The sequence below is a fragment of the Nannobrachium achirus genome (assembly GCF_963921795.1).
Source record: "Nannobrachium achirus genome assembly, chromosome: 8".
Taxonomy (NCBI): Eukaryota; Metazoa; Chordata; class Actinopteri; order Myctophiformes; family Myctophidae; genus Nannobrachium; species Nannobrachium achirus.
The window spans coordinates 23,731,901-23,869,400 of record NC_137817.1 but is presented as its reverse complement, the minus strand read 5'-3'; the positions used below and the strand labels follow the sequence as shown (position 1 = coordinate 23,869,400).

At 42.3% G+C, this 137,500-nt stretch overlaps 3 protein-coding genes across 3 annotated transcripts in view; 1 reads left to right on the top strand and 2 right to left on the bottom strand.

Annotated features, from left to right (window-relative positions):
• Positions 1–43,844, top strand: part of serpini1 (serpin peptidase inhibitor, clade I (neuroserpin), member 1) — a 52,986-nt gene extending 9,142 nt beyond the window's left edge. Inside the window, exons 2-9 of the mRNA XM_080731212.1 lie at positions 8,348–8,663; positions 10,975–11,205; positions 12,499–12,693; positions 27,372–27,576; positions 38,168–38,265; positions 40,527–40,613; positions 40,920–41,009; positions 42,791–43,844. Coding sequence (XP_080587338.1) covers positions 8,369–8,663; positions 10,975–11,205; positions 12,499–12,693; positions 27,372–27,576; positions 38,168–38,265; positions 40,527–40,613; positions 40,920–41,009; positions 42,791–42,867 — 1,278 coding nt within the window. The 5' untranslated portion in view covers positions 8,348–8,368 and the 3' untranslated portion in view covers positions 42,868–43,844. The remainder of the gene's footprint in view (positions 1–8,347; positions 8,664–10,974; positions 11,206–12,498; positions 12,694–27,371; positions 27,577–38,167; positions 38,266–40,526; positions 40,614–40,919; positions 41,010–42,790) is intronic.
• A 21,622-nt stretch (positions 43,845–65,466) lies between these two features.
• Positions 65,467–107,504, bottom strand: golim4a (golgi integral membrane protein 4a). Its single transcript, XM_080731304.1, has 17 exons — positions 107,043–107,504; positions 105,469–105,721; positions 88,815–88,889; positions 88,068–88,117; positions 87,893–87,946; positions 87,176–87,326; positions 84,859–84,941; positions 84,659–84,742; positions 81,442–81,621; positions 80,009–80,296; positions 75,321–75,637; positions 73,767–73,843; positions 73,255–73,316; positions 71,225–71,434; positions 69,826–69,894; positions 68,610–68,699; positions 65,467–65,798 (listed from the first exon to the last, which is right to left on the bottom strand). Exons 2-17 carry the CDS (start codon positions 105,653–105,655, stop codon positions 65,631–65,633), a joined length of 2,145 nt encoding a protein of 714 aa, XP_080587430.1. The 5' UTR covers positions 105,656–105,721; positions 107,043–107,504; the 3' UTR covers positions 65,467–65,630.
• Positions 107,505–113,704: 6,200 nt separating this feature from the next.
• On the bottom strand, positions 113,705–132,850 carry LOC308289893 (lysosomal amino acid transporter 1 homolog). Its single transcript, XM_080731662.1, has 8 exons — positions 132,789–132,850; positions 131,847–132,321; positions 121,054–121,183; positions 119,632–119,719; positions 118,501–118,610; positions 117,940–118,041; positions 116,736–116,921; positions 113,705–115,034 (listed from the first exon to the last, which is right to left on the bottom strand). The coding sequence occupies exons 2-8, from the start codon at positions 132,056–132,058 to the stop codon at positions 114,930–114,932; spliced, it is 933 nt and encodes a 310-aa protein (XP_080587788.1). The 5' UTR covers positions 132,059–132,321; positions 132,789–132,850; the 3' UTR covers positions 113,705–114,929.
• Positions 132,851–137,500: the final 4,650 nt, after the last annotated feature.

The following is a 137,500-nucleotide window of genomic DNA, read 5'->3' as shown; positions in this document are numbered from 1 at the left end:
TTATCGTTCACAAAAAGGAAAGGAGAATAACAGAGTACACGGAGGGATGTATAGTTTGTGTGTGCGAACACGTTCTTCTTCCAAGCTTGTGTGAATATTTTAATTTCAATAATTTGCTTCTGTGAATGCTCGTGGTGTGAAATCTGGTGATACGAAGCGGCGGAGAGGGAGAGAGAGAGAAAAAGACAGAAATTACATTTTTGCTCTTTTATGACTCGCAGCAAACATTTATTGCTTATTGTTCTGCAGCTTGCTTGGAGACAGATGGTAATGGAGAATAGAAAAGTCTTTGTTCTCTATCACAACAGTTGATTCCCTCGGCACACTCCATTATTAGACTGTACTTAGGAGCAGGACTACGGTAATATTTGCAGAGAAGGCACCCTTTGATAATAGCCTATAATTTGTTTCATACTTTTTTTGGGTGAAAATGAGTAACACCACATCATAAAAAAGAATGCTGAAGCAGCAGTAATACGCACCAGAGCCCCAGTTTGGAATTGTTTTAGTAAATTATAGTACTATTTCGTTTAGACTGAATGGTCAAACTTTAGATGAAACACACAGACTTTGACTTTTCTTTCTTTTTTTTTTTTTTTACGATTATCTTGGTCCCTGACTCATATTCCCAAATAAAAATAAAAATGGCTGATGGGTGGAGCAGCCAGTGGGCCAGTGGACCACATCATCACACTCATTTCGCTGCAACTCAGCAATAACCATATAAGGAATTCCCAATGCAGCTAAATATGGAGTGTGTTGTCTAACCTCAATGTGTTGCTCTCAGGGCATCAGGCACAAACATGCAACTCAGTCAGCCCTATATATGGGCACAATATGGCATGGGATAAGGCCTGACAGATACAGAGATCTTCACACTATATATTATGGGCATATCGGTGTGAGGACTTACGCAGCCTGAACTCTAGATGTGAGGGACCTCTAGTAACCTAAAAGTACAGATTTTCAGCAGATTTTTTAATGTTGCACCCTACAAGATGAAGGAGGGAAGGACAGGGAAGGAAATAATGAATGATGGGAGGAAGGCAAGACCAAATCTGTATCGCTTTTTCTTTGTGCTTGACTAAAACAGTATTTTAACCAATCTGTATGGTATATAAAGTTCATACTACTATATATCACAAATGTGGTGGTTGGAGAGGTGATCTCTCTTCTTTTGAGTTATGTTATGGAGTTAACATTACTCTAATAGACCCCCAGGTGTGGTTATAATATGCAAATATGTTTTTTTTTATTACTTCCTGAAAGCTGAAAGCCATGAGTCAAAAGGCCCAACTGAAATACACTGATATAATGACATCATAATATCATCCCCTCCCCTTTTTACCACACAACACAGCACGGCACAATGTCTTTAAAAGAGGTATTGCTTGAAACTCAACTTTAATTTATTCTCCCTACGACAGTGTCACGCAACGGAAATAGCTGATCTACAACTACCAAGCCCATAATACATTGCAGTGCAACGCGTAAGCTTGTAGATTGTCTATTTTCGGTGCGCAACAAAGAAGGCTTACCATTCCATGCGTCTCATCCGCGAGGACGTTTTTGCCACCGGAGCTGAGCAGAGGCCATGCCCAACGCGGAAGTGCTTCTCTCTCCGTTTTGGCCTATAAATTATTATTAATAGTTAATGACCGCGACAGAGGTGCGCTGTCTCAAGTGACCTTGAGCCACGCGAGGCCCCGCCGAGCGATCTAAGGCGAGCAAGTCGCCGGGCTGAGCGTTGCAAAGGTCGTTTGAGCCGACGTATCGTAAATAATGTTTAGGCGAGATGTTTGGTTACGACGATGATTTTGATCATAACGCGTCCTTGCACAACTCCTCCCCCTCCTCTCCTCAGCTCCGGTAGGAATAGCACACTCACGTCTCATCCTCCTTAACTGATAAGGGAACAAAGCACATCTGGATGTCAGCGTCTCTTTGGAGAGTGTATACTAGATTTGTATAGAGGACAAAAGGGTGCATTTCATGTCACACACACTGTCTCTGACTGATGATGAAGTGACGATGATGACGATGGATAGCATAATGTGTGCGTGTGCGTTTGCGTGCGTGCGTGCGTGCGGAGGCACACATACTGTGTGATTAATTCACTTCAGGAAGTGGCCATGCAGGAACTTGGGAGCAAGACTTAATACCCATGAATGATGCGTGAACATTTTGAGACTGAATGGCAAGCGTTTCCACAGCATTCTTCAAAGTGCTTGTTGGCAGTTTAAAACTGTTCTGAGTGCATTAAGTGAACCATGTTTTCGGACAGATTGGAGTGGAGAAGTGCACTCACAGCACTGGAGAGAAGTGCATCGCAACGGCTCTACAGAGATGGATTCTAGAGGAAGAGAAAGAGCATCTGTACTGTACTTGCTATGTTTTGCAGTGTGTGTGTGTGTGTGTGTGTGTGTGTGTGTGTGTGGTTTTGAACGAAAGGACTGCAGCGTGTGTGCAAACTGACAGAACTGGAGCAGGTGTGAGGAGGAGTTGTGGTGTGTATACTGTACAATAGTTTTGTGATGGAGAAAATGCTGAGTCTCACTATGTGCATGTGTGTGTGTGTGTGTGTGTGTGTGTGTGTGTGTGTGTGTGTGTGTGTGTGTGTGTGTGTGTGTGTGTGTGTGTGCGTGCGTGCGTGCGTGTGTGTGTGGCTTATGTCATGGATGGTGGACTCAGGGCCTGTCTGCTTGACATTTGGCAAATAGAGAAATACTCTTCATCTTTAGTCACCATGGTAACCTAATAAGTGTGTGTGTGTGTGTGTGTGTGTGTGTGTGTGTGTGTGTGTGTGTGTGTGTGTGTGTGTGTGTGTGTGCGCGCGCGCGCATGTGCAACGCGCGTGTGCCGTGCGCCGTCTCGCAGGAGGACAACCATGTGAAATAAATTCGGTCTGCGAAGCGTACCGTCTTAAGGTATTGGGTTTAAATGGCATGGCGGATTAACGCGGCAAGGTGCGGTTTGGGATGACGTCACGTATTAATCATCAAAATGTCAACTGATGAGCTACATATACTGTACTGTCTGATAATTATGGGATTATGGGAGATTATAAGAGGTGATTTCAAAGGCTTGTGAGTTTAATTGCTTCGAATTAATCACATTGTCTGGAGTAAACACCCGCCACATACCAGCCTAGATGGATTCAACCATATTTGTTCTGCTATTCACAAGAGAGATTTAAAGGAGTTTAGGATTTCTTTATTTTTTTATACCCGGGAGACATCGGGAATCCCCTTTAAGTACTTTGGAGCCACCATGGGGTTTATCGCCGCCGGGAACTAAATTGGCTGTACACAAGATACTCTTAGAGAGTGTATGCCGCAACTCCAAAGGTCAGAATGGTGTCACCATTACAGCTAATAGCCCGCTTCACTTACTCATGGATATTTGTTCTTTTCACTCAAATGCCTGCGTGGGTGTGATATAGTATAAAATGTCTACGTGCGTCTATCCTCACCTTTAGTCATAAATACTGTAATGTACGTAAGCAGACACACACACACGCGCACACACACACACGCACACACGCAAACATGCACACGCACGCACACACACACACACCAATATGCGTTACCTGGCTTAGGTGTCTGGGTTTCCCTTTCAGAAGTCTTGTTGTCTGCTTAGAAAAGTTCAGCTCCCACAACTCAGAAGGTCAGGGAACATTACTCCCTTTACTCCTCTGCCAACCGAGCCGCTCTCCCACTCCCCACAGCCTTCCCTGTTCTCTCTCTCCCACTCCTCACTCGAGAGAGGGCGAGATCATTTAGCGACCTACAACCGGGTTGCAACGTGGTCGGTAGTTTTCAGCGACCGGGTCGCTAAATCAATCGACCGGGCCGGTAAATCACCGACCGTGCCGCTAAAGCGACCGACCGGGTCGCTAAATCACCAACCGTGCTGCTAAAGCGACCGACCGGGTCGCTAAATCGAACGACCGGGACGCTAAATCCACGGACCGGGTCGCTAAATCCACCAACTGGGACGCTAAATCCACGGACCGGGTCGTTAAATCCACCGACTGGGACGCTAAATCCACCGACTGGTAGGTAAATCCACCGACCGGTGGTCGCTTATCCACCGACCACTGGGCTACTAACCCTAACCCTAACCCTAACCCTAACCCTAACCCTAACCCTAACCCTAAACTTAACCTCAGTAACCTTACCTCAGTAACTAACCTGCCGACGCAACCTCCCGACCGTGCCGCTAAATCACCGACCGTGCCGCTAAAGCGACCGACCGGGTCGCTAATTCGACCGACCGGGGCGCAAAATCTTCCAACCGGGTCGCTAGATCTACCAACTGGGTCGCTAAATCTACCGACCTAAAACTGCAGGCCGGTCGGTAGATTTAGCGACCGGGTCGGTCGATTTAGCGGTGGGGTCGGTGATTTACCGGGCCGGTCGGTTGATTTAGCGACCCGGTCGCTCGATTTAGCGACCCGGTCGCTGAAAACTACCGACCACGTTGCGACCCGGTTGTAGGTCGCTAAATGATCTCGCTCTTACTACCTCACTCCCTTCCCTATTCTCTCTCATCCTCTACAATGTCCGTTTTGTGGAGATTTTTAGAGATGTCACCAAACATGACGTGTCTTGAGCAGGAGCAGGTTGAGGGGTGAAAGAAATTACATCACAAACTCGTATGGAGCTGGTTAGCTGTCCTTTTCTCAACATCTAAAGGCATGTTTTTTTTTCTCTCCAGAAAAGGGGCTGGGGGAGGGGGGTTACTATACTTTACACCAGAATTCACTGGTGAAACAATGATGAATTACTTGCTCCAAATGTATGAATGCACAGTCAAAGTTTGGCTCAGGAACTCTTGGAACCACTGGAATCATTCACATTTTTGTCAAAGAGGGCATTAATTTAGTAGGAATTGGAAAAAAGGGGGGCATTAGAGAAAAAGGCCGACCTCCTTCTTATTTTCTTTCCTAGCACAAACTCCCATGGGATTCTGTGTCCCAGCATGCATCCCTGAGCCAGTAAGTGTTTTTCTATGCATTGAGAGGCTGGCATTGGCACATTGCCTTTAAGTTAAAGCAACTTTAAACCTCACTACCCTTACTGCCTGCATTTGGCGTGCATGTCATTACTTGCGTTCGTCCGACTCGTCCATTACTAACCCTATCTCTAACCCTAACCCTAAGCGCACGCATAGCCACATAGTAGGTGTAATGAGACGTCAGACTTTAATAATCCTCCGCTGCATTTGAAGCATTCCGAGTGTAAAGTCACTGCTCAGATACTAACCCTAACCCTAACCCCCTTTTCTGGCGACTATATTTTAAAACCGAAAGTTGGTCAGGGTTTATGACATATACCAGAGCACAAGATACCCACCACTGCACACACACACACACGCGCATGCACGCACGCACACGCACACGCACACACACGCACACATTGCCATTTGACAGTTCCATTTTTATACTAACTCCCAGGAATTGGCTGTGCAGAGTGACACAGAGCATAGTATTGGGGCACTCATTTTTCTGGTGGCTGCTCATTGTCTCTTTGGGGACACTCAGATTCCATCGTCACTGCTGCCTGCCATCACATCCATGCTGTGTACAGACAGTCAGTCCACCAGCAGCTTCCAGTCCTGTGTGGGACTGACTGTGCTGCTGGCATCTACTTTATGTAAGCAGCAGCACAACAAAATCACACGTGTGCCAGGGCCTCAACACTTTTCACCCATACAATGACAAGCAGTCTCTCTCTCTCCCTCTCTCTCTCGCTCTCCGTCTCTCTCCATCTCTCTCTCTCTCTCTCCCTCTCTCTCTCTCCATCTCTCTCTCTCTCTCTCTCTCCCTCTCCTGTTCTTTCTCTCCATGCGGTAGAACACACTCTGTTTGTCTTTGTTTGTGCCGAAAACAATGTTGCCTAGCAACGACAGAGGCAGGGAAATGAGAGCGTGCGTGTGTGTGTGTGTGTGTGTGTGTGTGTGTGTGTGTGTGTGTGTGTGTGTGTGTGTGTGTGTGTGTGTGTGTGTGTGTGTGTGTGTGTGTGTGTGTGTCATGTACAGGTACGTACAGTATGGAGGGAGGACTGGACAGACAGACAGAGGGCAGGGAATGAATGGAGTGATGAGAGTGGAGGAGAGTGATACTGTGACATGGATGAGAGTTAAGGGATGGAGTGGAGAAATGTTGAGCAGGGAAGACATAGACAGACGGACGGACTCTGGATGGACAGATGGACAGATGAACGTATGGATGGATGGATGGATGGATGGATGGATGGACGGACGGATGGATGGATGGAAAACAGGGGAGCGTGAGGGAAAGAGAAAGAGAGGGAAGATGAGGGACTACTCAATCATGCCTTGCCGATGGACACACACACACACACACACACACACACACACACACACACACACACACACACACACACACACTGACTCAAGCAGATTTTGCAAGAAAAAGGGATGATTTAAGTGAAGATAAGAGCGGTTATGAATTATGCATGAGCTCATAGTGAATCTGCTCTGAACAGCAATACTGACTGACTGACTGACTGACTGACTGATGTCCAAAAAGTGCTTTTATCACGCATCTGTTGTTTATCATTCATTCTCTCTGTCTCTCTCCCCCATTATTTAAGTTCCACAGGACCATAGCTTCCTTTTTGTCATCATTCTCCATCATGCCTCCCTTTTCATTAGAGCTCTCTTCAACAGTTCATCCTCTCGTCTTCCTCTGCTTCCCTCGTATTTTTAGATCTTCGTGTATTTTCCCTGGGTTCTTCTATCGTTTCATTATTTCATAAACATCCGTTTGAAATCCGTCCACATTTTTTAAAAGTAGCATATCTGCAGACTCGTACCATATTGCATCATGACCCATTGTGAACTTGTCAGTCTGCTAATTTCACAAGTTGTTGTACGGTACGGTACATAGAGCTTTAGTGTTTCATCTTTGCCTCTTGACAGAAGAGAGTAGCTGAACTTATGTTAAACCAAGTCGGTCTAGCTGTATTTCCACTCATTTCTCGCACTAAAGCACAGTGGCGTCACGTCAGTTCAGAAAAAGCTAGCAACAGGCATGATACATTTATTTTAAGAAGTACATTTTATTTTCCCCCCGTTTCTACGGTTTCTTGGGTTGGATATGGCAGCCTGGAACGGTTTAAGTGCAGCTAAACTTGGCATGTTAGTAAACGTGCCACAATTAACAATAATGCATCGCACCTGTGCAGCTGACCTGCGTAACCTGGGAATATACCATTCTGTCAAGATGGGGAGAATACAAGTGTGGAGAACATAATTATAATACCTTGTTAAAGTGACCATTTTGTAAAATGTTGCATTTATAGTTATTAATTTAACAACATAATAACCAGCACAGATGGATTTATATTTAAAAGTAGCTTTTATTTTCCCCCCTGGACCCAGGGTATGGCAGCTGCATACCCCTGCCATACCCAATTGACGCCCCTGCTAAAGCACGGTACTGGCATGACTGACTGACAGATGTTCTCTCTCTCTCTCTCGCTCTCTCTCTGACCCTGCTCTCTCTTTCTTTCATCCTATCCCTCTCTCTGTGTACCTGGATGCCTTTACCGACACCTCCTCTCCATCCATCTACCTCTGTCACTCACCATCATCGTTCTTTACGCTCCACCTCGTTCCTTCTTTCACAGTCTCTCTCTCTCTCTCTCTCTCTCTCTCTCTCTCTCTCTCTCTCTACCTTTAACTCAATCCCTTTACCTTGAACCCTCTGCTATCCATCCATCCGTCCATCCATCCATCTGTCACTCTCAACATCACTGAGTAGTGATCTAGGCCACCAGCTAAATAATGAGCCTAAGCATCTGCCTAAACAATATGCTATCTATCTACTGTAAATAACACTCTGTACACTGAAACCATAAGGTACCACCAGGTAAACAGTGAACCTAGCATCTGTCTAAATAACATGCTCATCTAAATCAGTGGTTCTCAACCCGTGGGTCGGGACCCCCAGGGGAGCCCCCAAATTATTTGGGGGAGATGTGCAACATTGTTTTCTCACTCAACTGTAAACAAACCAACACGTTTAAGTGTATAGACGGGATCTGCACATTTCTAAAGTGACAATTTAAGGACTTTTTAATACCTCTAAAATGACAAATTAAACATTGGCAGAAATTGTGAAAATAGCTGATCTACATGCTCACAACGCCTCGCATTGCGAGGCGGTGTGTGAGCATGTAGATCAGCTATTTTCACACTAGAACCGTGTTATGCAAAATGTAATGCCTCAACTCAGTGTTCATCAGTTCAAATATGATTATTTTGAGGGTCTCAGCCTGAAAAGGTTAAATCACATTCTCTGTCCTTTCCTTCTCAGCTCTCAGTGGCCCGTCTCACCATGTCGATCCTGGGTGTTCCATCCTCCCTCCCGCTCCCCCTCCTCCTCCTCCCCCTCCTCCTCTCCGTCTTGTTGCCGGGCTACGGTTGCCGGGCGGCGGACATTCCGGAGGACGCCACGTCGGAGTTCTCGGTCAGACTGTACCACCGGCTGCAGGCGGCGGTGGGAGGAGAGGACAACATCATCTTCTCGCCGCTCAGCGTGTCGGTGGCGCTGGGCATGGTGGAGCTGGGCGCCAGGGGAGCCACCCTGGACCAGATACGCCAGGCCACGGGGTTCAGCCACCTGGCTACAGGTTAGACCAGCGTTCATTCTGACTGCACATTTTGATTTACAGTTCATGCATAGTAGTCTTTTGAATTAAATCAAATTTAGTTTTAGTCATATTTTAGCCATCTGAAAAGTTTTAGTTTTAGTCGCTAGACTAAACTACAGTTGATTTAGTTACAATACAACAAATGCATAGGAATATCAATCTAGGAAAAAAGCACAAAAAAAAAAAGAATAATAACATAGGTAGACCACACACCTAATCAGTAAAAAAAAAACGTTCATTTGTAGTCATCGAGGGAAGGGGAGTGTTACAGTAGTGTTATGGGTTTAGGTGGAGTCTGAAGAGGTGAATCTTCAGTCCACGGCGGAAGCTAAGGAGTGAGTCTGTTGTTCTAAGTGCGACAGGGAGTTTATTCCACAGTTTGGGGGCCAGGAGGGCAAATTGTCTAGGACGAGTAGATTTTTGTACTGGGGTTTTTAGCGAAGGTTCTGTCAGCATCCCTGTGTTGGCTGATCTGAGTGAACGGGTGGAGTTGTAGGGGTTGATCAGGTTTTGGAGGAGCCGTACCTTTGGCTGCTTTGAAGGTCAGCATCAGTGTTTTGTATTCTGTGCGGGCCGCAACCGGGAGCCAGTGGAGGGAGCGGAGAAGGTTTTTTTCAGCATGCAGGTTGCATGCTGAAAATAGCCGATCTACAAGCTCACAACGCGTCAAAAAATGGGTGATTAAGATAAGAGCATTTATTTTCAGGCCAATCTGACCTCCAGTTAAGCTTCATTCCCACCGGACGGGATAAAGATGTTGGCGTTCACATCAATTATGACAGCTTTAACGTTGTGGTGTGGACGCTGCCATCCACTTCAATTGAAAACAATATATTTGATCGCTATCGTTATATTTATCACGCCCAGTGGGAAAGGGCCTTTAGCAGTATAAAATAATAATGGCACTGTCAGGTGGAATTTGGAAACCTTTTTATGTCCAAAACTGTTACTTCTCAGGAAGTTCTCAGGATGTTCAGAAATAGTGAAAATAGCTAATCTAAAAGCTCACGTGACACGTTGTGAGCTTGTAGACCAGCTACTTTCACTCTACTTTACAGAATTTCCATATTCTAACCTTTTGTGTTTTCTTTTTGTAAATTAATGCCCTACTACCTACTGTACTTGCAGTGTCATACAAAAGCAAAAGGCGTTTTGAGCTGCTACTTTTGCTGTTATTGAACTTGAATCACAGGAAAGTAACAGTTTTGGACATATGAGGTTTCCACCCGAGATGATATTCAGTTTACTTCCTTAGCCTACTGGCAGCATGCTCAAGAAACTTGGCGCTGATCGCTAAATTTTAAATGGTATAAGGTGCATGGAGTTCCCAGCAGCCACTAATCTAAACACACCGGGAAGCAGATGAATCAGATAAAAGGCCTTTTTTATTAGCCAGCTAACCAGGATATGTGTGTACAAGCATCTGAAGTGAACCAAGTAAACACACACTCACACACACACACACACACACACACACACACACACACACACACACACACACACACACACACACACACACACACACACACGTACCGTACATACAGTACATACGTAAATGCTTGCATAACGTACACACACAATTTCACCCTTGCATGCGCGCAATGTTAACATAATCAATGGTCTCAGGTCTGTACGCTTAAAAAGCTCCTTAGGGAAATTACCTCTGAGTGAACTAAAATGTATTTCATTCCCAAAATCGATGTTTCCATTTGTTCTCTGTGCGTGCGTGCGTGCGTGCGTGTGTCAGTGTTGATTTCGTCGACTAAAACTATGACGAAAAATGTTTGTCGACTGCGTTTTTTTCACTGACGAAAACTAAATAAAAACGAAATAAAAATTAAGCTGTGATGACTAAAACTAAGACTAAATATATTGACAATTTCGTCAACAAAATAAAAACTAGAATAAAACGTTAGGGAGGGACTTAGGGAGGGAGAAGAGAGTAATTTTATGTTTGGTTGCTCTCAAGTGTTGCGTGCTGAAAATAGCTGATCTACAAGCTCACAGCTTGTAGATCGGCTATTTTCAGCACACAACCAAGTGTAAAATCATTACGATGCCATCAAGGCCTGCCAAAATACATTTTTAGCCGACTAAATCAACTGTAGATTTAGTCGCCTAAAACGTATGATATTTAGTTGACTAAAATTAGACTAAAACTAAAACTTTTCAGGTAACTAAATTATGACTCAAATTAAATTACATTTTATTCAAAAGACTATGACTAAAACTAAATCAAAATTTGCGTCAAACACAACACTGGTGTGTGTGCGTGCCTCTGCTCCCCCAGACGAGGAGTTCTCCTTGCTCCGCAACCTGACGGCGGCGCTGTCGGAGGACGACGGCCACTACGTGATCCGCTGGGCCAACAGCCTCTTCCTGCAGGAGGGCGTGACCTTCAACCCTGAGTTCCTGCACCTGGTGAAGAAGTTCTTCCGGGCCGACGTGGAGATGGTGGACTTCGGCGAGTCGGCGGCCGTCGCCGAGCACATCAACGGCTGGGTGGAGAACCACACAGAGAGTGAGTCTGTTGTCACTATAGTGACCAGTGGCGTCAGTTCAGAAAAGGCTTGTTGCCATACCTTAGCAACAGGCATGATACATTTAATTTAAGAAGTATATTCTATTTTTCCACCCGTTTCTACGGTTTCTTGGGCTGGATATGGCAGCCTGGAATGGTGTTCAAGTGCAGCTAAACTTGGCATGTTAGTAAACGTGCCACAATTAACAATAATGCATTGCACCTGTGCAGCTGACCTGCGGAACCTGGGAATATACCATTCTGTCAAGATGGGGAGAATACAAGTGTGGAAAATATAATTATAAAGTTGTTAAAGTGACAATGTATTTAAATTTTGCATTTGTAGTTATTTTACTGTAATTTAACAACATAATAACCAGCACAGATAGACAAAGAGACATGCATGGATGTATATTTAAAAGTAACTTTTATTTTCCCCCCTGGACCCAGGGTATGGCAGCTGCATACCCCTGCCATACCCAATTGACACCCTTGCTAGTGACGGGGTTTATAGCAGTGGGTCTCTGGTGGGCTGCGAGGGTATTGCAAAGTGGGCCCCCAAATACTTGTGTCTAGTTTATTGATAACAATAAATAAGAACTTAACCCATTAAGAGCTGAGGCCGATTCTCCTATCTTCTAAAATATTTTGTTCCAGGGACTCTCAGAAGCAAAGATTTGAGTTACAAAAGTTTGCTTTAAAAAAATATATATTCAAAGATTTGCACAAAATAATGTTCATGATTTTTTTTTTTAAATAGCAGATCTACAAGCTCATAACGCAACACTTGTTGCCACGCTAAAGTATAATAAAGTTGTACGAATCTAAAGTGACACAGAGGTCACAATCGATTGATTGATCATTAAAATGAACATCTCTGAGAAACTCTTGGCCAACCCATCTGATGGGTATTTTCTGATGGGGCGTGTGCATTTTCATGGAACCACTGGTTTATTATAGCCACTCATCATGCCCATCTGAGCAGCCATCAGCTGCATTTACATTGCATTTACATCTACATTTACACCTTGTTTTACTGAACTCTGTGTGATGTCTGTAAGTGTCCTTGCACACTGCTGCGTTTTCCAGCTGTCACCACTGGGTCCCTGCTTTCTCCGCCCCTCAGCGAGGGGTCCTTGGCCTGAAAAACGCTTTTGCGGATTTCGGATTTTGAAAAAGCAATGAAAATAACGCACCAATGTGCAACCTTAATTCCATTTAACACTGTATACGTAATTTTCCCTTGAATGAAACACTGAGGCTTGTTACTGTGCACACGCGCGTTCCTCGCAGGCAAGATCCGTGAGCTGCTGTCAGCGGAGGACTTCAGCAGCATCACCAGGCTGACCCTGGTGAACGCTGTGTACTTCAGAGGCTCCTGGAAGAACCAGTTCAGACCGGAGAACACCAGAACCTTCTCCTTCAGCAAGGACGACGGCTCCGAGGTCCAGACCCTCATGATGTACCAGCAGGGAGACTTCTACTATGGTGAGGAGCACCAGTCTGGGTGTGCACATGTCATAGGCGGCACATGAGCCAAGCGTTTGGCGAGGCTAAACTTTATTTTTTTCCTCCACACAATGGCATAACGATGAGTTATTTAGCATAATTTGACCAATTTATACACAGCGTCGGGATGAAATTTGAAACGTCTGATCATGAAATATGATTGAACTAACAAGCAATAGTATTAGAAAGCATAAAGATATCATAACAACAGCAAAGTTTCCGTTTCAAAATCAAAAGGGATGACATTTATTAAGAGACCAGACCATTTTTAGGTCATTATGAAATTATATGGCTGTGCAATTCAATTCGCAAATCGCTGCCGTGCGTAAATGCGGTCGCTCCGTCTGTCTGTCTGTGTCTGTCTGTCTGTCACCTCATTGTCACTAGGGGGCTGTGCTGCAGCAACAACACACAATATAGCAGCCTATATAATGCTGCGCACATATATTATATAATTTGCAAAATAACCAGCGTAGCATTTGGGAAGGCATAGCCTCCCCTAGCCTTCATTACGCGCGCCCATGGCACATGTGCGTGTGTGCATGCAGAGTGCGTGCCTACGTGTGGGTGCATGAGCAACTGCTCATTGTATGTGGTATGCCGTAAACATATATGCATTATACATTGTTGCTGTCGGGCAGAAACCTCTCATAGCATATTCTAACTTTGTGTTTTATCCTAAATTAACGCTACAGACTCACACAACAGTATAAAAAGATCCACAAGCTCAAACCGATGCGCAAAACGAAGCGATATGAATTCGTAGATCTGCTACTTTTGCAATTTGAATCCTGAAAAGTTTTGGACATTATGAGGTTTCCACCCGACTGAGATGTATGGAAACCATGTATGTCTAAAACTGTTACTGTTCAGGAAATGGAAAACAGAACCTGTGCGCCAATAGATCAAATGTAGTAATTATTTTGTCACAGGCTCTTGTTTTCATTGTTAAAATATTTATAAAACCCACAAACAGACTTAATCGCTTTGAACCTGGCATCTCTATTTTGGGCATGTCATTATGGGCAATATTTGTCAGAAATAAGTATCAAAAGATCCACAAGCTCAAACCGTGGCGCAAAACGAAGCGCTTTGAACTCGTTGATCTGCTATTTTTGCAATTTGAATCCTGAAAAGTAACAGTTTTGGACATATGAGATTTCCACCGGCAGGGGGACTGCCCCATAGGTACGAACTCCCGTTGGGTCAAACAGCGTCGGCAGGTTAGATAATCACCCGCGTCACGGTTACTGAGGTTAGGGTTAGGGTTAGGGTTAGGGTTAGGTTTAGGGTTAGGGTTAGGCATAGTTTTACTGAGGTTAGGGTTAGAGTTAAGGTTAGGTTTTGGTGGTCGATCCAAAGAGTGTTCGACCTAATGACATGTTACCACCAGCAGAGATGACATACTGTACAGTATGTATATTATATTGTTGCTGTTGGATGGAAACCATGTATGTCTAAACTGTTACTGTTCAGGAACCTGTGATCCAATAGATCAAATGTAGTAATTATTTAGTCACAAGCTCTTGTTATCATTGGTAAAATATTTATAAAACAAACGTGGTCCTGATGGCACCATCAGTCTGAGACCTTCAGCTCTCACTGGATCGGTTCGCAGCCGAGTGTACAGCGGCTGGAATGAGGATCAGCATCTCTAGATCTGAGGCCATGGTTCTCAGCAGGAAACCGATGGATTGTGCAGTCCAGGTGAAGGAGTTTAAGTATCTCGAGGTCTTGTTCACGAATGAGAGAAAGGGAAAAAACGGAGAAGGAGATCAGCCGGAGAATCGGAGCAGCAGGAGCGGTTTTGCAGTCGCTAAATCACGCTGTTTTGAGCCGGAAGGCAAAGCTCTCTGTCTACCGAGCAATCTTCGTTCCTACTCTCACCTATATGGTCATGAAGTGTGGGTCATGACTGAAATTATAAGGTCGCGGGTGCAAGTGGCCGAAATGGGTTTCCTCAGGTGGCTGGTATCTCCCTTAGAGATAGGGTGAGAAGTTCAGTCACCCGAGATCAATAACTGCTTTGAACCCGAGAGTGACTTGGAGTAGAACCGTTGCTCCTACACTTGGAAAGGAGTCAGCTTAGGTGGTTCGGGCATCTAGTACGGATGCCCCCCAAGCGCCTTCCTAGGAAGGTCCTCGATGCACGTCCCACTGGGAGGAGACCCCGTAGTAGACCAAAGACCAGGTGGAAGGATTACATCTCCAAACTGGCTTGGGAACGCCTCAGTATACTCCCTGAGGGAGTGGAGGAAGTTGCTCGGGATAAAGAAATCTGGAAGTCTCAGTTGGAACTGTTACCCCCTGCGACCCAATTCTGGATAAGCAGTTGGATGGATGGATGGACAAACAGACTTAACCGCTTTGAACCTGGCATCTCTATTTTGGGCATGTCATTATAGGCAATATTTGTCATAAATAAAATCAAGATATATATATATAAAGTTGAAACAGGAAGATAAAAGGTTTCTGCCCCACAGCGATATAAATACTGTATATTGTCTCTGTGGGGTGGAAACTTCATTATGTCTAAAACTGTTACTTTACAGCAGGGGTCTTCAACAGAGGGTCCGGGACCCCTAGGGGGTCCTCATAGTTACTACAGGGAGTCCTCCAAATCTTTTATTTTTTTATTAACAACTTGAACCCTAGTGTCTATATTCTGAGAACTGTAGCCAAAAATAGCAGATCTACAAGCTCACAACGCCTCGCAGGATTCAAATTCCCAAATAGCAAAAAAAAAGTAGCAGATCTATATTCGAGCTGCTACTTTTGATACTTTTGTGTGACGTTATATTGTAATCAAGTAGGGCATTAATTTACGAGAGCATTTTAAATATGGAGATAAGAGGTTTCTGCCTGACAGCAACGATATATACTGCATGTGAGTGAGTATGAGGGAGATGAGGGGAGGTGTGTACCGGTATGTATATTTCATTGTGGTCCTTGGTGAACACATATTTGAATGCGGGCCGTGTATCATATTAGGAGAACTGAGAAGAAGATAGACACACAGTGTGTTTGTGTGTTTATTATCCAGGGCCCACGTTGTTTCCAGCGCGTCTCTAGACATTGGTTCATATTTCCGGAGGTTATTTAAAATGTTAATCAGAGATCTGAAATATTCATATCATGTGGAATATTATTCCCGGTAAATATGTCCCCATTGTAGATCTGGAGGCGGTATTTTCGTCTTTGTTTTTTTTTGTTTTTTTTTTGCATGCTTTGGTATTGTCTGGCTACGCTTTTACATGCTGCACTGCAGTTGTACTGTGTGTATTTTTGTCCTTGAGAGTGTGTGTACATGAGTGCGTAGTAGGGTTGTTGTATGAGTTGCCCATTGCTGTGTTTTTTCTTAATGTTTTGTTTGCCGTACTCTGTAACCCATCTGAGTGCCAAAATGTGTACTGTTACTGATATACTGTAACAGAAAGCCCATTTGAGTAGAGGATAATTGTGCTTTGACCTTCATTCATTCAATATCACCAAGACCATTTCTCAAGAGCAGGCCATGGAGACCAGCTCCAAGTTGTGTTCGTTTGATTGTATTAACATACCGGTACATACAGAAACATTTACGTTTTATCCACACACAAATCGTTATGGATTGCATATATCCCCAAAGTTACATTTTATGGGACTTTTTTGCCTGGTTCATAGTGCATTTGTTTTTTTGTTTTTTTTAATGTTTTTACAGTGATACTGTTTACATTTGAGGCACACTGTATGTCCACGTCTACTCTTTAATGTAGACGTGCGTAACTGCATATAGGCATTTGCTGATTTTGATTAATGTGTGTAAGAACACGTGTCTTTGTATAGTTAGATTAGACTCTTTCTTGTACAGTACATATCCACCTGTTTCCACGAGAATTTACTGTAGCATTCTGTGTGGGACACATTCGGAGAACAGCTGACCTACAAGCTCGCGCCGCGTCGCAGATGCAACCGTTGTGAGCTTGTAGATCACACTCGGCTGCGACGCCGGAACTGCCGCACGCCTTCTGCGCAATGCACGATGGGACGTTGGAAACTTGTGAATAGATACACAGTAAAATCCTCAATGTTCATTTATCCATTTCTAACTATGAGAAGTGTACAAATTGATGGTTCCATTTGGTTCCATTTGGTTCCATGTACACATCTCAGAGAGAAATTAACGCTGAAGAATTTACAGTGTTAGCAGTTGCATATTGTCGTTGTCGGGTGAAAACCTTGTATGTCCAAGACCGTTCGTTTTGTATTTATCATTTTAAAAATGAACTAAACTAGTGAAAACAGCAGGTCTACAAGCACACACCGAGGCGTTGTGTGCTTGTAGATTGGCTGTTTTCACTACTTTTGTGCGACAGCCTTGTATGATGAAGCAGGGCTTTACTTGGTGAGAAAACATACAAACTTGAAACTTGGAGATACGAGGTTTCTGCCCGACAGCGACGATATGTGGGTCTATCTATCCAGGTGCTACAGTAACTGCCCTGCCTATTTGTCTTTGTCCTGCTGTCATGGTGTATCCATATGCTTGCTTAGTTCTAATAGCTCCATTCTCATCCAATCAGTACTTGTTCAGATCAGAGTGCTGTCACATCACTTAGACTGCATTACTTCAGTGGGGCAGCGCTGCTACTGAAGTTGCTGTGTCTGAGGCTCTGAGCTATTCTGGTGCAGTCTGCGTCTGTGTACAATACATGCACACTTGCTCACACATACAGGTGCATCTTGACCCTGCTACATTGTGAGCTTGTGTAGATGCCGCTATTTTCGTAGTAGTCCTAGACTTGAGGTTCCTGTTATCACAAAGAAAACACATTTTCCAGCTTTTACATTCAAAATATCATATTTCTTATATTGACTTTATATTATCATTAGAATCTTGCAATACCCTCACAGCCCAACAGTGGGCTCTGGCCCCCATGCAGGTTGGGAATGGCTCATATAGGGTTGAAGTGGTTAAAAGGTTTGCAGGGCAAACGCCCATGCTGCAACAGCACCAAACCCAGAGTTAGAACACTATGCACTGAGAGGATGATAACTTACTTCAGCAGTTTCTTCTCCCCACTTTTTCTCTGCGGGAAGAAAAACATTCAGTCTGTTTTGTTTTTTTGCCTTATTGAGTAGAGTATCTTCAAAAGAGAAATAGTGTTTGTGAATGTCAGCAAAGCCTGACAGTTAATTGTGCTGTAGTGGCTGCATCTGAAGGAAGTTATCATTAGGTCTTGGAAATGGTGTGTGTGTGTGTGTGTGTGTGTGTGTGTGTGTGTGTGTGTGTGTGTGTGTGTGTGTGTGTGTGTGTGTGTGTGTGTGTGTTGTAATAGAATTCTTTAAGCATCATACTTATATAAATAATAACATAATAAATTGAATTGAATTCTTAGAGGGTGGAGTATAATGAATACAACATTTATTGAACAATCTTATCAAGAGCTCTGAGCGACACGCATCCCCATCTGTCGCTCCCATTTCTCAGGCATGGTCCCATTATATACACGGACAGTGTGACAAGAATAGTTGAGAGGGTGTATCCTAAACAATGTCTAAAGATACAATTCTGAAGAGTCTTCCATGTATGGACTGATGACGTCGGAGCGCGCGTGGAGCCACGGTCCCGACAGCTGTTGCTGAGTCAGTCTTACTGTATTCTTAGGTAAAGTGACAGACACGTGACTGCACATATAAAACAAATAGATTACATTTCATAGAATCTATTACAATTCCTCCCTTTGATCATATATGATCATATATGGTCATTAACAGTAAATGTAATGAGATTTGTTTTCCATCTCCAGGAGGATATTTATTAGACACATTTTAATGTGGTAGGGGCGAAAAAACCAATGATGCATATCTTGGGAAAATTCCATCCTACGACCCTCAGGTTTGAGCGATCACTTCGTAAAGCCAGCATTTTGTTTGTGTATGTGTTTCTCCTGCAATTCTCCACATGAGCTCAACATGTCCCTTCTCTTCTTGGTTCTTCTCTTCTTCCCTTATCTGGGCAATGTCATGTCATAGGGTTTCTGCGCCCCTTTTTTCCAACACGTCCTTCATAGCAGTCAGGTTGACCTTCTTAGTGGAGGGGATTCAAGGCAGTTATGTCCCTGGCACAGTTCCATCATGGCAATCTGGTGGTTCTGGTTTCCAGACATCTTTTGGTTCCATACATCTCATTCTTTCATGTATGGTTTAGTTTTTTTGGATTTAAAAAACTGAAAATAGAAAACTCAGCACCAAGGGTTATCACATCCTAACCTAGAATGATTTTTATAATCTATACAATATTCTGTATTTTCATGGCAATGGGGAGCATTTATCACGTCATGAATGGTTCAATAATGAATGATATCTTATATTTTTACATACCTTAATTTGTGGAAGTATTTTCTTACCATAGTGTTTTAGACACATTTGACATATTCCTTCCATTTGTTTCCATATTGACTTAATGTTTTTAGAAACGTCTGACATCTCCTGTAAATACATTTCATCTACACAACCACATTTCATAGCATAGATAATGTTGTTACTGGTTTAGTTTAGTTAGTTTATGTTAACAACACATACAGTATGTTGGGAAGAAAAGAGAAATCCGTTAGAACATTCCATCACTACAATGTGTTTCTCTCTTAAGCCACCCAGATTATTTCTTCGGCACCTAAATATTGGTGGGAGAAAACAATCTTTCATTAGACAAATCCAATAACATATAGGAGAAGACACGTTTCTCCTTACCTAGAACTGAAAATCATATCATGATTTGTGGGAAAAGACGATCTTTCATTAGACCAATCCCATGACATACAATATATTTCATTTCCATCCAAAGTGGGATGAAACTCAGGATCCCTATAGGGAAATCAATAGTATAGTTAGCATGACTTTTCTTTCACCTTCAAAGGTGAAAACATCAAAACATCATAATTTTGAAAACCTACTCCGTATAATGCATTCAACATTATTTTCCAACAAACCAGTGATTCTCAAAAACACTGTCTTCACTCATACATACACATATATTCAACCCATATATGCTCAATATACCCGGGTATCACTCAACCTCAGACATGCACTCCTTGCATTTCAATTCAGTGGGCAGTGGCCTGTGGTTCAGGCTCCTGTTATTCCCAAACATACAGTGACTCCAAGGGTGTACCTCCCATTTCTATCAGCTGGTCATTAACCCAGCAGGAGTCCCTCTGGCCAGTAGAGAACTGAACAGGTGACCAAACAAACCTGAAAATGTACTAGAGTCATTCTATAATTGTAACTTCTTCTAGTCCTCTTATAATTAATAGCCTAATGCTCATAAAAAGGCTAATTCATATCCTGTCTTCTTTTATGATTTATATTACCATTCTTCTTATACGAATTCTTCTTATACTTCTTTTATAATCCATATATTACCTCCCCCTCTTTTTGAGAAGCACTGGTTAAGCTCACTCTCTCCAAACCGAAGCATCCCGGTCCCCCAATTGAGCATGACCTACAGTACAAGCTCTCACTGTGACGCGCTGCTCACCCAAGAACACCAATAATTATTAGGAGCAGGCAGACTCAAATACACATAAATCCCCCCCCCCCCCCCCCCCCCACAGGGCCACTGGCGGTGCGGGGGCGGCGGCGGGGCAAGCAAGCCATAAAAAAATAAAAATAAAGAAAGAGACCAGACTGCCATGTCACCTGTGACGCAAGCCTGGCTTAGTAGCGTCGTATTAGAAACTGAATACAACCGCATTGACCCATTCGAGTTTATGCTGACTGACCCCATGTCGCGGGCCTTATCCATTAAACTCCTAGGAACTTCATGGATAGTGCTTATTAGTTAAATAAGAGGGCTCAATTTGCTAATAACATGCTATCCCCCAACACCGATTATTACCGTCCTTAGGAACCACCGTAAGTGTTCTCACTATTAACTAAAATAGAAGTAAACAACAACCAGCTCACTGGTTTAAGCCCGCAATTGACTTAACAACATAAATACTAAACTCCACACTGACTTTCCTATGTATAGAGACATATATTTTTTTATAGAAACACATATTTTTTCCTAGAATCATATACCCTCCTTATGTACATAAACATATATTTCACCCTAGCATCATATATTATTTTCCTAGGCACAGGACTCTCCCCTTATTTTATGTAGGAAATTGGTACAATTCAATATTGCCTATCTGCTTTTGCAATGTACTGTACTATTTTAACAAGTTTCAACATTACTCCTATAGATATCCTATGAGTGGATTTAGTACCTCCAAACTCAACTCCCTGTACAATCCCCTTTCCATCTCGAATCCTAAATTACAGACATTATTTCGACCTTGTCCACTAATGTTACTTGAAGACGACACTGTTCCTATCCAGCTATTCTCGTTTACCCTTGTGTGACACAAGCTTGAACTGCTGAACTGAACCCCCTCAGACCTTAACGGTCAGTGGCCACACCTGTTGTGATTTAACCCAAAAATAAAACACTATTTTTGCTGCCTGCCTGTATTTTTTTTGGCCACCACAGAGTTAGACAGTATCCACACACTAGTAGGTTAACTAAAACAGCTTTAAACTTTGCTCGAGTACGCATGTCAATACACTTAAAAACACCATTACTTTTTTCTATTTTAGTCATTAGTCCCAAGTTAAACTAGAAAGATGCCAAATGTCCATTGAACTCCTATAGTTCCTCACGCCTGCATCACTCCTAGGTTATGCTTACGTATAGGTCTTTGGATTATTTTAGAAATGTCTCTTTTTTTTTTTTTTTTTTTTTTTTAAGAGTTGGAAGAGAACAGGAGAATATGTTATTGGCTTATTTTAAACACAAGTTAAAATGTAGGCCCTGCTCTCTTATTCAGAATATATTGGCAACAAACAATCTGACTCAGATATCCCTGTTGTTTTCTTAATCCCATGTCATATTTTAGACCAGTGGTTCTCAAACTTTTTACGCCAAGTACCATTTCATAAAATTCTTGGTCAGAAGTACTACCTGTAGTATAATATAAATATTTCACTCTATTTATATATTTTTCCTTATTTATCTTTTTTGGAAACTCCGTTGAGTATCACCAAAATGGTTGCCCATGTACCACCAGTGGTACATGTACCACAGTTTGAGAACCACTGTTTTAGATTATCTAACATTATGGGTATAGTAATTAGGGCAATGCAACACTCATCCTATGTAAGTGTAAAAATTAGGTTTGTATGGTTAGACAAATCTTAACTATTTCCCTGGGACCCTCCTTATAAACCCTAAGGACTACGTATGGCTAGTGCAGGGTTAAAGAATATTTTATCTTTTTGGGTATCATATTTTTTCCAGTGGGACAATTCTCTTCACAGACTGTGTTATGCCTTGAACGGTTTAAAACCATTTCAATATATATAGTTATGGGCTTATTAACCATAAAGTATATTAAATAGGGTTCAAATTTAAAGAACACCTTTTCCCATCAATACTTTTTCAGTCAGTCCTCCTATATTTTAAATCCATATTTTAAATATTTTCTTACTGGACTATACAGTTAATATCCTATCCATCCATTGTATGTATGATATTGGCTGAGGAAACATCCAAGCCTCCGTCAATAAGATATTTTAGTCTACATAGTTGTATTCTTTATCAAATGGAAGCCACTAATCTTAATCAATCCTTTCTTCCCAGAGCTATGGGTACTCACCACCTTACTACGACCCCACCATCGCTCCCCTGTCACGTTGGCGCCACACTGAGAGAGGAATTACTACAAACACCACACAGGAAAAAACATAGTGATTATCCATCCAAAGTGTTCATACGATGTATCCTTCATGTTCCTTAAGAATGTTCGGTTCCACCCAGGGTTCTGTGTGCCCCCCACAGAATCAAAGCCATGCACCTGGCTTTAGCAGTCATTGGAATTCTTGCAGTCCCAAAATGTCATTTGAGTAACATTCTCAGTGTCATGTTGTCCCCAGTCCAACACGTGTTCCCCCGATGCGGAACTAGTCCATATTGATGACCAGACTTGTCAATGTGATTGCATTTGCCCTCTCCCAGTATAGCCCTAAGCGACCGGTGAACCTCTGATGGACACGCAGTAAGCAGAGTAAAGGATTTCCCCTAGGTCTATGTTTGAAAACCTGGCTTCTCCCAATATGATAAAACAAGACAACCACACAATGTCTTTACACTAATGCTACGATCATCATTATCATCAGTATTCCGGTATTTAATTATAATTTCAATGATAATGCATAAGTAGTAAATGTCATGCATTCTTACAAGTACTTTACAGTTACACAGAATCTTCCTTAAAGCAATTCTGTCAATATTTTGCCATGAACAGATAGTGTTCACCCGAACAGTTGCTGTGAGATAATTGTTACACCTATTCTTTAGGTTCTTCCGCATAGGCCCACTGTAAAATTTTCTCAAATCCTTGAATTCAATTCTTACTTCTCCCTTTTAAGTTTCTTATCTGTGCTTTGCGGACACTGCCGTTGTGTATCTGTCCCATTAATGACAGGCACAAAAGTAGATAATATTATGTCTATTTGCATATGGGAAAACCCAATGTATATTGGATATCTTAACTTCACAATATTAACTGTACTTATCTGTCTATTTGCACATGGGAAAACCCAAATATATTGGATAATTTTCACTTTACATTGAACAATATAAACTTCATGCATTTAATCCTATTATAGCGTTGTCTGTCAGTTTATTCTCCTTAGATACATTTTTATGTTACCTCTAGTATTAAACACATGGGTGATACTTGGAACTAGGCCTATAAACAATCAGTTAGTTTATCCTTTCTCAAATAAATTGTCATGTCACTGCTTAGACTACAAAATAAACCAGCTCTCCGAGCATTGCTCTTTACACAAGCTGAAGCAGAGATGCGAAAATACACTGACAGATTGGCAACTCTTTTTTTTTTTCTATTCTATTCTATATTAGGAAAAATTTCACTGAACCATTTAACTTCTCGTATGTGGCACCTTGCATAAGCTAGAGTATAGATCACACCACCACTTTGCTTGAGTTAAGATTGAATCAGATGAACTTTTTTTTTTTTTTTTTTTTTTTATAAAACGAATAAAAGTTTTAGCCAACTATATATATTTTGTACTGACTGCTTATATTTTGCCCTTAAGTCCTGACCCCTTAATCCTTCTCTGATCTACAAAAAAACAAGGAAAATATAAGACGTCCCTTTTCCCTATACCGACATCGTTTCCCACAGCCCCTAACTGTCACTACTGTCAAAGTATGGCACCTGTTCCTAAATGTTCCTTTATTCTACACTGTCCTACAAGCCGAAAGATCGTAGACAAAAATAGCATAATGACAATCACAGCTTAAGCTGTTTTCCAATGAACTATTATACTCTACTTCAAAACATGTCTGTAGTGTGATTCTTACCCACAAATTCAGCCCTTAATTCCTTCCACAAAGCAATGCCAACCGATTATACTAACAATTAAGAATAGGTTGCTACCCAACCTTAATTTAACCCTGGTAAAGTCATACCAACCAACAAGCATTTAACTCTAAGTTAAACTCTAGAGGTCAACCCAGACTCATCTGATCCTCACATAAATATAAATACATCCCTTAACTTTTAAACATCACTGTTTACCAAACAATGGGATTACTCTGTCACAACTATAGCCTAGTTTCCAATCACTGCAGCTACAGTATACATTCACTATGTTCTACTTAAATATTAAGACAAAATTAAGCCTTTGTAACCATTCCAATCAATGTTCTCCAACATGCCTTGAAAACAGCTGATCTACCGTTCTTCAGAACAGACTCACAAGTTTACAATGGTCTACTCTCATGGGTTTTCCCTGACCCCAACGTGTCCCTGGGTTTTAGATTTAAATCAAATAATGTCTATTTAATTGTGCCGAGGTTTCTTTTGCTGTATGATTATGCAAGCGTTGACGCACGAGAACAATCGTCTCCTCAATGTAGGCCTATACGCTTCTTCGTATCGCCAACGCTACTAAAATAGCCAGCAAAGGAACCCTTGCCTGCTGTGACCCTGTATCTCATTTAAAAATAGCAGACCTACAAGCCCACAGCGCAGCGCATTTCACCGTGCTGTCAGCTTGTAGCTCCGACGGGTCCGTGAAGTGAAGTGAGCAGAAAGAACGTTTCCGGTCTGAGAGACGGCAGAAATATGCCAGGCTCCAGCCTTCAAACTAAAGGTGCAGTACATAATGTATATTATAGCCGGCTTTAGGGATACTCTTATTCTTAAGAGACCAGCGCCGGAAGCCTTATTTCTGCTAACGCTATTTCTGCTCATTTCACATAGGCGCTCTGTCACCCCCCCACCGCGCGTAACTGTTGTACGGCGAGAATAGAACGTAACAGAAGCAGACAGCTGCCGTGTCAGACAGATAATAGGGGTTTTGTTGTAGCTCTAACACTTTAGACAAATAATAATGTGTAATTTGAAGTCTATAGGCTTATATTATAGCCTAAAATCGGCCCAGCCGACCATGGTGGCCGCGGATTCTTTATTAGGCTACCAGTCAAACGACAGTTTCTTCATTTCAGATATATTGATCGCTCGACCATGACTGACTATGTATACAAGGTAACAGACTCTCCCGTCCGCCTGGTATTCTTTTACAGCATCAGTTATTTGATATAGGCCAAAAATGTATTTCCTTACATTCACACTCACATCCACACCCCCAGCAGCTCGAGTCTTACGCTTTCACAAATATTTTAGGTTGTGGCAGAACCTATATACAGTCTACCCAATGTCCTAATGACATAAGACCTTTTTATTCTCCCAGGCCATTTTTACCCCAGACAGAGAAAAGAAAAGATAATAGCCTACCGATTCCTATTTTGGTTCTGGTTTCAACTACCCACTTCTAGTTGATTATCATAAATGCATAATTAATATCATTACCATGTAATATATTAAATTCATACTATATTATCCCCCCATTGTGAGCAGCTTATCACAGGATAGCCTATGGATGATCGAAGTCACCCCAAAATACAGTAGGCCTACATCCAGAAAGATGCTCACAACACATTAAAACATTAGTTGTACAGTATCACCTGTACTACATGGCATAGTCATAAATGCATAGTCATTTAACAACCAAGTCTGGCTTACATAGTTAAATATTACACGTCTGGTTACGTTTCATTCACGTCCTTTAACGTCTATTATTTTTGTCTTCCACGAATCGCCCACGTGCGGCGTCTTTAGAGAATATTTCGTCATGCAATATCCTATACCGAGATGATTATTGCCGAAAGGTGATTCCCCAATCGATAATCAACCCTAACCCTGGTTTCCTACAGGTACTGTACTTTAACAGAAACAACCCACGATCACGTGGAGCTACGTATTAGCTTTCACCCCGAATTACACGGGTACTGTACGTTTAAACAGTATACTTCCGAGATACGGTAGATACCTTCTATACATGCAAGGCATCTCTCTATTAAATTTTGTTCATGCAAGTACGACAGCCGCATAAAAATGTCGTGGCCTGTCCCGGGTACATGCAATTATAATGACCACGTCTGGCCTCCCAAATCATATTGTATTCACGATACTCTCACCCCGTTAAGTTCGACCGGCGATCCCTGTCCGTCAGCTGCTCTGAATCAATAGCCAGTGTGTCCTGTACAGAAAAAGAGAAAAGCTGACAGACAGATTATGCCGGTCCCACCAGAGTCGCCACTGTAATAGAATTCTTTAAGCATCATACTTATATAAATAATAACATAATAAATTGAATTGAATTCTTAGAGGGTGGAGTATAATGAATACAACATTTATTGAACAATCTTATCAAGAGCTCTGAGCGACACGCATCCCCATCTGTCGCTCCCATTTCTCAGGCATGGTCCCATTATATACACGGACAGTGTGACAAGAATAGTTGAGAGGGTGTATCCTAAACAATGTCTAAAGATACAATTCTGAAGAGTCTTCCATGTATGGACTGATGACGTCGGAGCGCGCGTGGAGCCACGGTCCCGACAGCTGTTGCTGAGTCAGTCTTACTGTATTCTTAGGTAAAGTGACAGACACGTGACTGCACATATAAAACAAATAGATTACATTTCATAGAATCTATTACAGTGTGTGTGTGTGTGTGTGTGTGTGCGTGCGTGCGCACGCGCGCGCGCGTGCACGCACGTGTTGGCAAGGAGAGCAAAATGTTCTATGCTGTTCAGAGAAATTGCAGTATCCTTCCAAACATAAGGATTACACCCACGCACAGAAAAACACTCGGAAGCATAAGAGGATAGACTCACTGGGTGGCAACTAAGAGTCCTGCACACTGCGATAAAATATTATGAGGTTTTCTCATGTGAGGTATATGAGTCTATTGTATCCCATGTATGGAATAAACTCAGAAAGGTGCAGTGCAGGTGCAGCAAACGTTAGCATACTGACTGTATACTGTAGGTAGGACAGAGATTCTCAAACTTTTACATTTCAAGGTTACATATACGGCCACAGACCCCCCATTTGATAAGATTAGTCATCTCTAAGGCTCCCAAGCTGTTAATTTAACTCTGAGAGTGTACTGATGGAACCAAATGGACCTGTGTCTGCAGTGCATTCGTTCACGTGCTCACGGTGGTGTAATCTCCCCCTCCCCTCCGCCAGGTGAGTTCAGCGACGGCTCCCAGGAGGCGGGCGGTGTGTACCAGGTGCTGGAGATGCCCTACGAGGGAGAGGACATGTCCATGATGATCGTCCTGCCCCGGCAGGAGGTGCCCCTGGCCTCCCTGGAGCCCATCATCAAAGCGTCGCTCCTGGAGGAGTGGGCCAACAACGTCAAGAGGCAGAAAGTAGAGGTCTACATGCCACGGTGAGACACACGCACACACAGTGCCACTGAGCTGGTTTATAAAATATTCATAGTTGCAGGTTGCTTTAGTTTGGGTTTGTTTCTGGAGTGTAGTTGCTTGCGTTCAACACCACCACATCTAAAACAAAATAAACGTACAATTTTGACCTAGCTTTGCTTTGGAGTTGATCGATTGGTATAGGAATTGATAGTTGTTTTACGTTACTTTCTCCTCATTGGCTGGGCCTTTAGCCAATGAGGGAGCAGCGTTCTCGTCTTCTCGAGACGTCACCACCTCAGCAAGGCTAGTCCACAAGGCGCAATCTGGTATAAAAGGATTGTGTCATTTCGTGTTTTTGTAGAGATTGTCAGTTTGAATGATGCCATTGTTTAATCAACGTAATGCATGCGATGGCAATCATGGCAACATGTGCATAAAAACAACCACATATTTTTGAGCGGTGCTAACCGTTCCTATACGTGGCTGTGCGCGTGTCTGTAGCCTTTCTCCTCAGCGTTTTGCCATAGTAAAATGTGTGTACGTAGCATCATGTTTGTCTTGTGATGTCAGATGTCGTATGTCTGTAGCCTTTTTCCTCAGCGTTTTGCCATAGCAAAACTTGTGTGTGTAGCATACCCTGTACATCCTAGACTCAAATCCTAGTCTGGACGTTACACAAGCACGACCACCGCCCACTTCACATTGGGTGTGATTATTTTTGGAATTTATTATCAGTTAAATAATTTGTAGTTAATCTTGTTTTTAAATTGATTTATTAGTGTGGTTGCCAGGGCAACCACATTATTACTCTGGGGAATTTTGCAGTTTTTACAACTCTTAGTCTCATTGACTTGAATGGGAAACTCCATATATAGTGAGTAACTTTTAGGTATCTGACCTTTCCCATTGATTTTGAATGGGAAACACCATATATAGTAAGGTAACTTTTAGGTATCTGACCTTTCCCATTGACTTTGAATGGGAAACACCATATATAGTGAGTAACTTTTAGTGATGTAAGAGTAAGGTAACTTTTTAGGCAACCACACTCGCAATTTCCCAAATTGCAATTTCTCTAGTTATATTATATTGTAGTTATTGTGACCGTAGGTCGCAGTTTACTATGAACTATGAAAACCGCCACATCTTGTCTGTATGTGATTAACGCCTCAATGTCTATACTGTAGCTGCTGACCTGTTTGTTGACATTGTGACCATATATGGAGCTGACCTCTACATCTGATTCCCAGATGATGCCCTGTTAGGGCAACCACACTAGTAGAATCCATTTTATGCCCCTCAATATTAAGCCTGGGAATGCCCATACAATAGAATCCCTTTTATTCCATCCCATATTGCGTGACTTCTCTTCACTGCCATCAGCCCAAGGTAGAGAACCATGCCCCCTCCACCTACCACAGACATAATGATCAAGATGATAATGACGATGTCAATGCCAGTGGGAGGTGGGGCTTTGGTTGGTGGCACAGGCTTGGCAGTAACGCCAGGTCTAGTGGGATCAGTTTCATCGACATCAGGCCCTGGCTTGGCAGTAACGCCAGGTCTAGTGGGATCAGTTTCATCGACATCAGGCCCTGGTCTTTCTGTGGGAATTGTGACATCAGAACCTGGACTGACTGTGGGAATGATGACGTCAGGCCATGACGTTTGTGTGGGAACCATGATCTCAGGCATGATTTCATGAGTTGGAAGAGCAGTGACAGTGAGTTGGAAGGTCATTGTGGAGAAAACGGTTCCTGTGTGATTTTGCAGTGAACAGCGATACGTCCCCTGTTGCTCCACACTCACATTATTCATCAATAGGTAGGAGTCATTGCTCACCTTCAGAGGCTTAAAGTCGCTGTCAGCTGGTTGGTTCAGTCCTGGAGTCCACTCAAAATGGTACTGTTTGGTCCAGGTGGGAATCACCAGGCTGTGCCAAGGCAGAGAACAGTTCAACCAAGCCTCATCACCCTCCTTGGCCTGTACGTAGTACTGTCCGCAGTTCAACTGGTGGGAAGGAGAGGAGCAGTTGTAAAGTTCAGAGTTGCAGTCATGGTCCTCACAGTTCACCACGGGTTGGTATAAGAGTCCACAATTATTGTCTACGCATAATCCATCATCTATATGTTGGTCCAGGATCTCACTGCAATCAATCATCAACTGTGTCAACTTTGTAAACACATCTCCTGTGTGCGACGTTTTCTTTAAGTTGTCAAATGCTGTCCGGAATTTGGCGACCACTTTCGCCAGGGTGTTTTGGACAATTACACCACTGTGTCTTTTACTGATGTTCATAAATGTGGAATCTGCGTTTCTAACAATCTTCTGCAGACGAAGTTGATCCTCGTTGTTGAAAGTACTAATGAAGGCATTGAGTGGGCTGTGGAACCCCACCTGGCTACACTGAAGGCAGCCGCTGGCCTTATGGGCACAGAAGAGCAGTGCCAGGAACAACCACCAAACAGATGGCTGGACTCGCATCTTGAAGAATCCTCTACTTGACCTCTGTTTTTCTCTGTTCTCCTCTTTCTTGGCTTCCAGTGCCAACAGTGTTTGCTCCTCGGGCCCCTCGTTGTCCTTCGAACCCTCTGCTCTTCTGTTCTGTTTCTCAGACCTGTGCTCTCTCTCCTTGGACGGTTTGTCTCCTCTAGTTAGCATCTTTTTTTAGAGAGTGCAGGGTGCTTAAATCATTGACCGCCAATGACGTAATATGACGAAATGTAATCCTATTCCTACGTCTGGCTTTGTGTGTAGGTCCCTATCTCCGTATGAGCAACTCCATGTATGGAGATAACTAACATCACGGACAGAACAGATCACCAGACATATTTGGCTTTGGGGCCAGCCAATGAGGAGAAATGTGATGCCCACATACCCTCAGACAGCTATTCACGCTCTGCTGGTTACACTTGTTGTTTTCTTCAGAAAGTGACGCGAATTACTAGCCATATTTGTCTATGAGTGCCCCGGGAGCAAGTTGGCACCTCAACAAAGTGGAGTCCATGAACCAGCTGCCTGTAACTTTGCATTGGGTTATCGCCACCGGACCATTTTCACCCCCAGATTTGAAGAGAGCCATGATCGTCTTTTGAGACCATCGGGGTGATATTCTATGATTTTTGCGAAAAAATTAACACATTGTCCAATGGCTCACACAAGGTTATGAATGAGGACAAATCAAGATTTTATATTATTATTTTTTATTTTATTTTTTTTAAGATATTTTTGGGGGATTTTATGCCTTTATTCCCGATGCACTGCCAGGCTACCTAGGAGCCTAGGTGCCTGGACTGCAACGCCAGTGGTCCAGGCCAGGACAAATCAAAACGTCTAATTGGGGAAGTACATCGTCCGGAGTTAAGTACCAGAGCAGGAGTCGTCCCATTGTGTACAGTTTGTATTAGACGTGTACCATATTTATTCCCTTACTATAAATCCTTTTTAACCATAAAACAATCGTTTATCTTGTGAGGACCAGGGATGTTGTCCTCACAATGTCTATTTCACACACACATACGCACGCGCAGGCACGCATGCACGCACGCACGCACATCAATCAAACCGGCTCACCGGCTTGGAAATGCTGTTTGCCCTTGTGTGTCATTGCTAAGTCCATTATCTAAGTCTCCATTATGCATATGCATTCAAGGGAGGCTTGCACAAATAATAGGAGAGGATTGACTATGCAAAAGAAGAAAAAAAAAGCATTCCGCTGAATTTACTATCATCAGCTTGCTGTTTGTTTACCCCAATCTTTCCTTTCTTTTTTGTGCCAATTTAGTCGTGAAGCCAATTTCAATATTTTTTCCACACACGGTGACAGAGACATTTTCTACTGGGAGGGCGTAATGCAAGTGGAGGAACAAGTTATCCTCTTCTTCTGAACAGGCATTCTAACCCAGTGGTTCTCAACCTGTGGGTCGGGACCCTCAGTGGGGTCCCCAAATTATTTTGGGGGGTCCCCAGGTGATTAGCTTAATGTGAAACATTGTTTTCTCACTCAACAGTAAACAAACCAACATAAATGTAAGTGTATAGAGGGAATCTGCACATTTCTAAATTGACAATTTAAGGACTTCCCTACGAGGGAGAGGACATGTCCATGATGATCGTCCTGCCCCGGCAGGAGGTGCCCCTGGCCTCCCTGGAGCCCATCATCAAAGCGTCGCTCCTGGAGGAGTGGGCCAACAACGTCAAGAGGCAGAAAGTAGAGGTCTACATGCCACGGTGAGACACACGCACACACAGTGCCACTGAGCTGGTTTATAAAATATTCATAGTTGCAGGTTGCTTTAGTTTGGGTTTGTTTCTGGAGTGTAGTTGCTTGCGTTCAACACCACCACATCTAAAACAAAATAAACGTACAATTTTGACCTAGCTTTGCTTTGGAGTTGATCGATTGGTATAGGAATTGATAGTTGTTTTACGTTACTTTCTCCTCATTGGCTGGGCCTTTAGCCAATGAGGGAGCAGCGTTCTCGTCTTCTCGAGACGTCACCACCTCAGCAAGGCTAGTCCACAAGGCGCAATCTGGTATAAAAGGATTGTGTCATTTCGTGTTTTTGTAGAGATTGTCAGTTTGAATGATGCCATTGTTTAATCAACGTAATGCATGCGATGGCAATCATGGCAACATGTGCATAAAAACAACCACATATTTTTGAGCGGTGCTAACCGTTCCTATACGTGGCTGTGCGCGTGTCTGTAGCCTTTCTCCTCAGCGTTTTGCCATAGTAAAATGTGTGTACGTAGCATCATGTTTGTCTTGTGATGTCAGATGTCGTATGTCTGTAGCCTTTTTCCTCAGCGTTTTGCCATAGCAAAACTTGTGTGTGTAGCATACCCTGTACATCCTAGACTCAAATCCTAGTCTGGACGTTACACAAGCACGACCACCGCCCACTTCACATTGGGTGTGATTATTTTTGGAATTTATTATCAGTTAAATAATTTGTAGTTAATCTTGTTTTTAAATTGATTTATTCGTGTGGTTGCCAGGGCAACCACATTATTACTCTGGGGAATTTTGCAGTTTTTACAACTCTTAGTCTCATTGACTTGAATGGGAAACTCCATATATAGTGAGTAACTTTTAGGTATCTGACCTTTCCCATTGATTTTGAATGGGAAACACCATATATAGTAAGGTAACTTTTAGGTATCTGACCTTTCCCATTGACTTTGAATGGGAAACACCATATATAGTGAGTAACTTTTAGTGATGTAAGAGTAAGGTAACTTTTTAGGCAACCACACTCGCAATTTCCCAAATTGCAATTTCTCTAGTTATATTATATTGTAGTTATTGTGACCGTAGGTCGCAGTTTACTATGAACTATGAAAACCGCCACATCTTGTCTGTATGTGATTAACGCCTCAATGTCTATACTGTAGCTGCTGACCTGTTTGTTGACATTGTGACCATATATGGAGCTGACCTCTACATCTGATTCCCAGATGATGCCCTGTTAGGGCAACCACACTAGTAGAATCCATTTTATGCCCCTCAATATTAAGCCTGGGAATGCCCATACAATAGAATCCCTTTTATTCCATCCCATATTGCGTGACTTCTCTTCACTGCCATCAGCCCAAGGTAGAGAACCATGCCCCCTCCACCTACCACAGACATAATGATCAAGATGATAATGACGATGTCAATGCCAGTGGGAGGTGGGGCTTTGGTTGGTGGCACAGGCTTGGCAGTAACGCCAGGTCTAGTGGGATCAGTTTCATCGACATCAGGCCCTGGCTTGGCAGTAACGCCAGGTCTAGTGGGATCAGTTTCATCGACATCAGGCCCTGGTCTTTCTGTGGGAATTGTGACATCAGAACCTGGACTGACTGTGGGAATGATGACGTCAGGCCATGACGTTTGTGTGGGAACCATGATCTCAGGCATGATTTCATGAGTTGGAAGAGCAGTGACAGTGAGTTGGAAGGTCATTGTGGAGAAAACGGTTCCTGTGTGATTTTGCAGTGAACAGCGATACGTCCCCTGTTGCTCCACACTCACATTATTCATCAATAGGTAGGAGTCATTGCTCACCTTCAGAGGCTTAAAGTCGCTGTCAGCTGGTTGGTTCAGTCCTGGAGTCCACTCAAAATGGTACTGTTTGGTCCAGGTGGGAATCACCAGGCTGTGCCAAGGCAGAGAACAGTTCAACCAAGCCTCATCACCCTCCTTGGCCTGTACGTAGTACTGTCCGCAGTTCAACTGGTGGGAAGGAGAGGAGCAGTTGTAAAGTTCAGAGTTGCAGTCATGGTCCTCACAGTTCACCACGGGTTGGTATAAGAGTCCACAATTATTGTCTACGCATAATCCATCATCTATATGTTGGTCCAGGATCTCACTGCAATCAATCATCAACTGTGTCAACTTTGTAAACACATCTCCTGTGTGCGACGTTTTCTTTAAGTTGTCAAATGCTGTCCGGAATTTGGCGACCACTTTCGCCAGGGTGTTTTGGACAATTACACCACTGTGTCTTTTACTGATGTTCATAAATGTGGAATCTGCGTTTCTAACAATCTTCTGCAGACGAAGTTGATCCTCGTTGTTGAAAGTACTAATGAAGGCATTGAGTGGGCTGTGGAACCCCACCTGGCTACACTGAAGGCAGCCGCTGGCCTTATGGGCACAGAAGAGCAGTGCCAGGAACAACCACCAAACAGATGGCTGGACTCGCATCTTGAAGAATCCTCTACTTGACCTCTGTTTTTCTCTGTTCTCCTCTTTCTTGGCTTCCAGTGCCAACAGTGTTTGCTCCTCGGGCCCCTCGTTGTCCTTCGAACCCTCTGCTCTTCTGTTCTGTTTCTCAGACCTGTGCTCTCTCTCCTTGGACGGTTTGTCTCCTCTAGTTAGCATCTTTTTTTAGAGAGTGCAGGGTGCTTAAATCATTGACCGCCAATGACGTAATATGACGAAATGTAATCCTATTCCTACGTCTGGCTTTGTGTGTAGGTCCCTATCTCCGTATGAGCAACTCCATGTATGGAGATAACTAACATCACGGACAGAACAGATCACCAGACATATTTGGCTTTGGGGCCAGCCAATGAGGAGAAATGTGATGCCCACATACCCTCAGACAGCTATTCACGCTCTGCTGGTTACACTTGTTGTTTTCTTCAGAAAGTGACGCGAATTACTAGCCATATTTGTCTATGAGTGCCCCGGGAGCAAGTTGGCACCTCAACAAAGTGGAGTCCATGAACCAGCTGCCTGTAACTTTGCATTGGGTTATCGCCACCGGACCATTTTCACCCCCAGATTTGAAGAGAGCCATGATCGTCTTTTGAGACCATCGGGGTGATATTCTATGATTTTTGCGAAAAAATTAACACATTGTCCAATGGCTCACACAAGGTTATGAATGAGGACAAATCAAGATTTTATATTATTATTTTTTATTTTATTTTTTTTAAGATATTTTTGGGGGATTTTATGCCTTTATTCCCGATGCACTGCCAGGCTACCTAGGAGCCTAGGTGCCTGGACTGCAACGCCAGTGGTCCAGGCCAGGACAAATCAAAACGTCTAATTGGGGAAGTACATCGTCCGGAGTTAAGTACCAGAGCAGGAGTCGTCCCATTGTGTACAGTTTGTATTAGACGTGTACCATATTTATTCCCTTACTATAAATCCTTTTTAACCATAAAACAATCGTTTATCTTGTGAGGACCAGGGATGTTGTCCTCACAATGTCTATTTCACACACACATACGCACGCGCAGGCACGCATGCACGCACGCACGCACATCAATCAAACCGGCTCACCGGCTTGGAAATGCTGTTTGCCCTTGTGTGTCATTGCTAAGTCCATTATCTAAGTCTCCATTATGCATATGCATTCAAGGGAGGCTTGCACAAATAATAGGAGAGGATTGACTATGCAAAAGAAGAAAAAAAAAGCATTCCGCTGAATTTACTATCATCAGCTTGCTGTTTGTTTACCCCAATCTTTCCTTTCTTTTTTGTGCCAATTTAGTCGTGAAGCCAATTTCAATATTTTTTCCACACACGGTGACAGAGACATTTTCTACTGGGAGGGCGTAATGCAAGTGGAGGAACAAGTTATCCTCTTCTTCTGAACAGGCATTCTAACCCAGTGGTTCTCAACCTGTGGGTCGGGACCCTCAGTGGGGTCCCCAAATTATTTTGGGGGGTCCCCAGGTGATTAGCTTAATGTGAAACATTGTTTTCTCACTCAACAGTAAACAAACCAACATAAATGTAAGTGTATAGAGGGAATCTGCACATTTCTAAATTGACAATTTAAGGACTTTTTAATACCTCTAAAATTACAAATTGAACATTGGCCAAATTGTCAAAAATTAGAGGCAGAAATTGTGAAAATAGCCGATCTACATGCTCACAACGTTGTGAGCATGTAGATCGGCTATTTTCACAATAGAACCGTGTTATCTTAGTGCTCGTCAGGGTGGGGGTCCCCAATTAAAGTATGATTATTTTGGGGGTCACAGCCTGAAAAGGTTGAAAACCTCTGTTCTAACCAACCTGTAACTAACCTGTAGGAGTTGCTAGTGCAGCAACAGAGATTGCCATCCACGCCCGGCTTCCGACCCTCGAACATAGCCATTCTCCTCCGCGGTGGTGGGCAGGCACCTTTCCTCTGCGCCACACAGAAGCCCATCGGGTTGGTTGAAAAAAACGGCCATTTGGCTGCCGTATTCAGTGGTCAGATGATCAATCAATGTTCCGGCTTGGATCAATGGAACTAAAGGGGTATACTTTAAGTATCACATTGAAAGCTCTTTTAAATACGTTTTAAAGAAAAATACCATGCCTTTTTTTTTGGCCTCGACCCACTGGTTGGGAAACGCTGCTCTAAAGCAGTGGTTCTCAACCTGTGGGTCGGGACCCCCAGGGGGGTCCCCACATTATTTTGGGGGGTCCCCAGATGATTAGCTTAATGTGTAACATTGTTTTCTCACTCAACAGTAAACAAACCAACATAAAGTTTAAGTGTATAGAGGGTATCTGCACATTTCTATAGTGTCAATTTAAGGACTTTTTAATACCTCTAAAATATCAAATGAAACATTGGCCAAATTGTCAAATATTAGAGGCAGAAATTGTAAAAATAGCCAATCTACAACGCCTGTGAGCATGTAGATCTGCTATTTTCACAATAGAATCGGGTTATGCAAAAAGTAGTCTTAGTGCTCGTCAGGGTGTGGGGGTCCCCAGTTAAAATATGAATATTTTGGGGGTCGCAGCCTGAAAAGGTTGAGAACCACTGCTCTAAAGAGCAGGTGCGGGTAGGCTACATTAACTCATTCTGTGCCAATGACGTCTCTTGACGTTTTTTTTTTCCAAAGGCGTTCAGTGCCAATGACGTCTTTGACGTCTTTTGAGTTTTTTGCATAAAAAAAAAACAAACAAAATTTTCAAAAAAATTCAAAAAAAATTCAAAAATCATGGGTGGCACATGAACCTTGGAGCCATTTTGGCATTTGGCACAGAAGACAGGAGGTTGTGGTGGAGATGTAATTGCAGCAAGGTGATACAGATAGGATTCGAAGGCACGGTGAGAATAAACAAACACAAGGAAATCTTTTCTCAACTCCCCCCAGGCAAGAAATCATCAATCGATCGCCTATAGATTAAGCAGTCATGCAATAATGACTCAACTGGGAGAAATTAAAGATGACCTCAAAGCTCCCCCACAATGTCCCATTCCATCACAGCAATGAATAGTCAAGCACTATCTGGTCTGGTGCATTTGTTTGTTATGGAGTTATGGATTGCACAGACTTAGGCTTGTTCTTGTTCCATTAACAAACACATTTATAGAACCAGAAAACACACATTCAGTGAATGCCCAAGTCCTCTGTAATACACAGATCCATACCACTAATGTCCTGCCATCTCATTACAGAAGTTCATTTTGTGAAGTAAGCCATTTACCATGAGAGGGAGTGGGTTGTTGGTTGATTTACCACTGTTTCGGGGTTGTGGCACGAGGCGAAGCCGAGTGCCAAACAACCCTGATCAGCCAACAACCCACGACCCTTGAATGGTAAATTGCTTTTCTACCACTTTTACCATATAAATGAAAGAAAACACAGTTGTAACTTGCAAGGATATTTAGTTACATCAAGTGCAACACAACAGTGGGCGGGGTCCATAAGCCAACTCAAGGTTGTTGACTGATTTACCACTGTTTTAAGCCAATCAGAATCCAGTATCTGAACATGTGACCACAAAAAGTGGTAGAAGTTCATTTTGTGATTCTTAGTGCATTTGCTTTTTTGAGCAACAGTCTAAATTCAGTTTATCTCAGTTGGAATTGAATTGCATCCGTCCAAAACGTTTCAGTATTCTGTTACTTTATTAATCAATTCCATTTCAGCATCACTGGATTTAGCTTTTCTTTTCGGAGCTGGTTGACGGCTCCATATTGCAGAGATTCCACAATTCTTAAATAAACTTAAATGAAACAACTGTGACTACTAGCCAGGTCCATTTTGCTGACTGTGTAATTAGCTGTTGCCGTAGTAAATCAGTAAATCACAGAAAATGTTTCATGTGTGTGCATGTGGCCCTGAGTACTGTACTGTACTGTACTGTACCTTGTTCAGGTTCAAGGTGGAGCAGAAGGTAGACCTGAAGGACACTCTGCAGGCTCTGGGCATCAGGAACATCTTCACCAAGGATGCTGACCTCTCTGCCATGACTGGTGAGATGGCAGGAACACACACACACACACACACACACGCACACACGCATAGCACACACACACACACACACACACACACACACACACACACACACACACACACACACACACACACAGAGAGAGATTCATATTCTGTGTCTCTTGGCTTGTAACTTTAACACTGCTGCTTTGCATCATGTGACTGGTAAAGCGCTACACAAAAAAATATACATTTTATGTAAGATTAAAGAGGATTTTAATTGGTCAAACAGGCAACAAAATACATTTTTACATAACATAAAACCTTAATGGATTCTTATATTTCATAAAAGCAAAGCCTCAATTTCTTATATCTTCAACTCGTTGCCTGTATGTAGAACAGCAGGAACATAACGTGCAGTAGTTTTAGAATGCTAATACCGCAACATCATAGTTGTATAAATTATGCAGTTGTTGTTTTAAATAGAGGGCTGGTGTGGGGGGAACTCCTTTCATACTATTTCACAAATAGCATGAAAGGACTGGGACTTGGCCCAACAAAAACCTTCAGTTTTTCAGAGATTTCTTTCTTTAACCACTGCACACATACAGAAATACATTGAATACTCAACCACAGACAGTCATGTGCATAATATGAACAAGAATGAGCACATGACGGACAGGGAGCTAGACAAAGTGAAGCCTGAAATTAAATGTGCCATTATTCCATTGTCACCTAGGCCTACATAAGGAGAAAGAAAGAGACTAGTTGAGTAAAAAGAGACTGAAATTAAATGAAATTAAGCAGCATGTTGAGCAGTTGATCCAACGTGCCTGTTCCTTACTGCAGTGCCTCACTTCAGTAGATATAGTACAGTAAGGTAACCAGGGTAACTGGTCAGGTCAGTGCTGTCATATAATGCAGTAAAAATAGATCCAGAAGGGGGGGAGAGAGAGAGAGAGAGAGAGAGAGAGAGGGAGAGGGAGAGGGGGGGATAGAGAGAAGGGGGAAGAGAGAGAGAGATGGGGATAGAAGCTGTTATTTAAAACTTACATACCAGGGTACCAGAGTTGTGGAATTTTGTATCAATTAGTAATTGTGGAGGCAAACGGAGTCGGAGACACTTGACATTATAAGATAGAAGTTTCATACATGAGCTCATGGGAGCAGCACATGAAACATTCACAGTGGTGGTTCATTAGGTCTCTGGGGAAAGCAGGGAGAGAGCCTTACTTACTTATATACACAAAGATAAGATGGAAATGTGTTTGTGTCATCATGGGACCAAGCTGTACTCTAAACAACAGATATCAGGCCTGTGCTACTATGTCACCTTGACCTCTATGATATTCAGATAGTCAGAACATATCGTGCGGGGAAAGACATGATAATAACAAAATGAGGTATAATTCTTTCTACTAATAGCCGATCTACAAGCTCACGAAGCCTTTTCGCTGAATGTTCGCCTGGAGAGTAGGGATGCTCGGGTTCAATTTGGTTAAAAGAATAGAGGATAGTGGTCAGTTGAGGGGGTTCTAAGGATCCCAAGCAAAATGAATGTTAGTTATGCACCCTTATGGGGCTTTTAAGCCCTTTGCACACAGGACAGTTGCGTTTTTTTCGTTTGCGGCATGAATAAAACGCATTGGATTTGGTGTGCAAGGCTGTGCGGAATCGGCGCTGCGGATCCAAAAAGGAGTCATAAAAGGAGTGATGAGTTTTTTACCGCATGCGACAAGACGCACAAATCGAACTGGGTTCGATCGAGAAAAAAACGTAATTCGGAGCCGGTGTGCATGAGGTCATAGAGAATCATTGTTTTCTTTTCAAAAAATTATACTGTCCGTTTTATCCGTGCGGTTAAACGCGCCTGTGTGCAAAGGGCTTAACTCTGACAGTGTACAAATGGAACCAAATGGACCTGCAGCGCAGGGGTCCATTTGGTTCCAAGTCGGACAGATGGAACAGAGAGAGCAGAGCTTCTTCTCATTAACCTGCCAATTCTTATTACTATGAATCAACTAGCATTTACCACAATACAACCCCAATGGGAGTGGAGTGGAGTTTAGTGCATATGGTTTTAGTTTGAGATTACTTATCCATATCAACAGCAACTCACTCTCTCACAAACGTCCTCACATCTCAGCAAGTGTGTGTGTGTGTGTGTGTGTGTGTGTGTGTGTGTGTGTGTGTGTGTGTGTGTGTGTGTGTGTGTGTGTGTGTGTGTGTGTGTGTGTGTGTGTGTGTGTGTGTGTGTGTGTGTGTGCGTGCGCGTGTGCGTGCGTGCGTGCGTGTTTCCCAGACGGTAAGGACCTGTACATTGGGAAGGCAGTGCAGAAGGCCTACCTAGAGGTGACTGAGGAGGGCTCCGAGGGAGCTGCTGGATCAGGTAACCGTCATTATCATCATCATCATCATTGTAAAGTCCCTTTGTATTGGTACTTTCTCAAAGACATTGTAACCACTTAACCTGAAAAATACCTAAAAAAGTTCCATCTAGTTCCATATTGTACAGTACATGATTTTAGGAATTCAGCTGCATTCAGCATCTCTCCTACTAAGTTCTCTCAAATATCGTTAAACACTGCCCCCATCTGTTAGTGTGTGTTAGTGACACAGGAATCCCACTCACCCCTCTCTCTCTCTCTCTCTCTCTCTCTCTCTCTCTCTCTCTCTCTCTCTCTCTCTCTCTCAGGAATGATAGCCCTGACGAGGACTTTGGTTTTGTATCCACAAGTCATGGCAGACCACCCATTCTTTTTTGTCATCAGAAACCGGAGGACAGGTGTGTATGTGTACCTACTGCAGTGGTTCTCAAAGGTTTTACCCCATAACTATGAGAGTGATCTATGATCTGATTGGCCCACAGTGTGCCCACCCAGGTCTCATTGGTTCTGAATGGGGTCAGTCAAAGAGGATTTAATTGACTTTTGTCCAGCATTTATTTGTAAAACAAAACCAGTGCACTTTGTGATCTTTAGCAAGCTAACACCATGGAAAACCTACAAACTATAAGACCGTGACTGACCACAGACTCGCAAGCGAGTAGAGTGACGAGAGATGAGACATCAGCACTGCATGTGTGTGTGTGTGTGTGCTTGCGTGCGTGCGTGTGTGCGTGTGAGCCCGCGTGCGTTTGTAATGCCAGCGGGCTGAAAATCTGACACATATTCTGTGTGGAGGGCCGAAACAAGTGGAGTGGAACATTTGTGAAAAGGGTCTATTCTACTGTTTCAACACAGACGTTGTGTGTTGTGTTTATAGTGTAAATTTATATTGTGATGATGATGAAAAATATGATACACCGTGCAGCCTACTGTCTACCCACTATCCACAACACACACACACACACACACACACACACACACACACACACACACACACGATTCACAACAAACAGCTGCAGCTTTTCAGCATTGATATTAATCAGAAATAACAAAGACTGAATGTGACCTTGGAGTCCAACAGAGCCATAGTCTTGTATATGAATGAGAACATGAGGCTGTTTAGTAACCGACAGATAGCAGTTGGCTTGAAGTCTCTGCACTTCTGAATTGTGCCCCCTATTCCAGTGTGAAAATGACAGAGTACTGATTATCAATCATTCAACCTAACCTAATGACACAGATAACTACAGGACGGATTAGATCGTCTTTAATGCACACTTAACCACTTTCAGCCTGGCATCCTCATTTCAAGCTATTCATTATAGGTGACAAATTAAAAAATGCAATGAAAATAAAACTATCTTAACACCTTTTTAAACCATTAAACAATAAAAAAAAAATAACTTGTAGATCAGCTATTTTTTTTTAAATATGGCTTACGTGTTAAAAATTCCAGGATCATCATTACCTTTGGGTTTAACGTTTGGTCCCTCCCCTCCAATGCATTATCAATTGACATTGTCCAATATAATTATATTTGTTGGGTGGAAACCTTGAATGTCCAAAACCGTTCATTTTGTGTTTATTATTTAAAATTTTATCATTTAAAAACTATTTAAAATAGAGATGCATGCAACAATTCTGTTCCTGTGCTAAACCTGCCTGTCTGTCCTGATACCACAACGTAACACGTGATCCAAGAGGGCGATTGCAAGAGGGCGGATTAGACCCGTACTTCCCGTTTCTGCGTGACGTAGGTGGATACCTTTAGGAGGCGGAAGCATGTTTGGAGTCTATTCATTTACAATGAGAGAGCTAACGTGAACACAGAGCAAAATAATAGTTCAGAAGCTATGGTCACTGAACTAAATATTTGACCCGATCATCACAAGCCTCATAATATTAACTCAATTGTCATGCTAAAGTGGCTTTTTTCAGTGACACAACAAAGGAGAAAATCGACTTTGTTATTGCTCTTTATTAGTCCCAGCAACACACTCTCGCGGGATCTATAGCACCAGTAAACAGGACGTGCGCGAGATTTGCCATCAGAGCCGGCGCCCACTTAGAAGTCTATTTGTAGGATTTGTGTACCATGTTGCACTCTAGTGGATCCAATGAGGTTGGGCTATCTTCATAAATTAAATATCTTTGACGTGATCCACTCTCCTCCTCCCAGGCTCCATCCTGTTCATGGGCAGGGTCATGACCCCGGAGGTCATCGACCCTAACGACCACGACTTTGACTCCATGTAACCGCTGCCTATCTACAGTACCTACCTTCTGACCCGCCAGTCCAGATCCTACCTACCTACTGACCCGCCAGTCCAGATCCTACATACCTACTGACCCGCCAGTCCAGATCCCTGCGAGATGCCATCCCACTACGAGGTCACACACTCACCGCCAATCAGATCCCTGACGTCATAAAACGCTACCTATCCTCTCTCGCCATCTCCAGCTGCGTTTTATACTCTTTATGGAAATATTATATGAAGCCAACGTTGAAATCCTCGATGTTCGTCGTTTTAACTCTGAGAGTGACAAATAGGTCCGTTTGGTTCCTTCTGTACACTCTCAGAGTTACGAACGGCTGAATTAACACAGATGATTTTACAGTGTATGTTATTATATTGAAATATCACATATAATGTGACTGTGTTTTGATACTGTACGCTTTGAACACTTGGGAGAAAGAGATGTAAATATTATACACATTAAGGGTGGTTTGTACTATATTACTTGCCGTATATCAGACAGAAAAGAACGCCTCATATAATCCACACACTATCCCTTTAAGTTCTGTAGTCACACACATGCACACGCACGCGCACGCACACACACACACACACACACACACACACACACACACACACACACACACACACACACACACACACACACATTTTCGGTCCTTATATATACATACAGTATAGGCCTACAGTATATACAGTATATATCATCAACACTCTAGTTTATCCAAGCAGTGTACTTTGCGTTCCACATTTGAATTATCTTCCTGTACAATGATCATTGTGTTCTATATATAAATATATATAAATACAGAAATTAAATATGCTAGATATTTATTGCAACAAAATAAAAAGAAAAAAGCATATACTGATATTTTGTCCTCACACCATGACAAGTCTTAGTAACACCATTTCAGACAGTATTTAAGTCGGTTCTGGGTTGTTGTTGTTGTTTTGTTTTGTTTTTTTCAGTGGTTCTTAATGTGGGGTCTGGGGACCCCCATGGGTCCTTGAGGGGGTTCAAGGGGGTCCCGAGCAAAATTGTTGATTGTTAGGAACCAAATGGGCCCTTATGGGGCTTTAACTCTGACAGTGTACAAATGGAACCAAATGGACCCTTATACGGGTGCATTTGGTTCCATTTGTATGCTGTCAGTGTTATGGGGGTCCATAGTGGGGGTCCATGAAATTAAAAGGGTTTGAGAACCACTGTTTTACGCTATAGGCACATGGCTAAACTGCTGGTGAATTCCTACTATGCCTTATATCACATTATACATTGTTGATTCACAGCCCTGGTCAGATGAGGGTTAAGTGAGTACAGAGAGAGAGAGAGAGAGAGAGAGAGAGGGATGCTGTGTAACTATGGTGTGTTGCCGTGGAGATGGCCTAGGGCGTGCGGTTGTGTTGGAAACCACTGCAGCATTATGGGATGTACTGTAAATACAGTACGACACTAACACCAGCTGTACTCAGTCTTTTACTCAATAATAAAACATGAATGTGTTCCAGGTATACGGAATATGGCGTCCTCCTCTTTGCTTGGTGAGGTTTCTTTATAGTTGATGTTCATCTCTGATTTCCAGCATGCACTCTACTCTACTGCAGGGTTCCCCAATTAGTTTTCCCCAAGGGCCGAATTATGTCTAGGGTACCAAACCGAGGGCCACAACATTGCAGGGGGTGACGTTTGTTTTGAATTTATCATTTTAAAAATTATTTTAACTAGTGAAAACAGCCGATCTACAAGCACACAACGCCTCGCGGTGCGAGGCGTTGTGTGCTTGTAGATCTGCGGGCCGCGGGCCGCAAATGGCCCGCGGGCTGCCTATTGGGGAACCCTGTTCTACTGTATTCACCTGTTTCCACTGGAGTTTACTGGAGATTATTTGGACCTGTTTGGACCACACTTCCGGTTTAACAGCAGACATACAAGCTCACGTCGCGTCGCAGATGCAAACGTTGTGAGCTTGTAAATCACACTCGGCTGCGGCGCCGGAAGCTCGGTACAGCGTCTGCGCAATGCACTATGGGGCGTTGGAAAGTCGTGGATAGTTCATTATTGTTACGGTCTAGTGGTGTGGTGTGGACCTAAATGCAGACAGTGGCGTGCAAAACCCATTGTTGGATGTTTTAATTACAGGAAACAGGTGGACAAAACAGGTGACGACAATGACTCAACAATGACTGACTGGGGAACAAGGCTGATATACACACAATAGCAGATTACAAATTAGAAATACTGTTCCTACGAAACAGTGTGGGCTAGCATGGAACATGGAATTGGCACAAAGATCTACCTTTTGTACTGTCGTATTTTTTTTTTGGAGAATAATCTTGGTCTATAAAGTTTTGGTATAACATACTGATATAACATACTGGTCTCGAGCTCACGTGTTGTTGTTATTTATATCAGGTCGCACTTGTTGGTGGTGATGTCACCAAAAACGCTGCTCCTCATTGGCTAAGGGCCCTGCCTTTGTACTGTCGGTCATTTTTTTAGGAGAATAAACTTATAAAGATTTGGTATAACATACTGGTCTCACCTTTCAGCGAGCCCACAATTAGACACAGCTGGGGCAAACAGAACCATTGAACCTAGAAAACTAGACCAGGGAACATACGGTACAAAGAAATATGAGACCTAGACAGTACAATCCATTACACAAATGTCTATGACTATTATGAACTATTTATTAGCAGGGTTATAACTGAAATCTCCATCATTTAGAGCAGGGTTCCCCAATTAGTTTTCCCCAAGGGCCGAATTATGTCTAGGGTACCAAGCCGAGGGCCACAACATTGCAGGGGGCGACGGTGGCGTTCCCGCTACTCCAGCGACAGTTCAGATATCGTCGTTGTCGGGTGAACATCTTGTATGTCCAAATCCGTTCGTTTTGCATTTATCATTTTAAAAATGATTTAAACTAGTGAAAACAGCCGATCTACAAGCACACAACGCCTCGCACCGCGAGGCGTTGTGTGCTTGTAGATCTGCTGTTTTCACTACTTTTGTGAGAAGGTCTTGAATGATGAAGCAGGGCTTTACTTTGCGAAAGAACGTACAAATTTGGAGATACGAGGTTTCCACCCGACAACGACGATATACTAGTGTTGTTGCTGCTCTTATACCACCATTATTACTGGGGTTGGTGGGGGCCTGACAGTAGACCCTGCGGGCCGCAAATGGCCCGCGGGCCGCCTATTGGGGAACCCTGATTTAGAGTTTATTTTTACTCTTCTTAAAAAAATGGAAACAAGCTACAAATTGAAATGACTATTCCACAAAAGAGCATCTGTGAGATTTGGACTTGATAAAGATTCAGCGCATCAGGTCAACGGGTGCCATAGAGAAAAGTCCATTAGGCATTCAGAGGCTGATTAATTAGAGGCAGAGCCAGGCCATTCATTGGCTAGCTGACAGTTACTCAGCTTTGCCAGGACAGATGAGGCCATTCCCAGTGTGGCTGACATGGACCACTGACTGCTGTGACCTGCGCACGCACGCACGCACACACACACACACGCACGCACGCACGCACGCACGCACGCACGCATGCACGCACGCATGCACGTAGACACACACACACACGCATACACACACACTCATCAAAGTGTACGACGTGGACAGACAGATCGTATCGCTGGGCTAGACTAGACGAGGACAGAATACTGTATCCAAGGACAGATGAGACCTGCATGTTGATTCTGATGGATTTATTTATTAGGAATTCGTTAAAATGGTGCTTCTCAAAACGGTTTAAAAGATTGAAAAAGAAAAAAAGATTGATAATAGGAACACATTTTATTTTGTGGTCCTTCGCCTACCTAAAGGGGGTCCTTGAAATATATCATGAATATGTAAAACCTTTCCATTTCAAGGACCAGGGGGTCCTTGAAATGAAAAGGTATGACATATTTTAACATAATAATAAGGGTAATAATAATAATAAATAATAATAATAAAGACAATTAATAAGCATACTGTAGACTGGTAGTACTCAAAGTGGGGTCAACTCTAATTTATAACCATTCTAATTTGGCTATTTGAAAATGGCTGATCTACAAGCTTTATGCTTTCAAGTTTCAACATATCAAATTGGAGGAACTTGACATTAAAACATATTTGAGAACCACTGCTGTAGATATACAGTACTATAAAATCTGTCATTTTGCTGTTGATTCTGTGTATTTTCCTCCAAACCCTCTTGCATATTTAAATCATCCCTGACATTATACCAAACAATCCCAATAGATTTGATAATCACCCTTTGGGCCTGTACAGATTGTCAAGGGACACAATGAGATAAATAGCATCCATTACATGCTTGCCTCACACGTTATCCTTGAAAAGGCTAAATCCCTATGGTGACATTACATATCGTCGTTGTCGCGCGGAAACCTTGTATCTCCCAAGTTTCAAATTTGTAAGTTCTTTCGCAAAGTACAAGGCCGTCACACAAAAGTAGTGAAAACAGCAGATCTACAAGCACACAACGCCTCGCACCGCGAGATCGGCTGTTTTCACTAGTTTAAATCATTTTTAAAATGTTTCATGCAAAAGGAACGGTTTTGGACATACAAGGTTTTCATCGGACAACGACGATATCGTCTGTCAGATGGAAAACCTATCTGTCCAAAACCGGAAATAAAAAAATTACCTGTGTTCCAATGAAAATAGCCTCTCGATGTGTGTAGATCGCCTATTTTCGATACTTTTTTGCAACACTCTTGAACGAAGCAGGACACTCATTTACAAAACAAAAAACAAAACTGAAAAGTTGGAGATAGAAGGTGATTATATACTGTAGGTCAGAATGTCATCAATAATCCATTGGTGAATTGTCACTGCAGAAGTCAGACCATGATAGAGAGCTGCTGTAGAAAAATCAATGTCAGTGTCCGGTGAATGTCAGTCAACTGGCTGTGCTTGCAGTCATCTGTCTGGACATGTGCTATGTCATGTATATAACAACACATGAGGGGATATGCTCTGCTCCAAGTTTTCTTTTCTTTTTTTCTTTTTTCAGCAAAGGCCATCGGGATCGGGACTCAATCCTAATGCACTTTTTTCCCCCTATATATTGTAATAATAATAATCTGCAGGTTAACTAGTAATTAATGTTTTCAATAAGGAGTAAAATGTACAATATTTGCCTCTAAGATGTAGTGGATTAGAAGAATAAAGTACAAAAAGAAAATACAGTACTTGAGTATTTGATAATTCGGGTGGAAACCATATCATGTTCCAAAACTCTTACTTTTCAGGATTCAAATTCAAAAGCATCAAAAGTAGCAGATGTACAAGCTTTTGTGTGATGCTGCAGCATGATCAAGTATGTAAACATAAAACACAAAAAGTTAAAATATGGAAATATGGAGGTAAGAGGTTTCTGATGTGCTTTCTGATATGAGTATAGTTTTGTCTGATATTGTATTGGCCTGAACATGCAGCCAGCAGCCATACTGCTGCACATAATTAGCCAGTAGGTTTAGCAGGTTCCATTACATTTACATGATTTCCAGCAGCTGCTGCGACAGCTGTGCCCTTTATTATGTCTCCTCTGCTCCGCGCAGAAACCGCTGTGAATTAATGCTCCCCTGAACACCCCCACATCACCACACACACACACACACACACACACACACACACACACACACACACACACACACACACACACACACACACACACACACACAATAGCCTACTCAAGTATTCAAAAGTACAAATTACAAAGTCCATTTTGTTCTTGATGTCAGTGCATTGCTGTATTGACATTTTGAATATAATTTGTAGATATATTCACTATATTAGCTATTATGCCTTCATTGATAGGACAGTAGACTGACAGGAAATGGGGGGAGAGATGGGGAGTGACATGCAGCAAAGGTCATCCGGATTGGGATTGGAACTGGTGACACCGCCAGGCATCCATGCCTACCGGTATGTCGCAATGCCTAAGTGGTATGCACCTGGACCAGTTGGCCAGCAGGCACCCCTTGAAATAGGGCTTCTAAAGAGTTAATTCATACAGTATGTAGGCCTACTGTATTTTTTGTAAGTTTGGGTCCTGTAGCGGAGTGGAAGTCATGAGCTTGCAAAAAATATATATATACTTAAGTATAGTACTCAAGTAAATGTACTCCGTTACCGTCCACCACTGCCTGTTACGCTCTCTTCCCCCTGCACACCGCGCCACCTCACCACAACACGGCCGGTGACACACCTGAACACCCTGTTGCCTAGCAACGAGCAGGCAGCACCTGCCCCCGGTGACCTGCCACCGTGGCTTGGAAGAGCCGCTCCAGATGCCACGTACCGTACCGTACCGTATGTCAGTCTCCCTGAGGCAGCTCGGCAGGCAGGAGGAGTCTTTTCTGTAAATATTAACAGGGACGTCGGCCTCCATGGGTGCCCGTTCAGCTGCAGGGCGAGTCCGAGCCTTCCAGCATGCGTTAAGGGCCAAGAGAATTCACCGTAACGTTGGGACATGTCAGAAAGGTAAGCCCCAAAGAATTATAATAATTTATAATAATTTACTTAGGCTATATTATTTGCTAGATGTGTTCGGTCTTATGAAGCATGTCTGCTAGTTTGCTTCAGAACATGAATCTTGTTAAGATTTAGGCCTATAGCTAAGTAATTTGTATGTCACTTTTAGAAGCCACAAAGAGGAAAGAAAAAACTAGGTCAAATGAAACATTAAAACCAATGGATCTGAATCATGACAAACACGTTTTGTGTAAAAGCCACTGAAGTACGAGCAAAGGCGATATGAATTATAGAAGCATCAGCGAGCAGCTTCCCTTTCTGTACAGGTGGCTATTATAGTCTTAATGGCACCTGCTCAGGTGTCCTGTGCTGTTATGACGACGGGCCCTAGTCCAGCGCGGCAGGCAGAGTTCAGCGTAACCCTAACCACTGGGCTGACTGACGCACAGGGTTTCAGCACGCGCAGCGGATGTGTGCCAGCTTGACAGGAGTTCCGTTACAGCCAGGGCTCCCCGCGAAGGAGAGGGCCGTTAGAAGTAGGGATGCAACAGTTCCTTGAACTAATTGATTTAATAGATAGATGATGCAAAAAAAGGTTCAATAATCAATCATTTAAATTGATGAATTGAACAGATTGCAGATCCTTATTTTGGGCATGTCATTGCAGGGTAAAACGTTTCAAGTAAAATAATGCTTGAGACGAGTGTCTAATCGATTTGTTGATAAACAAAAACCATGCTTATCAATTATTCGATGAATCGAAAAGGTTATCAATGCAATAATCTCTACGAAGATAATCAATAGTTGCAGCCCTAGTTAGAATCCTAGGGTTTGGGCGAGATATTGATATTGATATAGTCAATATTAGCACTAAGCCTTGCATAAGAAAATCTTTAGCTGATTGTGTAGAGAAGCCGTGTGGGAATCCGATGGTCATCAGTTCAAACCTGGACTCAACTGGTTCTTGTGTCGATGTGTCCCTGAGCAAGAAAGACACTTAACCCCTGCTCCCTGGGTGCCGTATTAATGGCATCCACAGCACCTGATAGTTAGGCTGGGTATATGCAGAGGACAAATTCCACTTATAGTATGAGCAAATGCACTGTGGCAAATCCCCCTGGGGATGCTGTTATTGTGAATATAGTTCTGTATCTCTCCCTCTCTCTCTCTCCCTCTCTCTCTCTCTCTCTCTCTCTCTCTCTCTCTCTCTCTCTCTCTCTCTTTCTCTCAGTTCTTCAGGTGTGAATACAAGCAGTGGCAGTTTTCCCAAATCCCACTCCTCCCAGTACTCCGACCTCAGCGTCACACACACACCCCTCTCTGTGGACCACAGTCCTGACTCTGGAGTAGAAACTACACCTGTGAGTGTCCTGCATACATGTTGTCTACCTCCTCTATACCCTTCACCCCTCCTCCAACCCATTCCATCCTCATACCTCCTACTAGCTCTGGTCCATTGCATTAGTGGAGTTCTCCCTAACGCTATGTTCCTCTACCTCCGCTCCGGCTTGGAAAAAACGGAAGTTAGAGCAACATATCGTTAGGGAGAACTCCACTAACGCTATGGACCAGAGTTAACCTCTTACAGTACCTGCACCTTCTTCTCATCATCACATCCATCCTGCCACTGTCTCTTATATCTCACTTAACCACTTATGCAGGCCAACTTCACCTTTAATGACACGCCAGGCTGAAAGGGGTTAAGCCTAATATTTCTGTCTGCTCTCCATCCTACAATATTCAACCTCTCTTCACCCTTTCAATCTTCCAATCAACTCACCCACCTCCCTAAAAAGCCTCTCTCCGCTCACTCAGGCAGTTTGCCTTTCAGCAGACCATAATTCCAGTAAGAGTTTTCCCATGACTGCCTGTGTAAAGACTGAAAAGATAAAAATTATTAACAAAATATGAAGCTTTTCACTTCACCCTCCTAATCTCTCATCCACCCATAACATCTGCTGCTGCCTAGCTCAGTGCTGCCTGCATGCCTATCCACCTGCAGTATGGCTTTGTTTGGGGCATAGGTATATACAGCTCAAGGATTACAACTATTATTAGGGACCAGACAGCTATCCTACTGGTCCTGCTTGCATTCTTATCCTTTCTCTCAATGGCTCTGAACATGAGGTCCGGGGGGTTCCAAGGGATCCCCACTCCCCAGCATCAAAATCTGTTGAACCCCATATACCGGTACATCGGCTATTTTCTAAAAATGTGGGATATGTTTGGAACATTTTAACAACCATGTTTTAGATGGACCGTGGCCAAATACATATACAACTGGGTGTACTTGAGGCAGTAAAGTGCCCTGAGCAAGACACTTAACCTCCAACTGCTCCCTGTGTGACCACTCAGAGCAAGTCCGTGCAGAGAAATAATTTCCTCCCCACATTGCTTCCTTCTGAGGATCTGTGTGTCTTAAATGATCTGTTTTCATAAAGACATTGTGCCGTGATCCCCCCACCACACAACATAATCATCAAGTATTATGATTATACTTGGAGGAAGATTTTTTTCAAAATCAAAACAGAAAGTGTTAAAATTATGTTTTTATATGTGGCCACACCCAGTTGTTCATTAAGTATGCCTGGTTTGAGCCCTGGGTGATGCTACTTCCCTACACATGCATTGTGTTGTGTGAATTGGAGACACGTGACTTCAAGGTTTATGAACATCCACATACACATAGTAATGCTAGTAATGCAACCTGTACGGTACTTCTCATTGCCTTCCTCCTCTTACTAGTTTTCCTTTTCCTCCTGTTCCTCTTCATTTTCCTCCTCAAAATACCTGGCCCGGCCAGGCATTGAACCAATAGGGTTAGGGTTCCATCCAACCCTCCAGCCTCTTTGTCCCTCCTGTTAGTAATAATGATTGATGTCCCTTTCCAGTCGTTATCTCTAACATCCAGATACTCATATTTCTGCCCACTCCCGTCCTCTTAGTGAAGGATTAACTCTAAGCACATCCACAGTGGGCGCTGGGTTAAGTGTAGTCTCTCAAGCCCAGACTATCTCTCCCACAATCATTGAATGCAACAGAGAGTCTGCAATTCCACCTGGGAATAGTTGAGAAGTTGAAAGAGGTGCTACTATAATGTACGTCCTCCTGATGGGGGCTCCTCGCTGGGCACGCAGTGATGTTTGGATGTGCCGCTGTTTCGATGTGCCGTCGAGCGGCCAGTAGTTCGAATCACGGGTGAACGCTAACCTGTCATCGCAGGTAAACGCTAACCTGCCGCCGTGGATGAGCGCTAACCTACCGACGCTGGTGAACGCTAACCTGCCGACGCAGGTGAATGCTAACCTGGTGAATAAGTCTAAACCTTAACTCTAACCCTATCCTATCGCCAAAATAAAAGTCTGGGTTTCCGAGGCTACCCTAACCCTAACCGGAGGACTGAGGATTCGAAATAGCGGGACATCGAAATATCGAGATTTTGCCCTTCTCGCTGGCATGAGCCAATAGCAGTGGCAGTACAGAAATATGTTGGGAGGAATGAATTGGCATAACGACTAAGTGTGAGAAAAGACAAAAGAGGGATAAATAAAAGATATACATTTCCCACTTCCAACTTGTTCCATGCTGTAGACCTCCAGTGGTTCCCACTGGGGTCAGAGGAACATCAGGGTTCCTTGCATACACATGGAACCAAATGGACCCTTATAGTTTGATTTGTACGCACTCAGAGTTATGGCGGTCCTTGAAATAAAAATGTTGGAGAACCATTTCTATAGTGACATTGTATTCTTGCATAGTATTATTTCATGTAAGGTTGTGTGTGTGCTCTCGTGCCTGAAGTCTCTTATAACAATGTCCACTACAGAGGTCAGTATGGCTAGCAGCAGGGGTCAGCTGGAGTTGGGTCATGGGTATGGCAAGAGAGTAGGGTTACAGTCACTATGTAAGAGAGAGGGGGACAGGGCTGACTGAGGGGGCGCAGGAGTGATGAGCTCAAAGAGAGACATGGGGGGGGGGGGGAAAGGGTGAGGCGTTTAGAATGTAGAGTGATATTATATGCTTTAAAATACATATTGTCACTGTCGGGCACAAACCTTGTATCTTTATATTTCATCTTTTTCTTTTTCAGCCTTTTGGCAGTACAAAAGTAGTGAAAATAAGAGCAGCCAGTCTACAATATCTTGAAGAAGATGTTCTAGAGTTGGGGCCGATATGCGGCCCTCACACCTACAGTACATCACATCTGTCAGGGGCTGTGTCAGAGTAACTGACACAGTGTGGCCTGTGGCCCTTTTGTGCCCTTGTACATATATGCACTTGACCATAATGGGCATAGCGGTGTGGTTCTGGACAACCAGATCTCCATTTATGTCTATATATGGGTTTGATTACGGTTATGTCTGAGTCAGAGTGACATGGTTGAAGTCCGCCGGCCAGCCCTCTCAGTAGCCAATTGTAATATGGGATAGGATTAATTAAATTGGTAACAAAACAATTAAAGGTATATTAACAAGCTTGTGCGGCTAAATTATAGATGCATTGGATCCATTTCCTGAAAAGTAATGGTTTCGGACATAAAAGGGTTCCTCCCGACAGAGACAACAGTTTATTTGGTGACTGCATAGACATTAGGACATGAAGGTTACGTAACACTAAATAAAGAAAGCGAGGGAGGGTGAGGGAAGGCGTATATGTAGGTTAGATGTAGTCCTGTTGAGGCTATTTAGTGTCCACAGAGTTAGGTAACCGCTATCAGCTGATTAGAAACCGCTGACTAAGCTTGTCTATTGTAGCTAGTAGTCCGCATTATATCTAATAGGCCCTATTAATGGACATGGAAAACCTAGCTGAAGATATGTTATGCAGCATGAATTCTGTCAAAATGATTCCTTTCTCCTCCTTCATTAACCAACATTTTGAAGTCATCATGAAAAACTATGATTTTACATCATGCTTTTTCCTCTACTTGACCAACTTTACCTGCGTCAGAAGAACCAGAGCTAGTGTGTACGTGTTGTATTCATGCATTTGTTATTCCGCAGGGAGGCTGTAACAGACTACTAACTGTTGTCTTTCCTCCTCTCTGTCATCTTGCCAGTTGCCCTCCAGCCGCTTCCGCTTCTTGTCCTGGCATCGTCTGGAGCACAGTGACGTCACAGGAGACCAGCTGACCTGCCCCAGGGTCAGAGAAGGTCAGGGACTGTAGTGTACGAAGATACAGAACTGTGCTATGCAATCTGGGAACCCATTGGCAAAAAAAGAAAAGTTCTGTGCTACAGTAAATGGCTCTGTGTTTTTCTGTTGGAACAAACTGTGAAGATGAGGAGACAATAAAGACATTATAATCATTATTATTTTTATTACCTTGAGCTATGGATGCAGCCATTTTAAGAAGTCTTGCTATTTGCTGCACTACAGTTACTTTTGTTTGTTTCAACTATGAGGGCCCTATTTTGCATCACCTGTTACTGGCAGGTCTTATGTCTTAAACTAAGACCTATTAGCACGGTCAGTGCAAGTTTACTATTTTGAGAATAAGTCCTGAAAGATCTTTGAGCGGTGCAAACCACTCCTACATTTCACTTTGCGTGTATTAGTACGGAGAGCCAAAATGTATTAGCCTAAATGTATTAGTACAGATCTCCATATATGGAAATCCGTTCTCATACACATAAAGTAACTGACGTCACGGACAGAGCGGCCCATACAAGGAGATATGCATGTATGTCATGTTTGCACCACTCACTTCGCACAGGTGCAATTTTTCAATGAACCATGGGTGTGGTTTTAATCAAACCAATCAGCTGCATTACCAATTTCCCATTAAGATCAGCGCAATTTCTTACACTGACATACATCTATTTCTAGTTAGTGCACTTAGACTTTGTAGGGCAGTGTGGATAACATGTTTTCCCCTGACTGATGTGCTCCACCAGGGCCAACAGAAGATGAGCTGTTTGTCAGAGAGGGGGATGGCATTGAGCTGGAGACACGTAGGAGGAGGTGGAGGACAGGGGAAGGACAGAGATGGGAGGAGAGGCTGCAAGAGAACTGGGAAAACTGCTTGGTGAGTCAGCAAACCGTGTGTGTGTGTGTGTGTGTGTGTGTGTGTGTGTGTGTGTGTGTGTGCGTGCGTGCGTGCGTGTGTGCGTGCGTGCGTGCGCACGCGCGTGCGTGCGCGCGCATGTGTGTGTGTGTGTGTTTTTTTTTTTTTTTTTTTTTTAAACACATTTTTGTAACCCATTTTCACCCAGTGCCAATTGCCTATGTAATCCTGGGCTCTGCCCTCCCTCTGCCGTGCCTGGGGAGACAACGGACTGACCTCATGCTTCCTTCAGTGCATGAGGAGTCCAAGTTGCTTCTTTTCACCTGACTGTGGGGATTTCCCCGGTTTGGACGTAGCGCTTGCCGCGTGGAAGGAACACGTTATTTCAACCAGTTCCTTTCCCCTCCTTCAGGCGCCCCGGCTGGCCAGGAGGAGGCATTATAGAGACCAGGATTACTGCATGTTTTTGTGAGGGTATCTACTGTACACTAGGAGACACGAGGCATGCAAACTCCACACAGTGTGTGTGTATGTGTGTGTTTTTACAGTGCACTGCAAACTAACTAAAGCTGCATTCCATAACTTACGTGTTCTACCTGGGATTCAAACCCAGATTCCCCGTCGCACAAGTGCTTGAGCGACATGTTTACTGTTGGCGCTATAACGGAGAACATCTTTTGGGAATGCGAGTTATGTTCATTTGAGTTTCATGCAAAACCTCTTGTCAACCAGTAATGGTCCTACACACAACCACAGAATCCTCTCAACAGAAAAGCAGGGAGACCAGCTCCAATCACTGCAGTTAATTATAATAATTGTATTCACACAAAAAAGTTATTGATTGAACATTCAGTATAGTGTGTGGCAATTATAGTCCTACAGCGGCTATGTTTGGGGCAAACACCGAGTTCTGATTGGTGTTCTGATTGGAGTAGAACATTAGTTCTATGCCAATCAAACAACTGAAACACCTTTGTTTGACCCAAAACATGGCCGTTGAGAAGTCTCCCTCTGTTCCCAGGAGTTAAATCTAAGCTACCAGGATCTTGGTGATCCCTACCAACAAGAGAACTTCCACAGGATTCTTAGACGACTCATCCGTGTGGAGAAACTACAAATGGCCGAAAACTCCCTCACCAACCTAAGTTCTATATACTTGCCAAGGTAAGAACTACACTAACCACATTGCACCACAGTCCACACCCTCTCCTACCACAATCAGGTCTACTCACAGGGTGGGAACATGGGTGTGTTCATTGACATGTGGGAACTGGTAAAGTTCCGTCTTTAGATTAGGTCAAAATCCATATGAATGAACCTCCCAACTTGTCATTCCTGGCTGGAAACTCCTAGCTGGGAGCTCCCACTAATGCCACTATGTAGGCCTACTGTGATGATATCACAACAACATGGTGACATTTGCCATGAAAACTTTGAGTAAGAAACAACTAAGCAGATTTTTTATAGCGGTTTAACATCTATTCCACAGCTTTAGCTCTTGTGGTGTTTTGGAAGGAAACGTCACATTATTCAATCAAGTATCCTGTGACAGAACTGTCTGGCATTTGTCACAAACCAAACTGCTTGAAAATCGTTTGAGAATTCAGCTCAGTTATGACGATTTAAACTATGGATTTGCATTGTATGCTGCATGGAATGTAGGGTACTTGTCCATATTAGTAGAGAGAGATATCTGCAATGGAGCAGAAAGCCAGCAACGCTCTTAATTAGATGAAATCCTTTTGGTGCACGGCTCCTGTCCATAGAGGTAAATAAAATATGTGAAAAGGAAATTCCTTGAGTGGTGGCAACTTCTTCTGTCCCTGTTTGTCCGTATTGACACCTCTCACAAATGACAACCGCAGTTACTGTTGCCTGAATATAGGAAGGAATTATTTTATTAAGTTATCAATTATTTATTTATATAAGCGATTGCTTGGTTGGATTAAGTGTCACACCCCTGCATGTGATTCCATGGAGCAGATGCAGAGTGCTGAACCTGCACCGCAACCACCTGGTGAGCCTGCGGCAGCTGCCAAAGCTCCCCGCCGTGGAGCACCTCTGTCTGTCGGAGAACGCCATTAGCTCCCTGTGGGGGCTGGGGGCTCTGGGAAACACCCCGCTACGCTCCCTCAACCTGACCAGGAACCCCGTCACCTTCACCCAGGACTACCGCGCACGGTGAGACAGGCAGACATACTAGTCATGAGATCAAGACCCGTCTGTTTTATTTATCATATTCCATCCCGATTGGCTAAGATTGACATCTAAAGTTTGCAGGAGTGGGCCATTTTGAACAAAATGCCACAAATCATGAACACTGATTGAACACTGATTGAAGTGAAACTTTGCAGTGAAATTTACATTGAGGAACAAATGTCACCCTTTTAACATTCCCTTACTATAGAGCCTTTTTGCACACAAAAAAAATACAAATAAATAATAATACACACACACACACACACACACACACACACACACACACACACACACACACACACACACACACACACACACACACACACACACACACACACACACACACACACACACACACACACACATATATATATTGTTTTTTGTCACATCACGCAAATCGGTACACATTATCTAAATAGTCAAATGATCAAGATCCATAAAAGGGAAGGTGCAACTGCAAATGGAGAGTTAGGAGAAAGAGGAAACAGAGAAATGGAGAAGAGGAAGTGATACAGGCAAGACAGCAAGTGCTTTCTCTAGCAAGTGCTTTCTCACATACATTACTGTTTGAATTCACTATTTACCCCCCGCCACCCCCACCTATCTCTCTCTCTCTCTCTCTCTCTCCAGTGTTTTCTCCTGTTTGCCAAAGCTGCAGGTCCTGGATGGAATCCCCAAGCTGCCAGAGGATTCTCTGGCGCCCCCTGCACTGCCGTTCCCACAGTCCATCAGGATATGCAACATTCTGTGATATGACCCTCTTTCATGCAATAGGCTGCATGGTCCTGTTTACAGTCCTTACTGAAGCCACAGTTTATGATTCATGCAACTCTAAGCAACCACCCTCAACGCCATGTAGTACTTCTACTAATGCAAATCAGTCATGTGACCAATGCTTTTTATACAATTGTAGTTTTTTTGTATATCTTGGCATTTTGGATAATAAATAGACAATAATGAAAAGTCTCTCAGTTGCTGTTTGTATTTATTAATGCCATAATATGTAACTTTGTCCTGTGTTTACATGACAAAACAATATAGCTACCAGTCCAGACGTTTCTTGATGCTTCACTGCCGGACACAGTAAAGACTACACAGTTTTGTGAGGGTGTATTGCAGCATTGAAGCTCATATCATAAGCACAAAATGAAGTTCAGTAAATTATACAAAATCATATTATGCTTAGTATATTTTATGTGTAATTCACCAAGGGAAGAACATTGGGCAGTCATTTGTTTCACACCTACCCCATACCATTGCCTTCATTTATGTAGATATATGGCGCAAGTATTCTTGTCACAATATAACAGGAAAGGGTCCTGGATGAAAAGACTGATACAGAGGCCTCCCATGGATCACGGACAAGGTCTGAGAGAGTGAAGGATGGTTGGCAGCCTTGGCAGGACACTGCATCAGGAACCCAGAACTGGCAGCGATCAAACTGACACTGTGGAAGCAAACCCAAGAACCAGCTAGGAGGAGAACGAGACACACAGACACCACCTATACGTAACACTGACCCTGATGCTAGACAGGAGAGAGTAGACAAATATCACTGTCGCCGGGCGCTCTGCTTTGTTCCCTCGAACATGGGCCAAACGTGTTCGTACCACTCAACAAAGCCGGAAGCACTTCGGTGGATTCGAACCTCCGCGGTGGTGGGCAGGAACTTTACCACTACGCCACCCGAGCGCTAGAAAAAATCTATTCAAATATTTGGCGAAAACTGTCAATCTACAAGATGCCCTAGTTTGTGCACGTCTGTGAAAACCAAACTCCAATCTGCAGCAAGTGCTTGGCATCATGCTGAGTTCTTCAGCAGCAAGGTCACTTGCACAGCGTGTCAAACACAACAATCTGCTCATCGGGAACAGTCAGAGGTTTGCAGTGTCTTGCTCAAGGACAGTTTGACATTAAATCAGGGGATGTCCGGGATCGAACCGGGAACTTTACGATCCCCAAGCGGCCGCTCCACCTCCTGAGCCACTGCCGTCCCTGAACCCCCATTATGTTTCTATAGTGCAGTGCACCACGGGTCATGTGTAATACATGAGAGGAGTCAACAGGACATCCGTTATTTGCTGGCTTATCAAACATTTAGCATCCAGACCAGACTCACATAATAGCCTTCTGTGTCCTCCCCTGACTGACTGCTTAATGGCCCGTAGACCTCATGTAACACACACGCTTACAGTGCATACAAGTATGCACACAAACAACCACACATAATATGAAACTCTAAACACACATGGACGCGCATGCACACACGCGCACGCGCGCGCGCACGCACGCACGCACGCACACACACACACACACACACACACACACACACACACACACACACACACACACACACACACACACACACACACACACACACACACACACACACCTCTTGCTCTTGCCCTGCACACTTATAGAGACACACTCCATATCTCTGTAACGAGCATTAGGCCCATGCAGGAACAAACTAGCAGTCAAATGCCTCATTAGGAGTTGTTTATGTGTGAAAGTGTCTGAGATAATGAATAAATAACTCTATCTCCAACTGCCTCCCAAAAACAATTCTATTTTTGGAGATAAAGAGATGCAATGGTGTGAAATTGCACAGTATGGTACGTACTATATCTAGTTCCAAAGAAATAGGCTACAGTATTTCACGGTGTTCTCCCCCCTTTAATTAAACGTACTGTGGCCTACCGAAGCTTTGAAGAAGAATATCGCTTTAATGAACTGAAACATGTGTGCATGCCTGTGTGTGTGTGTGTGTGTGTGTGTGTGTGTGTGTGTGTGTGTGTGTGTGTGAGTATAAATTAAACTCTCATGCATTAGCATTACCATAGGCACGATATTACTGAGAAAGGTTCAGTTGCTTGATTCGACAGTCTAAGCCTACAGTACCTACCATCAACATTGCAGCAGTACAGTGAGGAGCCAAGTTATGGCCCCGTCTGTAGTGGTGGATGACAGACAGTCCAATATTTCTACACAGGACATACATTTTGAAACCAGGTCTGGCTTACAGTGGAAAATTGAAGCCAGCTCATGAAAGTGATGTTAGGATCTAAGCGTGTGCTATTTCACCTGCGAGCACAGTGGCAGATTGCTTTACTTAGTAATACAAAAAAATGTAATGTATTCAAAATTTACTTGGCATCAAAATGTACCTGTACTTAAACCTAAGTAAAAGTGTAAAATGTTTCAAAATTAGTTTTGAGATTGAGATTTTGGAACAGCCACATTATAAAAAAGATAATCTAAATCTGCAAAGTAACTAGTAACTGAAACTGTCAAATAATTGTATTGGAGTAATAAGTAGCCTACGCGTTGCCTCTGAGATGTAGTTATGCAGAAGTATACTATAAAAAAATCAAACCTCGGTTCGAAGTGGAGCGGTGAATCTGAGCAGCTATACCCTGTGTGTGTTGCTAAATGCCTAAACTGTAAACTGTAAACTGTGCCTGTGAGTGAGTGGTGAGTGTGCCTGGCCTGCACAAAACAGCGCCCCTCCTTTAACTAGTGTGTTGTGTGTGGCCACTCAAGGTATTGCCAGGCTACGGACACGGCCAGCCAGCCACCCAGCCACCCACGGACATACCTGTCTATTGGGAGCGCTTTCACCGCTCCAAAAACCCTGAAACACTCAAGTAAAAGTACAAAATTGTACTTGAGCAAATGTATTTTGTTACTTTCCACCATTGGTATTAAAATGGAAGCTGTGAGACATTGCCGCAGTCATGTGGGTATGCATCTGAAGATAGACTTTGGCTCTTGCCTCTTGGCAATCAACACATTAGCATTATTCATGCGTGGTTATTCACTCGTGAAATGATTAGTGTTAGAAATGGGCAGAGGAGATAGATGTGGAGGACGAGAATTATCTCTGAAATTGCTTGTCACTGTCATGTGTGTGTGTGTGTGTGTGTGTGTGTGTGTGTGTACACTTGTATTACTATACTTATCATGAGGACCAAATGTCCCCACAATTACTAATATATAGAATTTCACGAATAGATACGGCAAGGATAAAAATGTTAGATTTAAGCTTGATTTATACTAAGTTGTGTGATGCAGTCACACACCCAAAATAGCTGATCTACAAGCTGTAGATCAATTATTTTGGGAACGCAATTAAACTCAGACAAGCTGTAGATCAGCTATTTTGGGCACTCAATTAAACTCAGACTTTAGGGTTACGGTTAAAAGTGGCACGAATGTCATCTTTACTACTACAATACTGTATAAAATGATGTCCTAAAATTCGGATGTCTTCATAATAGTATAGTAATACAGTATGTAAACGTGTGTGTGTGTGTGTGTGTGTGTGTGCGTGCGTGCGTGCGCGTGTGTGCGCGTGCACATGGGAGATACAGTAGCAAGGTGTGAGTCTCTCCCTGGGGCAGGCTATGAGCACAGTAATGAGACACCTGTTACACTCACACTCCTCCAACATCCCACAACCCCCCTGGGGAAATGAGCCATCTCTACACCAGGAAGTAAGATGACAGGGAGACAGGGAGGACACAGAAATAGAGAGAGACAGTGACACACACACACACACACACACACACAGAAGATGAGAGGAGACAGAAGAGCAAAGGCGGAAATGGGGTGGAGAAGACAAAAGAGAGTGAAACAAATAGAAATGCAGGAGAAAAAGCGAGAGAAAGCATGTGGAAGAGAGCAGAGCCTTCTTGACTGCACTAGCTGCCGTACTATTAACAAATATCTATTAATTAGCCAAATCTATATGTCCGTCTGTCCAGGGGGTCTGTTGCCTAATGCATAATAAACTTGGGCCCTTGAAGTTAAAATATTTCAGAATCAGTCCTAGTGAATGAAAGGGCCAATGTGCCATCCTGATGGTAACCATTTCTCATGAATACAGAACACAATGAATTATTCACCAAACTCCTCTCCAGTTCAATGTTGCTCTTGAAATTTCCACCTTTTCTTCATCATAGAAAACTTTCTCAAAGTGTACCTTATGAGGGAAAAGAGGTTCATACCATATCAGCAATTTGTGCCTTTTACAAAATGTAGTTGAGTACGATACTTCTTCAGAGATTAGATCAGCTGATACAGGATATCTATTCATCCCTTCCCTTCAACATGAACAATGCGTTACGCGTCCTATAGACACTTCTCCCTCCTGCAGGCTCCCAAGCTGTGGAATGAACCCAATGAACCCCCACAGTCAGCACTGCAGACTCACTATCCATTTTCCACCGCAGTCTGAGAACTCACCTCCTCAGACTGCATCATCTCCTGGCACTCATTCCTTCTATCACTGTCTTGTCACTAATAGAGCATTGGTTCACATAGTCGGGTCTGTGGACCCCCAGGGATCCTTGAGGGAGCTCCAGGGGATCCCCTGATAAATGATAGTTGGGAACCAAATGGGACCCTCATGGGTCTGCAACTCAAAGTGTGTTACAAATGGAACCAAATGGGTCCATTTGTACACTCTCAGAGGTAAATTAACATTGATTTTAGAATATAATCAGAGATAGAAATGCGATTAAATGGAGTAGCCCAGTCCTAATGCATCTAATCAAACTGGGTGTCCCTGAAATTAAAATGGTTCAGAATCACTGCTAGAGCCATATAAATCCTCTCTATATAAAAGTTTCAGAACCACTGACTTAGTGATTGTCAAACCTTTTAATTTTGAGGATCCCAAGTTTACTATGCATTAGGCCACGGACCCCCACAAGAGGGTGCAAATGGGACCAAATGGTCCATTACAAGTCCATTTATACAGAGTTAACTGTAATTTAGCTAGGAACCCCCGTCAAGGATCCCTGAGGGTCCCCGGACCACACTTTGAGAACCACAAGTTATACTATACCAGTAAGTTGGGTACCAGGTCACTTTATGTATATTTACATAAACCTCCTCCTCGCTTACCCCAACCTTGGCTTCCATTGGTTTAGCTTGGCCCCACCCCTTTCCTTCATTGGCCACTGAGACGTTTTATAACTTTTGGACCACTTTGTTTTGTCCATTAAAATTGACCAGAGGGGAAGCAAGGTTTTGTGTTGGCTCTAAAGCCCTATAAAGGGATTGTTTAGGTTTAATTGTCAGCAACTGACCTCTTTATAAGGGTTGATTTAAGTCAGAGTTAAACCAACCCGTAACACAGAGAGTCCATTTGGACCCTTGGTGGTTCTCGGAACAGACGTTGAGAAACAGTGGTCTAGATTAGAACAGAATCACACCCAGCTCTGATACATGAATCTTCAAAACCTTCACCGTGTTTATTCATTCACAACTTCCTATCGTTACTTGAATACAGTCTCCCTCTGTTTTGGTATGAAATAGAACTGGTGGAAAAAATATATATACAAATTGCAAGTATATATTTATATTACTATTGTACAGTAGAATAAAGATGTGGGTGTGTGTGAAAACCCTCCTTCCAGAGCTGATGAAACCAATTGCAAGAGCCTCATCATTAAATTGCTGTGGCACTTGATGCATCTCTCCTCGACTCACGGAACTGCTGGAGTCTCTGTCCTTGAGCAAGAAAGACACACTTATCTCCTATCTGCTCGCCTGCTGTAAGCTTTGGACTTTTTGATAGAGAAAAGTTGTAGGTGTTGCGGTTTTTCCTAAATTTAATTAGGCACTTATTCATGGGACACTTTAAAGGGCAAAGTGACTTCGACTATAGGGTTAGGCGATAAAATATCATATATGACAATATCTTTTACCAAATACCTCAATGTCGATATGGTGGCGATAATATTGTAGTTACTATAACATACATTTTCTTTTAATGTTTTTCCAAAACACCAAAACATTGCTGTGTCACGATGCAATGCATTGTGAGCTTGTGGATCTGCAAATTGGCTATTCCTGACAATTGTAGACAGTTTTTTTTTTAAAGTATAAAATATGGTTTAAGTGATTTTAAACAACACTTGACCCTATCACGATTATTATGATATTCCAAATCCGAGACGATATCTAGTCTCACATCACAATATGGATTTAATATCCCTGCCCCAACTACAACAGAGCTGTTTTTCATTGGTATTGTGTGTGCTGACGTAGAGTGGCAATATTCCTGAATGTCAGTTTCAAGACATCATTGCTGCAGGCAGTAACCAACCCAAGTAATTCAGACATAATAGAAAATAAACATTAAAAAAAAAGTATCACTGTGCCATCCAAGATTGTCAGAATTGTCACAATCAACAATAAATAACGTATAAAATCACTAGTTTGATTGGAATGCAGCATTCTACTGATAGAAACATTATCGAGATAATACGAAATATGACCGCTAAAACAAATGGAACGAGAAAAAGACCTTACATACACACAGAAACAAACAAAATGTCTGAACACCGACATATAAACAACTTTTAAAATGTTTTCACTGACGCGCTGCGCGTACCGCACACTACACGTGCACGCACACACACACAAACAACAAACACACACACACGCACACACAAAGTACATTCTTTTTCTTTTTTCTTACTGTCTGCAGTTGGGACAATTAGACCAAAACAGACAGCCAGACTGGCAAACAAAGACAGACAGACAGACAGACAGACGAACGAGTGAGAAAATAGAAAACACAAATAAAAAATAGAACAAGAAAAGAAAACAGACATCCCATATCTCTCAGAAGTACTCTGTCCATTTCCACAGTGGAGGTCCTTCAGTTCAGTCCTACCTCTACACTGTGGGAGAACCATCCCGTTTACAGGCCCAATAAAGCCAGTCATCCATGATGTCCAGGTCAGAGGCGTCAAGAAGCTATGGCAGCTGCCATACCTTGGCTACAGGGGAAAATAATAAAATGTACTGTAATCGTGACTGCTGCTAAGGTATGACAACATGACTGGTCTCTTGCACGCGTGCGAGGGCGCGCGTGCAAGACACCAGTCATGTTGCCATACCTTAGTTTTTTCTGAACTGACACCGCTGGTCCAGGTGACTGCTAGTTCAACTCCTACAATCCATGGTTAAGAGGAAGCTCTGGGGCCAGGGTGGAGGAGGGGGAGGGGGGACGGGGGGAAGGCACAGCTATTGGTCAAGGTCCACGTCCGTCTCACATCTCTGCCCTCCGATTGGTCCCCGGCTTGTTCCGTGCGTGAGTGTTGTCCTCTTCCTCCACCTCCTCTTCCTCCCCCTCGTAGTTGTCTTCCTCGTTGTTCTGGCCCGGCTTCTTGTGATGGTCCTCTTCTCTCTTGGCTCCTCCTGCCTCTTTCACTTCGTCCTGATGAAGACAAACACAAGCGCACAGTGGGATTTATGGTGCAGCAGTTATACAAAAATAATAATTTAATTAAATAATTTTAGGAGGAAAGGAGGAAGAAATAGCTGATCTACAAGCCTGCCCAACAACGTTGTGCAACAAAGTATTCTGTAGCACTTAAGTGGTTAATTGATTAATCAAAAAGGTTATCAATAGAATAATCATAAAATGTTCATGTATATTGTTAACTCCATATTCTAATCATCGATCATTGTTTACGTGGTGTCATGGCAGATCGGATCGATGCCTTTCAACAGCGAGGAGCTCATTCGGCTTGATTTTCTTGCAGGTGGGATTTATGGCTCTTTGAAGTGAGCCGAGCCGGATCTCTGCGATCCGTTCCTTTTCAAAGAGCCGTTCAAAATACTGTCTCATTTTAGTTACTTTTAGTTATTTTGTTACTTTCTAGATTTTGATTATAATTACAAATCACTTCAACCCTATATAGGCCTACATTTTGGCCATATACATTTCCGCCATTTGAAAATATTAGCCGATCTACAAGCGCACAATGTGTCACGTTGCGACACATTGTGAGCTTGTAGATCTACAAGCTATTTTCAAATGATTTTTCCAAATGTTATTAATTGGAAAACCTGTGAAATGTGACGTTCTGCATATTGAGTACTTTCTATTCAATATGGGGCTAAATGTACTATAATCATATTTTTGTCTTAGGAATGCGACAAATAGTCTACAACACATTATTGAACTCAAGTCTCCATGGCACGAGTAATCAATAGAAAAAAAGTCATTTTGGGGGGTGAACTACTCAGTGCATTTTGATACCAATACTTTAGTGCTTTTACTCAAGTACATTTTAATTACACTTCTACTTGTGTATTTTGTACATTGTAGTAAAGAATGTTTGTACTTTTTACATGTAGTATTTTGAACGGCTCTTTGAAAAGGAACGGATCGCAGAGATCCGGCTCGGCTCACTTCAAAGAGCCATAAATCCCACCTGCAAGAAAATCAAGCCGAATGAGCTCCTCACTTTTCAACATGTGTTTTATAAGCGAGCATCTATTGCCATCTTCGCTTCTAAAGTGTTGTTTTGAGATAATGGACATTAAAGATGAGATCCCCCGTCTGCCTCAATGTTATGGGATTACTATTTTGTGCTCGTGGATCCGTGATGATGATAAATCAGCGACGGAGATCGGCTCGGGACCATCCGCCATTGTACACGGTAGGATAACCGCCGTTACAGTAATATATTACTTTTCGCGAGATATCTCGGGAATGGCACTCGAGATACTCGAGTACATTTCGCGAGATATCTCGGGAATGGCACTAAATCGGAAACACTTCAACCCCAGCATCCCTACTCAAGATTCAATTTAACCCCTGAGCAAGCAGGAAGGCTCTATTAGTTCAATCAATGGTAAAAATGTCAGCACATGCTCATGAAATAGGGTTCAAATCCAGGAAAGAGGAAAGCTACATAAGTGCATCTTTAGCAAGTACTTGAAGCAAATCCTGAATGAAGCCAAAGCCATATGCTGAACAGTCAATGTCACAAAAGAACTGTTTGCAACATATAGCCCCTCATTGTATTTAAATCCTGTCACGAAAAAACTAATACAAAATAAACTAGAAGCAGTGCTCTTCCGAGCACAGGTCTCCACCAGGCCACACAAATCGGCCTGTTATAGCGCCACCATGAGGCTGATTTAAAAAATGTGGGGCAGAGGTTCTGAATTAGCATCCAGGGAGTGTGTGTGCTCAGTTTGGCAGCGATCGGGCCAACGGCGCCGGAGATTAGCTGGTAACAACCAGGCCACACAAATCGGCCTGTTATAGCGCCACCATGAGGCTGATTTGAAAAATGTGGGGCAGAGGTTCTAGATTGGCATCCAGGGAGTGTGTGTGCTCAGTTTGGCAGCGATCGGGCCAACGGTGACTGAGATTAGCTGTTCACAAACTGCGAGGACGCACGGACGCACGGACGGACGGACGGACGGAGGGGAAAACATACTCTCCCTCAGCCTTCGGCTGGTGGAGACAATAAAGTGATGTTTATTTTGTTGTGGTTCTTAGAGAGCTTAGCTTGATGTTTTATTGACATTTTGTTTTCATACTGTAGCTGTGAAATATTTGCAGGCTCGTCCATTGAGCTGTAGAGCAGCTTTTAGTACATCAGCAGGCTCTGGTGGTAACCAGACACCTAAGACACCAGACACCTGATCCAGCCTTCATTTACCATACACTCTGGCCAGGTTACTGTTATAGGGACAATATGGCAACACAGACAAATGGTTTGCACATGAACACAGGTGAAAACACACACACACACACACACACACACACACACACACACACACACACACACACACACACACACACACACACACACACACACACACACACACACACACACACACACACACACACACACACACACACACACACACACACACACACACACAGCAATATTATATCAATATCTACAGTACGTTTTGTGAAATTAGCACATATTGCCTGGGATTTTTTGGGGGATATCGTAATATTAGGATTTGACATAATTGTTGTCTTTTCCTGGCATTAATCATTACAGCCCTATTTTATACTTAAAACATGTTCAAAAATAGCCAATCTACAAGCTATCTTTTAAAAGGTTGGGGGGAAAAAATGAAACATTGTATTTTTAATGGAATTTCACTGCCAGCAGTGCTGCCACAATTGTATTGTAACTGCATGTGACAACAAAAAGATTAATTATGTCGTCTATACTGTAGGACAAGTGGTGCTCTAGTCAGTAGAACTCACCTGTTCTCCGTTCTCCTCATTATATGGGTCCTCCACTTCCTCCTCTGGCTCCTCTTCTCTCTTGGGACCACCAGCCAAGTCCTCCTGAGCCTAACCACAACACAATAAGAGGAGTCATCAACCTATGCACTATTCATTTCTCATTTCTTTATAGCCAGTCTACAAGTTCACAACGCATTGTATGGTGAGCATTTAGATGTTGTAGTTCGGCTATTTTTGAAGATAGCTGGGTAGAATCCGATACTTCCGTGACCGTGGAGGGCGGAGGTCCGTTTCTCAGTGGTTTTGCCAACTATGAAGGTTAAATAACAAATTGAGCTCCCATGCCCCTCGCAAAAATGTGAGCAAAATGTTTGACAGCCGCTGAAAGTTTGTGTCTCATTCACTTACTATACTATAAAGGAAAATAATACTCCCCAAAAATCTGCTTTAAGTAGCATGTGAGGGGTCAAACTAGAGGTTTTTGGAGCTGTGTGAAGCACAGGCTCCCTATACGTGGCCGTGTGGGTCTGTCTGTGTGTGTGTGTGTATGTAGCCTGAACTTCCTAAACTTCGGCACGCCACTAGTCCCACAGTTTTGCCACCACACACTCGCGCCATATGTCAAATCGACCGGCTTACTCGGGAATCGTGGGCTATTACTTTTCTAAGAGAAAGGTTCTATAGTTTAATTGATATTAATTTATTAGTGAATTAATTTTCCCCATTGACTTATAATGGGAATTGCAAAAACTCACATTCAATTATTTGTCTCTCGCAAACCATAGGGGCTAGAGTTTCAAGACTTGGAGAGGAGGTTCATAATGATTTCAAGGATTAAATAAAAAATAATTGTGTCATTTGGCCGCATGGTGGCGCCATAACACCCCACTTTACATTTTGGCCTGTAACTCTTGAACCGTAGGTCGGAAAATTAAAAATATTTTTTCCCTGGATTCCTGCTCCTTTTCCTACATATTTTCTTCAAATGTCACAAAAATCGGTACACATGATCCACACACACACACACACACACACACACACACACACACACACACACACACACACACACACACACACACACACACACACACACACACACACACACACACACACACACACACACACACACACACACACACACACACACACACACAGCTCCACTTCACACGGGTGTGATTTTAATTATTCTGTGTGTGCGCGTGCTTGCGTGCGTGCGTGCGTGCGTGGTGCAGACCTCATCTTCTCCCTCTTCCTGGTACTGGTCATCTAGGGTGTCTTCCTGTTGATCTGGATTCCCAGCCATCTGAGTGCGCGCACACACACACACACACACACACGCGCACACACACACAGGTTAATATTTTATAAATGTAGCCCGTCTGCGTGTGTGCATGATGAGTGTACATCTGTGCGTCACAAAGATGACCATGTACAAATGGAGCCAAACGGTAACTGTAACTCTTAACAGTGTACAAATGGAAATGCATACTAAACTGGGGGTCCTTGAAATGAAAAAGAGTTTGAGAATCACTGTTAACCCATTAATTACACAATATGCATTATTACTTTAACCATTATGTTATGCTTTAACTATTTAAAAAATAGACGATATACAAGCTTGCAGCGTGGCACAAAAATATATTATCTGATACTTTTCAATAGCTAAAGTATAAAATAATTCCATGCCTAAACAGGTTTTAAATAGCTCTCTGCCAAGGACCCCTTAACTGAGAGAGATAAAGCAGGGACCCCCTCTACAAATTGTATAAATGCGTGATGCAGATTTTCATCGACTTGTTTGACAGCACTGTCATCAGTCTATGTTGGATTCGTGTTAATGTTTTTTCAGATATTAAACACTTCAATCGTCGATACATAATAAGTAAACTTGACCTTTCACTCTGTACTTGGTCTTCTCTTTTTGACCTCTACACCAAACCTCTTTGCTGAAAATAGCCGATCTACAAGTTCTCAACGTCTCGCGCTGCGGGGCGTTGAGAGCTTATAGATCTGCTAATTTTGGCTAAAGTTCTCCTCAGCATAGGGATGCAAGGGTTCAATGTTTTAAATAGAAAATAATTATCCTATCACACAAGCATTTGGTGGCCCCCCTGTAGTAACTCTGAGGACGCCCTAGGGCAGGAGTTTTCAAACTTTTCTCTTTTCTCATCCACGGCACCCCTGAATTAACTGTTAATTTTTTGAATCTTACATCCTATTGGAGAAATATCCATTTCCATCAGAACTGAATGAAAACAACGTTATACTTGACGTTTAACCACTTGAACCCCAGCATGCCTATTCTGGGGGGAAGATTCACCAAAAATAGCCGATCTACAAGCTCACAAGTTGTGACGCGTTGTGAGCTTGTAGATCGGCTATTTTTGGTGAAGAGAGTTGTCGTAGATGGAAAAATAACTCATCAAGTACAGTGCAAATCAGGTCTGTTTTACTGAGCATAGTGAAGTGATATTGATTTAGTGATATTGATGAATTCCAAATATTATCAAATTATCTTGCGGCACCCCTGGACTGGCATCACGGCACCCCAGGGTGCCCCGTCGTCACCCACTTTGAAAACCCCTGCCCTAGGGGTCCCGGACCCCCTGTTGAAGACCCCTGGTCCATCTCACCACTAGCTCTTCCTCCACGGCGGGCTGAGGAGGCTCTGCGTGCGCGGCGGCTCCGTCCGTGTGCTTGGCCGGCTCCTCCTCCTCCTCCTGCTCCTCCTCCTCCCCTCGCACCCTGTGCTGCGGCCGCTGGTCCTCCGCCTCCTCGAACTCGTCCTCCCCCTGGTTGTTGGGGTCGTCCTCGGGATCCACCTCGCCGGCTTCTACTGCCGCCTACAGGCCGGCGGAGGGAATTGGAGGACAAGAATGGGCAGTGGTGAAGATTTGAAATAGTTTGAATGGATGGAGGATGGATGTAGTGAGAGTTAAGAGTAATGTGAATGGATGGCAGAGTAACACATTCACTGCCATGTATTAATTCCAGGGGTGTCGCACCAAATTCTGGGCCCTGGGTACAAGGATTCACTGCGGGCCCCCCATGAATGTTCTTCATAGGGGGAGGGTTTTAACCCATTTAGACTGGGAACACATTATTACGCATTATTTTGTGCTTTAACTATTGAAAAATAGCAGATATACAAATTCACAGCGCGGCACCGAGTGCCATGTGAGAAATCAGCGTATAGATCTGCTATTTTTGAAAAAATCTTGAAAATTTGTCTGAATATTTCAAATCCTTCTAAGTTTTTTTTTGAAAAGCCTATGTTTCTATGTTGGTGGCGCTCAAACCTTTTCATGTGAAGGAGCCCCAAAATGATATGTATTTGGCCACAGACCCCCATCTCAAAATATTTAGTTCCAGGGACCTCCCAGAAGCAAAATTTGAGTTACAAATGTTTACTTAAAAAAATACATATATTCAAAGATGTGCACATATTTTCACGACTTTTCAAAAACTGCAGATCTACAAGCTCGCAGCACGCTGTGAGCTTGTATATCTGCTATTTTTCAATAGCTAAAGTATAAAATAATTAAGGCCCCTCCACCTTGGGCCCTTGTAACTCAGTCCCACTTTCCCCCCCTTGTGACACCCCGGATTAATTAATTCATTCATCCACCAGTGCCAGGTCTTTCTGTGGTTTTACCTTATTTTCGCCGGCATCAGGAACGCAATATACGTTTGAAAAGAAAAATTATAGCCGCGACATCTGCACTTTAATTATGATCCGGACAAAAATACTTTTCATTACATTGGTCTGGACGGAAAGCAGGATTTCAGGATGACGTCATCTCCCAATGGATCATGGGAATTTGAGTCTTTGCATCACTCCCGGCTGCGGGAGAGAGCCGTCTATCGCCCTCCACTGAAAAGGCGCCCTTGGCGCTCAACAGCTGGATTTGATAAAACGTAAATGTACGTCCTCAGTGGTGAATGTGGGGTAATGTGAATGGATGAAGGAGTGATATGTAGTGAGAGGTAAGGGTTTGCATGGATGCATTGATTAGATGGGTGATTGGATAGGTGGATACATGGCTAGATGGATGGATGAACAGAGTTGGGTTTGTTACACAATAAAAGGATTTTTTCAAAAGTTATTTTATTACTTAAATTATTCTCCGTCAACATCAACTAGTTACACTACAAGTTAATTCCCATTAAACCCCACACAATTGGTAATTGCAATCTTTCTTCTAATAATCGGAATCGTTTGGTCAGGTGGTTCTCGAGACAAACAGATTTCACACATTTATAGAAGGACACATTTCCTCGGTAAAAAAAAAAACATTTGCAAGCTACCCAAACAAGGAATACACTCCAAAAGAAGTCGAGCTGAAGAAAACGTTTAGATGGACTGTGTCTTTTCAACTTGAGGACACAAAAGCTTTCTCGGATCAACAAGAGCTTACAGCGTGTCTGATTTACTTAGTCATATAGCAGATAAGCTTCACTATGTGTCACGGAGTGATGCACTGTGACTGTGAGCTTCTTTCAGTTCCTACAAGCGGCATGAAAACTGTAGCAAGTTGCTTCTAGAGGAAAGCGTAACTCTAATATTATTATTGAAATTTACAAATAAACGATACAGGGATGACAGAAAGGATGTAATGCTGAATGGACATGGAGGGAGGAATGGAGGGATGGATGGTCATACCTGCGGCACTCTATTATCCTCTTCATCATGCTTCTCTTCTTCCTCCCCATGAGGATCCCTCTCTGTTGACAAAGACACACACACACACACACACAATCAGACATTAACCCTCAAAGACCTGGAACACGCTCGAGTCGCTTTAGATTTGAACCACTTGAACCATAATTTAATGCTTTAACCATTGAAAAATAGCAGATATACAAGCTCACAGCACGGCACCGAGGCCTTTTACACCGGCAAAGAACCGGTTCCAGAACCAGTGCCGGTTCAACTTTCTTGGAACCGTGGTCCGTTCTTGCGAACCGGCTTGCGTTTCCACCAGATTGAACCATGATTGAACCAGAGGAACAAAGGATTTTGTGGTTCCCGTTCGAAACCAACTTTTACGGTTCGGAAACCAACTCCGGTTCTCGGTGGAAAAGCTCACCTCTGGTTCATCCCATAGGCGGGAGAAAAGAACCAGAACCGGTTCTTTGCCGGGTGGAAAAGGCCCTAACGTGTCCCCTCCTCACCGTCCTCATCATCGACGCGATTGTCGTCTTCTCCCTGGACGATGTCGTTGTCCATGTTCTCGTACTCCTTCTTCTTCCTGCCCAGTGGTGACAGACGGTAGACAGTCGAGAGTTAAAGATTATGCTTTAACTATTGAAAAATAGCAGATATACAAGCTCACAGCGCGGCACCGAGTGCCGCGCTGCGAGCTTGTAGATCTGCTATTTTTGAAAAATCGTGAAAATTAGAATTTTGACCCGATTCTATAAGTGTCTTTTGAATCCTTCTATGGTTTTTTGAAAAACCTATGTTTCTATGTCAGCAATCTGGCCAGCCATTGTCAAAGAAAAGGTCCATTTCACTTAACTGGAGCTCAGTTTGTCTGTTCTTGAGAGACTACTATGTCAGTGGTTCTCAAACTTTTTCATGTGAAGGACCCCCAAAATGATATTTATTTGGCCACGGATCCCCATCTCAAAAGATTAATTCCAGGGACCACCCAGAAGCAAAATTTGAGTTACAAACGTTCGCTTTGAAAATACATATATTCAAAGATTTGCACACATTTTCCACGACTTTTTCAAAAATAGCAGATCTCAAGCACAGTGGTTCTCAAACCTTTCATGCCAAGGACCACTAAATAAATATGTATTTGACCACAGACCGCCCCACCTGAAAAGAGTTTGTGCCAGGGACCCCCCTTTACAAGATTTCAATAATGTTTTTCAAAAAGATTCAAATTTTTTCAAGAGGTGTTTTTTTTTTAAATAGCCGATTCATAAGCTCACCAAACATTACATTGCGATGCGTTGTGAGCTTATAGATCCGTTTAAAAAAAATCTTTATCCCACAATTTTGTAACCCATTTTTCGGCATGAGCAGGCTGCTTCTTATCACCTGAAAGGGGGGAGTTTCCCTGGTAGGATATAGCACGTGGAAGGAACACTTTATTCCAACCAGTTCCTTTCCCCTCCATCAGGCAGTATAGAGACCAGGATTACCACATGGTTTTTGTGAGGGTGCCCTAGATCTGCTATTTTCAAATACCAGATACGTGGTTAAGTAATATTTATGCTACAGTATAACCACTGCTCTATCAGAGACGTTTTCCTACGGGATGAAATATGCCAGTTATGTCATCTATTGGATTAGATACCTCACACATACAGGTTATTAAACCGTTTCTGTCGGGTGGAACTCTTGTTATGTTCAAAGCCGTTACTTTCCAGGAAATGGAACTACAGTAAGATCCGCCGTCCCAATGAATCCACTTTAGTTACTATTAATCACAAGCGCTCAATTTAATTAAAAACGTAATTATTAGTTAATAATTAGCAATTCCCATTTTGAGAATGTAATCATGGGCGAAAATATTAAACGTTTTTCAGAAAGCCTTCCATTATTATCCGAAGTCAGGCAGGCAGCATCAGCCTGATCTCCTGGGTCTGGCAACGACAAATGCGGGTGGTGATATATTTATTGTTGTTAATGTTTATTTATTTAATAATGTTGGAACACACACGCACACAGAGTTAGCACAGCCAGTGTTTTGCATGCACAGCTAGTGCCCTGACCTAAGCTGCTCCTCTCTCAGCAGCTGCTCCCTCTTGTCCAACTCCCTGTGGCGCTGTGCCTCTCTCTCCTGCTCCTCCTTCAGTCGCTGCTCCCTCTCCCTCTGCTCCCTCTGCCTCTGGGCATGCAGGTCCTCCTGACGGAGCTGGAGCTGCCTGCGCTCCAGGGCCCTCTGAGCCTCCAGGCGCTGCTGTTCCTGCTGTTGCTCGTAGGCCGATTTCACCCGCTCCACCTGGACGTGGGCATCACGCTGCTGCAGCTGAGCCCCCTGGTGCAGCTGGGCCTCCTGATGCAGCTGGGCTTCGTGGTGCTGCTCCGCCTGGGGATCCGAAAAAGGGAAAATGAACAGATGGAAAATGAACTGACGGAAAAACAGCAGCTGGTCTTAAATTGAAAGGTAAACACAGTGAATTTACAATCTCTCTTTGGGAGGATTAACTTAATTACTGTGATGATGTAGAACATTAACTCATACCCTGCCAAACCCGAGGAACCCGAGAATTTCGCGATGTCCCTCCCTGCCACGCCCGAGGAACCCGAGAATTTCCGCCATTTTGAAAAGAAAAAAAAAAAATTTTTTTCAAAAAAATTTTTTTTTCAAAAAATGTTTTGGGACCCCAAAAACGTTAGTAGGCATGATAGCGATCGCGAAATTGCTTGTTTAACCCCCATACAACCCCCATACAACTCAGGTAGCAGACCTCCAAGCTCACAACAGTGTAAAACATAATGGCTGCTATCTCATGAATGCCTGAACGGATTTCCATTCGGATTTTTTTGTTTGAAAGCTGTGAGCAATGTGGACACACGTGGTGCATTATCTAGGCATGGGTGTGCATGATCCGTGCACTATGAATTACATGGAAGTCTATGGAGACGAATGGCAGTTAAAGAGTACGAAGGTATTGTTAAATGGCAGCATATGAGTTAATAGAAAGACACAGTTGATCAAAGACGTAAACATGAAAATATTTAGGTTTGGGTGTAATGGAACTAGGAACTACCTCTTGTTCCAATTCTGGCACAATTTTAAAATGTAAAAAAAGAAAAGAAACAGTCGCTTACAGCATTGATTCTCAACATTTTGGCAATGCATAAAGCCTCGGACACCCCTAACACTTCAGAGTCCATTTGGTTCCTAACTACCAGTAAGACTCCCTAATCGGGAGATAAGCGACCGTTGGTCGCTTATCTCCACAAATAGGCCAAAAGTTTGTTTTACCAATTATTACACTCTATGTGAACATTTACATCAACAAATCCCAAGTACTATGCAGAACGACCCATTTCAAGTTTTTAATGTACAACAATATTTAGAAAATAGGTCTACAAGCTGACAGTCCTCGTCCCTTATATTCCCATAGGTTATATGGAGATCTCAGTGTTTGTCAGTCCTTGTTCATTTATGCCCATATATGGACATCTCTATATCTACTGTAACAGTCCTTGTCCCTTTATGCCCATATATGGAGATCTCTTAACACCTTCTAAGCCAAGGGGAGCCCCTTAATGTTAAAACCGTACTATATCGCACATCCCCCCAGGGACTCTCAGCCACGTCGTACATTCCCGGACTTTGTCTTTAAAACCGGAATAAAAGCTTTTGATCCGAAAATCGTCGATCGTCTAACCTTCCCTAGTCACCACTCGTGCACTGATAGCTCATGCAGACCGTGCATGAAGCAGAGGTGACGTCAGCGCCTCTCCTTCTCCAAGGCACCTTCCACCCATCCGTTTACTGTCTACACACTCGAGCTCCTCCTGCAGCCATGCTTGGGGCTATGCTAGCGAAACTTTTCAGTTCTGTTCTTCAGTCACACATGGACTATTTGCGGGGACATTTACGTGAAAGGATCGCGCACGCGAAACGCACGGGGACATCGACGATCGGCCAAAACCCCCATTCTATCCCAACGGAAATCGAGAAAATCATGGTGAGTTACTGGCCTGGGGAAAAAAAAAAAAAAAAAAACAGCGGCGCTGTTCAAGATGGAGGGGCTGCGGGGTCATGTTTATAAACATAATATTATGTCTCAGATCACAATACAATAATAGAAATGTCACGGCTAATCTACCAACCACCATTCTATTTCGGACGTCAAGGTGTTAACTGTAAGTCCTTGTCCCTTTTATGCCCATATATGGATATTCCTGATGTCATCAGTATATGAACATATATGGGCTTTCTGATATGCCCATATATGGAGATCTCTTAACTCATTTAGTGCCACCCCTTTCACCACTAGAGGGCGCCCAGTGGCCATAGAAAATCCCATAGAGATATGCTGGTATATGCAGAAGCCCTGCAGCCATGACTTGCCTGAACACTTTCCTTTGTGCATGTACAGGAAGAGGATGAAGTTAGCTTGAAGTTAGCTATTGGCTACCAAGCATTTTAGAAGCCTTATTTTCGTCAACTTAGCCATGATTAAACCTTGCACACCTCATGCATGGGAAAAAAACAGAGAAGAATGAGCTCTAAAAAATCCAATGCAATCCTGGATTGCATTGGAGTGGATTTGTGCAGTTTGTTCACAGCTTTCAAACAAAAAAATCAGATTGGAAATCCGTTCAGGCATTCTTGAGATAATCGCCATTATGTTTTACATGTTATGTAAACAAACATGGCTGCCCTGTATGTTAGATGGGGTTGTATGGGGGTGGAACATGCAAAATCGCGATTGAAATCATGTTCACCAGATTTGATGGGGTCCAAAAAAAAAAAAAAAGATTCAATTTTTTTTTTTTTTTTTTTTTTTTTAAAGCCGAACTTGTTCGGGATCGGCACTCTGCGATACGATAATAAAGCCGAACTAGTTCGGGATTGGCACTCAATGAGTTAACTGTAAGCCCTTGTCCCTTTTATGCCCATATATGGATATCCCTGATGTCATCCGTATATGCCCATATATGGGCTTTCTAATATGCCCATATATGGAGATCTCTGTATCTCCATATATGGGTATAAAAGGATACTTCAGGTCTGACATCAGGTTTGTTTATATTGGGTTGCTAGGTTTGACATCACAAACTCTATGGGCCATCTGACCTAGAAATCTATATTTGGGCATAGATGACTCATCGTGACCTCATCACACGTCGACCGCACGTGTGACGTGCGGTCGACCGCACGTGTGACCGACGGACGGCCGGTGGAGGTTTTCATACCAGTAAGACTCCCTAATCGGGAGATAAGCGACCGTTGGTCGCTTATCTCCACAAATAGGCCAAAAGTTTGTTTTACCAATTATTACACTCTATGTGAACATTTACATCAACAAATCCCAAGTACTATGCAGAACGACCCATTTCAAGTTTTTAATGTACAACAATATTTAGAAAATAGGTCTACAAGCTGACAGTCCTCGTCCCTTATATTCCCATAGGTTATATGGAGATCTCAGTGTTTGTCAGTCCTTGTTCATTTATGCCCATATATGGACATCTCTATATCTACTGTAACAGTCCTTGTCCCTTTATGCCCATATATGGAGATCTCTTAACTGTAAGTCCTTGTCCCTTTTATGCCCATATATGGATATTCCTGATGTCATCAGTATATGAACATATATGGGCTTTCTGATATGCCCATATATGGAGATCTCTTAACTGTAAGCCCTTGTCCCTTTTATGCCCATATATGGATATCCCTGATGTCATCCGTATATGCCCATATATGGGCTTTCTAATATGCCCATATATGGAGATCTCTGTATCTCCATATATGGGTATAAAAGGATACTTCAGGTCTGACATCAGGTTTGTTTATATTGGGTTGCTAGGTTTGACATCACAAACTCTATGGGCCATCTGACCTAGAAATCTATATTTGGGCATAGATGACTCATCGTGACCTCATCACACGTCGACCGCACGTGTGACGTGCGGTCGACCGCACGTGTGACCGACGGACGGCCGGTGGAGGTTTTCATACTAAACTGCGACCTTACGGTCGCAACTAAACTGCGACCTTACGGTCGCAATAACAAAATTAGCTGGGCCCCTGAAACCCCCTCAATGAACCCTGGGGGTACCCAGACCAGAGCATACGAGCGGAGTGGATCGCGAGCGGTGCGGGGAGCGGAGCGAGCCGTTTTTTAGTTGAGCGTGAGCGACTTTTATAATGGGTCTGAGCGCCGACCCTCCTCCGCTCCGAGCCGATCCTGTTGGGGCCGCGGGCCGCATGTTTGCAACAAAACAGTGGAGAGTGGAAAGCTCTCCAAGTCTCCATCGAAGCCGAGGCTCACGTCAGCGCAGCCATTTGTGTTGGGAACACACTGGCAAAGGAGAAAGTGTTTCGGACATGGTAGCAAACTACTTTTTTGACTCTTATTGACGGCCCTGAGCGGAGCGTGGAGCGAGCGCGGAGCGAGAGATGCGAAAATTAAGTTGAGCGACGGAGCGGCGGGGAGCGGTGCGGTCCGGTGGCCGACCAGAGCGACGAGCGAGTGGGACAAGAGCCCGGTGGAGCGCGGAGCGGCTTTTGTCATCGCTCCACTCCGCTCGTGTGCTCTGACCCAGACCCCACTTTGAGAACCACTGGTTTAAAAATCAGTGCAGAACCAATTCTAAGATGGTTTAGGGGCCGAGGAGGACCAGGGATTTTAAAACCAGTTCTGCTGAGGCAGCTGTTAACAGCACACCATATATGATGAACATACGCCAGCTCTAAAACAATTCCAGTTCTGACCGGTTGAGGCTGACGTCTCTGGCGGGCCAGAGCGTTCTCGTCCGGCTGCTGCTGCTCCGGCTCCTCCTCTTCCTCCTCCTGGTCGTGCGGCTGGTCTGGGTCCTCCTCCTCCAGTTTCTGAGGCTTCCCTGCCTGAGCCATCTCCTCCTCCGCCAGCTCCCTCTTCCGCTCCGCGTCTCCCTCTCGGTCCACCTCCTCCTCCTCCTCCTTTGGCAAGGCGTCCTGGGACACCACGGGGTGGGAGTGGACTTCTGACTGGCCATGCACCTCTTCCTCTTGGAGGTCCAGCTGCGGAGCAGAGGAACATTGAACATTTTAAGACAGTGTTTCTCAACCAGTGGTCCCCCCCCCTGGAGGGTGTTCCAGGTGGTCCCCAGCTAAATGATGGAGAGTTGGTAACGAAATGGTAGCCTCGCAACAGCCAGACTCTCCCAGGGGACCACTGTCTCCATAGACAATGCATTACACAATGACGTAGTTACTCACTTTGACTGACAGGTCCAGTCAGTAGTCATCAGTGCATCAAAACATCGTCGGGAGAACATCAAATATGTCTTTTCACAGAGATTCCAAAGGTGCGAACTGTTGTTCGTTTATAAGTTATGAGATGCCGTTGATTTCAGATAAAACTTCGCTTAATGCAGCTTTTATTTGCGATTTGTGAACTCGCGTCGGACATGGGGTCCGCCATGTTTGTATACAAAATGCGAGAGCTGTAGCAGCCGCTCGACCAATCAGGAGCGGTGTGAGGCGGGTTCGCTCGAAATGCAGCCTTTTGATTGGAAATTCTCTGCCAATTTCTAATAAAGAGGCTCGATGGGAGGAACACCAGACCGAGAAAGGAAGCACATTGGTGATGACGTAGCTCGGGATGGCTTGCGAGGCTAACGAAATGGACCCTTATAGATCTTTAACTCTCGAGAGTGTACTTTTTTATTTTTTACGCTCTCAAGAGTAACATTTTGTCTACACAATTAGAGAATGTAGACAAATTTTGAACCAACATTTGCCCTCTTATGGTACCAATTGTAGACCATCTCTTTTCACAATTTTAGCATGATACCGTTAGATGACGAGGTATAAAATAATACTATGGTCGCTGCGGAAACCTAGAAACAGAGATAAGCCCATTTCCCTTCAGAAGAAGTTGTTGAACCGGATGGAGAAGTGCTTTTCATTTCCAGGTCTACAAGCTAACTCGGATCGTTCTTACAGTAGCGAACTGCAATATTAATACGCTCGCATTAAAAAGATCAAAAGACGGAGATCTCCGACCTCGGCACAAAAGCACAAAAATATAGATTGTCCTCGGTACTAAACGTGTTAAACAATAATAATAAGGTCGGAGACTAACCAAGAAAATAATGGCTAAGAAATTACAAGTCATCAATAGTTTCAGCCCTAATGGAAACATTCGAAAACTGCCTCCTTACCCTGGACTGGGTGTCATGGTCCTCATGTGGGTGTTCCTCTTTGTGTGGTTCAGTCACCAGCGGGACAGGTTGGACGTGGGACTCAGCCGCCACCGCAGCAACCTGGGGCTGCTGGCCCTGACCCAGGCTGGGCATCCTGTTCAGGGTCTCCCTGAGGCGTTTGTACTCATCTACCTGCATCTGGTGGTGACACAAACACACACAACGTTGGCAAAGTACAGTTACGAAGAAAAAGAAATCCCTGGACTATAAAGTGACTAACAGCAATTTCTACATCAGCATGTCCAATATAGTCTACTGATTTAGGGATAAAGGTTTTTAAGTCTTTTGCAAGTCGTTATGTCCAGTGGTTCTCAAACCTTTTAATTTGAAGGACCCCCAGTTTGGGATGCATTAGGCCAAGGACCCCCATAACTCCCATTCCTAACTATCGGTAATTAGCTTCCCCTGGAAGCGCCTTAAGGATCGCTGAGTGTCCCGGACTTCACTTTGAGAACTACTGTTGTAACAAACCCAACGCGTGGTTTGTTTTTGGAACTTTCACAAGGATGGAGGTGAGCATAACAGATGTTGTACACAACAGATGTGGTATACAACACATGACACAAATGAGGGGACAAACCGAGAAGAGTTGTGCATGAACCAATGAATATTAGGACGGATGTGTAGAGATGGACAGTTCACAGAAGGAATTGGGGTCGGGACCCCAAAAGTGGGGTCCCCAGATGATTAGCTAAATGTATGTCTCACTCAACGGTAAACAAACCTACATAAATGTATACAGGGTATATGCACATTTATTAAGTGACAATTTAAGGACTTTCAAGACCTTTTAATACCAAACTGTCAAATATGAAGTAAGCAAGATGCGAACATTGTGAAAATGCGAGGCGTTGTGAGCATGTAGATCTGCCATTTTCACAATATTTATCTGTGGAACCGAGTCACATTAAATGTAATACCTACATTAATTCCAAGTGCTTGTCAGGGTGGGGGTCCCCAGTTCAAATATGTTTATTTTGGGGGTAACAGCCTAAAAAAGTTTGAGAACCCCTTAGTTAGTGTATTCTAAAAGGCAGCATTCGTATCAAAGCGGAGTGCAGAGAGATAAAGAACACCAAGTCTCTCTCCACTTCCTCCGTTATATCTTTCCACTTGATTGGCTTGCAGCAACTCGTTGTCGGGTGGAAACCTTTTATGTCCAAAGCTGTTGCTTTGCAGGAAATGGAAGAAAGAACCCGTGTTTCTACAGTATGTAGTTATTATTCAGTCACGAGGTCTTGTTAATACTTTTCATTGGTTCAATTCAATATTTATAAACACCCCACAGGCACTTTCACTTTTTGTAGCACAAATGGCAGATCTACAAGCTCACTGCGCGTCACAATGCCACAGCTTGTGAGCTTGTAGATCAGGTATTTTTGTGTGGCACTGCAGTATGGCGTTATTTATGGAAAAAACATTAAAAAATAAAGGAAATACGGAGATACAAGGTTTCTGCCCGACAGCAACGAATTGTATTAGATGCATCACTATGACAGCCCTGAATAAACTCAGTCAGCACCCCTGGGGAGGAGGAAAGAGATGTGAGCATGTAACTTAGTTCCTAACTTAGACTGACGGAACTATTGCTGTATTGACTTTGACCCCTAAGGACCTTCCAGGGAGAGTGCTCATGTGCGTCTTGCGGTGACACGCTTCCTAGTTTCTTCTTCTCTGAGCTGTTTTTTTTTTGCACTGATTTTTGACATTGCACTATTAGGTTGTGTTGGTAGTTTCTTAGAGTATTTTGCTTTGTTTAACAATGACAGTGAGATACTTGTTGCACTAACTAGCATTGACTGCTACGGTCTCTTTTTGTAAGACACTTTATGTATATATATACTTATATATCATTCGCCCCCTCTATTGATGCACCTTCTCTTTATTGGTACTGTACTGCTCTTGTTTTTTTCCTCTTATCTATCTTTTTTCTTACTTCTCTGTAACTTTGAAAATAACTGTATACTGCTGTGCTACAACTGGACAACTGAATTTCCCCCTTGGGATAATAAAGGTATCTATCTATCTATCTATCTATGTCTGTCTGGATGCTCCATAAAAAAGGAAATTGGCCAAGGTGGGAGAAATAGAAAGAAACAGAGAGAAAGACAAGACAAAGTGCAAGAATGGCAGAGGGAGGGAGAGAGAGCGAGAGAGATGAAGAGCAGTGCTGTATACTAACGAAAACTATTGAGTGTGTGGAAAGGTCAGTCTCAAGGAGAGACAGCAACGTCCATTCTAATTACCCACCAGCAACACAACAGCTGAACAGGGTACCTTTTTTCTTTCCTAATGGGGATTAGGCACTCCACTCCATCCAATATTTTTTTTCTTTTCTTTTGGAGACAGTAACAGCTGAGCACAATACAAAAGTAGGTGGAGACCCCAGAGAGCAGGTTCTGGTTAGATCGGACCTGACACCAGAAAGCATTCAATACATGGGGATAGAAATGGCCAGGTTTCTCAGCACTACATTATCTCTGGGTATACACTGTATACTGTACATTGGCCAGGTGGTCTTAAATTTCCATTTATCCCATTTGCAATAATACAAAAAAAAAAGATAGTTGATATTCGTTGAGTAGGGCAGGGGTTTTCAAAGTGGGTGACGGGGCACCCTGGGGTGCCGCGACGGTAGTCCAGGGGTGCCGCAAGATCATTGGATAATATTTGGAATTTATTTGGACACTTGAAAAAATATTTAGTATCATTTAAAACTTGAAGTACAAAGTTATTTTCAGTCAGTTCTAACCAAAATGGCTATTATCTCAACGTTTTCCTCGCAACATAATCTCTAAAATATAGTCACTGTTGGGTAGAAACCTCGTATCTCCAAGTTTCAAATGTGTACGTCGCACAAAACTAGTGAAAACAGCCGATCTACAAGCACACAAACGCCTCGCATCGCGAGGCGTTGTGTGCTTGTAGATCTGCTGTTTTCACTAGTTTAGATCATTTTATAGATGATAAATACAAAACGAATGGTTTTGGACATACAAGGTTTCCACCCGACAACGACGATATGCTATAAACATAAGGCGCTGGGAGTGAAAATTATAATGCCTTCCTCGGATTAAAAAAATATTTATGGGGTGCCCTGAGACAAAAAAGTTTGGGAACCCCTGGAGTAGGGTATTGATGGATTGAAGTAGTGCTGTGCAGACTGTGGTTGTACCTGAGCTGCTGCCAGCGCACTCTTGTGGTCCTCTAAGGTCAGTGCAAGCTGGTCGTGGGCTGTCTTCAGGTCCTGATGCTGAATCTGCACACAAAATGCAATCAAACAGAAGTGCTTATTTACTTAGAAAATACATAAAAAACACAACGAAAAAGTTAAATAAAAAATGTTTGTTGAAATGATCCAAATGTATGACCCACCCTTGCATCCTGTAGCTGCACATGAATGTCCTGGTGGGCCTTTCTTAGCTGTTTGTTCTCCTCTCTCAGGTTATATGTATTCTCTACAGTTAGAAAAACAGGCATACACATTAAAACTGGACATATAAAGGACAGGTTATGAATTGTTTTCTGCAGTGCATGTGGACATATTTTGTTTGTTCTTTTATAGCAGGCATCATAACCCTTAATAAATGTTTCCATCATTCAGTGTGGGGAAATGTATTTGGTATCAATACATTATACAAAATCAATCAAGACAATTTAGACGAGGAAAGGCCACACAGTCCTAGGCAAAAAAATAAAAAAACATTTCTGTCTAAATTGTAATCCTTTTCGGTTAAAAGACTGTTCTTCAAGAACATTAGACTTAAACCTGCAGTATTAGTTGAAAGTCAGAAGGTGGAGACAAAGTAAAAAAAAAGATCTAACTTGGTAGTAGACATTGGAAATGAATGATAGTAATTATGATTTACACTGTTTGTGTCCGTGTGTGTTACTACAGTGTGTATCATTGAATTACATATACTGATATGTACACATTATACACGTACAGTACATGCCAAGTAGCAATATGATTTCAACACTATCATTTCACACAAACGTTTTCACACAAACTTTTTCCTGGCTTATGATTTAATGAATAAATTATATATATATATTTAAACCGTGAAAATAGCAGATATAAATATTGTTTTCTATATGTTTTCGTCTAATTGCCCAGCTGCACATACAAGTGTGTACAGTATGTGAATGTGCGCATGACCGCTCATGTTTAGACTGTAAACAGGATTGTTGTGGAACGTCTCTGTTGGGTTGAATCTTAAGCTGAGGTGACAGCTAAAAAGGCATGAAGGAATGTGTGATCTCCACCATATCAATAGTTCAGAAAGTGATATTCTTTGGTTGAAATAAGTGTTAAATAGCTCCATATTCTGATATTGATCATTGTTATAGAATGTTTGTTCAGTAACTCCCCATTTACAAAGACTAGACAAAGTTGGAACTGGAAAATGCTACCGTGCTGATGAATAGGTATTCTCTCCTGACTGGTTGAAACTGACAACTCACGTGAAAATGTAATTTCTGTTTATTAACCCATTTAGACCGGGAACGCAAAATGCGGTTTTACCTTTCAGGTCGGGAACGCAGAATGCTGTTTTACCTTTCAGACCGGGAACGCAAAATGCGTTTCCTGCGTTTCCTGTAGTTTTTACCCTTTTCTGGTCTCGTGGCCAATGAAATGCATCAGGAGGCGATGACGTATGCTTCCCTATGACTACCGCAAAGCATTCTGGGTTTTTTTTTTCTGTTTGGGAGGGGGCTGCACTGGGAGAATCCCAGTGAAGCTTCTCATAGCGGCGAAATGGAAGACGCGTTGAGCGAAGGCAAACCGGACCCGCTGGAATTGGCATTGTTATTGTTACGTGATATGTTTGAAAACGACGACGATGATGAAGAAGTGTTTCATGGATTTCATGAGGACTGGATTACTTTTCACGGACGCACTTTGAGACGGCTAGTTTCAGAGACCAACACGTTAGCCGAACAGCTAGTCAACCCCAAACTCCAGAACAACAGATTTGCAGCTATAGAGGTAATAACACTTATAAAATGATTATGATGATATGGTTCATTCATTCACATACACAGGCGCACACACACACACGCACGCACATATAATAATAATGACAAATGTCGCTCGCCAGATTTACCGTTATATGGAGCTAACAACTAGAATTGAAATATTGAAAATGAAAGTTTTGGTGCTTGTTGTTTCTTGTCAAAGTGGTGGTCTATGGTGTAAGGCCTATGGTGTAAGGTCTCAAATATTTGCTAATTATGTTTCTATGAGCTACATAGGCTGAGAAATATATAATTTATTAGACGTTTTATAAGATTTATTTGTTTGCAGACAAATAATTTCCCATGAAAGCCAAAGGTGTAAGCTATCAAACAGTTTTGAAATTTTGTTTCTAGCTGCTACAGAGGCTGAGAAATAAATGTTTTAGTAGACGTTGACACCTCCGAAGTTTTCCATAAAATCTCAGGTTTTAGGGGTATTTTTCCAATCGGCCATAGGTTTTTAAGGCTTTTTTCCAGGCGGACTTAGGTCTAAATGGGTTAAAGAGCTGGAGAGACAGAAATACCAGTGTTACTGAACAAACACACATATTACCATCAGATTCAGAATATAGAGCTTTAACATTAAAAAAAAAAAGAAAAAAAAGAAAAACATGTTTTAACAAAAAAAAAAAAAGAACTGGACACTCCCTTGAGCATGGTGTGTCAGTAGTACCTTTGAGTTTGGAGATCTCCGTGTCTTTGGTCTGCTGCAGTTTCTCATAGCGGTCCTTGTGTTCGTCCAGGGTGCGCCCGTGGTCCTCTCCCTGGACCTGATGCTGCTCCTGCAGCTCATAGAACTGCTTCTTGAGGTCCTCATGCTGGTTCTACAGCAGCCACAGTAGGTAACAAAACAATGAGTGACTTTGGGGTGCAATGTCACTCATTGAACTCATCCATTATAAAAAACAATCGATCGTTTATTAAAATAATCAATTAATAATTTATCTGTATCCCTAATTTTTCAAAAGACTTCCAAAACGTCCAAAAAATAGTGAAAATAGCACATCTACCAAGATAGATAGATAGATACATTTATTATCCCACGGGGGAAATTCAGTTGCCCAGAGGCAGCACAGCAGTTAAGATTACAAGTTACAGAGAAGTAAGAAAAAGAAAAAGAGTACTGTAGTGTACAGTCCAAAGAGCAAGCACAAAAAAAGATAAATAAAACATAAAGTGTCGAAAGCTATTGCAATAAAAAGAAGAAGAATATATACAAAAAGTGACCACGAAACATTCAACGCTCATAGGTGACACGTCACACAAAAAAGCTATACTCAAAGCATAACTATTTTCAATAAAACACTTTCCGCATCAGCGTACATGGTGTACATGTTCATGAAAGAGATAACAGCACTTGACAGACAGTCAGAGGGACAGATAAACTCACCTTAAGCATCTGTTGCTGCACATGTAAAGAGTTGAATCTGCTGCCGGCATCTTGCTGTTTGGGCAGAACAAAACCGTTACAACCTCAAACACTGCATGGTTCCAAACACAGCCAACATACAATGTGCAACAGGTGAGGAAATGGGTGCGGTGAATGAACCAATGCCTCAAGATACCTTCTCCTTGTTCAGTGATTGTTGAGTTTCAAGTTTGTACACCAGGTAATCTGTAAAACAGAGGTCAGAGCAGAGGTCAACAGCCAATCAATGCTCCATCATCAGTGCTTGTCAACTTTTTGTGTCCAAGGCACACCAATGGGTGAATCAAAAACTTTTACATCTGTATTCATAAGGAAAATAAACAATCTACAAGCTACAATCAGTGGTTCGGTGTGCTGTATGTGCTGTTAAGTCTAGGCGTGGCTTTATTCCAATTTTCCAATATACAACTACCGATATAGTTCTGATATTTTATAATAATTATGTTTGAATATGAAACTGAAAAAGCCTTACAGTATGTGACGATGATCAAGGCTGCAAATTCAATCAGTGCTTTTCTGGGGAGGTTTTCAAAAAGGCTAAACATGTTGGAACATTTTTAAATAAACATACTACATTCAAGCTGTGTTGGGATATGGGCAAATGATGCATCCCTAGTTTTGGAATAAAGAGGCATCAGAAAAGACTTGTTTTTATACATATACTGTATGTAATTCGACATCTGTAAATATTGGCTATCGACCATGACAGCAATGTCGACATCGGTTATCGGTAGTGGCTAGAAATGTCAAATCGGTGCTATCAGTACCTTTCACAATGAACAGTGAATACAGGTGTGCCACCCTAGAGACTTGACTTACACTTTTGTGTGCCCTGGGCACGAAACGTTTGAAAACCATCTCTGAAAGGACTGTCTTCTCCTACCTTCTTTGGCCTTTTTGTGTTCCAGTCTTTCCTTCTGAAGAGACTTCTCCAGCCGGGAGCGATGCTCGTACACAACTGTGAAGAAACAATGATGGATGAATGAATGAAGAGATGTGAGTAGAGGGATTCATAGGGGAGCAGATGTGACTGAGGATAGGGATATGTATTCAAGCAGACCATGTAGACACACTGCGACAGCTCCTCAATCAACACAAAGCTGTGATATTTCTCACGCGTCAAATAGTAGGCCTAAAAACGTCTAATATTTGATTTCGATGTATATACTTGGTACAATGCAATGGATTTGCCACAAATAAAATAGTGTTCCATAAAATAACTAAACTGTAGAATCCTGTGTTTAATTTAACGCCTACAGAGTGTACAAACGGAATCAAATTGGACCCGTAAGGGTACACCCAGTTCCATGATTCCATTTTGTACACCCCCAGGAGTTAAATGAACACTCAGGACTTTACTGTGTAGGCAAGTGTAGGAAAATAGAAGTCATTTTAGAGTAGGCCATAAATTTCAGTCATCAACAATTTATCTGACGCCATCCTGCCCCTATGTGGTAACCACCCCACCCATCTACTAGAGTACATCACACAATATAAAACTATTTGGGATTGTCTGACCCAGACAGCTCTCCCACACTGGCAAAAAGCTGTGGTATTCCACAGTATGTCACTACTGAGGTCATACCTTACTCGTTCTCAGGCTCACCTCCAACTCATAAACTTCATTTAAAACAACTCTCAACATGCAGTCACTATTGAGGGCATGTTATTATAGGCAAAACTTTACAACATTTTCAAAACTTAGCGAAAATATATCTCTTAATAGCTTGTAGATCGGCTAATTTCGTAGTATGGCGTAGAACAAAGTCTGTAGGTTTTAAGTGGTTAACTGGGGATGTTTTGCTGACTGCTGCATAATCCATGTCAGCACCAATTTGCTTCACATTGGAGAAGAAATTACACCAGGCTGGAACTGGAAGGTAAGGTAAAGCACAGGACCCCCCCCTCCATTTACCTTACCAGTTACCACTGAGCAATTCCCCTGCAGTTTAGGGTGAGGCTCCTGTGTTAAGAAACCTTTAAGGCAGTGCTTCACTTATCCCCAATCCTAACCCATTCGAACCTTTACAGGTCTGCTACTGAGCCTCACGTAGCACTTCTAAATTTTCACTTCTAACTCTGTCGAGGTGCCAATTTGCGCCTTGTTTATATCAGGTCTCACTTGTCGGTGGCGACGTCACCAAGAAAGGTGCTCCCTCACCTGCCTTTGAACTGTCCTTGGCAGCTTTCTATTCTCGGCAGTGAAGATCGAGTTAAACTTGGTTTACTGTAGCTCACAAGTTCTCTACCCAAATATCCTTTGTTTGCTTTGCAAATCAAGTTTTAACTTTTCAGACCCGCACAATACCCAAGTCTGCATAATCTAGATTAGTAATGGAAAATTCAAATCATGTGGACCTGGGGATCCGCAGCTCCAATGTGGAATTCAGATGTTATGAGGCCAAGCCTGTGACTTCAATCATCCACAGTATGACAGTCGTTTATGACATATCTAGGACGTATGATATATGACTCCAGAATTGCTCAATGTTTCAAACCAATCAACTCACTTCAATTATAAAATTAAAGTTCAATATTTCAGAAAATATAAAACACTTCTTTGGCCTAAAGGCAGTACACACAATCTATTAGTGCTGATTGGTGAGATTCGCACGCACGCACGCGCACACACACACACACACACACACACACACACACACACACACACATTTTGCGAGCCTATTTGCTTGTTCACACTTTGTGTGCACATAAAGGCTGCTGGAGCTAGCAACAATGAACAATGAAATATCACAGGGAATCAAGAGTGAAGGAAAAAGAAAGCCCATAAAGAGTAAAGGAAAGAAAACAGCCTTAGGTGAGCCGTTGTCTAGACTGTCAGAGTACTGCGGAGCCCCCAAGTCTCAATAATAACTCTCTACTTCCCACTTTCTCGATGCATCTATATCTTTCCTGCCTTGTGGGCTGTGTTGTCAAGCTGGTGATGTGGCTATACTTCCTGAGTGCCAGCTGAAGAGGGGCTGGGGTAAACAACTGTGTAAACTGCACTACCTTACACCAATCCCAGTGGAACAGAATGACAGAGAGGAAATCAAGCGAGAGACAGAGACAGACAGAGACATAGCATTATTGCTCTTAGTTTGAATCCACTAAAACCTTCAACAAACCTAAAAATCACACCGGTGTCTTTGAGTATAGTTAATTTCAATATTAGGCATTTATATGAATTATTGTGTTGTCCATTAATTTCAAGTAGGGATGTCAAAAATGGACCTTTATCAAAATCGATTATTCTATAGCAATAATCGAATATTATTCGAAAATCGATAATTAATTATTATTATTATTATTTTATAAAAAAAAAAAAAAACATTTTTTTTCCTTCTGTTTTTCTTTTTTTTTTTACTGGATTTCAATGCACATTTACATATGTACAACATGGCTCTTCAGGTAATTGGTAGCCTAACTACTACTCTTCATCTTTCTTTTTAGTGTGCCAGTGTACTGTTCACCTAATCTCTCAAGAACAGATTCTGTGATGCTTTACAATACAGAGGACGCTGTTTTCCCTTTTCTTTGATGATGGCCACAAGTACCAAACAATCAAGCCTGAATCAATCACACCTGTGTCTGAGACAGGGGGGGAGGGGAGTGTGTAGCAGGCAGCTGCCACTCTGCTGTGCTCCTTCACTCTGTCTACACAGTTTACAGTTGGTGCTGGTGTGAATAATAAATCAATGGCCATTTACTATTATCATTAATACTATTGTTAGCCTATATTCTATATATTGGTTGAAACTAACTAACTAAGCCAAAAAATAGTATTTTTAATAATAAAAAAATATTAATATTTTTTCGATTTTCGATTATGAAATATTAAAATCGAATATTGATTAATCAAACGAATATTCGAAAATCGATTATTCGGTGACATCCCTAATTTCAAGGCTGCTCAACAGCGCCACTTGGTCACCCAGTGGTATTGCAGCTGTTGAGGCCGATCTCATACATACACCGTCCACATACACACAGGACAGACATACACACTCGGTCAAGTGTTGGAGCGCTGACGCACCGCTGACAATTCCACCACTTCAACCCCAGTATCCCCATTCTGAGGGGAACGTTCACCAAAAATAGCAGCTCTTCAAGCACACAACGCTTTACGATGCGATCATGCATAGTGATCTTGTAGTTTGTTTTATTTGGTGTAGAGAATTGGTGTGGAGGGAGTGGAGCGGTCCAAATACAGCTGTAACTCAGGTCTGTTTTACTAAGAATAGAGGGTTTAAGACAAGTGGATAAAGACTAAAGGCTTGGTGGTTATTCACTGGATTCTTTTAATGATTAACTAGCAGTAAATTGGACTTATTATTGGATCAGGTAGACCCCCCCACCCCATACTGTATCTGTGCTCGCATAATGAAAAGCTGTTCACACACACTGTAGCACGACCTGCTAACCTAGTTTGTTTGTTAAAAGATTATTTATTTATTTTTGGTCTTTTATGCCTTAATTGATAGAACAGTAGACTGACAGGAAATGGGGGGAGAGAGATGGGGAGTGACACGCGGCAAAGGTCGTCCGGATCGGGAATCGAACCGGCGCCGCCGGCAGGCATCCATCCTAAGTGGTATGCACCTGGACCAGTAGGCCAGCGGGCGCCCCAACCTGGTTTCGTTTGTTAAATAATGGGAGCACACTTTGCAAACATTTTAAACTGTCATTCAACAAGAAAACCTCTGAAACCCTCAGTACTTGGTAAACTTGACTTTTGGCTCTGTTCTTGGTCTGCTCTTTTTTCCACTCTACACCAAAATGTTAGCTGAAAATAGCTCACGACGTGTCACAGTGCGACGTGTTGTGAGCTTGCAGATCAGCCATTATTGGCAAAAACAAACCTTTTTTATATTGTATTAAAATGTTTATCTTATGATTATACACTGCACACACACGTGTGTGTGTGTGTGTGTGTGTGTGTGTGTGTGTGTGTGTGTGTGTACGTACACAGTACAGTAAGCCTGTAGCTTGTCATTACTTACATCAGACATGTTATACTCTTGAGGTCATACCCTTTGCTTTTAATGGAAGTGGGCAGTCTCTCCCGCTCTCCTCAGTATGTGTTGTCCAGTGAGTGACAGACAATGGGGAAGCTGAGAGGGACAGGGGAGCTTCTGATGGGATTTAATTATAGCTGTCCCCACACAAAGTTGTGAGCTTGCAAAATACATTTTATTTTCCACTGTTCTACTGGCTGGCATGGCATGTTCACATATTCAAAAACAAGTCTGATCAGCTTCAAATGAGTTCATTACAATGTCAGCCAAAATGTGTCAATACGCAATATGAGACCTGCTGTGTTTTCCCTGACTCAATTCAGCCCAAAGCGACACGCCCTCTGTCTGGGGAATACTACACACATCCGGCTGAGATCAAACCCCGCCAGTATGATTTTAAAGCTGGAATCCATAACTTTCTTTGTGAATGAAACCTTATTTTGTCCAATACAGTATGTTACGTAAGTTCCTGTGATGTGGCCTCAGCAGCCCGATGAGGCAGCTTGATGTACAACTACATCCACTGGCCATGAAGCTAGTATGTTTCAAGTCTAACCCTTGATGCTGACAGCCAAGAAGGGAGTCATTAGTACCAATTTTTGTAGTTTTTGGTATGACTTGACCGGGGATTGAACCCTGACCTGAGACCTCCCAATCTCAGGGCAGACACTCTAACCACAAGGTCCCTGATCTGTATGGTAGAGTACAGTTACAGTATGTGTTTGGTTTCCCTGCTCCTCTATTTCTCTCCTGCAAGCAGGCACGCTCTATTAGCTCAGTGGTAGAAATGCTTGCGCTAGGAACCTGGGTTTGAATCCTGAGGTATGTCATGAAAGTTAAAGATTGCAGCTTTAACTAAATGCAACAGTGTTAGCTAGAGCAGAATGATGTGTCTAGAATTTATTCCCAGGTTTTATTAATATCCCCTGACTATTTCTTCCTTCTACGTGTTGTCTCATATGTTGCATCATTTCTGAAATTCCGCCAGAATTCTTAAAAAAAAAAGAGAGAAAAAAAAAGAAAACTGAAGCAATCCCTTGTACATCCTGTTTGTGGTAGTGATCCCTTTTAACTGTGTTATAGCACTTTTTTTAAAGCATTTTTTGGCATTTCTGCTTTACTTGGATATGACGGTGAAGATGAGGAGACTAGTATGAATAGCTCACGCTAGCTGGTAGGCTAGCTGGCATCACCTCAGATAGCCTACACATATGATTCTTGCCTCCTTATAATTAATGATCAGTGTCTTTCAGCACCATGGAGGCAGAGATGTCTCTCACTGCCTCTGTGTGGGGGGCTCCAAAGTGCTTGGTACCACTGTTTACAGAACCTTATCATTCATCACTGTGGACACACAAAATCATCGTTATAGTTTAGTTAGAGTGCTTGGTGTGAGCGGCCCTTCACTCTGTGATCCAACGGGGTGCCCCACAATAGCATTATAATCACGAGTTATTCATATTTTGGATATCGCACCTAGGGCCACGATGTCCTCTGCTTTACTGCATATGACAACTTGGACGAGTTATATAAATGCGTCCGTTCTGCCTATGACAAGTATGACGAGTTGTCAATATGCTGTAATCGCTATAAAACAATTAAAGTATGATTGCCGATCCGCCGTCATTCACAAAAAACTGATCCGGATGTTCCAAACCGTAAACATGGGGCGGTAAAACGACCCCTTGTATCCGGTCTGCAGAAACGCATCCGCTTCAATGTTACACAACATCCAGGTGGCTTGCAGTCGGTTTCGCTATGGGCAATGGAAGGCTGTTGTGTTTTGTTGCTTACCATGACTGGATCGTATTGCGAACACGATCCGTTAACCAAAGCGTTACCTTTAGCCAAAAAACAGCCTACTAGATGTGCTTCATGTACAAGTAGTTGTTGTGCCAGCTTCTGTGGAACCCAAAGAGCTTGTTCACATCCATCTTGTCATCATTCTTAGGTTAGGTTTCATTTTTATCTTTGATATCTACAGCAAAGTGATGTCTCTCACATCATGCACAAGAGACTGTGTTGTTTCTATATAACCGGTATCTGCTGATATTTACTGTATATCTGCAGCAGATGTTTTTCTACTTGTACAAGAAGCATTTCTGCCTAATTCTATTGCTGTTTTGATCATTATATACCGTATGCATATTTGACAATGTGCCGTCTTGTTATCCGACTTTGTTTCCTTAGTTTTTTTTTCTCTATCTTTTACCCTTATGACTTTTCTTGAAACAGCAAAACATTGTAACACATTGAGATTGAGAACTCCGTGAATGTTGATTAGCAGCATCGCCATCAAACCCAAGACCATGGTAATGAGCGTTCTCTTGAATATTATAGCTACAGCAGGGAAGGAATCAAAGTGTACTAGCACTAATCCAACCAAACAAGTGCAAGCAACAGCAGCACCTAGTAACAACTAAGCCAACCTACACATCAATGGGTTCATTTTTCCACCTAGCCTTATCTGTTACACACTTTAGAGAAAATGGGAACCAAGGCTTAGTGACAGCGTGTGTCCCCTAAGGCCAATGGACCATGTCCCTATGGTGTTGTTAAAGTACATGGTCAGAACAGACAAGGGGCCCCAGTAAGGCAGTGACCTTTACTGGTCTCCTGGGTTTGCAGCGGAGAGGTTGGTGTTGGTCAGGGTTGGCTAGTGGTGTGTGGACTGGGACGCGTATCAAATCACAAGTGCTATTAAATGTAACTGGGCTACCTGGTTTTTGTGTGTTTGCATGGGTGCGTGACGTGTGCCCACTGATGAATCATGTTTGTAATGTATATTGCACAGGTGCATGTACTGTATAGATATGCAAATGCAAACAGTATGTGTGCCTGTGCATATAATGCTAACTGGAGGAGGTTTTACCTGCAAAAGTGTGTGATTCAATACTGATGTCTGTCCTTTCCCACACACATGACATGATGAAATGTGTACAGTGTTGGGTGCCCAGAGATCTTTTGAGTATTACTCATACTGCACCAACAGTAACACAGGCCAAGCAGAAGGCCCAGGTAAGTAGGGATGGGTATCGTTCACCTTTGAATCGATACGATACCTTTTTCGATACCTAGGAATCGATACGATAACCTTTTCGATACCATTTTCGATTCTTTTTATTTAAGTTCAGCGGTAGAGCAGAGGTGATGGTGATGATCACACAGTGTGGCAGAGCGGAGAGTATAGACGTTGGATAATCATCATAATAATAAACAGTATAGGCTATTGTTGGCTATTTTCCACAGTAACGAGTGTAGCCTACTAAAGCAGTCATTAAACTCTCAGTAGCCCAACTGTTACAGATGCGACCGGCCAGGGGTGCATTCCAGAGTATCGAAACGAGGTATTGTTCGTTTTTACATGAACCGATACCCGATAGTATCGACGTCATGCAATCGATACCATTAAAAGTATCGCAGACGATACCCATCCCTACAGGTAAGTATATAAAACTCATGAATACTCCGTCACAATGTCACCCAAAAACTCAAAAAGCATTTCCATCTAGCTCATGACGGCTCTGTCACATCTAATCCTCTCTCTTTCCTGTCACGGTGAGCTTAGAGAACTTACAGAGGAGTATCTGATTACATGATTACAAAACATGGCTCACCCTGATCCATTACAGTTCAGTAAAAAGGACAGTAATCAGATTACAGGTGTTGAAAAAAGTCAAATGTGATTACTCAGCAGAACGGACTGTTTTCCTGGGTGGGGTGCTGGTTGGTAAAGTGTCCAAACTCGGCTGCCTTTTACTCAAATTGTAACTCTGATCACTTTTGCAACTCTAGACAGGTGGGAACCAGGCTGACTTCTATATCAACCATCTAGCTGACTTCACGTTGAAGAGCGACTTGTACATTGTACAAGAGTCAGACACCAACCTACTGGAGTTTATTTGTAAAGCCTGGATAATACTGTTCTAAATAGTAGGGGTGTAATGACCTAGTAACTGAATCGAAAATTTGATTTTAATTTGCAACAATCTACTATATCGATATGCAAACAGCAAAATGTCGTACTGTTTGGCTTTGTATCGTATCGTTTTACAATGAAAATAATCAGTATTGAATGGTTTTGTAATGCAAATAATCGATTGTATGGATACTAAGTACTTGTGCCTTGTCAATCGATAAATGTGTGTAATGTCAAGGTGTGGGTTTGTCCATATGTGTTGAAATATAATGTCCATGTATTTGCTAAAGAATTACAGTGTTAGTTATTTATATCCATAATACATTTTCCCCTTAAAAGAAACACATTTACACATTTCACACAGATTGAATTTCTTTGCTAAATAGTTACTATATCGATTTTAAATCATTGAATCGAATTGTATCGCCGTGAATGAACCTATATCGTCCATGTATCATATCGTCATTTATCAACCATGTATCGTGATGCGTATCGTATCGCTATTAAATATATTGTTACACCCCCTACTAAATAGTAAATAGTCTTTTTACAGCCTGTCCATAATTTCCGATTTAAACACACGCAAGTGTGCTCTTCCTGGCTGCCTGGCCATCGCTGCTAATCGGCATGAAATTCAGAGATGGAGATAGTTTCAGATGTGAATAGCCCATTCGTCAACATGGTGCAAAACAACGATGACTGAGAGATATAAATCACTGCAAGAATTGTTTGATTAGAGGGACGTTATTTTGGTCCAGCAAACAGACAGAAAAAACACAGAGGATACGTTTGCTAAGACTGTCATAAGAAGCCAGATCTAAACAAACAATTGCCCTCCAGCCCAGAGTAAAAAAAGACCATGATTGTAATGTGATTTTGTAAATCAGTTACAGTTACCAGAAAGCAATATCTATTTATATGGCACTCAATTCTCTTCCAATAATGATGCATACACTTTAGGAGACCCATCAGGATACATGTATATCTGTAAGTGCCAGCTGGTTCTAGTAATGACTAGGGTTGGGGACGGTAACCGCCATACCGCGGTATACCGCGGCCTACCGCGGTGTCAGGGTCCTTACCGCGGTCAAAAAAGACAATAAAGAGGCAATTTTTTATTGAGAACGAGCGAGTTTTAAAACGGGGGAGAAGCAAGGACCGCATGCGCTCCATGCCGCTCTGCTCTGGGCCGCGTACCACATGTTTGGAAGCTTAATGGGCCATCAGTTTCCTTTTCATCGAAAATGAAACTAACGCTAGGTATTGCCGTCACGCGGAGACAGAGAAATCCACACTGGACACTGACTGGAGCCGTTGTCTCGTAGCAGGCAGCAGCGTTAAACTTTCTCCATTATCCACAAGTATGTTTATACATACCTTGCAGATTCTTTTTTATTCATACAGACAGAGCGCGAGCCGTGAGGACTAAAACCGAAAATGAAACGAGCTTCTACTTTTTCCAACACGTCGCTGACTCCGTCGGCGATTTTACAACATTTTGTGTCAAGTCTTGTAACTAATACCTGTCACTCAATCAATGCAATTTGAGACGTGACTTTACAGAATCAATGTACACGATCTACCCGGGGCGTCTCTCATCTGGTTGTTCACACACAGTGTACTATGTCAGAAAAGCCCCTGTAGCCTACGTTACTATAGTAACCCGACAGTGCAGAGATCTACAAGCTCAGAACGCGTCGTGGATGCAACGTGTTGTGAGCTTGTAGATCTGCTCCTTTCAAAGCCAGACCCGCTGTGCTGTACGGGGATGTATAACTCGGGCTGTGGAGCGGCAAATTCTGGGCAGATGATTGGAATATTTTGGCGTATCGCCGAACTTGAATTGATAGATACGGGGGTGCGGTAATTACCGCAATACCGGCGGTAAATGGGATAACAAAATGTTGATACCGAGCCAGCCCTAGTAATGACTGACAACTGCTTGTCTGTGGGTAACAGTGCATCAATACCCCCCTCCCCCCCACTCTAAACCCCTAAGCTGTAGCCCACCTCTATATATAGGTCACTTACAGCCATCAACATAGCCATCAACATAGCATAGATATCAAATGACCGTTGTCTGACGATTTACTGGGTCTCAACCACTTCTGAACAATGACAACATGGGTGTGGTGGTGTTTTTCTGAAATGCAAAGGGCCCCAACAGTAACTTTACCTACAGTATGTGGTTCTCTTTGTGTTCTCGTCTGAATACCCTTCGATGCACAGCTTTTGGGGCACGTCATTATGTTGCGAACATTTTTGAAAAGAAGTTCTAAAAAATACAAATAAAAAGGGATATTCGACGTACGTCAAATGTATAAACGGCTTAAGTGGTTAATAAGTTGCGAAGGTCAAAAGTACTTCCATTTCATTGTGACACTTCTATACATGTTTGGTTTTCCACTACTGAATGCATACTGTAGGATAGTCCAGTGCTTCCCAATAGATGTACTGAAACACACCGCTGTGCTGTGAGACACCCAGGTTCAACTACACACATCACTATTGTAATAACATATACTAGCCCTTACCCGTTCAAAGATATGAGCTCTGAAATGATGTGCACCCCCCCCCGCCCGCCCGCCTGCACACACACACACACACACACACTCCCCCCCCCCCCCCCCCCCCCCCCGTGTGTGTGTGTGTGTGTGTTTGTGTGTGATTGTGCATGGCCTGAACAACAGTGCCCCTCCCTTAACATGTGTGGTCACAAAAGGTACTGTAGGCTAAATAGATATAGATACACCATAAAAATGCTAATATACAGCATATGAATTGTGAAAGTGACAAACGGGCTTCACAGTTATGTTAGGTGTGTTCATATGCTATTGGTGATGCGATTTCAGATCAATTGCTCCAGCCACTGAGGAGAAACGCTGTGACAGACAGACACTCACTCAGACACTCACTCAGACAGACATTTGGAAAATTATATGTTTGATAGGTATACTGTATAGGTAACAACTACACAAAAGTTAGGAATTCATCTTTAATTTGCTATATCAGTGCACTTGATGTGCACTCATTTGACAATACAGAGGCAAATGTAATTCTCATTATAGGTGAAGATTTGCCGTGTCACATTGTGAGCATGTATTCTCACTATGAATACAGGTGTGCCTTGAGATTTCGCCCATCAGTGTACCTTGTGCACAAAATGTTCTAGCTCCGGGCTAGACCTTTGAAAGAGAAATAAGAGTCAATTGATGCTATAATTAACTAATGATGTTAAGGTGGCTGCTTAAGACTGAGAAACACAAGAGAAGCCATTCAAGTGGAATTTGAGTGAGAGCTCAAGCAGACTCAAAGCAGTGTGAATTTTAATTTTGGGGTTTTTAAAGAAGACAGCATACGAATTAATTTCCACTGCTTTGCCATAATAACATTAAGATAGGAATAGATACTGAGAGCGCAGGATACATTCGATAAGGATAAACAATTATAGCAAGTAATACAACACCTTTGGGCATAGGTCTATCACTATCAGCTGAGATCCATTTATGTCTTTTGTGTTAATGGACCAATCCCCAATCACATACACACCCATTGTAACAGTTACAATGGGTGTGTATGTGATTGGGGATTGGTCCATTGACTTGTGATTGTGAACATTACATTTAACCGCAAAATGACTGAGCTGTGATGACACCATCGTCTTAGTTTTAGTTTTTTCCCCTTGTCTCTTGTTATTTTCCATTGTCCAATGGCAAATACCGTTACCAGCTCACAACATGTTGCAATGTGATGCTTTGTAGATTTGCGTTTTCTTTTTTTTTAATTAAAAATATATATTTTTTTTTACATTTTTAGAACATTTCCCCCAAATGTAATGTGGTTAAAAACAGTAGTTATACCGTGATGCTGCGCATATGACAAAGTTAATAGTTGGTCACAGAAACTAACTATATTAGAAACGAGTTTCCAGTGGCAGTCAAGTTAAGTCTACTCTAGCATCCTGTTGCTGATAATTATGATGTAATAGTCTACTTTGTTGTGCTGGGGTAAACAGTATGGCTGTCAATGGTGCACTCTAAACCCATTCAGACAGGTTGCTTATTCCACATAGAAGAGACTATAGCCAGCTTGGAGTTCCTAAATCACTGTCTAAACCAGTGGTACCCAACTTCTTTTTCTTGGAGCCCCCCTTCTTAGTTCTTACATGGGACAAAAGCTGAGATCCCCTCAACACAGAACACACACACACACACACACACACACACACACACACACACACACACACACACACACACACACACACACACACACACACACACACACACACACACACACACACACACACACACACACACACACACACACACACACACACACACACACACACACACACACACACACTTAAGCCCTATATACACTTTGTCGCACAACAAATCGCAAAGATAGACAGTCTGCAGGCTTACATCGCAATGGGACGTTGAGTTGTCGATAAGTTATTAAGTGTGCCTGCCATGCAATGGCAAAACACTTATTGTAATCCGCCATACTTATTAAGTGTGCCTGCTATGCAATAGCAAAACACTTATTGTAATCCGCCATACTTAATTAAGTCTTTCGCCACGAATTTCTGCACGTAATAACTGCCGCACAATTTACGCCACCGCCGCAATATATACATCAAAACGTGCGGCTCGGCCGGGAATGGTGTGCTATTACTTTTCTTTCCGATCCGCGTTACCATTGCGACGTAATTCGCAAAAAACAACGCCAAAAAACCCCATTGACTTAGAATGGGGGAAACTTCGGCACGTAATCACTTCACAAAATTTCGGCACGTAATAAGTGCCGCACGATTTACGCCACCCCCGCAATATATACATCAAAATGTGCGGCTCGGCCGGGAATGGTGTGCTATTACTTTTCTTTCCGATCCGCTTTACGATTGCGATGTAATTCGCAAAAAACAACGCCCAAAAACTCCATTGACTTTGAATGGGGGACTCCGAAAAAAACCCAGAAACTTTGGCGCCACATAACTCTGCCATACTTTTGCCTAGCAACGTCATTTAAAATGTAAAATGCTCACACAACTTTGGTCTTTTTCCGACCAATAGGGATGAGCTGTAATTGATTAAGCCTCGCCCCCTCTTTAACAGGAAGTGCCCTTCACCAAACAGGAAGTGCCTCTATAACTCATGAACCGTTTGTCGTACAGACTTGCGGCTGGTGTCATACCTTTTCTTTTTTTCTCAATTTTTTTTTCTCAAATTTTTTTTTTCTCAAATTTTTTTTTTCTCAAATTTTTTTTTCTCAAATTTTTTTTCTCAAATTTTTTTTTTCTCAAATTTTTTTTTCTCAAATTTTTTTTTCTCAAATCTTTTTTCTCAACATTTTTTTTTTCTCAAAATTTTTTTTTCTCAAAATTTTTTTTTCTCAATTTTTTTTTCTCAATTTTTTTTTCTCAAAATTTTTTTTTCTCAATTTTTTTCTCAAGATTTTTTTTTCTCACAATTTTTTTTTCAAAATTTCTTTTTCTCAAAAAAGTTTTTTTCTCAAATTTTTTTTCTCACAAAACAATTTTTTCTCAAAAAACTGTCGTTAAAGTGCGACCCGTGATAACGGCCAAAAATGCTCCAAAACGCCACTAATTAGTCGAAATGGCTGACTTCCTGTTTGGTTTCTGATTGGCTGCTGGCCTTGTGACGTGGGTAGAGCTGCGAGGGCCTGGTCATCGCTGCTTGCAGCTTTAATTCATTAATCGTCCATGACCTTAATTGGGGCCTATTTCGCCAAACAGGAAGTGCCCCTCACCAAACAGGAAGTGACCCTTGATCTCGTGAACCGTTTGTCATACAGACACGCGGGTTGCGTCAAATGAAATAACGCTAATGCTAACACCAACCGCTACACAAGGTTGCACAGACTTAGCGAGCTGCAGGCACACTTAAAATTTCTTAGAAATTTTCTCTTCTAGTATAATAATAATAATCACTTCACAAAATTTCGGCACGTAATAAGTGCCGCACGATTTACGCCACCGCCGCAATATATACATCAAAACGTGCGGCTCGGCCGGGAATGGGGTGCTATTACTTTTCTAAGAGAAAAGTTGTATCGTTTAATTGATATAAATTTATTAGTGAATTAATTTTACCCATTGACTTATAATGGGAATCGCAAAAACTCACATTCAATATTTCTTTTCTCGCAAACCATAGGGGCTACAGTTTCAAAACTTGGAGAGGAGATTTATAATGATATCAAGGATTAAATAAAAAAATATTTCGTCAGTTGGCCTCATGGTGGCGCTATAACAGTCCACTTTACCTTTCGGCCTGTAACTCTTGAACCGTGGGTCGGAAAATTAAAATTCCTTTTTCCCTGGATTCCTTGGGTCATGACGCATCTCCTCGTATAGGCCACGCCCATTTGCGTCAGGATAGATTTTCCGCCATTTTGAATTTTCTTCAAAACACACTTTTTGCTCCTTTTCCTACATATTTTCTCCAAATGTCACAAAAATCGATACACACGATCTATGGACTCATGCGATAAACATATTTAAACGATATTTTGATAGTCCATACCGTTCTTCCGTAACAGGGTTCCAAAGTTAGCGGGAGGAGCCCGTTTTGTAAGAAGTAGCCATAAATCACAAACGAAACATCCAGTCAACACCAAATTTTAAACACAAGTGGGGGGCGCTATACTGAACATATACCCAAAAGCATTTCCACTTCGACCCATAGGGGGCACCACAAACGCGCAAAACGTAACCGTTTCATGCCAAAACGTGTTTTTCAGGGGGAACGACCCTCTCAAAACGAAACACTAACACCAACCGCTACACAAGGTTGCACAGACTTAGCGAGCTGCAGGCACACTTAAAATTTCTTAGAAATTTTCTTTTCTAGTTTTTACTATTTCTGAAACTCAAAATAAATAAATGAAGAGAGTTGACTATTGACTATATGACGTGCCCAAAACAGGCATGTCAGGTTTTAAGTAAAAAATGTTAACAATGTTGTCAATGTAACCATTGTTATTACTAATTATTCTAAATGACAAGGTATATAAGTGGCTCTGACACCTCTCTACAAGGCTGTAAGACTGGCTCTACAGGCTGAAGCAGATGTTTGGGGTGACCTCATGACTTTAGTGCTCCTATCTCAGCTGAGATGTGCCTCAGGGCAGGGTGGCTAGTATAACAACAACCGTGTGTGTGTGTGTGTGTGTGTGTGTGTGTGTGTGTGTGTGTGTGTGTGTGTGTGTGTGTGTGTGTGTGTGTGTGTGTGCAGAGAGAAATGCACTGATTAATAGAGTCAATAAAACACACCTACTTTCAAGTAAACTGTCAGATCTATATAAATATAGGCTGGAAACGCAGCCACTTAACCCATAACCCTGTAGGCTGCCAATACAACTTAGCCCCAGGACATGTTTGTGTTATCCTTTTAGCCTAAATGTCTGACTGTACCTCGTTCTGTTTACATTTCTGACTAATAAAGTATTCAAACAATCAATAGTTTACACAAGTTAATAGTAACCTTTAGGTACAAAATTGAGTCTTGGAAAGTTGCTTCAACTTGGGAACATTCGCCATCTTCTCAGCTGCTCAGCCTTTTAAAGTCCTCAGTGTAGTGTCCCATGTGTAACTCAGAGTGTACAAGGGAATATAATATTTAATGAAGACTGAGGTGGGCACTAGGGACATCTTGGCATCTCGCTGCAAAATTGGCCATTTTGTCAAAAATGGTAAAAACTTAAATATTATGAAAATGGTCATAAGTAAAAGAAAGTAGTGACCCTTATGTCACAAACATTTGGTTACACACTGAGGGCTTCACTGTGTATTGTTTGTACACCAGTCTTCTCAAAGTGGGGTCCACAGATCCATGATGGGGCTCCAGGGTGTCCCCCAGTTAATTGTTGGTAGGAAGCAAATGAACCTCTACAGGTAACTAAAGAGTAGGGATGGGTATCGTTCACCTTTGAATCGATACAATACCTTTTTCGATACCTGGGAATCGATACGATACCCTTTTCGATACTTTTTATTTAAGTTTAACTGCTCTACCGCAGCAGTAGAGCAGAGGTGATGCTGATGATCACACAGTGTGGCGGAGCGGAGAGTATAGACGTTGGATAATCATCATAATAATAAACATTATAGGCTATTTTCCACAGTAACAACTCGAGTGTACAAATGTTTCCATAACTTGTAAACTGATCTGGGTTATGAGGGTCTGTGTGGTCAAATGATAGTTAGGAACCAAATGGACCCTTATGGGTATGTAACTCTGAGACTGTACAAATGGAACCAAATGGACCCTTACAGGTCTGTAACTCTGAGAGTGTACAAATGTGTAAACAATTGTACACACTCAAGAGTTAAATTAACATTGATCTTAATAAATGAATTGGGGCCCCAGAGATAGAAATGCCATAAAAATGGGATCCATAGCCTAATGCATGTCAAACTGGGGGTCCTTCACGGTTGAGAATCACTGCTATAGCTGCACTCTTCTCTTATGGGGGTCCCTGGCATATCCTGGTGTCTGCAGGCTAATACGTGTCAATTTGGCGGTCCTCGACATGAAAGAAGTTTGAGAAGCACTGCGTTTACAAATCAATGACAGTACCTTGAAGCTGCGCAGAGAGGGACTCCTGGTGCTGCTGATACTTCAGTGCCATGGCCTCCGTCCTCTTCAGCTGCTTGTGCATCTCGTAGGAGATCATGCCCCCGTAGATCATACCGAACACCACGGTGGCCAGCAGCAGCGACTGGAAGATCCTCCTCTGCCTCCGCGAGCACACCCCGTTACCCATGGTGGTGGTGATGGACCTCCCGCTCCCCTCCTCCCCAGACCCAACGAACCCCGTGTCTGCTGCCTGCTGGACGACAGAGACAGTGGTGTAAATCAGTGGTTCTCGACCTGTGGGTCGGGACCCCCAGGGGGGGTCCCCACATTATTTTGGGGGGTCCCCAGATGATTAACTTAATGTGCAACATTGTTTTCACACAGTAATCAAACCAACATAACGTTTAAGTGTATAGCGGATATCTGCACATTTCTAAAGTGACAATTCAAGGACCTTTTAATTTCTCTAAAATGACAAATTAAACATTGGCCAAATTGTCAAATATTAGAGGCAGAAATTGTGAAAATAGCCGATCTACATGCTCACAACGCCTCGCGTTGTAGATCTGCTATTTTCACAATAGAACCGAGTATACAAAATGTAATGCCGAAACTCTTAGTGCTCGTCAGGGTGGGAGGGGTCCCCAGTTAAAATATGATTATTTTGGGGGTCGTGGCCTGAAAAGGTTGAGAACCACTGGTGTAAATGGTTGATTGATTGAATGCTTTATTAGAAGTTTGCATAGGAAAAGGTACAGGACAGTACAGTTCACTGATACAAGGTCAACTAAAAGGATAAAGACCACAAGAAAGCTTTTGGACTAGTTTAAATTGGGGTTTTTGATTGATTGAATGATTGAAGAGTTTATTCGCAGTTTGCAATAGAAAAAAAAGTACAGTTTCTTGACAGTACAAATCACTGGTACAAGGTAAACTAAAAGGAGATCCCAGTAAGCTTTAAGGCTTATTTACGCAGGAACCACTTCATGTGTCCCTTAATTACAACTCATACTCATACAACATTAAATGTCAGACAAATAAAACAGTAGACTACTATGCAAAAGAAATATTATAAGACAGTAACTAAATACATTTATTTAAGTGGTATTTGTACTTTACTGGAGTATTTCCAATTTCCAATAGGCTACTTTGACTTCTACTCCACTACATCTCGGATCCAAATATTGTACTTTTTACTCCACTATAATTATTTGGAAACTTTAGTTACCAGTTACTTTGCAGGTATTAAATTATAATATTATAAAGCATACATTAAGCACTTTAGCCCTATTTTATACCCAGTCCTAGGCTATTTGAAAATAGCAGATCTTCAAGCTCACAACGCCTGGCATCGCGACGCGTTCTGAGCTTGTAGATCGGCTATTTTCAAATAGCCGATCTACAAAATGCTTCAACTTTTGGTACATTAAATCATTTTGATGCCAACACTTTCGTACCTTTCTTTTATGTGTAAGTTAACTGAGTATGTTTCTTAATTGCGATACTGATACTTTTGCTCAAGTAAATCATTTGAGTACTTTTTTCCACCACTGCTGCTGGAAACTTCCACTCACTTTTCTGCCCACCCGGACCGACCGTCCCGTCCCTGTCTCACTGCATGTTCTCCAGATGTGCCTCCAGGACTCCACCGATACGTTCCCTAATAATAGGTGATCTTCAGGACTTCTTCTCAGTGATGCATGATCGCCACATCCACACGAACCCCGGCTCCCCCTCCCCAGTTACACTTCAGAGGAGCTGGAGCTCAGATTTTTCGCTTCGCACTTTTAACAACAACTCGCATCAAACTCCTCCCGTTGTTTCCTGAAAAGCAAGAAGGCAAAGGCACCAACAACGCAGCGGTCCTCGGCACCATGCGCGTTGTCCGTTACACGAATGAACAGAAGTAAGTGCTGTTGCCCAACAGAAGCCGAAAGCAGTGAGAAAAAGTTGGGTTTTTGGAGACGGCGGCCTACGGTTGTTGCACCTAGTTTAGTTTAGTTACGTGTCACCTAAAAGCAGCTGCCTGCCATCCAACTGCGACTCTCTGAAAGGAAGTCCCACCCCTCCGAAAAAAACAAGGCCTTAATTACCCTACTCCCGCCCCACAAAGAAAGACATTTTACCCAATTGGTCACCGCAGAGCTCTGTCAAGCTTCCTGGAATGTGAGGGTGGAGGGTCTGGGGTCTGTCTGGGACCCTGGGTCTGGGTAAAAGTTGTAGGACAGGATTGAATTTGAGGAGGATTCCCAGCTCCGTAGTGCAGTGGTTCTCAAACATTTACAAGGAACCCCAAATTGACACTTATTCTCCTGTGGACCCCAATTTGAAAAGATATGCCAGGGACCCCCATAAGAGATATTTTTTACAGGTCTGGGAGTGATTCTCAAGCGTTTTAATTCAAGCACCCTCAGTTTGACATGCAATAAGCTACTACTACAGTATGGACCCTCCATTTAATGGCATTTCTATCTCTGGGACCCCAATTTATATTGTACAAAAATCAATGTTAATTTGAGTGTACTTGGAACCAAATGTACGGTCCATTTGGTTACACTCTCTGAGTTACAGACCCATAAGGGCCATTTGGTTCCTAACTGTCTATCATTTAGCTGGGGACCCCCTGGAACTCCCTCAAGGACCCCTGCACTGCCGCTGTCTGTCTAGTCTCACTGTTTTTATGCACAAGTTCTCAATGTTGAGTTCTGGGGCCACCAGCAGGGGTCCTAAATGGACAGGGCATTATATCACAGCATGATATCAGATAGGCTTATAATGCATCACACATCACATAATAAACAGTACATTCAGCCTAATAGAAAGCAATGCATGCACATTATTTGAAACATACTGATATCAAAACTGGACTTAAAGGACAACTTTAGTTTTTTACAACAAGGATTCATATTTTAGATTGTAATTAAAGAATATGAAAGATGAATGTTAAAATTATTTCATTTACTTCTTTCTATTGTTTTAGAGATTCTTATTTCAGTGGTTGGGGGCATGCCTACAAGTGGCTAAATATGTAATTTTACACAGAATAAGCCCATTCCCAAGATACACACAACCTTTCATGGTTGGATGTAACTTATGGGGGCTAGAAGTGTTACTGTAAATAGCAATAAAGAAACTGCTGGCTTAATTTGTGTCTAAAAAGACATATTTAGCCACTTGTACGCATGCCCCACATTTTAGCACGGTAAACACGATAAAACAATAGAACGAAGCAAATGAAAACATTTTAACACCCACTTTTTCTTTTCTCTAATTACAATCTAAAATATGAACCCTTGTTGTAAAAAAACAAAGTTGTCCTTTAAGGAAATGTTATGGCCACCCACGCGCAGTTTAAAAAAAAGTCTTTGTAATGTTATAGGTCTATTAACGATAGTTTATCATCAATATCAGCATGCTGTATTCTAAGCATAATGTCAGATAAAGGGTGAAATCAGATAAACAGGGTACTGTTTGAGAACCACTGCATTACAGTACTGTAACAACTGTGTTACATCACTGTTTCTCAATGTTGCGTCTGGGGCCCAAGGGGTCCATATGGACCCTTATGGGTCTGAGTGTAAATGGAACATGTTGCCCCCTTTGGGACCCTTTCTACACTGTAAAATTCTCAGTGTTAATGTGACCCCTGGTGGTTCCCAGACCCCATGTTGATGAGTGTGGTGTGTGCACACGCTTGGGGTTTATGTGAATCTGTGTGCTCTTGACATCATGTGTTCATTGTGCCCATTTCCCGTAACAGTTAGGACAAATTCATCCATTCCGGTTAGTAACCCAGAACTCTCCCCAAAACACACTTGCGCTTACTTTCAAAGACCGCTCGCCCCCCCATCAGTTCTTGTATTTGTTTTACTGAGCTTAGTTAGGATAGGAATAAAGTTTGGTTTAGGAATAAAGTTAGGTTTTGGCATAGTATTACTGAGGTTATGTTTAGGAATAAGAGGAAGTCCGCACACTGTTCCAAAGCTCCAGCGACAAATGTATTTGGTATACGTTTCAACCCTTGCGGGTCTTCATCAGGTATCCTTCATCTATACTATAATTTTGCGAATGTCTGAGTGAGTGTCTGTCTGTCTGTCTGAGTGTCTGTCTGTCTGTCTGAAACAGCCTTTCTCCTCAGTGGCTGGAGCAATTGATCTGAAATCGCATCACCATCAGCATATCAACACACCTGACATAACTGTGAAGCCCGTTTGTCACTTTCACAAATCGTATGCTGTATAATAGCATTTTTATGGTGTATCTATATCTATTTAGCCTACAGTACCTTTTGTGACCACACATGTTAAGGGAGGGGCGCTGTTGTTCAGGCCATGCACAATCACACACACACACACACACACACACACACACACACACACACACACACACACACACACACACACACACACACACACACACACACACACACACACACACACACACACACACACACAGGGGGGGAGTGTGTGTGTGTGTGGGGGGGGGGGGCTGGGGGGGGGGACAGTATCTCTGTAGCCATTAAACGAAACGGGTTTCTTACATTGATGCTCCTACATCATGCAAGCACCAGTTAAAGTTACTTTCCATCCCTCATATACTGTATGCACAGTGCACATCCCATAACCCACACACTGCACATCATTTTGGAGCTCATATCTTTGAACGGGTAAGGGCTAGTATACCAAATAAATGTGTCGCTGGAGCTTTGGAACAGTGTGCGGACTTCCTCTTCTTCCATGGTGTATTCTTGGTTCAGCACCTGTAAATTCATTGAGATGTGTGTGCTGCTTCCCTCTTGGCTTTGAATTCTTATGTTTAGGAATACCTGGTGGCGACCGTTCCGAGGTCACCCGATTTGACTCGGGCGAGCGTGTTTAGGGGCGAGCGTCTTGTATTCATCTTCATGTTAATTGGTCCTCCAAGGCTTTCATGTCATCCAGGTTTGTTTCTCCCTGGACAACCTGGACTCACCCAGACATCGTGGCGTCATATTTGGGAACAAATTATTAACTCCATATTTGGACATGACTGACCTCATCATGACGACTTCAGCAAACACAGCCACTGTCAGATCAGATGGGTATGTAACAGCACACTCACGGTTATAGACAGAGATTGACCTACGCCCTCTACTGGATGAGAAGATGGTAATGCGAGTAGCGCTTCAGTGCTTTTCTGCAAACGTTTCCACAAAACTGCCTCCGTTCTCGCAAATAGTACAAACCTCAGTGACTCGGCTTCTATGGAGGAGCAGCAGCAACATTACACGGAGTACAGGACCACCACTGTCCACTGCACTCAAGTTCACAAAAAATCATGAGTGGGTACGAGTGGAGGGTGGAGTTGGCACAGTTGGCATCAGCAATTTTGCTCAGGAAGCAATAGGGGATATCATATACTGTGGACTCCCTGAAGTTGGCAAAAAACTTGATCAAAAAGAAGAATTTGCTTCTTTGGAAAGCTCCAAGGCTGCCATTGAACTATTATCCCCTCTAACTGGGGAGGTGATTGAAATTAACAAAGCAGTGGAACACAATCCTGGACTTGTGAATAAGTCCTGCTATGATGAAGGGTGGCTTATCAAGATGACTGTTGGCAGATCCAGTGAACATGATGGTCTCATGACTGAACAAGCTTATGAGAAATTCAAAAAATCTCTTGAATAGCTATAATAATAGCTATAATTTTCTAATGTAATTGTAATCAAATATTGGTGTCAAGTTTACCAATATCTGGCTCGAGACTCTTCATCTATGATATATACAGTAGTTGTGATACTGTAAAATAACCAATGTTGTAATGTTTCATGAATCACTTTCACTCAGATGTTTACAACGGGTGTGCCTGTTCTTACTAATGAAACCACCAAAGTGGATTGTGACTCCTGTGCTTCTTACCGGTAATCCTGATGCGAAGCAGAGCAGAATCCAAACCCTTACCCAGCACAGACTGTACAGTTCTCCTGAACCACAGGGACTCAACAGGAGACAAAAATGCTGCCATGTTTAGTTTATTCTAAACAAAATGCCTACAAATGATATACAAAATGCGAAAATAAAACCCTTCCAAATTCATATCAATGGATAACATTTGGTTACAGGTGCACAAAGGGGGGGTAGGTATATGCGTTTTGTTCCTAAACTGCAACTGCAATTATGCTAAACTGCAAAGCCAGTTCATCTCTTGCACACAAGGGAGAGGAGGAAAAGGAAAAATATGTCCATACAAATGAGGTAGAGAAGTCTGCAGGTGTGGTTAATTCATTATGTAGCTGACCAAGTGAACAGTGATGTCACACCAAGCAAATTCCGAGTTTCCTTCCAAAACCCCTTGTGAAGAAAATGTGAGAACTATATTTGGACAGAAATTTAACATAGCAGTAAAACACACTATTACATTGTTTTTTTTATTACTCACAAAACCATTCTTGTCAAAGTCAGAATATAGCCATTTGGAACGAACCCTCTAGCGCCGAAGAAAAATTGACCACTTGTCTTGGCTGTAATGCACTTCATGACAAAACTGTTTTATTGTAAATGCTTGATACATATTATTGCCTGCTTTGTTCAAAATAAGAATGCACAGACAAACCATCAAACTGAAATGAATTTTGTGTCACAACACAGGTGGGAAGAAATTCTATTAAAATCTAATAGGACAGCTATTTGTCACCAAGGAGTGGAGTTCGTAGAAAAAGTTTCAAGAATATCTACAGGTAAAACAGTCTAGAAAGAGAAGAGGTTCCAGCACATATATTTAAAGAAAGCCATAAAAAAAGGCACAGACGAAAGGCCCACGCGCCCACACTTGACACTGCATAGAGGACACTGGAGCACGAGGACAAGCAAGGTAGTTAAACAGACTTCTTTTATATACTGTATATTCCTGGGTTATACTTTCCATAGTATGACCACCCCAGTTATGCTGGTCTTTGTTTAATGGCTCTGTCCCAAAAAGACGACAAACATATGGTGAAGAGATAGGCGGGAGGAAATGAACAAAGGCAATATGTCTATGTATTGTAATTAGCAACAACAATGGTGCGCACTAGAATTACACAACATTTCTCTATCAGAATTATATATTGGTGGAAGTGGAAACAACAATGCAGGAACACCGCCTGAAAAGCAATTTTATCCAAATGTATACAACTAGAGGGTCGCGGCCCTTCGGGCAGCTCACATCTAGTTAAAAAAAAAAAAGTAAAAAAAAAAAAAAGAAAAAGTAAAAAAAAAAGGGGAAAAAAAAAAGGAAAAAATAATAATAATTTAAAAAAAAAGTTAAAAAATAAAAAAATAAAATTGGGGGGGGACCTATTGTGGCGGAACTATTGTGCCGCAGCGCACGTTTCCGGTCGGACATATTTGACCGGCGGACTATTTTATACAGAGGCAAAATATGAGGGTAATAACGAATACAACTGTATACAGAGGTTTGGAAACGACATCTTGCAAAGGTGACATGGGTGTTTGAATTTTTAAGCTATATTTAGTACATATGTAGTACATCTTGGCCAAGTGGTTTGGTATTTAAGTTAGCGATACATGACCCGGAAGTAGATCACTTACTCTTTTATAATATAAAGATTGAAAATCTTTCAGGGGAGGTGTCAATAGTTCCTCCCAGCATGTTACTAAACTCTTTCTATTCAATGGTAATTTAAACCGTTGTGCGCAGCTTCTCTAAAGATGGGTGCGCTTTAATCATCCAGCCTGGTGAATCTATGTTGTGCATTTCAATATAGGCTAAAGATTATTTTACTCTTATGTACACGTTCACAAGATGTAACAATAAAGAAACCTTGGACCTTAAAGTAAAATAAAAAATACAAAAAATAAAAAATAAAAATAGGACATTTTTGAAAATGGCAAACACAGGCAACCTACAAGCTCACACCAGAGCACGGTGTGACGCGTGTGAGCTTGTAGATCAGATATTTTCTCTATTCATTGTAAGACATAAGTACATAAGACATAAGTGCATAGGGCTTAAGTGCTAAAGTAAGTGTTGCCCAAATATTACTGTAGGAGCCACAGCTCCATGTCCTTATATTACAGTTCACTTCCAATCTCCTTGCCATGGCTTCCCTAGCCCTTGAACTATGGCAGAGATGCAAACAGAGCAGCACCGGCTGTTATCTCCATTTTAATTATTTTTATCATCATCGCCGGCTTGCTTAACACTTGGCACTAGCTTTACTTTAACCCATTTAGAACGGGTACACATTTTGTGTATCATTATTTTATGCTTTAACTATTGAAAAATAGCAGATATACAAGCTCACAGCGCGGCACCGAGTGCCGCGCTGCAAGCTCGTAGATCTGCTATTTTTGAAAAGTCGTGAACATTAGAATTTTGACCCGATTCTATAAGTGTCTTTTGAATCCTTCTAATTCTAGGCCTAAATGGGTTAAACCTCCTGAGACAGTCATAACATTATTAATAGCATGGACACTTCCTTTTGTGCTCATATCATGTTCGGGCACTGACTGTAGTCCAGGTAATAATTTACAGGTAAGACTTTGAAGCTCTTCATCAACCTCTGAATAATTTGGCAGCCAGCACGATTCTACAGTAGTTCCTTATTGCAGTATTACCAGGCAAAATAGTCACCATTCTCAAAGTGAAAACTGAAGGAAGATAATGTGTCAAATATTGCACAACAAATTCTCAGTTTTAGTGAAATGTAAATCATTAACATTTTCAATGATTGGACTTGGATTCAATACGTTAAGGGTAGCTGATGGATAGAAATGTGTAATTGGTTGAGCCAGGAAACATCTGGCAGAAATGATTTAGAACAAAGTAAAATAATTAATAATAACTGAAAAGAGTTGCCGTGGCGCGAATTTCGCTAAAGAATTTTGACCATTTGAATTTTCCCCATTCAAGTCAATGGGGAAAATTAATTCATTAATAAATTAATGGCCATATATGGAGATCTCGGTGACAGTCCTTGACCCCTTTATGCCCATATATCCCTGATCCCTGATGTCATCAATATTAATCCCATATATTGGAAAGCCCATATATGGACATACTGTTTCAGTCTCATGTGGTCTATGATGTCAGCCATCTCCATATTTGGGAAAAGTTAACATTTTAATTAAAGTCAATGGAGAAAATGTATTCACGAATACATATAGAACGTATCTCCCGATGAAGCCGGTCAATTTGACATATGGCCCAAGTGCGTGCCACCAAAACTGTGGGAGGTGTAACGCGGTTTAATTAGGAGAAGATGTAAGATAGAATAAAGTCGGATAAGTACTAATAATAACAATCATATTAATACTACTAATAATTTAATTATACGGAGTGTTCAAGTTCCTCAACAGAATTCATTCAAGAAGGTTCTTACCAAATAACCAACAGAGGACCAGGAGGTTGTTTGTGTTCTTGTTACTGTGGTGGAATGACCATAGTGTTCTAGATAGAGCGTCCATGTCAGTTCTCAGGTGCTAGAAAACAGAAAGTTCCTCTTCTTCACAGAGAAGAGGTTCCACTTCTGGGACTTTGACCAAAGGGCTGCTGTTCTTCCTGTACATGATGAACTGGGCAGTCACCTGACATGGTTAAGGCTCACACAGAAAAACTAATGAAATAAGACATGCTCTATTCCAGTATTTAAAGTATTTTCATAAACTGTTAACACACCGGGAGTGTTTGTTCTTTTAGAGCAATTCATTACCCAGAAGATAGTGTTTCTTTTTCCTCCGAAGTGTTTGTGTCATGAATACAGCTACTCAGAAAGCAAATGTTACACAGCAAAAAGGTATAGTTTTCAAAACAAGGTAATTTTTTAAAAAGAAATAATCAACTTGTATCAATATAGTTGTACAGCACTATGATGTATCAGTTTTGTCATGTTCCCAGTGCGTAAAGACCTTAAGGATTGTTCTAGCCAAAGGTAAAATAGCAAAACTGGCAAGCAGTGACTGGAAAGACAAAAGGATAAATTCATAGAGTATGAATTGGATATTGGACATAGTTTCCCTTCAGACAAGTAACATTGGAGCGTCAGCGAAACACAACCAAGAACACAAGACTTCCAACTATGAGCATAATTGTCTCTGATGTTGCCGAGAGATGAACCGTTAACTTGCTAACTCTGCAATTATTATTATTAGATTGGTTGTGTAGTCATTTGCTGGTTCCCTGTGATAATAAATCCAAGCATATCGTTTTTGCCTCAAGCTGCATTATACTGTGTTGTATATTTTTCTTGAATCAGGCTGTTGAGATATCATCAGTAGAAAATGCTTATCGTAGCTGTTGGGCCCGTATCTCCATATTACAATTCATTTGTTTCACTTGTTTTGTTTTCTGCAAAAAATAATAAAAGTAGCAAAAAATAGCCAACCTACAAGCTCACAACACGATCGCATGAGCTTGTAGATCTGCTATTTTTGCATACTTTGAAAGTGAAAGTGGTTAATTATGTCTGTGGGTTCTTTAAATTGTGAGTAATAATAACTACATTGGATCCATTGGAACACTGTTTTCAATTGCCTTCAAAGTAAAGTCTTCCACGTTATATATTTCATAGAACTACTTCAAGATGACGGTTTACAAAGAAAATATGCTCACCTGTCAGTCTGTCAGAATAACTAATGCCATTTATATGAAGTATGAAATATTCAAACCACTTTATCCATCATAAGTTACCATCAATATCATATCTCATTATCGCCGCCAATGGAAACACTTGGGGTTATGTTTTCACCTCATTACATTCTTTTCTGTAAGCAGGATATCTCAATATATTTGCATGAAATCCATTGAGTTATGCTAGATGGAACTGATTAACTTTTTGACCCGATTGCCCAAGGGGGCTTTTGGCAGTGGGGGTGGAATTTGGGTGTGAAAAAGGGACATACAACTTCCAAACAAATTGACCACTTCTCACCATGAAATGTTGTCTGCCATTTGAGCCAATGAGCAAATGAAGTGCTTGTAAATAGCAAATCTTGCCAATTACATTACATTACATGCATTTTACTGAGTGCCATCTTTCTAGTTCATTCTTGTTTTAATGTAGCTTCCAGGCTGTCAGGGCGCATGACGGACTATGCCCACAAGCCAATATATAAAGAATGATTTATTATTTCAGTTCCGTGCCGGTGTCGTCCAACAAAAACAGCCGATCTACAATCTCATGACGTGTCACGATGCAACATGTTGTGAGCTTGTAGATTGTCTATTTTCGGGGCACGACACAGCACATCAGGCATAACACTTGCGTGAACTTGTGTGTAAAAGGATACAAAGAAGTCGAGCACCAGGACTCCAAGGCTACCGATGAGCCACGCCAGGTGTTTGATGATGAAGCTGGTTTTAGAGCCCCTCAGGGCGGGCAGGACCACTATGACACTCAGCCCGTATGTCCCATTACCCATCATAGCCAGGGCAAACAACAAGTAGGATGTGCCCTCTGTGGACTGGCGCTGGAACTGCAATGGACAGGGTTGTTAATGTTAGTCAACAGGTGTGTTCTGTTCTGTTCTGTTCTGTTCTGTTCTGTTCCACTGTCCCAAGTAGTCTCTCAAGCCAGACAACTCTTCCACAATCTTCAAAGAGTAGTAGTAGTTATGATATTCTATTTGAAATCTTACCAAAAAAGCACATCTCAGGGCAAATGGAAGGCAGGATGTGTATTGTGTGGCCGCTGTGGCGGCTTAGTAACAAACTGGCATGAAGTTAAACAGTTGGTCAACAAGTGTACTCTATGGTAGAACTGGCAGGGTTAAAAGGCTATGGATAAATCCTCACCTCTGTAGCAATAAGGGGTCATTATTATTTCTTATGCAAACTAAAACCAACAGTGTACAATGTAGAAATGTTGTTTGGCAACACATCTGTGGTAGACTGCTGTGTAATCGTCTGTTAATTTGCTGGTAGACAAAGTATAAAGGCCTTAAGTAAATTAAATATTGTGAACATTTGAGATGACAATACTAATGGCAATGTTGTGGTTAAATTAAGCCACCTAATTGTTACAAATACTTGTCAAACATTCCACTATGAATGTTGGAAGGTTGGGGATTTATTCTGCTGAGAGAAATTCCCATGTTATGCATGAATTTTCCAAGAGCAAATATTGACTCAAAGGGAACGTTTATGTGTGTAACTGTCTGTGCCCAGAAGTTTCTCTGGTATAGAACCCCCAGTGAGACTTCAGTATTTCCTCTAGTGATTAACAGCAACAGCAGGCCTCAGGCCAAGATAGTCCTTCAGCACAACAAGACTATTGTCTTGGATATCTGCTTCTCATTTAGATCGACACACATATTCACACTCATTGGCACAAGCATTCATATATTTTCTCTCTCACACGCACTCACGCTATATCTTATCATTTCTCTTCTCACCCACCCCTTTTTATGTAACATTCTTTACGGTATCTAGGTGTCCTCTACCTCTAACGTGACATCATCCTGTATTTTTCTAAATGGTCACCTTTTGACTTACATTTTTATAGAGCTGGGGGAAACGTGACGAGAGGTAAAATATGGAAGCCAGGTATCCACAGACATAGCCAGAGATCTCCACTGTTTTAGAGGTATTAGGTCTCTGGGTGAAGTAGAAGATACAGACAAACCAATAGATCAATATATCCCTGACTGTTATATATCATTTGCTCAAATAATTATATTTGTTAAAGCTCATTTTCAAATATTCCCAAAACAAATTACGCTTTTCAAATTGATTTCAATTATTATTTATTCTCCACAATATATAGATCAAAACACTGATAAACTGTGGTCTAGTTCTCTCCAAAATTTGACCAAAAAAATCAAGTTTGGTCGGGGTCTAAAGCACAAACCACACCAATTCCCTTTGCAACATGCAACTACACGCGACTTCATGCAACCAATAATGGCAGTTGCACAGAGTTGCATTGGTGTGGTTGACCTTAAAACTGTTTAGTTGCATGGTGAATCATTGGTGTAGGTTTGAACGTAATAGTAAGAATATAAACATATGGGCTTGGTTCAATGTAATGTAATAGATACTTGGTGATCTGCTTACCTGTGTGTACAAGCTGGCTCCATCATCTGAGATGAACTTAGGCAGAACTAGGAGAACTAATGTGGCAGAACCACACCACAGCAAACACAGCCACTTCAACAAAGGGCTTTCTGAAGGACACACACACACACACACACACACACACACACACACACACACACACACACACACACACACACACACACACACACACACACACACACACACACACACACACACACACACACACACACACACACACACACACACACACACACACTTACTGTAAGTCTGGTGAAATTGCCAAATGTCACATACCAGTGTTGTCCAATGTAAAACTCGAGTAACTTCCCGACTTACGTAATAGAAATACAAGTCAAATAGGACCCTGGACAAACTGAGGAGAGAGAGTGGGAAAAATACGAACGTAGCGAATCAGTCTGGATTCCAGGCTAATCCAAGATACTGTAAAGAGAAAAACAACCCTATAACCTCAGTGTACATGTCCAGATTGTCCACTGATGTGTCACTGACAAACAAGGAGCTCACTGGGCTGTCTCTCATTCACCAATACCTCAAAACTAATCCAACACTATGGTGTTCATATGGTGTGTGTGTGATGATGACACATCAACTACTCCCTCACACCCACATAGAATGACATCAGCATGATCACATGAACAAAGATTTTCACACACATACACGCGCGGTCGCGCGCGCACACACACACACACAGAGACTGACAGAGACACACACACACACACACACACACACACACACACACACACACACACACACACACACACACACACACACACACACACACACACACACACACACACACACACACACACACACACACACACACACACACACACACACACACACACACACACACACACACACACACACACACACACACACACACACACGCACAGAGTGCTGTAGCTCACCCTGCCACTGTTGTAGCTCTGTACAGTTCTGTACTTCTGTCTGCTGAACCACATGTTTAGCTGTACCCCTTGATAAGTAGTGTAATGGTGTAGTGTACATTGGATGTGAGCATGGATATGTTAGTACATACACAAATAACGTGTACATTGGATGCGAGCATGGATGTGTTCAATTATATAAACAAATGACAGGCCTTACTTCTGGTAGAGCTGTTTTTGATCTTATAGTAGAGGAACTGGGAGATGAGGATCATGTCCGTGAAGATGTAGAACACTACAGTAAATATCTGAGAGAGAGGGGGAGAGAGAGGGAGAGAGAGAGAGAGAGAGAGAGAGAGAGAGTCGTCAAGACAGATTTTCCCTGACTACGGTAATGACTATATTATATCAAGCTGTACTGCAGGACAAAATAAATAAATAACAACAATAACAATAATAACTCTTTTTTCATAAATTGAGGCTAATGTATTCATCACATTAAAAGTCTTGGCAATCACAGAAAACCCATAGAGATAAATGTGTTTACCGTGTCTGAAGGCACATCTGGACAGAAAATACAACATCTGTCTTTCCCTACAGTGGAATGAGGCCAGTTGGTAAATCTTACCTTGTTATGGATAGTAATAAATTGTCTGTTTCACTGATAATTTATCACACTATTTTATAGTGTGAAATATAATATCTATATATATATAAAAAAGAAAAGAAAAAAATGAGAATACATGGGAGCTGACTTATCAAAAACACATGGAGTCCTGAAATATAGCACTGTCTGATGGATTAGAAAAATGTGCCTGTAAAAACATGAAATTGTTAACATTGCAATAGCCGTACGTATGATTACGACAAATACATTTGTTGTTTTATTATCACAATATGTAAGATTATGTTTTTTTGGTCAAAATGTTCCGGCTGTTCTACATACAGTGAACCATAAATCACAGATTAAGGCTTTAACTTTTAATTTCTGAACTGCCACTATGCCACGGATATAGAATATTCGTTGACAGTCCTAGTTCCCAATAGCCCCGTTAGCTTTTCGGCTTTTCGGAGTCCCTATCGAGCCTCCTAGCCTCTCTAGGAAGAACTGTGTTTTCCACACTACAGGCCGAGGGCAGCTGCTATGCTTTAGCCCAGCTAGCTTCTCTCGTGACCTGGGACCAGGAACACTGCGGAGGCCCTGACGCACTGGGTACACTGTTCAACGGCAGTCCTTTCTGGTGTCACTAGCCTCCCCCAAGCTAGCAAGCAGCTACGGCTACCTTGCACCACAGCCATGGCATCCAATGAAGGTGAGGGTATTCGACCCTCCCAGAGGCATTGCCCAATTTGCGAGGGTGTAATTTCCTGCAGGGACAGCCATTTTGCCTGCGCCTACTGCATGGGTTGGGTGGGTGCACGCGTACAACGTTGTCTTAGGCCATTGTTAAACAACCAGGGTTAACTACGTAACCTATAGTTTATAGAAGACAAGCTGGCTTCAATCGAATCCAAATGACTGAAATCAGTCATGGTCTGAAGGAAGCCAAACAAAAATCTGTTTTATTCTATGTACCTGTACACAAGATGTAACAAAAAAGCACAATCTTAAATATTGGTGACTGATAACTTTAATCAATACCTGAATAGGAAGCTGGCTAGTGAGGTAACAGCCTGCAAAGCTGGTCAGGTCTCCACTGAACAGGAAGAAGAGGAACCCAAAAGACATGGCCTGTTCCACTTTACCATTACGATGAGCTTCATAGACCTGACTGAGAGAGACAGAGAGAGAGACAGACAGACAGACAGACAGACAGATAACATCTTAAAATCTCCCAATTGCCACATCAACATACCGGTAGCCTGATTTCAGACTCAGCTGAAGCTTGAGTCTTACATCGTGCACTGTTTGAGAGATTTATGGAGGGGAGGGACTTTGACTTTCCCTAAACCAATCACTACAGATAAAAGCAAAGCACCTCGTCTTCTGATGATGACGCACTGATGATGATGTCGCTTGAAAAACGGGCCGCGGATTGGTTATTCGTTTAACCCACCCCCTGCGCTCATTGGAGGAGCCGTAATTTCGGACAGGAAAAAGCGCTTATTATGAACAGAACACCAGACCAGAGAAACAGTCCACTCTGTGAGCGTGGGCGGAACCAGGCTAACATCAACATATTGCAAATGAAACTAGAAGCAGTGCTCTTCCAAGCACAGGTCTCTGCCAGGTCAGGTATGTTATTGTGGCCTTCTGGTGGCTCTACAATAGGCCAATAAGAAAAGGGTGCAATGTCTTCTTCTGCCTTTAGCGGCGCTGCATTCATGATTTGAGGCATTTTGTTCCAAAAATGTGTTTAGCAAAAGTTGACCTGCTGGTGGCAAATGTGAAAAGGGTAGCATTTGTTCCTCGACCTAGTGGGAATGTGCGTGCAAAATTTCACAGAAATCGCACACTGCGTTCATGATTTGAATCATTTTGTTCAAAACTGACCAATCTTGCAAACTTTGGAAGCCAATGTTAGCCAATTAGGATGGAATATGAAATATTGGACAGATCTGTCTTGATCACATGACTATAGAGATACTTCATACTGTGTACTGATTTGCGTGATGTTTGGATAAAGTATAAAGTAGACACTGATATATATATTTTTTTACATCAGTCAGCCTGCTGGCGGCGCTATAAAAGGCAGATGTGAAAAATTAAGATAAGAAAATAAAGTTTGCCGAATCCTCATAGACATTACATTTAGCTGAAGGTTTTCTGGTACCAGTAGAAGGTGATATAGCTGTAATAAGTAAGTAAATGTTATTTATATAGCACCTTTCACAGAGAAATCTCACGAAGTGCTTTACATACAGTGAAAGAACTTGCCCCTCGATTTTACACTGATCTGTGGAGTTATTAACCTGACTGCGCCAGATCATGGCAGCAGTGCGTATGCCTGGCTGCATACCGCTCTGCTTACCATCAGCTGGGATCGCTCGGGCAGACCCGATGTGGTCCGTGTACCTTTTGATAGTTTGTTATTGGATTTGGTTTTTAAGAACGAAAAACGAAAAAGGAGACGATTAGTTCTGGTTTGCCGTTTTTTGTTTTTGATTAACAAATCGAGAAACGGAATACCAATCCCGGTCCGTCCATTTACACTCTGTTGTTTACACGTGACAAAACCAAAATATCCAATGCAAAAACTGCGAAACCACTCCGCGGTCCGTTCTGGGTCTTGCTTATTCCGTGTATCATTCTCATAATGAAAAATGAAAGAACGCAGAACGGAAGCAGCAGTGACGTAAGTGTCACGTGACCGGAAAATCGGTGGCGGTTGTAGTTCTTTCAGGTTTTTACAGTCGTGGACCCGTGTACTATATTAAAAGCTTTTATTTGTAGTAGATCTACACATTGTGCAAGTAAGCAGTGATATGGAGTGTAATTTTATTATAGAATTGACCCGATAATTATAGGGGAGAGCCGGGGGGGGGGGGGGGGGGGGTAGAAACATGGGGGCTTAATCTATTAAGTGCAGCAGGCTAAAAGGTCCGTAATTGCAACATTTGCAACACACGTTTTCCACTGCAGTTTCAGATGATAATTATATTCATGGCCCTGTCCCCTACAATATAATTATATTCTAGTAGTGTATAACAATATGGGCAACTATTCAGGCATTTAGCAGATGCTCTTAATCCAGAGCAATAAGCAAGGTCAATACATCAATCAAATGCATAGAAATAATATTCTAAGGAAAACAAACAATCCCCTTGTCATACAAATGAAGAGAATTCTTACATAGTTTAACAATTTATTTAAAGTGTACATATTCTTTAAACTGATGACACATGGTACATGTGTATAAATACATAACTGGGTGTGCACATTTAATTAGAGACAATAATCCCATTTAGACTGGGAACGCATCTTTTTATGTTAAATTCACCTCCTGAAAAATAATACAATATTAAAACATTTGAGCAACATTAATCTTAGAAACAGTTGTTCCTGAAAAACATTAGGATTTAGATTTAGAAGAATTCTTTGTCATTTTTCAAGCTCAAAGCTGTGAGCTTGTAGCCTAGATCTTACAGAAATAACAGGAATTTAAGAGACGTTTTTGAGTGGGCGCTCGAAAATGTAGCACATTCAAAAAATAATTTGAGAATATTAGACATATTCACTCATATATTGAATGACAGACAGATAGAACACAGTACTATGATAGATATTTAACTGATATAACATTGAATGACAGACAGATAGAACACAGTACTAAGATAGATATTTAACTGATATAACATTGAATGACAGACAGATAGAACACAGTACTATGATAGATACAGTATTTAACTCATATAACATTGAATGACAGACAGATAGAACACAGTGCTATGATAGATATTTAACTCATATAACATTGAATGACAGACAGAACACAGTACTATGATAGATACAGTATTTAACTCATATAACATTGAATGACAGACAGATAGAACACAGTACTATGATAGATATTTAACTGATATAACATTGAATGACAGACAGATAGAACACAGTACTAAGATAGATATTTAACTGATATAACATTGAATGACAGACAGATAGAACACAGTACTATGATAGATACAGTATTTAACTCATATAACATTGAATGACAGACAGATAGAACACAGTGCTATGATAGATATTTAACTCGTATAACATTGAATGACAGACAGAACACAGTACTATGATAGATAGCCTACAGTATTTAACTCATATAACATTGAATGACAGACAGATAGAACACAGTACTATGATAGATATTTAACTCATATAACATTGAATGACAGACAGATAGAACACAGTACTATGATAGATATTTAACTCATATAACATTGAATGACAGACAGATAGAACACAGTACTATGATAGATATTTAACTCATATAACATTGAAAGACAGACAGATAGAACACAGTACTATATGATAGATATTTAACTCATATAACATTGAATGACAGACAGATAGAACACAGTACTATGCATTATATATTTTAAATTTACACTCCCAGTAGGCTATAAAGTTAGCAACATTTGGCACATGTGGCCCATCAGAACACTGGTTTTCAATCTATCAATTTGGAATGATCAATCTGAATGGCATATTAAAAACTTAGATGTATTTTTGACAAAATTCTGTGACACCATGTATGTACAATCATATGTCTATTGTGTGTCGCCTATGAAGCAGCACATCAGAAACATTACAAGAAATTAAAAAAAAAAACATGAAAATATAAAGTACAGAAAATATTTTGATTGACAGGGAAGGTCCCGGATCCAATCAAATAGCTGCCGGATCCAATCAGAGACGACAGAGAGGTGGGGGAACATGTTCCCCCTCAAATTAAGCACTTGGTATTTACAATAGAAAGGTCAGGGGAGGCCAAAATTAAGGCATGCAATACACTGACTGCTGAAGATGCTCAGCTAGGCTCTACAATATATGATCTCACATACTGTATGTGTATTTCCCAGTCAGATTTGTTTCTTAGATCATAAAAGTTGATTTCACTGACACTGGCCAGGAGTTGTACATTAGGGATTAAGGTGTCTGAGAGAATCAGTGTCAGTCTCTGAGCACCATACAATTAAAAAAGGGAAGAACAAAATGTTCATGTCCGGTGACATAGTTTCCGAAATGAAGATAAATAATGATGTTAATCTGAATGAGAACAAATATCTGTTTGTCAGTATGCTAATCCTCCTTAAAGGTCCAACCAATAAAACTAGTAAGACGCCCGGGGGGAGACAAGCGACCTCGCCCTAAAGGGCGAAGTCTTGCCATATCTTGGCCGTCTGGCCAGTGATGTATATCGGACCAGTTACCTTGTACTCGAGATCCATGTACTGTATATGATATGATAGATATGCTGTGAGAGCCCAAACAAGCTTACTCAGTTATTTGTGAAAATCCTATGACGTCTATCATATCTGACATCATACATACAATCCATTTTATGCCCATACATGGAGATCCCTGTCTGAACCAGTCACACAGATTTGGGCTGTCTTCCTCCATATATGGGCATTCCCATATGAAGTCCTGTTAGATATGAAACGCACGCACGCACGCACGCACGCACGCGCACACACACGCACACACACACACACACACACACACACACACACACACACACACACACACACACACACACACACACACACACACACACACACACACACACACACACACACACACACACACACACACACACACACACACACACACACACACACACACACACACACACACACACACACACACACACACACACACAAAGTAGTACCCTATATGTGGCTAGAGTTGGAATGCACTTTCTGCTCCCTTGCCAAAATAGCAGATCTACAGTGAGCTAGTAGATTGGACACTTTTGGTTAATATTCCCCCCAATTTGGGATCAAGTGGTTAAACATCAAGTATAACGTTATTTTAAATAACTACACAGATGTTCTATCAAGTTGTACTTAATTATAAACCATGTCACAGTATAATGAGAATTAATGAGTTCTTAGAGCATACAGGCCCTACACTTAATGCGGCCCACAGGCAAATATCAGAATACTGATATAATATTGATTTCTGCTGTTATAATTCCAAATGTAAAACATGACCCACTTTCATTATGTCAGTCGACTGTATATTAGTATCTTCTTGATGAGTAGCCTATTACTAGTCTATTTTGTCAAATGCATTTGTGATTAAGTTCATAAAGTAAGAACATAAGTTGACCTGTACATGCATTTGACATTAAATAAAACAATTACTTTTAAGGATATCAATTAAAATATTTGCAAAAATAGCAGAATAGCAGAGCTTGTAGATCTTCTATTTTTGGTATATGCATTGTGGCCCTCTGGAGTGTGTGTGAAAATGTAGTGGCCCTTTTCAGCATCAAAGTTGCCCATTAAATAAAACAATTACTTTTAAGGATATCAATTAAAATATTTGCAAAAATAGCAGAATAGCAGAGCTTGTAGATCTTCTATTTTTGGTATATGCATTGTGGCCCTCTGGAGTGTGTGTGAAAATGTAGTGGCCCTTTTCAGCATCAAAGTTGCCCACCCTGTCTTAGAGTCATAACATACAGAATGCATAGCAAAATGTCTGAAAATGTCACTTTTTTGAGTGAGTGGCTGCACTGGAAAGCCAACAGAAATAGATTTTACACCTCTCCTGCTTAGTGGAGAGTGTGTGGTGTGATAGAGGAGGTCTCCCCGAATGCGTGCGTGTGTTCAAAGTGCCGACGCAAAGAGCCGTCTGCTCTCCAGCGCCAACTAGAGTTTGAAAATGTCTGAAAATGTCACTTTTTTGAGTGAGTGGCTGCACTGGAAAGCCAACAGAAATAGATTTTACACCTCTCCTGCTTAGCGGAGAGTGTGGTGTGATAGAGGAGGTCTCCCCGAACGCGTGCGTGTGTTCAAAGTGCCGACACAAAAAGCCGCCTCCTGTCCAGTGCCCAATTTGTAAAGGCTATGCACTCCAGCGAACTGCATTTATGATGGTCGTTCGTGTGTGTTCGTTTAAATGCTTAATCTATGTTTTGAATGTGCATATCATGGGACAATTACTCGCTCAACATGTTTCAATTGCCTCGGGGGTACTCTTATTCTGAAGAGATCGGCACCATGGGGCTTTTAAGCCGTGACATCATTTTGTAGGCAGAGGAGAATCTGCCCCCAGAGCATTTTCTGTCCCTTGCTATTTCAAAAAACGACTAAAAAATAACGACTAAAGTATAATTCTAACACTTTCCTTTCAACAACAAAGAGAAGAAAGATGTGTAAATAGTAAAAATAGTAAAAAGATTCACGGAAACTGGGGGCAGAAATTCTCCTCTGCCTACAAAATGATGTCATACTTAACAGCCCCCATACAAGTCTATGAATCTATCTATGACATTGATGAAAATCTGCATCACGCATTTATACAATATGTGCAGGGAGTCCCTGCTTCATCTCTATCAGCCAAGGGGTCCTGCCTAAAAACGTTGAAGACCCCTGATGTAGGCCCCAAAGCATGATAATTCTGGACCGTCATTCCTGTGTATTGTCTTGGAAAGTATACTTTGGATTACAATAAGAATGTGGTAGAAATGTTTGCACATTTACAAACAATTAAACATATTTCAATTCATAAACATATTTTTTCGAGGTTATACAATATAATAGAGAGACTATCATGGTGTTAATCATCAGTGGTCAATGATCAAAATCAGTGATCCTAATGTGTTGCACAGACCCAAGTTACATGCCAGGTCCTTTCCAGTGATAAACTTGCATCGTCTGGCACTATCCGTTTAGATTAGAACAATCATCTTTATCCAGGGTTGCAGATCAAAGTGCTTCACAGGCAGGACATAATTCACTTCACAGTAGATAACTCAGACATAACATTATAGTAGGCAACATGCAAAAATACAAAGAGTGCATAGAGTCCTAAGAGGACGGGACTGTTGATGTCAAATGTGTCACCCTGTGCCATGGTTTTGCAGGACAGGACAGATGCCAGCATAGCTCACTTTCACAAGTATAGTAATAGGCCTATTACAGTAGCTGTACAGTATCGGTGGCATGATGAGAAAGTATCTGCAGTGAAATGACTAGCTTGTCACCTGCTTTGAGGTACAGCGATGTTGCTTTGACATGTCAAGAGCATCATCTGCCCCTATGAAAGCATGAAATGCTATAAAATCTATGAATGTGAGTTGCTGTTGGGTGTCTTCTTGCCTTGTTCTCCAAAAAGTGGATTGACTTTGACTTGGTGACAATTGTAACATTGTTTCATCAGGGGGAAATGTGCCCTTAGTGACTAGTTTAACATGATTACCAACCTTGTTTCTGGTCATTGCGACTGTAGGTCGCAGTTTAGTATGCGAACGGTCACAGCTTAATCGTATCTCTGTAACGCCTGACACTGTGGTTCCCCACTGTGACATGTGATGTCACAGTGATGTGTCAGGGGAACCACAGTGTCAGGCGTGGTCTATGGGTTTGCCCCTCTGACATCACGCTTTGACATCACTGTGATGTCATGGGAACCACTCTAACAGCATCCCTTTTATGCCCATATATGGAGATTTCACAAATACCTGAGTAAGCTTGTTTGGGCTCTCACAGCATATCTATCATATCATATACAGTACATGGATCTCGAGTACAAGGTAACTGGTCCGATATACATCACTGGCCAGACGGCCAAGACATGGCAAGACTTCGCCCTTTAGGGCGAGGTCGCTTGTCTCCCCCCGGGCGTCTTACTAGTTTTATTGGTTGGACCTTTAAGGAGGATTAGCATACTGACAAACAGATATTTGTTCTCATTCAGATTAACATCATTATTTATCTTCATTTCGGAAACTCTGTCACCGGTTGTTCTTCCCTTTTTGGAGCTGTGTGGAACACAAGCTCCCTATACGTGGCCGTGTGTGTGGGTCTGTCTCCGTCCGTGTCTGTCTGTCTGTCTGTCTGTATGTAGCCTGCAGTAACCTTTTCTGACCACACATGTTAAGGGAGGGGCGCTGTTGCACGCACACACACACACACACACACACACACACACACACACACACACACACACACACACACACACACACACACACACACACACACACACACACACACACACACACACACACACACACACACACACACACACACACACACACACACACACACACACACACACACACACACACACACACACACACAGCTCCACTTCGAACAGAGGTTCGATTTTTTAATTGTATGGTGCTCAGAGACTGACACTGATTCTCTCAGACACCTTAATCCCTAATGTACAACTCCTGGCCAGTGTCAGTGAAATCAACTTTTATGATCTGAGAAACAAATCTGACTGGGAAATACACATACAGTATGTGAGATCATATATTGTAGAGCCTAGCATCTTCAGCAGTCAGTGTATGGCAGCCTTAATTTTGACCTCCCCTGACCTTTCTATTGTAAATACCAAGTGCTTAATTTGAGGGGGAACATGTTCCCCCACCTCTCTGTCGTCTCTGATTGGATCCGGCAGCTATTTGATTGGATCCGGGACCTTCCCTGTCAATCAAAATAGTGATGTTGGTCATTTATGTTTTCATCCTTCCAAATAGAGACCTTTTTGGTTGCAGCATTTTCTGTACTTTATATTTTCATGTTTTTGTTTAATTTCTTGTAATGTTTCGGATGTGGCGCTTCATAGGTGACACACAATAGACTTGATTGTACATACATGGTGTCACAGAATTTTGTCAAAAATACATATAAGTTTTTAATATGCCATTCAGATTGATCATTCCAAATTGATAGATTGAAAACCAGTGTTCTGATGTGCCAAATGTTGCTAACTTTATAGCCTACTGGGAGTGTAAATTTAAAATATATAATGCATAGTACTGTGTTCTATCTGTCTGTCATTCAATGTTATATGAGTTAAATACTGTATCTATCATAGTACTGTGTTCTATCTGTCTGTCATTCAATGTTATATCAGTTAAATATCTATCATAGTACTGTGTTCTATCTGTCTGTCATTCAATGTTATATGAGTTAAATATCTATCATAGTACTGTGTTCTATCTGTCTGTCATTCAATGTTATATGAGTGAATATGTCTAATATTCTCAAATTATTTTTTGAATGTGCTACATTTTTGAGCGCCCACACAAAAAAGTCTCTTAAATTCCTGTTATTTCTGTAAGATCTAGGCTACAAGCTCACAGCTTTGAGCTTAAAAAATGACAAAGAATTCTTCTAAATCTAAATCCTAATGTTTTTCAGGAACAATTGTTTCTAAGATTAATATTGCTCAAATGTTTTAATATTGTATTATTTTTCAAGAGGTGAATTTAACATAAAAAGATGCGTTCCCAGTCTAAATGGGATTATTGTCTCCAATTAAATGTGCACACCCAGTTATGTATTTATACACATGTACCATGTGTCATCAGTTTAAAGAATATGTAAACTTTAAATAAATTGTTAAACTATGTAAGAATTATTATTATTTCTATGCATTTGATTGATGTATTGACCTTGCTTATTGCTCTGGATTAAGAGCATCTGCTAAATGCCTGAATAGTTGCCCATATTGTTATACACTACTAGAATATAATTATATTGTAGGGGACAGGGCCATGAATATAATTATCATCTGAAACTGCAGTGGAAACGTATGTTGCAAATGTTGCAATTCGGACCTTTTAGCCTGCTGCACTTAATAGATTAAGCCCCCATGTTTCTACCCTCCCTCCCCGGCTCTCCCCTATAATTATCGGGTCAATTCTATAATAAAATTACACTCCATATCACTGCTTACTTGCACAATGTGTAGATCTACTACAAATAAAAGCTTTTAATATAGTACACGAGTCCACGACTGAAAAAAACTGAAAGAACTACAACCGCGACAGATTTTCCGGTCACGTGACACTTACGTCACTGCTGCTTCCGTTCTGCGTTCTTTCATTTTTCATTATGAGAATGATACACGGAATAAGCAAGACCCAGAACGGACCGCGGAGTGGTTTCGCAGTTTTTGCATTGGATATTTTGGTTTTGTCACGTGTAAACAACAGAGTGTAAATGGACGGACCGGGATTGGTATTCCGTTTCTCGATTTGTTAATCAAAAACAAAAAACGGCAAACCAGAACTAATTGTCTCCTTTTTCGTTTTTCGTTCTTAAAAACCAAATCCAATAACAAACTATCAAAAGGTACACGGACCCGATGTAAGGGGCAGGCCATTTTTTCAAATTCTTTAGCAGGTGATTGGATGGGGCCGTCTCTCTATCACAGTCTGGGAGTGCCAACTCCAACTCCTCATATTGGCCTGTCTGCATGACGTTGCACCCAGAATCCGCCTCCTGGGTTTCCACGTGGTCTGCAATCAGACTCTATTGGCTCAGAGCCGCTCAGAACCCGCCCTTAGCTGCCGCTGATTCGTCCCTCGTCCGGCCCGGACTTTACTAACTCTCCCCGAGAGATCTCAGATAAAGTAGGGCGGTACGCACTACTGCCACCATGTGGCGCAGTCAGGTTATGGAGTTATAGGTAAAACCATGAATTGGCCTGTTATAGCGCCACCATAAGGCAGATTTTTTTTAAGTGCCATTTCTTCCTCTGCCTAGTGGCAGCGACCAAGCCAACAGTGCCGGAGATTAGCTAGTAACAGACAGACAGACAGACAGACAGACAGACAGACAGACAGACAGACGGACAGGGGACAAAACAAAACATAGCTTTCGGCCTGGCGGAGACAGACAACCATTCCTTTTGGCCTGGCATTAATGATCTCTCATTCACATGGAGTCTTCTTGCCCTGACCAACATCAACAACAAACAAAAAAAACGACAACAACCAGTTATCTGTTGCTCAGAGATAGGCTACTCACGGCAGAGTGGAGAGCAGGAAACAGAACATGGAAACGAGGCCGATCACCACGCTCCAGTACTCCCACACATTCTCCACACACTCCTCCAGCAGATAGAGGATCCACGGCGTCCCGTTCACACACAGCGGCCGACCCACTGCTGGGTGGGACGAGGAGTTAGCGGCAGCGGCAGCCACGTCTGCATGCTTCCCTGGGAAGCGGGCGGAGGCCATGGGGGAGGCTCGTCAGTCGTCACCCCCCGCCTCGACCTGAGGAGACCCTTTATGTCTGAGCTGGATCCCAGAACTTGAACTTGACGTCTCTCCGCTTCCTCGCTCCTCGATCCGTCCGACGGAAAAGACGTTTAAGCTAATAATGATCGAGTCTGTGCTTGTCCTCCTGGTCCCAATAATGAGCACAGCAGCACCTCCTCAACACCACCCTTTCCTCCAGGGACGAGTGGTGACCTGACGCCCAGGTGTGTCATTTGAGGAGTCTGCAAGATATCAAAGAGAGAGAGAGAAAACTGGAATAACAAGAATGCAAATTCCGAGTAGCCTAATATGTTTTGCTTGCCTTGAGCTAGTCAAACACTCATGTGATTGTTTTAGGAATCAGTGCCGACAAATGAAATCCAAATCGGACAAGATGCTGATTGTCAGAAAGATCTCAACTTAATTTGGGCTACTTTATCAACAGCCACTGGCCAGTGATGCAATAAAACCTGAGAACAAAAGTGCCGTTTGTAAAAGAAAACACTGGTATACACTGTTGCCTTCGCATAACAAAAAGAAAGAAGACACTCGTTTGTAGTCTATTTATTTCAAGATATGCACGCAGGGCCTGCTGCGCTGTATTTTAAAAGTACATTTAGTAAACACCACACTTAAGCACACTATCAAAACATAGAAAGCACGCTGGATTCCTGGCTGGAACTTGAAGCAGCAACAGTCTCAGTCTCACCTGACACTTTTATGTCTGTGTGTTCCCGTGTTAGTGCAGCTTCGCTCCATGCTCCCCCTAGTGACGCTCGGTCCCGAAAGCAACGATGCTTTTCCAAGACTTTCAGATGACGCTATAACGGATGACAGCTCCTATAATGTCATGTTTTGTTCATCAGCTGATGTGGCCAGACAGACACTGGATTCAGTTCTCTCATCGCAGCCAGCCGCCCCTCCCCTCCCCTCCCTGCCCGGAATGGAAACAGCCAGAGTCGTCTGGAAACAGCCTTTTACTTCCGTTAGTTCTGGATTCCTGGGCCTTGAGCACTCTCTGCTGGTCATTTGAGGTATGGACAATAAATGGGTCAAAATAGTCTACACATGAGGACAGTTGGGCTAATTTGACTGTAGAGAAGAAGAGGGGAGAAAAGGGTAACAAATACGCTTGGCTGTTTCAGCCAACTCCTTTGTTGTTGTGTGTATAGGCTGCTTGTACTGTAGCATGTGTAGCAACGAGTTTCTGTGTCCAAGGGGTTGAAACAGCAACCTGCGTCATAGGTCATAATCGATAGTGCCAAGTTATGCAACCCCATCGTTGGCCATCAGGCCCCTTACTGTGGGTTTGCAATAAACACGATGTTAATGACCATAAACACGATGCTAATGACCATTAGCCTATAGAGGGTATGCGAATGCATAAAGTGAATGGAAAAATCGAGTGGCAATCGAGTGGCAAAGTGAGTGGAAAAGTGAGTTTAACATCGTTTTAACATCATTTAATGCAAGCAGATAGGACTTTTCTGTCTGGATGTATGGGCTGTCAAGGCCAGAAAGTAGTTTTTTTGCCACTCAGTAGGCGTTCCTGCATAACTTCCTGGTATGATGATGATGTCACACGCATACCCTCTATTGAGTATTATCAATGGGTGCATGTAAATAATTCCCCCAAATGGTAGGCCTATATGTCTTTTTTTAGATAGATGTGTTTGTTCATGATTTGACCATATTCACAAACCTGACACAATATAGGCCTAAAGGCTTGCCAAGTGTATCTGAAAAGTTTTGTCAGCGTTTACTATAAAAAACCCTCACACTGTAGCTTACCAATTTCAAGATAATGTAATAGAGTAGGTCCTAGGCCCAATACTGTCACTTTGATTGAATATAGCCTATACATAAACGGCTTGGAGTGAATTACCTAGCAATTTAAGCATTGTTTTCTGTTCTTCTACACAATTTCAACATGAATGACAAAGACAGACATTTAAAAATGTAGCCTATAGCCTACAGAGCCTGCAGTGCATACCAACTTATGGACAAATTTAAGACAGAGGTGATATCTGTTCAAACTAGATACTATGGCCCTTTAAGCCTCCCCACTCCTTTCCCTGTGATTAATAGCCTACTCTCCTTCCTTTCAGACCCACTTGTCTCAACGTGTCACCACAACCTGTCTCCATCCATCCATCCATCCATCCATCCACCTGTTGCTCCCTCTCATCCACCACAGGATGGCGCCCTCACCCATGCTGAGCAGGGATGAATGAATGCCTGCCCTGTGGGACAACTTGGAGCCTTGCATGGATATTTGTGAACAAAATTGTCGCTTTAAAGCGATCATACATAGATTGGACGTGACTCCCCTCAACCCAGAGCCCGTCTGCCGTTTCTACGGAGCACAGGTAAGCGTTTTGCCAGTATAATTCACCTGCCCTCGAGGCAGGTTTGTGTGTAATGCATGTTTATTCTGTCATTGTCCGTTGAGAGACGCGTTGCCGGGGGTTAACGTGCGAATGCCATCCATTCCTGAATGTCGGGAAAGTTGCCCCGCGGGAGGCGAGGCTATAATATGTGGCCGAATCATGAGACACGACGATCCCATGTTGAATGAAAGGAAGCGTTACATCACCGAACAGTGCATGCATCCAAGATCCAACAGCCTTTTGACTATTAGCACTGGTCTCCATCCATCCATACATCCAGCCACAACACCGCGCAAGTGCTTTATTGCCTGGTGCACGATCACTGAATGTTATGTTTAGACCTATTTATTGGAGGGGGAAAAAAGAAAAAAGAAATCATGGCGATGAATAGCCTATGTATTCGTTATTGACTCAATTATTAATTGTTAATAAATATGGTATTTTGGTTAATGGGCTAATCATGTATAATTGCATTTCGTTTGTTTGCAGACACTCTAACTCATTCTCTGTCTGTCCCGTTCCCTTCACACTGTCATATATTATGGACATTCAGTCACAGAATTTCAGTGGGATTCATTCATTTGCAGGGCTTGCTTTGCACGATAAGTTCAGGTGCATCGCCCACGTCTGATTTGTGATACATAAATATACAACACGCATCCCATTCCCGACAAAGCTGAGCTGATACGACTGTGTCGCCCCTCCTTTTGTCCAAACGCATTCCTCCGCTCTTCAAGGTCAGAGTTCTGAGAGAGAGAGAGAGAGAGAGAGAGAGAGAGAGAGAGAGAGAGAGAGAGAGAGAGAGAGAGAGAGAGAGAGAATGCTGTAGTGTAGTAGCTTAATGAACTACAGGTAGTCATCACCATGTTGGAGGCTACCACCTGTATTTGTAAATATTTCGTTTTCCTGCCTTGTAAAGTTAGATCTCCTCTCACTAATAATAATATCTCAAGACATAGCATATAGGCCTAATTTTAGGTATGAAAAACAGACTGCTAAAATAGGCACAGGAGGGCTTACTATACAGCCTCCAGAAATATTTCAAGTCATAGATTTCAATTAGGCTGACTGTCGTGTTTGCCTACACAGTAAAAGCCTTTAGTGTCACTTTAGCTCCAAAGAGTGCACAAAGAAGACCAAATGGACCCGTCGTTTTGGTTCCATTTGAACACTCTTTGGAGCTAATTGAAAAGAATCCAGTGAGATGTTGGATTAAGCTCCATTTACCTGCCTATAGGAAATAACCCCCCCCCCCCCCCCCCCCACACACACACACACACACACACACACACACACACACACACACACACACACACACACACACTGTAAAAACAACATACTTTCTTGAGCACTCTGTGAGTCTGGACTATGGAAGTCATGAGTACTGGGAAGTAATACATAAAGAATGGTTATAAAATATAGGTGAATGTTGGTTTGTTGAGTTGCTACATGCATATTAGAACAGGCACACAAAGGTATATATTTCGCCTTGCATATATCTAATTAGAGCAACAGTGAATGTCAGTGGATAATAAAATACAGAAAAAAATATAATAGGCAGGCATACACATTTTATGATGTATTGGTTGTATGTCTGTGTTGGAATAAGCTAATCCTTCTTGTACAGACAACACCATTTATAAAGCTTTACTGCTGCTGTTACAGATTTATGTATTGCTTGTCATTTATATCGGTTGTTTGTGTGTTGTGATGGTGTTAAAGCTTAGCGCTGCTATACAGCTTGTGTATCCTGTCTGGATATGGCTCATTCGGCATGATGGCCATTGCTGTGTGTGTGTGTGTGTGTGTGTGTGTGTGTGTGTGTGTGTGTGTGTGTGTGTGTGTGTGTGTGTGTGTGTGTGTGTGTGTGTGTGTGTGTGTGTGTGTGTGTGTGTGTGGTCTGTGCGTGCGTGCGTGTGTGTGTGCATGGTAATATATTTTATATTACAGACTGTGGCGTTGCTTCTATGCCTTCTGTCAGTGTGTATCCCTTCTTTGCTCGGTCTTACTCCTCTCTCGCATGCATGCACACACAAGCACACGCACACACACACACACACACACACACACACACACACACACACACACACACACACACACACACACACACACACACACACACACACACACACTAAATTTCCCCCTTGGGATAATAAAGCTATCTATCTATCTACACACACACTCCTGCTTTACACCCTGTGGGTTGTCTTTAAGTAAGCGTTTGACTTATTTCTCCGTTGGTGCAGTGCAGGCATATTTCCAAAAGGGTCTTTAGGGAATCTCTTCTCTATGACTTTATCCTTACTTATTTATGACATTCACACAATCAATTATACAGAGGATGCCGGTGGCCCAGTTACAGGGGAACCAGTAAGACTCCCTAATCGGGAGATAAGCGACCGTTGGTCGCTTATCTCCATAAATAGAGCAAAAATGTGTTTTTCCAAAATCTTCCTGATCCATGTTGTTGACATGAGTGTAGACATACTGTGTAGTGATTTTCGTGATTTTAGGGCAAAATCTGAATCGGCCTCATGGTGGCGCTAGAGGGCCATGTGAGAAATGAGGGGTGGGGTCTCCTCGCCGCCAAGGCGGACGAATAGGTACCGGCCCCGGCTCTCCCGGTCGCTCCTAGCCCGAGTTACGGCATTTTATGTGAGCTGCAGTGGCAGGGGGTCCTCCACTGGGGGCGCCACCACTTTTGCATCCGTTCTGGAGCACCAGGAGTGGGTGGTCCCCGGGAATGCCCCGTGAGCAGCCCCGTTGGGGTGGTCATTTGGTCATTTTTGCACATTTGGTAATTTTTTACACCTGGGGGTCCCCCAGGGACCTGGGGGTCCCCGAAACTCCGGGGGTCCTTGGAGGTTGTAGTTTGGCAGGCAAGGAGTGTGTGTGCAAAATCTGGCATGGATCGGGGCAACGGTTGCAGAGATATGAGCAGGGCAAAAGTGTGACGTGTGACGTGTGACAGAGGGAGTGACGGAGGGAGTGACGGAGGGACAGCCGGTGGAGGTTTGGATAGTGTGCAAGT

Bases quoted from the DNA above. Each gene is read 5' to 3' on its own strand.
- LOC308289893 (XM_080731662.1), bottom strand. From the start codon at position 132,058: ATGGCCTCCGCCCGCTTCCCAGGGAAGCATGCAGACGTGGCTGCCGCT. The intron at 119,720-121,053 runs GTATTGATTAAA...CCTCTCTCTCAG, and splicing joins CTAGCCAGCTTCCTATTCAG to ATATTTACTGTAGTGTTCTA. The intron at 118,042-118,500 runs GTAAGCAGATCA...TACTTCACCCAG, and splicing joins GAGCCAGCTTGTACACACAG to AGACCTAATACCTCTAAAAC.
- golim4a (XM_080731304.1), bottom strand. From the start codon at position 105,655: ATGGGTAACGGGGTGTGCTCGCGGAGGCAGAGGAGGATCTTCCAGTCG. The intron at 84,743-84,858 runs GTGGGTCATACA...TTTTGTGTGCAG, and splicing joins TGCAGCTACAGGATGCAAGG to ATTCAGCATCAGGACCTGAA. The intron at 73,317-73,766 runs GTGAGGAGGGGA...CTTTGTCAACAG, and splicing joins TCGCGTCGATGATGAGGACG to AGAGGGATCCTCATGGGGAG.